Source organism: Parasteatoda tepidariorum, chromosome 3 (genome assembly GCF_982258835.1).
Source record: "Parasteatoda tepidariorum strain Cologne lab strain chromosome 3, Ptep-v5.0, whole genome shotgun sequence".
In the NCBI taxonomy this organism is placed as follows: domain Eukaryota; kingdom Metazoa; phylum Arthropoda; class Arachnida; order Araneae; family Theridiidae; genus Parasteatoda; species Parasteatoda tepidariorum.
In genome coordinates, this window is record NC_141757.1 from 117287801 (window position 1) to 117431979 (window position 144179).

The following is a 144179-nucleotide window of genomic DNA, read 5'->3' on the forward strand; positions in this document are numbered from 1 at the left end:
TCCCGAGTGTCACATTGTTTTATTCCAAACATTCAGATCTCGTTAACCATCTGCTTAAGCACATGCGCTTATGCAAAACTCTCGTGAGAACTGACCATTAAACTTTCCCAAATTCAAATGTCACTCCTTTCTGAGGGAGAAAAGTTGGAATGACGAGAGATATGCATGCTCGTAAGAGTTTCACAGAAATTCTATTATTTAAAGTGACGCAAGTAAGAGGAGTTGCTGTTGCAGGACGCTGTTGCATTTGTTGACTCTATGACATATTTGGAAGGAGAAGCTGTTTGTTTATGGATGAAACTTTCCATCAACCGTTTTGTTTAAGTTTTGAGAATGCTCAAGATCGAGTTGATATTCAGGTTTGTGGTTTGCTTGATTGCCTTTGCGTTTTAAAATACTTTCATGAACTAGTAAATAATTTATTTTGTTTAGTGTTTTGTCTTAAGTATTAGCCCCGATAAATTGCTTTTTCACGACAGTAAACTGTAACTACAACAATAAATTTAGAAGTAATGTGATAAATAGTGTAGTTACTTTTACTTTTTGATGAAATGCACCAACGAATCTTTCTATGAAAAGAAAACTAATTGGGAAAAACAAAAATCTCATGCTCTAAAATATATATGTGGCTAGTAAAGTGATATTATTCAATCTGCTTGCAATCATAAAACTATGAGTCGGTTACAGTGAGAAAATTATCAGGTTATTAATTAACATATTATTGTTCATCACATTAACAGATTATTAATTATAATGCATAAAAGGATCTTATTCAAATGAGATGATGTTGATTCTAATCCTAACAAGGGTGGTCTATTTATACACCTCTACTCAATACTGAATCACCCCGAACAATTTTAACAGCCCTTATCACCAGAATTTAACAAATCATGTGTTTAACTTCATCATCGTAGGATTAAATATGAGTGTTTTAATGGTGTGTCTCTTAATTTAATGTAAATGCAAGATAGTATCATCAACATGCCCTTCATGAAGAAAGTGTTTGCAATTGATGAATTCAGGTATTTCCATGTGTTCTGTGTTAGGTTTGAAATTACTAATCTACAAAGTTAAACTTTAGAAATCGCAAATCTGATGTGAGTTAAACATTCAATGTTGGTAAGAAATTTTTTTTTATCAAATTAATTATTTTTAACTGAACAGCAGATTATGAAAAAAATTAGTTAAAATTAATCAGTTGTTATTGGTAATAATTACTCTGTATTTTTAATGATAACTACCAGTTACTATTAGCAATATTGCATTGCTAGTTGTTAATATTAACAGGTTAATAAAATAAATTTATTCTATCTGATTACTACAGACCTGGTGTTTATTGACATTTAAAATTTATTTATCTAAACGGATTTATTACATTTGTAACATAAGAACAAAAAAATATTAAATTTAATTAGCCGAAGGCTTTCAAATACCATTTCTCGCACCACGAATGATTTTTATATATTACTAGCTGAATACCCGTTCTTCGCGCGGGAATATTTAATAATAAATAAAAAAAATCGATCAATCAATATTAAGAAACAATATGAAATCATGAAATCAAACTTAAAATCATATACAGACACAATTAAAGAACTTAGAGAAAAACCAGATAAGTGATATTTTCAGGGGAATTCATGAATCAGAATTAATGCGATTAAAAAAAGTGATTGAACAAATACGGTACGCTTAATGTAACAGAACTGTTTTCGCTTTCTCTTAAATTTTAACCTAATTACATTAGTTTTCAGTATGCTTACATGATTTTTATTTCAAATTTGGCCGTGGTACATAAATAAAAGCAAGGAAATATTTGTCCCGCTTTCTAATAAATTAGTAATAAAATAATTCTGATGCAACTTTTTTTTTAGTTCTGAAAATGACACTAACCTGTTTCTTCCACTAAGATTTTCAATTAATGTAGCTAAAGTAATTTAAATTTCTTAATTTAATGTTATATACTGTTATCTTCGGTGACTTTATATTATTAAAGTAAGAAAAGCTCGTTGTTTGTAATCCATGCCATTGAATAAAGATAAAATGTATTTAACATCTCTTGGCATGATGCTATTGCTCACGGCAGATTCATGATAGTAAAAATTCCCCTTAAATTAAACACTTAATTCCAAAGTATAGGTATTAAAACTGCTTGGTGCAGTTTTGAAAGTCACCAAATATATCAATATAATATTTTATACTTATCCTGGTATATTTGGTACTTCTTATATGACCCTTCAACATTTGAGTTAATACATGTTAGTCAGTGGCAGCCAACTAATGCCGAATTTTTTAAAATAAATATACATTCGAACTTCAAAAGGATTGTGGAGCCTGACTATTTCTCTATCTGACTTTTAATTTACTGTTAAAATATTTATAAGTAGTGGTGGAAAAAATTTCGTTTATTTCGAATTCTTTAAACTATTAATGCACTGGATATTAATACCACTGGAAAAAATATTTTCTGAAACTGCGGAAAATCCATTGCAGAATTCCTATCAGAACCAGTTTTCCAATTACCATAATACCAGTAGTACATATTACCGTCAGTGATACACATGAATTAAGCGTCATCTGTGAATGGGAATTTTTTACGGTTTTCTTAAACAAATTTACCATTAATTTTTTCTCCATGAGATTGGCTCATGAGCACACAGCTTATTTTATTTTACTTCAATTAATACACATTATCAATATTAATTGAGCTTTAGTGTCAATAATAATATGCAGATTTTTTTTACGGTTACCCAAAACGCAAATAAGTATCTTTTCTACTTACTTTTGCTTTTGAGTTCAGAAGTCACTTTTTTTTAAATTTCAATTATTATATATTACCAACATTAATTAAGCATCATTGTCTTCAATGATAGTAGGACGATTTCTTACTGTTGTTTTAGCCTAATAAATACCTTTACTCCATTTCTTATGTTTTCTAGTATATTGCTCACTTCTTTTATTTCAATATGCATAAATTACCTTAATTAATTAAGCATAATTGGCGTAATTAAGCCTCGTTGGTGCCAATTTTTTATGTTTCTCCTAAACGAATTAGTACCACTTTCCCATTAACACGTTGAATGCCACGTTAATTTTACATGGCTTGCCCGACTGACTAGAATGATTTTCTAGTATGTGTTGCATATTTTGATGAAATATTGCTTGCAACAAAACAGCTAATTATTTTAATCATTCGTGACACATTTAATTCACTGAGGTCACTGGTGCCCCCCGTGGCACTGCGAACAAACTTAGTGCCAGTCCCCGGTGACCCCTATGGCATTCAACGTGTTAATTTCTGCTTTTGAATACATTAAAAAAAATTCTGTTCCATTACCGTTGGTTTTAAATAAGTATTTATTTAGAAACACGTTTAAAAGAATTGATATGAATAAAATAAAAGCACGTGGTATCAGCTACCATGTAAAGTTCATTGAATTCATCTGGCATAGCGAATTTATTTTTTCTTTTTCCAATGACAGGCACTGAATTTGAATCTTTGCCTATGAAGATGCCGGAATTGTTGCTCATTTAACGTTACCCAGTGGGCACCTGTGAACCAAAGTCACGGAGGCGAGCAACATTACCCACGCATCACTGCCACAAACCCGTTTATAGGGTGGGCCACATTCACACATCACACGCACACACACACAACAGAGGACAGCACAAGGAGAGAGAGACACATCCATGACCATTCGAACCCGCAGCCAATGGCTTCGCAGTCAGGTGCACTAACCGCTCGGCCACCTGGCCGGCGCATAGTGAATGCAAAATAATTTAATATTGAAATATGTGCAATAAACTATTTTTTGATCAAACGAAGCTATAAACTAGCATATATCACTGATGTATTTTTAAAATATATGAAAATTGATTCGTTAAATTTAAAACAATGGCTAACGCTTAACCAATACTAAAATTCCATTAGGTTTTTCGCTCATCCTGATAGAACGAATTATCTTAGAATGTTAGATATCGTAGAACGATTTATCGTACAGTGACCTTTCTTGTGCTTTAAACTATCTGTATACCAAATTTTCTCGCCTTCTGTCGGGTGGTTTAGGAGTCTATAAAGGACATACATACACATGCACAGACAGACTGATTACATTCATTTATGTATATATACAGGGTGATTCCTAAATGATGGGCAAAATTTTAGGAAGTGATAGTACACACCCAAGCAAACAATTTTTATCAAAGAATGAATCGAAAACAAAACGCAAAACCGCTAGAGGGCGTCAAAGTTTATGTTAGTATATGAGGTAAAAACACACAAAGAACGATGAAGTTAAGTTATAAAAGCAAATTTAATGGCATGTCATTACAATAAGTGTTCAAAGCAGTGGCCGGCGCAGCGGCTATGCACGCAGTACAACGGCGAAGAAAAGATAGGTGAACATTCTGAAACACACCAGGCATATCACAAGCTTTCCCTACAGCGGCCGAAAACTTGGCGACAAATAACGCAGCGTAGTAACTCGCAACAGGAATGGAGCTTTCATGTTAGGATCAAACAACTTTCCAAATGCGCCAGCACCTTTGCGTTTTGTTTTCGACCATGCATTCTTTGATAAAAATTGTTTGCTTGGGTGTGTACTATCACTATCAGTGTGTACTAAAATTTTGTCCATCTTTTTAGAATCACCCTGTATATATATATATATATATATATATATATATATATATATATATATATATATATATATATATATATATATATATATATATATATATATATATATATATATATATATATATATATATATATATATATATATATAGATTACAACATATTATTATGCCACCATTAGTTATAACGAATTTAATATAACTTCTTCAAAAAATAATGAGTTTAAGATAATATAAGTTATCCAGGTAGAAAGCAATTGTTTTATACAATGGACTGAGAAAATGTATATTTTCTTTTTTATACCAAAGTTTATTTTTTAACTAAAAAAAAAACCTTCGAGAATCGAAACCAAAAAATAAAGAAAGATTTTGTTTTTGAGTATATTTGAAAAAGTACTTTTCCTTCTTAAAAACATTTTTAAGAATGTCGACGTAAATTGCTTCAACAAAATCTCACCAGATTCAGTCACGCTTGTATTGATATTCTGAAAAGAAAGTTAACTGCAATAAAAAGATCATTTTCTGTGGAAATAAACCACACTAGAAACTCTCATCGATCATCATTTCACATTTGTTTAAAAAAAATCAAAGCAATAAGACATGAAAAGGGCAGTTAATGTTGGACACTAGGCAGTCAAATTGGAGGAAAAGCAAAAAAGGTACACAATATCTAGTATCATTATTTTAATAACCGTATGCAATAAAAACAGAAATTAAAAAATAAGCTGATGAAGTATTTAATTATACTTTTTTAAAGTAAAAATATGAAGTTAAAGTTTTAAAGAACAGTAATAATCAAAATGTTTGAATTATAGAGGTAGCATCGTTTTTCCAATTTTTGTATCAATTAACTCTGTTTTAAAGCAATTGTTCATTTAATTTTTATGTTACTCTTTATACACTGTATTTCTGTCCAATAAATGTAAATGTATTTTATTTTCAAGGCTCACTTAAAATATTACTTCAGATCGCAATGAATTTTAGTTCTTTTTTTGTAATGTAAACAATTGTTTATGGCCAGTATCCAATTAAAAAATAAATCTTGAGGCAAAATAAAATTTAAGACTCGAAATGTGTTGTAGATTTAATAATGTAAACATCTCTGGTATATCACAGACACAACATTTTTTGAAAAGTTGATTATTCTAAAAAATCAGAGAAATATTATTTTTTTTCCTTCTTTTTTCTTAGCTAAGTTTTCAAGTTTAGTTTTGAATTTCTTTAAGTACCAACGAAAAGGTCACTTAAGAGCTCCATTGATTTATTCGAAATGTATACATTTCATAAATTTATTAGGCCATCCAGCAAATTAAGATTATCTTTCTGCACATGCCTGACCAAAGCGCCTATAATTTTATTTTAGGAAGACAAATGCATAAAATGTTTTGTCATTTGTAGTAGAACTTCTAGTAACCACACTGTTAAAAATTCGCGATAAAAATACGGTATTAGGGTGCGGTTAATCTTTACTGTAAAATTAATTTTTACGAGAGCATATTACAGAAAAAAAAATTTCACATATTGTAATTTTTATGTAATAATTACCGTAGCATCTCTGAAATCTTTTTAAATGAATATTGCTGTTAAATGAATCTTATTAAATGAATATTACTGTATAATATTTTACGGTAAAAATAGATTTTACGGTAAAATGTATGTTGTGGATGATGCACACCAACAAAATGCCGATGATTTATACAGTTATGCGATCCGCAATTTTTTACAGTACATCCCTGCATTTACAGTAATAATTACCGTAAATAAATTACTGGAATTTACTGTAGATTATGAACCGAAAGTGCCGGTACTTAATACCGTAATTTGATCCGGCGTTGTTTACAGTGCATTTATTTACTGGCAACAATTCTACACGTTTAGATATTTTTTTAATTAAGTTGAAGCCATTTAATCTTAGTTTTTGCTTTATAATATTTTTTATAAAGTTTCTTTTCTTTAGATTTTTAAGCATTTTCGTTTATTTTCAAATAAATCTAAGAAACCTGAAATAACCATGAAAATATTTTGAATTCTTAGCGAACAAATAAAATAAAACAAAATTCTTAGCGAATAATAAAAAAGAATAACGAATACAGATCAGAATCAATGATGTCAAGCAAGATCCAATTTACCGCTTGTAAGCTTTCCCGCCAACCACATCTCACCACTAGACCGCGCCCTGATCTTCTTCTTCCTCCAATCACTATTGGTGACTTAGAGCGCTCCACAGTGGCTCTGAATGGAGAAGTCTTTTCACAAGCCTGCTTTCACAATTGCGATGGCATCTAGGTATGTACTTGTCTTTCCATTCATCGTTTCAAATACAAATACTTCAATAAAAAATTGAGTTTTTGAAGTGACAGTCCTGTCTGAATGCTCTATTTATGCAGTAGATGCCAGATTTGAATAAATGTTTTCATCTAAGTAGTTTTATTGAGTTTTATTTACGAAAATAGTTAATGTTAAAAATGAGTATGTCATCAACTCGGACGTTTTAACCTCGATTGACACCTGTGGATTGCTGAGGGAATCTAAGAATAAAATTTATTGATTTGTCTTCATTTCTTTTAATCGGTTCTAGTTGCTTTCGCTGAAAATTGTTAAACTGAAAATGATTTGAAAAATATTGGTATTTTAAAGAGTTATGACCAAAAACTGAATTTTGCATATATTGTTATGAACATGAACTGAAATAACGTTAAAAGAAGTAACCAGCTAATTTGGATCCAGTCATTTTATCAAGTATGTAACAGTTTATTATTTCATTTTAAGTTTCGTAATTTATATTTCAAACATTGTTCATTTTCGATACGCACTTGCTTTTTTATTTAAAATAATTGTCAATGAAGGCTTTTAGCACTCAAATCCTAATAAAAATTCTGAAAAGAACATATTTTTTAAAACAAATTATTTAATACCAAATCATAAATTATCTTTATTTTTTTTAACATTGCTTGCTTGTATTTAACTTTTATCTACCTAAAATTTAATTAAGTTACTAGTTTTATTCATATTAAAAAAATAAAATTCCCGTTTCTAACACCTGACGAAAAAAAAACCCAAACGTTATTTAGATTATATGTACGTTCTTGATGTAATTGTTTGCAAATAGGGTAAGCGTAAGCTATATTAGAAGATGACAAGTATTTATAAACAAACTTTCCTTAAATAAGCTTTTTTTATTAATAATAAAATAGCTTTTATACGTTGCAATCTTTCATTTTTTTTTTGTCAAGAGGTGAATTAAGCTGCCTTATTCTAAAGATTATTTTTAGAAATTACAAAGATATTTTTAATTATTAAAAACCTTTACAAAATATTTCAAGAAATAAAAAAAATGAACATAATTTCACTTAGTATTTTTTTCACTGATGCTAAATTTTATTTCCTTAAATTGCTATTACCTCTGCCATTATTAGCTTTAAGCAAATCTATATTAAGAGTAACCATTTGCTACTTAATGTCCATTATAAATAAAATATTTGAGTTATCTTAGAATTTAAGTAATCTTAATAATAAATTATAAAGAATAAAATTTTAAATATACGTAATTCGTAATTATACATAAATAATTTTAATTACTATTTAACAGATTTTGGTGCAAATCATACTAAAATATTAAAGATTATATTTATATTAAAATTGGAGTTTGATTTTTCTACGTTTTGTTAACGATGCATGATATTCCTATTCTGTACGAAATTTCTGATCAAATTATGGTATAAATTATTGGCACTTAGGGTGCATCATCTGTAAAATTTGTTTTACTGAAATTCCGCTTTTATTATAAAATATTATTCCGTAATTTTTACAGTTTTATTTATTTAGTTTGAGTGATTCAGTGATTTTAAGGTATTTAATACTGTAAAAATTACGTCATATCAGATTTGTGTCCCGTAACATGTTCCGGTAAAAATGGATTTCATGGTAAAAATTACCGGCATCTTGAGTGTCGGTACTTTTCACCGCAATTTGATCTGGAATTTTTTACAGTGGGATTTGAAGATATATATTAGTGCCTTATTGTGGCACTTAATTTGATAATTAACTTATAAAAATCCCACGAGAAAAGTTAAAAGTATTTGTCATAACCTATATTTTATTTGTAAGTCGTATGAAGTGCATGCTTTAAAATTTAACCTCATTCTTTGACCCCACTGATGAAAGAAACTTGTTACCTGTTAAGTTTTTTTACAAACTTTAGACGCTTCTCTTATAAATTTTAAATATTATTTTGTAGGAAAAATTTTACAAACGATTTTTCATTTATTTCTTATTTAAAAGTGTACTCATTAAAAAAATAACCTTTTTTTACTTTGTTGCAAAAAAGATTATTCGAAATATTTCATACAGGAACGAGAGTTGTATGGAAACTTATAAAGGATCGTGTAAAATTCGTGCAAATGAAAACTTATCAAGCCTAATCGATTATGAATTCAGTTCATCATAATTAATTTAAGCATTCAGTCACTTATGTAATTCGTTTTACGATGTTCCATGTCATTTAATAGGCGTCATATTCTCACACATATTTCAATTTTTTTTTCTTTAAAAAAATTATTTATTAGAAAAAGTTTGATAGGGTATGGTATTAATAATATACAAAAAGTGAATTACATTTATAAAAATGAAAATGACATATTAGTGTTTGAGCGAAATATCCTGAGGAGAATAATAAGACCTATTAAAGATAAAGACGAAAGGTGAATTAGATCGTACTTTGAAATGTATAAAATCATAAAGGGTAAAAATATTGTTAGCTTTATCAAATCCCAGCACCTCTCATGTCTTGGGCATATAGAGAGGAGAGAAAATAATTACGGCTTTGAAAGATCATCAACTACACACCTATTTGAACCAGGCTCAGAGGCCGCCCAAAATAAAGGAGTAAGGATGACGTTATTGACGACTTGGTAATAATGAAGATCCGTAGGTGGAGGGAGAAGTTAAAACAGAGGACTGTTTGGAATAGAATTATGGAACAGGTCATGATCCCCTAAGGGCTGTAGAGCTTTAGAAAAGAGAGAGAGAATTACACGTAAACCTGTAGTTGTGGACTTATTGTCTAACAATATGTGTTTCACACGAGGGATTTTTCCCATTCTCATCACGCTCAATAACCCCAAAGATGTATATATTTTTTTCTAGATAGTACACCAATTGTTACATTAAAATTATAAAATGTTCAATTAAAAATAATCTGAATGGTTCGTTGCATACGAATTTAGCAGATATTCAGTTAAGTTATAAAGCGAGCCCAATCATTTTGAAGCGGCTAATTTAAGATCATAACCAAAATAATAAATTTCAAATACTAATAATAACCGCAAAATGATGGAAAATTAACATCAAAGTAAAATGACTATAAAATGAACTTTTCATGTCTTTCGTCCGGTCGAGCTGTAGGAAAAATAAATTCTTAATCGTCATTTTAATATTTCATTGAGGATAATTTAATCAATCCCATGTTTGTGTATAAAATTTAAAATCTTGATTTTTTTTTCTAAATGATTTTTCATGCCAAATATTGTTTTTCTTTTTAAAAAAAATGTAGCTTATATTTTTAGTACTTTCAATTTATATTAGCCATTTTTCGATAAATACAGCCAATTTTTACTTTCGCAAATAAATATATTTATCAAATATGAGCAGTAAGAGTAACCTTTATAAAAGTTAAAACTAATGTCTTAAAAAAAAACACTGATGTTTTCGTCTCTAGTTTTAGAAATTTTACTTAATAGATTTAAATTGTTTTCTTTGTTAGGTTTTGCCTTTTTTATAAACTTAATTTTAAAAATAATATAAAACACTTCATGTTTTTAACCGTAAGATGATCGTAGAATGTATTTCAGAAATACTATTTTTTTCATGCATATGTGACCTAAATAGTACAGGAAGAAAACAATTCTGGTTTAATTACCGTTCTGGTATAATAATGACATTTCGGGCAACAACAATGAAAAAAACATAATTCTGGTAATAAATCCAAAATATATGGCTTTAAAACCATTCATTTGGAAATATATATTATATATTTATTGTACGTTAGTAAAAATATCTATACACTGCAGTTCATTTTTCTCTAACTGGCATTTCGAATGTCTCTGAATAATTTTATTTCCTTTCTGATAAATAGCTGTGGTAGTCTAGAGGAAAACCGGATCCTAATTTTTGCAAATACACCTCTTTTCATTAAAATAGTATGAAAATAAAAGAAAATCATGTGTATGTGTGTGTCTTTATGTGAAGTAAATGTTATCGTATAAGATATAATTATTAGTATATAATTAGTCAAATTTATCCATAATATTTTATCTGTAAGGAATAAGATCTGATTAGATCGGACTTAAATAATGCATGAATATTTATAACAGTCTTATGAATCACATATTTTTTTTTTAAAAAAACATTTCAACCAAAGAGCTCGAAACAAAATGTAGATTAATATACTAAAGCATATTAATATACTAAAAGCATATTAATATACTAAAGGAAATTTTATTTACCTAGAAAAATTATAAAACATTTTAAAATCCATGCCATAGCTGGAAAATTATAGAAACTTCCTTAAAAAATCATTTAATTGTTTCAAATTGTTTCATCAGTCTTATTTTATGATGAGTAAATTAAAGATGTTTAAAAACCCATAGCAACACATTAAAAGAACTAAAAATTTAAAAAACTTTAAAAAATTGAAGGTTTTAGCTTTTAATATAACTGATGTATTCCATATAGAAACATTGCTACAAATGTTTGTCTACAGATTCAGTGCTTGTCAACATTATTTTTTTTAAAAAAGTGAGGCATTCAAATATAATTTATTTTATACATTTTTTTAAATATTTGAAACTAGATATTCCAACATTCCAACAAATATATATATATATATATATATATATATATATATATATATATATATATATATATATATATATATATATATATATATATATATATATATATATATATATATATATATATATATATATATATATATATATATATATATATATATATATATATATATATATATATATGTTTTTCAAATGATATGTACTTAATATTAACATGTATAAACTTAACATGATTTCAACCGTTAATGTAATGTTTGATTTTTTATCTGACGCACAATAATACAAGTTACCTAAGATTTGAAGTAATTAAAAAAAATTATTTTTTTTATGCTCAATCATTCTCTAAGAAGTTTTTTTTCGTGTGTTTCGATGACGTGTTTTCAATAATGCATAATTATAAGAATGTAATATGTTTAAATTTTAACTTTGTACAAGTATTTTTAAGTGTTTACCTTTTCACAAGAAGTAATTTTAAAAAATGAAAACATATATATATATATACCTTCAGGATCAAATTTATTCACATTATTTATACTTTCTTTTGAATATCATACATAAAGCATAGCATCAATTAATTCTAGAAGTATGTTTCTCTCGCTATACAAAGCTATCAACATTAATATAAACGACCACAATATATCTCGCAGTAGTTAGAGGGTTACGGTTGGACTAACTTTTGTTAAGGCAACTGTAACCACACCGAAATATATTACCCAACATATAGCTCAAACATATCTGTGAGTCTGTTTCATCCTGTTATCTTCTGTCATGAATACATACGCTTGGGTAATTAATACTCCGGGATATATGCGAATCTCTGAATACAAAATGTTTAGCTTTTCTTGTCACACATATCATTATAGTCTTTTGGAGAAGTACTTTTATGAAATATAATTTTAATTTAAATGAATAAACTTACAGTGAAGAAAAGCACATTAATACATTAGTAATTGAGTTTGCTATAAAACATATACATATTAAAAATGGTTAAATTTTAAAAATATTTTCAGATGTTTCACATTTTTCATCATCTTAATATATAAAATATGAGGTCTTAAATCAAGTGGTTTTTTTCATTTTGCAAATAACGTTTCAGCAAAATTAAAATTGATCATATTAAAATTTATTATATTAAAATATCTGATTATCCACTGTTATATTCATCTGATATAACAATTCCAACATTGTAAACAAGTTTTCAATAACCCATATTTTATGAATAACTTTTTTTAAAAAATTTTAGGATGATTTTTTTTCTTAAAATTTAAATTTTTTATAATATAAATATTATATTACAAAAGGAGGTGTATTAAGTGCAAGAAATTTTAATTAAAAAGTTTTAAACTTCAAAATCAAATTTTTGTTTACTGATTTGTTATTCAGAAAATTTAAAATTGATTCCATTGAAGATAAAGTCTAAATAATTTAAATATTCATTTTACCACAGTTATCTTATGCTTTTATAAAGATAGAAACGTAATTTGTGATATTTGCTATAGATTAAAATACTTCAAATGGGAAAAATGCAGGTTGATCGTTCAGACTCAATACTGAGAAAAAATATGGGTAAAACTACAAGAGAATAATAAAATTTATCATTTTTGGCTCTATAGAAGTATCAAAACGCTTGGTTATTTTTAACAAAAGGCTTCGATAATGCTTTTGGTAAAATGAACAATAAAATGTAATGTGAGATAAAATTTGATAAATGTGATAAAATTTGGAAATTTTATCATGCTACCCATTTATTCGGTTAAATTTACTTTTCAGTTTTGTAATTTTATTAAATGTGTGATAATGAAAACAAAAATTTCGAAAACCAGAATTTCCAGTTAACAGTGAAGGGAAAAATTACTAAATGAATAATTAATTTATATACCGCATATTTTGTTTTTTTTTTATTTTCTGAATTATGCGCGTGTGTTTTTTTTTAAATTAAAATGTTATTATAATCGATAATTTTACTAGATTTCTTTCCTTCGTGCACAGTTTAAAGTTACTAAATTTTTTTCCCAAGTAGACTAAATGTAGAAGTATTAATTTAATGCTTGAATTGATCAAACCTGATAATTTAAATATACCACAAATTATTACGGTTGTGTACACAATCTGATATAAATAAATATTTCTATGGAATTCATGAGTGAAAAGGTAACTATATTGTCTTCATTCAAGAAATATCGGCGTTAATATTGCAACCTCATAGCGAATGACATTTAATCGAAGTGAGGAAAAAAAGATTGTATCATATTTCTTTACTTCATTCAGATAAGCAACTTCATTCAAACAACATCTTGTGAATAACTGATGAAATGATTTGATTAAAAATGCTTTTAATTACTGCCATTGTTTAAAAATTTTAATATACTTTTTTAACAGAATGACATTAACATAAATATAAATTAAAGATATTAAGGCCATTTCCGTTAAAAATTAGAATTATGTTCTTTTTTTAACTAAAATTAAAACGAATAAAAGCAATAAAGGAATAAAACAATAAATTTCAAAGCATAAAATGTTATAAATAATAACTTAGCTAAATGGTCTTAATAGTTTTTCATTTAGAAATGTACGATGAATATTCTAAATATCTTTCACTAAGAGAAAAAGTATGGACAAAATTACTAGAATATAGTAATATTTACGGTGATTCCAGCTCTATAGGGATACCAAAAATCTCAATAATCTTTTCTGATACACTTTGGTAATGATTTTGGCAATACTTAAACTGAAATATGATTTAATAATATGTTATGAGTTATGATAAATTCGTAAAATTTGGTAGTTTTATCAATATACCTCTGGGAATGGCAGACAAAATATTTATTCGGGAAAATTTACTTTATAGATTTATTTTTACTAAATGTGTGGCAAAAAGAACTATGATTTTGAAAATCAGAATCTCCGATAAATTGATATATATATATATATATATATATATATATATATATATATATATATATATATATATATATATATATATATATATATATATATATATATATATATATATATATATATATATATATATATATATATATATATATATATATATATATATATATATATATATATATATATATATATATATATATATATATATATATATATATATATATATATATATATATATATATATATATATATATATATATGCAAGTTGATAAAAAAGCTCACAATTTTTTTTGGAATATTTAAAAACGTTAAAAATTTAAGGCATACGTGATTTTAGTTTTTTATGAAATTAAATGCAATATAATTGAAATTTAATGTTTATCTTTCTCTAATTTGAAAAAAAATGTATCCATTCCTGAGTTTTCAGTAGTTTTTGTCATGAGTGTTCATTTTTTTTTTCAAAATTGCCTGTTTTACTTTTTCGTTAATTTTTTTTAAAAGATGAAATGAAATTTAAAAGGTGTTGCGTTTTTAAACTTCTTGTATACAGATTAAAGTAAAACAACTGAATACTTATGTTCAAAATTTCATGCACTTATATTTATGGTTTTGAAATCAGGGATCAGTTTTAAATTTGAAATGATTATTTTGGGAAAACAAGAAGTTTAAACGAAAAAATTTAGAATTTTGTTCGGGGAAAAAAACTAATCAAATCTTATGCCGGTATAGTCAAAAGAAACATGGTTGTTTTACAATTTACAAGGTAACTATATGTATTATTATTCTTAAATTAGGAGAAATGTGAATATTTTTGAAATAATCTGTGTATCTGTCCCCTTGAAACACTTGGGATATGTTTAATACAGTCTAAATTACATAAGCGAAAGGCACTTAAAATTACATGAAAATTATTTCACGACGGCTAATATGAAATTTTTTTTCATTATGAAGCTAACACATAAAATGTACCTTCCATGAGGTTTATTTTTCATTGACAGGGATGAACTAGATACCTAATCTACAGTATTTGCTTGGTTTGACTCGAACATAGCAGTTTGAAATATAACTGTCAAAATTTGGCTTTTTATTTTATATTAATATCAACTAGACTAAAATAAAGTTATGTTACTAATAAACTATGCGTTCTTAGGACCTTAAATTTTTTTCCATAAAGACAGAGACAAAACGGAAGTAAAGAATGATGTATCTTAGTTTGCTTCAAGCATAGTAATTTACAAAAAATAACTTTATGTTTAAATTTTTGTTTTATATAATATCAAATGACTTAGACCTACGCACATTTTAAACTTAAAATAAAATAAATTTAAATTTTAAATCCGATTCAGTTGACTCTGTTTAGTCTTTCTCCAGTTAATCTGAGACTCAGATTCTGAGTAGAGAAAAATCATAAAAAAACACAGAATATTTCAATTCGCATCAAGCTTAGACGTTTAAAATAAGATCGCTTAAGTTTTTGTCACACATTTGTAACGTGTGACTTGATGACTGCTTAATCTTTAAACTACTCACTTTTAAGAGTTTTAGTTTTTTCCCCCCATAAAGACAGGAAAAAAACCCCGAAAGCAAGACTATAGTTTCTTTATCACACAGCACTTAACCTATAAAGTTTTTATTCCTGCTTTATATTAGTCACGTCTAACATAATCCAGATTAACTTTTAAACTACGCACTTTTAGAACCCTTAATTATTTTCCATAAGGACTGAGACAAAACTAAACTTCAAGACTTCAGTTTCTTTTAGCTTTCCTTATTCTCACCCTTTAAATTCCTAAAGTTTTTAATCCTATTTCATATCAGTATTTGTCACGACTAACTTATTCCGCTTCAACTTTTAGACCGAGTACTTTTAGAACCTTCAATTCATTTCCATAAAGCAGGGACAAAACCAGAAACAAGACAATAGTTTTCCTTATGCGTAGTACTTAAGTCATTAAGTTTCTATTTCTATTTCATATTAGTCTCAACTGACGCCTTTCGTAACTTTTAAACTTAAAACTTAATTAGTCTGTTTCTGACCAGTTCAAATTGTCCGTAAACAGTGTTGTTTGGTGTAACAGTGCCTCTTACTTTGCCTCATGTGTTATGTTTGTCCGGACTGACTTAATCCTGCGTAACTTTTTTAACTCTGTACTTTCAGGACTTGTAATTTTTTTCTCAAGACAAAACAAAAAACTTTAATACATTTTATTTTGATTTAAATCAAGCTTAACCATTGAAAACATAACTTTTAAAATTTTTATACATGTTTTATGTTAGTTTCGACATTGACATTGAACACAAACGAAAAAAAAAAGCATCGTCAACTTAAGCTTTTGGCTAGCCTCAAGCATTAAACTTTAAAGTATAACTGTAAAGTTTTTTTTACATTAAAATTTTAAATAAATTTTAAATTTAAAATAAATGCTATTTTTGAAACTTGCACTAGTTTGGAAATAAGTTCTAGGCCGGAAAATACCAATAAAAAAGGTCATTGGAAAAAATTTTACATTTGATTTTTTATGAAAGTAAAATAAAGTTTTTGAATAAGATTAAGGGTCACTTGAAAATATTTCAGATATTCCGAATGTTAGATGACAGCTGGGCATCGGGTTTCTTAATGCATCGATAAGGTTAAAGAAAGTTTTGAGTGACGTACTCTACCACTTTCATATGCAGGCCGTCAGATGATGGATGCGTAATCTTTAATACAAAATAACCATTATATATTTTTTAAAAATATTAAAGTGACGCTGGACTGCCCATGTCACAGATATACATTTTTATTGCTGCAGTTAAGCCAAAATGGCAGTTGGCGGTTAATGCATTTATGTTTAATGTCTTGATATATCTATGCCTCCTAGAAATGATGGATATAGAAGGATTTAAAATGAAGTGAGTTTGGCATGAAATAATATATTGTATAAACACTATTGTCAAATTCCCTTATTCTCTTAAATGGAGAAATTTTTATTTAAGTTTTAAGATACACATTTTACGATATTTTCTAAATGTGTATTTTTGAATAAGGATAACGCGTATTTTATTATTTCATGCTACCTGTGAATAAAGTAAAATAATATGAAGAAAAGCATAATATGAGCAACTGAGCCTTAAAATGTGTTTTGCGGTTACATATTTATAAACTATTCCTTCAAGAAGAATCGAGGTCAAAATTTCAGTCATTGAAAGTAAATATTATAAAAATGATTCAAGAAAGATTTACGTCAAAATTACTGATGTAAACGAAGATAGAAGTCAGTGAGGCACCGGAGTACGTGAAGCCCGTATTTGCTTAACATTATAATTTAAGCTGATGAAGTAACACTTGAAGATTCAAGAGTAGGTCGGTATATTTATATGGAAGCTGATTCTGAGAAAAACGAATGTCAAGGTTTGAGAATTTTTAGGAGCAAGAATATGATTGAAATTAAAAAAATAATAAATAATAAAAAAAAATATACGATTAACTACAAAATGAAGAGAATTTTGATCGCCGCAAGGCAATCACTGGTTACCCATTGGCAAAATGGTTGCTGTCTAATTTTTTTTGGAAACGACACTTTATTGTGTTTTCATCTTGGACATCTTTAACTGTTAATCCTGAACTGCTCGAAACACTATTTCTCAGACATATTTAAATGCAGTTCAGGCACATTCTGTGTAAATTCCTTTGATGACTGAATAGACATTGAACAAACAGCCAATCGAGATCAATATTAACATATTCGGATTGGTACAATGGTGTTTGATGGAGATTGTAAGCTGCATCATACACCCGTTTCGGATTCACAAGCTCATACATGAAATATGATTTGGAAGCTAAGCTTTTTTTCAATTTTACATGAATATTGAATGAATCATTTATATTGCGTGGAAGACATTCTACGGTCTTGTGCAAGTTATTGGGTACGTTGACAATGAATCCTTTTATCCCTAACTGGTGATCAACACCCAGTTTTCGTATTTGCATGAAAAGGGTTCAGAGAGTTACAATTCGCTCTTCCGTAGGGTTCAATTCTCTCAACCACTTTGTTACTTTTGAGAGGGACGAACTTCATAATTGCGTTTGCGAACGGAATCCTTTCGTTTTTCCGTTTGTGTGTAACGCTTAAGGTATTCCCGTCTACGCTCTTTGGCTTTGACGATTTCAGCGGCGGTAAGTTTAGGCCTTGTCATTTTTTTCCCTTCCTTCAACTCTAACTTTTGGGAGAGTGTCAATCAGTTTGGACCCTCTTTTCTTGAAATATTCACCTGAATTAGTATTGAAAATTTATCAAGTTTGAACTAAAGGTTAGAATTTTTGATTTTTAATTAAAACAATAAAAACAAAAATGTCGTTCAAATGATGAAATTTTCTTTTATTCACAACTCAAGAAGTATTTATGGGATCTCTCTGGTCTCATATCTCAAAAACCAACTTAATGCATAATAGAATGAAAAGTGAAAAAAAAATTCTAAGAAAAATTATCAAACAGCAGCGGTAGCCATAGCAACTCATGCTCACTGTTTACTATTACTCTTGATTATTGTAGTTGAAAAGTGAGGACGTGATGAAATCCAAACCAATATCCATTTTGCCGATGGGTAATAGCACAGTAAAGGAATAACTTCGGTTCTCTAAACAAGAACCAACCTTCCCCTATGTCTATAAGCACAATTTTTTAATTTTGAGTTTTATATATATATATATATATATATATACATATATATATATATATATATATATATATACATATATATATACATATATATATATATATATATACATATATATATATATATATATATATATACATATATATATATATATATACATATATATATATATATATATATAATATATATATATATATATATATATATATATATATATATATATATATATATATATATATATATATATATATATATATATATATATATATATATATATATATATATATATATATATATATATATATATATATATATATATATATATATGTATATATATATATATATATATATATATATATATATATATATATATATATATATATATATATATATATATATATATATATATATATATATATATATATAATATGTATATGTATATATAATATGTATATATAATATATATATATATATATATATATATATATTATCTGTATACTTTTATCTTTGTAACCGAAACTCTTTTTCCAGTAATAAAAATAGAATGTATTTCAATTAATAATTTAAAGATATTTCAATAAAAAATGTAAATGTTTTCAAACTGCAGCTTTGAGAACATGTAACTCTATTATTGTTTTTTTTTAGAATCAATAATTTGTTTCACATTGATTCAGTAAAGAATACTTCAGTTTTTCTCACATAGTTCTTTTTTCTCCTTTGAACGCAGTGTATTGAAGTTGATATTTTAAGACTAAACAAATTATAAAATTTAAAATAGCTGTATAAGAAAGGGCTGATATATTGCACCCAAAGGATGTGTAAACTGTCAGCGGAAATTAAATTATCTCTTATTTATTCTCAACGGAAAGGGTTTCGCGAAGAAATATTGAATGCCATATTTCTTACTTAAAGAGACTTAAGCTTTCTTTTCTTTTTTAGAAAAAAAGCAGTATAAAAAAGTCACACTATTTTTCTTCAATTTTTTTTAAGAACACGCACTTAGTGGATTTTTGTTAAAAACTAAAAGTCGTGTTTACACTTAAAAATAAAGTGTAGAAGAGTTTTGCTTGATGGTGAAAACTCTTTTAAAAAATGGATGCTAGCATTTAAATTTTAAATATTTTCTTAGATATGTTTTATTAAATTTTATTTTTACTGAAAGCTGAGTTAATTATACCTGGCTTAAAATAATTAACTTGATGAAATTTTTATCGATAATTAAATTGAAAAGATAGTTTGAATTTTTGAAAAATGATAATAACTTTTTTTTTCTTCCTTTAAGAACACTTACTAAAGTAGATCTTTTTTTATTAATAAAAGTCATGCTTGCGCATATAAAATAAAGTTCAAAAAAATTTTATTTAATGGAGAAATAATTTTTTATAAAATGGATACTATCATTGAAATTTTAGATTTGTTTTATTAAATTGTTTTCTTTTTGCCGAAAGCTGAGTCAATTACGACTGACTTAATTTTAATAAGTTTTTTTATTAATAATAAATTAAGAAAAATATCATCATTTTTTTTGAAGGAAAACTACTTTTTCTTATTTTTAAGAACAGGATCTTTTTTGTGAAATTAAAAGACGTATTTATACTTTATAGTGTAGAAGAATTGTAATTTATGGCGAATATCTTTTTTTAAAAAATGCATTTGAATTTTAAGTATTTTTCACATTTGTTTTATTAAATTGCATTTTTGCTAAAAGCTGAGTTAATTATAACTGTCTGCTTAACTTGATAAGTTTTTCTTAATAATTAATTTTAAAAAAGATAGCCTCATCCTATTTTTTAAAAAAAATACGCTTACCTCTTTTTTTTTAAGAACAGGCAAGAACAAGTGGATCGGATTTTTTTTAATTAAAAACTTGTCTTGATTTAAAAATAAGGTGCAGAAGAGTTTTATTTGATAGTGAATACTATTTTTAAACAATCTGATTGAATTTGAAATATGTTTTAAATTTGTTTTATGAAATTGTATTTTTGCTGAAAACTGAGTTATTTATAACTGACCTGAAATAATTTACATGATAAACATTTTAATAATAAATTATTTGAAAAGATAGCTTTCATTTATTTTAAAAATTTAACTTTTTTTTTCTTTCTTTAAGAACACAGACTAAAGTTGTTGTTGTTTGTTTTAAATTATAAAGCGTTTTTGTACTTAAAAATAAAGTGTAGAAGAGTTTTATTTGATGGTGAATACTATTTTTAAAACAAATGGATGCTTGTAATTATTATTTTTTTTTAGTAAATTGTACGTTTTCCCTAAGTTTAATTAAATATTACTGCCTCAGTGTAACAGTTAAATATAACAAAGTTAGATATAACTGGCAAAATATAACAGTGAAATATAACAAAGTTAAGTATATCTGGCAGTGGCGAACTTTAATTTGAGTACTAGTAAGTTTTTAAAACCAAAGGATAACAATCTTAAGAATTTTCTAGACAAAAAGAAAATTAATTAAGCAGAATTCCCCCCAAAAAATAATATATGAATAATAAAATGAAAACAAATCAATATTACTTTAAATATGACTACTATTGTTAACTGTGTCGTACTTCTAAATTAAAAAAAGATGCCTTTATTCTAATATTGGTTTAGAAAAATACACAAAATTTCGTAGTGTATTATTTATTATTACTGAACTATCAGCTATTTTGTAACCCAGCCTCTATATTCGTAAACTGGTGAAATTTTTTAAGACATGAAAGTAATATACGTAAATGACATGCTTGAGGCAATATAGTGCTATACCGATAATAATTTTTATAAGATTATTTTTTTGTAATCATTACCTTATCCTCCTAGTATTATTTCCTGATAGGAACGATACAAATTTTAGGAATTCCAACTAAATAACAGCAAGAATCACATGATCATCGATACTTGACATAGTAATTAAAATAAAACGATCTTAAAAAAAACGTAGTTTGAACAAATTGAAAATATTTATATTTTTTATATTGTTCCTAATCCTATAATTATAGGTTTTAATTTACCGATTCGATCATTTCCCTCTTTGCTAAATCATTAGTTTTCAGATACATTAGGTCATCTTCTCTTCGTTTGTCTCTGTCCTTGTAACGGATTTGTGATAAGTTAATTCATAATACTACCTTACATTATTGCTTGAATGGAATAAAATGTTCATCACGGTATTTCACTTTCTTTGTATCAAAATAGAAATTAATCCTTATGCACTGCGAAAAAATTTCCTCAAAATCGGGAGAAAATGTTACAAAATAGCTCCGAATCAATTATCGTCGAATTTGAAAATTCCGCGTATTAGATATCGGAACATGCTCATTTTTGAGCACATACTAGATTTTTAGCATACTCACGCACTAAAGAAATTTTATTTTATTTTATAGTCTAGTGTTAAACAGCCAACTCAATTTTGGGTTTACGACTACTGATGTTTAACTCCGTAGCCTTGTAATTCCGTACAGTATCTAGAAGACAAAGGAACTCCTGAGTCAAAGAGTGGGAGAACTTTGCCTTGGTGGAGAATTTTTTTGACGTAGCTAACCAACATTTGAGTTGCATGGAGACGAAAACTACGAAAAACTCCCACGGTCAGCATTAAGGCAACGGGACTTTACCCCTTTATCCGTCTATCACTGAGGATAATTTAAGTAAGCTCTGTGGTCGGTGTGAGCCGGGTGTGGAGTTCGTATTCTCCAGCCAACACTCGGATTCGAACTCGGATTTTCAGTAATTTATTGTTCACACGAGAGTGTACATGTTACATACAGTATACAAGTTGTCGACAACAACAGTCGACATGTTTCAAGAAATTAAAATTCGACTCGAAAACAAGAAACAAAAGTGATTTTAAAAACAGTATTTAGATAACAAAGCAAAATAAAAAAAATTAAAAAAGATAAGAAACAAAACTTGAAAAATAGCAGTAGCCGAGAGAAAAAAAAGATGAAAACAAAACAAGGCAATTCAGTTTAAAATGCGTTTCTATGCTATAGACGGATGGTGAGAAACAAATGTCGTTAACCCCTTCCTTCTCGCTCCCGTGAGAATGACGGGGTGAGTTTTCGCTCGCTATTTCTCTCTCCCGTGATACTGACGGGCTGGTGTTTTCAGTAGTAATGCGCCAATAAGAATAAAACTAATTCATTTCTTTTGCTCGGAAAACATTTTATTTTACATTTTACACACCATATAGCAATACCAGGATATTTTTAAGGTAATTGTAAATAGTTAGTTTATTTTAAACTAGATACTAGCACTAATCAAATACTTGTATTTGGCAAAATAGACACTTTTATGACCGTTTTCTTGAAAATTAACAGATCTTTAAGGGTTTAGGAAGGAAGGCACCGCTTGTATGAATAAAACAAGATTGCGGGACATTAAGAGAGGGCTATCGTTTCCATAACTTGCTCTCTGGACATATTACTATACTCAATAATGAGTACGTGGTGTTTTCAAATTCGATAATGCTTGCTTTGAGATATTTATTTTGACCCATTTTTGCTCAATTTTGAGAAACTGTATTTTATTGTTTATCTTTTATTGTATTCTAATAAAATTATTTCAGAAATTACAAAAATATTTTTTTAAACTATATATTTAGAAAACAAATAATTATCATTTTTTAATCGAAAAAAAAATTAAAAGCACTTGTGTACTTGAAGAGAAGTCCACCGGAAATGAAAATAATACCTTAACTCATTTACATAAGAGAATGAGTTCTAACCATATATGGCTGTACTTTTACTTTCGTTACTTGTACCGCCGGTACAAGTAAAAAGTACGTACTTTTACTTGTACTTCGTTACTTTTTAAATTTAGTACTTTTACTTGTACTTTCGTTACTTTTTTGGGGAAAAAGTACAAGTATTTGTAACGGAAATGTCGAATGAAATCGTTACTTTTTTCTAAAACTCGGTAAGCTTTCTAAAAAAAAAATATTAAAAAAATTGCTTATGTTTTTTTAATTTATGAAATTAATGTGCAATATATATGCATTCACAGCTAACTTCGTGTTTAAATGCCTTGACCTTTCAAAATTGTCATTCCTGAAAGGGAAAAGACGGCTCTTTTGAAGAAGAGCTTCATAGTAACATTATTAAAACAACAGTTTGTAAACCTTTAAACAAAGCTCTTTTAGATGGCGTGCGCGATAGGTTTCGCGATGTGAAATCGCAGGACGATTTATTGTTTGCTGCAGGTCTGGTGCCTTGAATCAAATTTAATTGGTTGAGAGAAAAAGCTAGGGAGGAGGCTACAAAAAAATTGGAAAGAATTGTCTAAGCTGAACACCCTGCTATAACTAATAACGTAACAGAAAAAAAATCAGGGATTTTAAATTTTCTAAAGCTGAAAACATCATGCCAATCACCAGCGACAGAAGAATTTATGGCATACATGAGCTCAATTGTCGAAACCGAAGGCATATCAATTTTGAGTCGATATCCAATCGTAAAAAAATTATATGTGAAATATAATACTGCAGTACCTTCTAGTGCTCCCGTGGATCGCTTATTCAGCATGGCTAAGCACGTTCTGAGAAATTCTCGCAACAGACTCAGTGACACCACTTTCGAAATGCAATTATTTTGCAAAATGAATAAAAATATTAATTAGCAAGTTATTTTCATTCATTTTCGAGTTTTATGCATTTATTTAATACATTTTAAATAAAAAATGTTGGATTTTGTTACTACGTTTTTCAATTTTCTTTTTGAACTCACTAATAATTCATTTTTGTCTTAATACATTTTTTACTAAATACATTTTTACGAAGTACATTTTTTACTAAAATTATGTTTATGCCCGACCTTGTCAAACAACGCCCAGTCAAATCTCTAAGAACTTCAGAACTATTTGTGCTATTGAAAACTATTATAATTACTATTTTAACTCTTGAAAACTCGAAGGTATTAATTAAGCCGCTGATACTAAAATTCGTTTACAAATTTTAATTATTCCGTTAGGTAGAAATGTTCGGAAAATTATTTTCTCGCATGACTTTAGCATTAGCCATTGTTACAAATAAAACTGTAGACTGTTCTGTTTCACATTATACTGCTTATTCAATTATTTTTTACTAGCTCAAAGATCACAAAGCTATCTTAAACCCGTGTTTGCCTTGTTTATGTTTGTGCTTTTAAAACGAGTTTCTATAGAGTAAAACAATTTTAAATCAAGGATAATTTAAATAAATAAAATAATAAACTAAAAATTAAAATCAATATATAAAATTTCTTTTTCGTGCAAATCCATAAAAAGTTTGATATTAAAATTATATTTGATTTTAAAATTATATTATACGATTATATTATAAAATTATATTATAATATTCTTCCGAATTTAGAAATAAATTAATGTCCATAACTTTCAAAATTAAAAATAATTAAATAAGTAACAACAATTTTGCAAAATCATTAAAGAACATAAGAATATTATTCAATAAAATTTTAGGTTACTTTGAATTTTCGATTTCCTAGAAATGTACTTTTAAATCGTTACTTTTTTGCTTAGTACTTGTACTTTTACTTGTACTTTTTACTCGTTACTTTTTAAAATACGAACTTTTTACTTTTTACTCGTTACTTTTTTTAAAAATACTTGTACTTTTACTCGTTACTTTTTAAAAGTAACGTTGCCATATATGGTTCTAACAGCATCATGTAAGCCGACTGTGACGAATTATTAAAATTAAACAGCAAATACTGGGATTTGAGCATCTTTCGAATCAGAAACCTAAATAATTACATTTCTAACAAGAACTTGGATCTTATATGAAATAAATTGAATTTTTCTGAACAGCTGATATTTTTTAATAGTAAAAAGCTTTCTTCACGAAAATTATCCCTAAACCAAAATGTAAAAATTTAATTTTCTTTAAGATACTGCAAAAAAAAAATCCGGTATAAAATTACGGTACAGAGCATCGGCAATTTGGGTGCATCAACCGGGAAAACCATCTTACAGTAAAATCAATTCTGTCGTAAAATCTATTTTACTGTAAAATTAACTGTTCATTTAGCTATAAAATCCATTTTATCGTAAAATTAATTTAACCATACAATCATTTTTATCCCAAAATCCATTTTCACCATAAATTATTATGCCCTAATTTTTAGAGTAATATTTATTTAATTACAATTGCTCTGTAATTTTACAGTATTATTGCTGTAAAAATTACGGTATATCAGAAATTTGTTCCGTATCATGTCCGGGTAAAAAGGGATTTTACGGTAAAATGAGAGTGCTGGTACTTTATACTTTAATTTGCTCTGCAATTTTTTTTTACAGTGTAATTGTTGTAATTGTAATTCCAATCTGATTTTAAAGAAAAGAAAACTCATAGTTATATTACCATTTACTTGATTACATCTATTATAATTTATTGATTTACTTGCATTAATGTTTACAAACTTCACGATTTTAATAATTATGCAGAGTAAGTCCCCAAGTAATCCCCAAGTCATACACAATTAAAAATGCTACGAGATTTTTCGTAAAATAAATGCTTGAATTAAATTATCGATACATCTGTACTTTGAACAAAAGTACTATTTCTTTATTTAAAAAAAAATTAATTTCCATTATTTTTATCATTTAATAATCTAATCCATCAAATATTTGGTTGCTTGTTACTCTCTGTGGGGAAAAAAGGACATCACATCGTTATGCAAGATTTTACAAAATAATCTTCTGATGATTTATCACAGCAATTTTTCTCTGCAATTTATCATTTTATTCTTTATCTTTGAGTTATCATCCGAAATGAAGTGAAAGCAAAAGAAATATATGATATGGCAGAAATTTGATAAATATCTTCATTTATAATTAGAGAAGTTCTTCCCTGTAGGGAAAAAGATTGCTCTTTTGTGAAATGCATGCAGCTACATGTTATAATTTATTCATATATCAATATATGCTACTTTACTCTTTTGTTAAAGCGATTCCATAATGTAAGAAAAGAAAATCAAATTTATGAAATTCCGTTAATATGTAGATTTATTTTACCAATAAAAGAATGATATATTTAATTTTAAGATGAAATAAATGTTTTTGTTTCGACGCATGTCTGAAAAATAAGCAGGATTTATAAATTTCTAATAAGAAAATGGTTTTATATTCAGTATTATTAGTCAGCCAATGGTTTTAGATTCTGTATTAAAATATTCTGTTTCGCTAAAGGAAATAAAAAAGTTGCAAATAACCTGTATTAATATTTGAAAAAGGTTTAGTTTTAAATCATCATATATTCGGCATGGTGAAAAAAATTCGGTTAAAATTAACGAACAGAATGGTAACGACATTTCTAACAAAAATACATTCTTGAAAAAACATTCTTTAATAAAAATGAAAATGTTAAGCCATTGACTCCCTAATTTGTATATTCATTTTATTACAGTCTACTTCAAATTCTGGCTTTCAAAATTATCGATCCGATTATCACACATTTTTGTACAAAATGCATAACTGAAAAGTAATTTTAACAGAATAAATGTTTTTCCTTCCATGTTCTAATGTATTATGATAAAACTTTTTACATATTATAAAACCATATTTTACTGTTAATTTTCTAAAAAATCATTACCGAAGAGCTTCAGTAATAATTTCCTAGTTTTTTGGTGTCCTCATAAAGCCAGATAACTATACATTTCTCCATATTCTGGTAGTTCTTAAAATATTTTTTTCTCAGAATACTTTGCTGTAAGGGATGGTCTGAACTTGCAAACAATCAAACTAACTTAATATATATATATATATATATATATATATATATATATATATATATATATATATATATATATATATATATATATATATTAAAAAAGTTTTAATTGCAAAATAAAAAATGTTCTCAATTAATCGTTCGAAAAAAATCGATTCAATGAGGCCGAGATAGCCTGGTAGGTAGGGCGTTTGGCCCATGTCCAAGAGGTCGTGAGATCGATCCTGGCAAGCTGAAGACTCCCCTTGATGTAAATGATGATTGGTGCACGTTAAATCTATATGGTCACAAAGTCCTTTATGTTCCCATAACAAATCTTAATTACTTAACTTAATTTAAGATTGATCGTTCTAGGCCTCAGGTCAATATTGCGATCTGTAGTTGAATGAATGGATGTATGAATGGGTCCACCCTATAAAGAGGCTGTGACATGTGTGTGATGGAAGTCATATTCTTGATCACAGATATGGTACCACTGACAAACAAGAAACGCACCCTCTGCCTTAAATTCGCTTGGTATCACCAAGCAGAATTGCTGATATCGGCAAATGGCACTGGAAACAGCAACACGATTTGATGAGGTTTTTTAACTTAAGGTGAAAATTATTCAAAATCGCTTCCTATTTTTACCCAATTTTGACAGTCAAAAATTTGTAGATGTGTTCTAACTTTTCAGGCATTAAAAATAAAGATCAGAAACACTTTTTGTTAGTCGAAAACTTTGGCATTCTTATTGGTGATTTGCGTAATATTCAGCGTAGAAGACATTGGCTACAGTTGGACTAACTTCGCCTAACTGTCATGATTAACTATTACAATAGTAATACAAATAGCATATTCTTTAATAAAAAAAAAAAACAAATTTTAATTTCTTTAAAAATAGTTTGGTTTGCATCCCTAAATTCTTAACTGAAATTTAAAATCCGTTTTCTGAAAAAAATTGCACAGCATATTAATTTTTATTCCTCGTATTTAATTTTTCATTTTATTCTGCTCGAAATTGAAGTTCTTCTTCATATTTAAATCATATCTATTTTACTTTGTTTTATTTTTTATGTTTGATTTGATGCTTTTCTGTAAAATTATTTGTTTTTAATATTATTCGCTTTTGTAAAGGTTTCCTGAAACTACAAATATATATATATATATATATATATATATATATATATATATATATATATATATATATATATATATATATATATATATATATATATATATATATATATATATATATATATATATATATATATATATATATATATATATATATATATATATATATATATATATATATATATATATATATATATATATATATATATATATGTATAAGAGTGAACGAAGATGTACATAAATAACATTCAAAAATTTATTTCCGAGATCGATGTACTTGATCCTGTAGCATACGGCCCCAGACCGGGCGAACAATCAGAAACGGGTCTCTATAAATGGGAGGAAGTTTATGTTCTCCTTATTCAGGCCAGTCGTACAAAATGCGATCAAATGAGCTCTTATTATATGAATGTGTTTCGTACACATTATTTACAGCTTCTACCCTTTCTAAAGCTAGATGGTCAATCTTCATGTGGCGTGTCATCAATGAAACTTGCAATGTACAATTCAAGATTGAAGAACAAAAGACAAGGATTTTAGCTTAAATGAATTATAATTAAGAAGAGAGGAGATATTTAAAAAAATATATTTTAATAAGCAATAATAAAAGCGACGAATATTTTAAAGCACAGCTTTCTATTTCTGTAAATGTTATTTTTAATGTAAATGTTAAACCGTGCACTGTAAAATAACATTAAAAATAAAACATTAAAAACATTAAAATAATAATAAGAAAATAAGAAAATATAAAAATAAGATAAATATAAAAATAAGAAAATATAAAAATAAGAAAATATAACACAGGAAATACTACAAAATACAACTTAAAAAGCTATTAAGTAACCAGCCATAACCAAGGAATAAAATACGAAAAGAGATAAGGCATTCTATGCAAAACTATAGTTACTTTTAAAATAAGGCAAATAAATGTTTATTATTTGTTAGAAAATATTATAAGTCATTTGTTTTTATTTCCTAAATATTTTAATGATTTTGAATAATAATTGCGTAAAATTAAAAGAGATTAAACTTGGTTTTTCAAAGTAGAGTCAGCTTAATAAAAATACAACAATAAAATAGTTTTTATCTGTTTGCTAGTTTATAAGCTAAATTAATGCGTTACAACATTATAGAAAGCTCTAAGATATGTTTAATTAATTTTTATAATTATTTGCTCAAATATTTTCGGAAATGAATTTTATAGTAACCATTATGAGGTAAATTGTCAGTTTGAAGTAATTTGTAAATTTTAATGACAGAAAACTAATTAGAGTGTTTGTTTTGCTCTACTAAATGCCCCATGCCATTGCAAACATTAAAGTATGTGAAAAATCTATTTAAGTCATGAACTTTGGTGTCGGGTAATAAATTACTCTTTCGTGGTTAATTTCTCGACATATAATCTGCCCATTAGTGTAAAAGTTATGTAACTCTATGTAATAAATTTAGAATGCTTAGTAACAGTCGCACAAACTTTTAACTGTACTTATTGTTATAACGAAACTTTTAATTATTGGTAGAATCGTTTTAAATTCTATTAGAAAGTTTTATTAACATTATATATTAAATATTTTATCTTGCGTGCAGAAAATATATTTCGTTTAATTAACAAATATTCTCAATTTGTTTCAGCATTTCTAACAGAGCACTTTCCCAAAGGGGCTATTGATCATGTGAAAAAATTTTAATTGATATTTTATATTATTTTTACCCGGTGTGGTGATAAAGAAAGTTCTCTTTCTCGCGATAACAACGAAGAATATAAACATCAAGCCCGTAAGCTGTCATAAATATCAAAGTATAAACATACGTGTTTATAAGACTTCTAAATAACAATACTTTCCTCACGTGGACAGCGAGTAGTTGAAATAAAATGAGCAATAAGTTGGGAAGGATTTAAAGAGTTAAATGTGAATAGTTTAAATTAACAAACATGGTGTTTCGTATTACGTGTTAATCATACTTAAGCAGATACAATAATAATAATTTTATTCGTTCTATGCTTTTTCACTTCTTAAGAATATGAAAGAAGCGTGTTGGAGAGAAGATGACAGTTATGAAAGACATAACTCTAAAAGAATGCGAAGAAGACGCTTCATCATACGCGATTTTACTGTTGAAGTGAAAATCATGACATAGGTTCATGACCGAAATCTGTAGTTTTTATGCTGTTTACTTCTGAGCAAAAGATAATAAATTCTTCCATGAAGTATAATTAATGCTTCCTTGTTGGGATGTTCAGGTTTGCAAGTAGCTAAGAAATTTACTATGTGAGAATTCAATTGAGGCAAGAAACGATTGGGATCATATCCTTAAATGTAACGCTGAACTTGTTTTTGTCCCATTTGGGGCACAGATACCGCCACCTCCTGGAAACAAACCCTATTGTTTTTGCATTCATGGTCAGATTCGTCACACGGTATTTCTTTGGTATGTTTTCGATTCCAGTGAATCTACTGATAGACGCATGAATAACAACAGTGGATGTTTACGCTCTGTGATGGAGCAATTGGATAACTCAAAAAGACAATCAATCATATTTTGACATTATATCATCAAATGCATAAATGAATTTAATAGATTCCTGCAGTATATGTTAAGTTGATTTTATGCAAGATCCCGATTCTGATTAAGGTGATACACTGCTCCAACTTCAGAAACAGAGGTAGAAGCAATAATTGTAAGGGAACTTTAGAATCTCCATCTCATCAAGATTTGTGCGTCTACCCTGTAGGTGATGTTTGAAAAACATTTCTCCTATGAATCATTGCACTGATGCAACAGTTTATCCTCCTTTTTCTAGAAGAGAGACTGATTCGCTTGCAATTTAACGTTCATTATTTCTTTTGAAAAATTTTAATTTCTAAAGCTGAATTAGTTTTACAGAAATTAATATTTGATTTAAATTTTTAAGATTTTTGCACTCGAAAACATTTCAAACGGGTTTAATTTAGTAGCGAGCGAGCAAAACGAGCATGATTTGGCAAGAAGACCATATAATCTAGCATAGAATTCTTCGAAGGTTAGGAAGCGTTAACGAACAGGGGACAGAGCCCACTAGCTACTTATAATAGTATTATACCATATAACATTATGCTTATTAATTGGAAAATACACATGATATATATATATATATATATATATATATATATATATATATATATATATATATATATATATATATATATATATATATATATATATATATATATATATATATATATATATATATATATATATATATATATATATATATATATATATATATATATATATATATATATATATATATATATTTATTTCCAATGGCAAATTTATTGGACAGTAGTTACAGCACAATAAGAAAAGTGAAAAATACAATAAAAGAGGGTAAACGTAATGCAGAAACTTGAGTCCATTAATTCAAAAGACCTCGGGCTTCCCAATATCGCTCGGCTAGAGAAGACTTGCGCAAAGCAGTACAGTGCATAATATGGGCGGCATCCATTTCCTCCCCAAGGTTACAAAGTGTGCATATGGGAGAAGGACCAATGTTAATTCTGCTGAGGTATTTAAGAAGGCAGTCGTGCCCAGTGGCCAGGCGGAATTCTGCCACAGCTCTACGCCTTTGCCCAATATAGGATTTTGGGACTAAATCCCTCCAAGGTTTATCGGACACTCTTTTGGACAGGTCCATGAGGGAATGGTCTTTTATGCAATTTGTCACTATTTTCATGATGGAACAAAACGGTATTGAGCGGGAAGGAATTTCAATAATTGAGGCGCCCTTCTTGGCCAGAAGATTTGCACTCGTTTCCCACAACTCCGCAGTGGGAGAGTATCCACTTAAGGACAATGTTTTTCCTGTGTGACTCAAGGCTTCGAAGGAGTCATCGGCAGTCCATGACTTCAAGGGTTTTGGGATCGTTAGAGGAAATGATGGCTTGAAGTGCGGCCGCAGAATCCCAAAAAATAACTACTTTAGTAAAATGGTCAAGGTGACAGTGAATTTGAGACAGAGCAGCTCGAATAGCGATTATTTCACCATCAAATGCAGTTCCTTGTCCCGCAGAAGTGTAAAATGAAAATAATTTCGAGGAAATTCCTGCCCCTGCATTATTACAGTTGGAGAGTAGAGATCTGTCTGTAAATATATGAAGCCAGAGATCTTAGATATAGTAATTGCTTATTGCTTCATAACCCAGGGATCTCAAGATGGTGGTATCAGTATTCTTTTTTCACACCTTTTTACACAAGTCAAGATTAACCTTAAAGAGCCTCATTTTAGCTTCGTTCTGCGGTGATATAATAAATTCTGGTGCGTGGTTCAAGTTAAGGGAATTCTTCAGCTCGAGAACCCCTTGTAGAAACCCTTACTGGGTCTTTAAATTTCGCGTTAAATCAAAGTTGACTTCGTTCCAGAGTGAAAGATACCCAGGCACTCTAATGATCTTCTCCCATAAGAGAATTGCCTTCTCCTGGATTATAGACCTTAAAGGCTGGCACCCTGCTAGCAACAACATAGCGTCAATTTGGATAGGCTTGACAGCTCCGGTGATTATACGGAAGGCCTGGTTTTGGATTATTTCTAGGGAGTTAATTACTTTTTCCCCAGTTGAAATGAGTGGTTCACAGCAATAGGTTATTAGTGGACATATAAGGTATGGTAAGTTTGTCTGGAGCAACCCCACCTTTCTCCAGCAAGGCGTTTAAGGAGATTAAGTCTTTTCGAGACACGGCTATTAATGGCTTAAACTTGGTGTTTCCACGTAAGCTTATGATCAAAGCTTAGCCCCAAGTACGTGGATTTATCACATTCGGAGATTAATATCCCTTTGTGAAAGAGTTGTGGGCTTAAAGACTGGTGCGTAAGCGAGAAAGTGTGATAAAATGTTTTATTTAGAGTGACTTCCATATTATTTGTATCGCACCAATTTTCCAGTGTGCTCAAAGCAGTAATAAGCTTGGATTCAACAGGCTGCCTAGCCTGATTTTTCGTGGAGACAGTCCAGATGACTAGGTCGTCGGCATACAAAAGACATCTCACATCAGGGATAGATCTTAAGATAGAAATCAAGTCACTGATGTAAATATTAAATAAGGTGCAACTGGTAACAGCACCCTGAGATAGTTCTGTTTTAAGGATTTTATGACCTGAGATTACATTCCCATATCTGGCTCTACAAGATCGTTGGCAGAAAAAATTCTCGAACCATTTATATATTTTTGCTCTGACGCCCAGTCTGGATAATTTAAGCAGCAGTGTTTCTCTCCATACGTTATCGTAGACTGATTTTAGATCGATAAATAAAGCCCTCAAAATTTTCCTATTGTCCAAGGCATTCTTAATATTCTGTTCCAGGAGAGCAACATGTTGGTTAGTGGATCTAGAGGTCCTAAACCCTGCTTGTTCCTCGGCTAAAAGACCATTTGATTCCAGGTGGTAATTAAGTCTCTTGGAAACAATTTTTTCCATATTCTTTACCGTAACACTAGTCAGTGAGAAAGGTCTGAAGCTGTTTTAACATATATATAGGTGGTTATCAAAATAATGGAAACACCCTAAATTTCGAAGGAATCTCCTTTTTGAAGGAAGGCCGTGAATGTTCTCTTTATGAAGGTATCTCCCAACTGTAATTGTTGAAATTTTAATTTTACATCGGCTGCAGTTGATTGGCATGTTTCTAGCTTGGCAAGATATGGACGAATCAAAGTTTTCCTGTATTCCGCTTGTAAGCAACGGATTATACATAAATTCAAAAGCTATAGTTTTCTAGTGCAAAGTATAGAAGGAATACTTTTATAAAAACAAAATTTGTCAGATCTCGTAAGTGGGTTGGTTTTTCGAACAGCTTGGGATTTTTAACTTGACAATATTTGTGGAGTATTAGATGAGACACAATATTCAAAATAGCAAAAGAAAAAATCTCTTTCTGGAAAAAACAAGAAATGAAAAGGTTGCTAAAGGAAGATAAATGAAATATTTCTTTTCATCGTTCAGAAAATATTAGAGAAACAAACATGAGAGGTTTCAGCAACATTTTTCTTTTTATCTGTAACAAAAATTGTTTACTTGCCTCAGTTTTTAATCCAAATTTTTTTTTTAAATAAAATGATTCTCTTTTCTATTTGAAGAAAAAAATGCTATTATATTGAACATTATAGCACATAAATGAAGTATTTATTTTCAGAACGACGCACAAACGAAAGGTAATTGTCATTATTTTCCAATATAATGAGCAGATATCTGTAAAAATGGTTAAATTGTAAAATTGTAATTGTTAAATTGTTAATTGTTAAATTGTTAATTGTTAAATTGTTAAATTGTTAAATTGTTAAATTGTTAAATTGTTAATTGTTAATTGTTAATTGTTAATTGTTAAATTGTTAATTGTTAAATTGTTAATTGTTAAATTGTTAATTGTTAAATTGTTAAATTGTTAATTGTTAAATTGTTAATTGTTAAATTGTTAATTGTTAAATTGTTAATTGTTAAATTGTTAATTTTTAAATTTTTAAATTTTTAAATTTTTAATTGTTAAATTGTTAAATTGTAATTGTTAATTGTTAAAAAAATGCTATTATATTGAACATTATAGCACATAAATGAAGTATTTATTTTCAGAACGACGCACAAACGAAAGGTAATTGTCATTATTTTCCAATATAATGAGCAGGTATCTGTAAAAATCGTTGAATAAATTAAAAAGGCACATGAAAAGGGTTGTACATATGTGAGATGTTACTGTATATGTAAGCAAAAATGTCTACATCCTAATTTCCTAATAAATGATGGTCCTGGCATCACACAAAAATATCAGTTACAATTTAATTAATAAAAAAAATACAATTTTTAAGATGATACAAGTGAGTTGCACAAAGTAATGAAAATCAATAGTGGTAGAGCAAAATGATGATTTATTTGATAAAATGCCGGAAAGAAAATGTTGATGTAAGTAAGATGCATTAGAAATTGAAAAGCGGTAAATAATGAAAATATAATGATAGCACACTTGATATAAAAATAGTAATTTCTCTTTTAGTTATTAATTACAACTATCCTACAATGCTTAAAAAAACTCTGCTAAAATAGCAATATAATAGATGCTATAGTTTAGAAGTATATTTTAGAAGATGAGATCAGCATAATGAATTAAATATAACACGACAAGTACGAAAGTTCGAATCCTTAAAATAAAACAACAATATCCGTAGCAGTTCATAATGTTGGTATTGTTTTTAAATTGTATCAACAAAGTTTATTCTGCGCTGTAAAATACTTTAACTTTACTTTTCCATTAAAAGAGGAAAAAAATTACTTTTAAGGAACAATTTGTTCAACTGATTGAAGACTTAAGACCGATTATTTTCTTTTGGTGGGCAAACAAGCAACAATGGATTGAGGACTGACAAAGATCAATAAAAAGAATACTTGGTCGGATTTTCTCAGGAACTCCGTTGTTTTCCTTATCACAAATGCCGTGTGGATTTAAAATGTTTTTTTGCGAAGTTCAAACATAAACATTTCAAATATAAGTGAAAACAAAGTCCCCAAATGCTTCCACCAACAATCGCTATTAAGCTACAGACTTCAGTTTCCTGCATCTGAAAAAAAAATCTTAAGCTTTTGAGCCAGTTATTGTTCGATTATTATTGAAATTAAAGATATATTATTAAATTGGATTTATTGAAAAATTATTTTGTAATTAGATAAGTATTATACAGATATACTTCATCATTTTGAACACCACTAAGCTTTATACGGATATACCTCATTATATGGAATGCCAGCATACTTTTGTTTATCTTAATAACTGAGTAAATTTGATTTTTATTAAACTAATAAACACAAACATTTCAACTACGTAAATGACAACACGCTAAATTAGAAAAAAGAAGGTATTTGAATGATTAGAGTTCATTTTTTTGTGTTGAATAAAACTGATTCTTATTTCGCATTAAAAACCATGAATCGTTTTCTTCCCAAACCCGCTAATATATGTCAGTGAATATTATTTCATAATAGCTATGAAAATTCAAATTAATGCAAAAATATTGCGTACAACTTGGAATAAAAAATTGGAATACACAATATATTTATTAAATAATGAAAAATTGTAAAACTTACGGAATGATTTAAATAACCTAAATCTTGTAACTCATCATATATATAAACCTTATAAGAAACAAAGAAAACAGAAGTGGAAATAGTTTATTTTGTTGATTCTGAACTTTATTCTATCTCACTACATGATTACTTCCTTTCACAATTTTCTTTCTTTTTTTACATCAGCAAATACATTGCATCTTTCTTCCTATTTCCCTTCCTACACCCTTAAGATTACGACTAACAAATGCCGATTCCAAAAATTCGAAATTTAATCAACAATTAGAAAAAATATTTCCCAAATCAAAAGTAATAAAAGAGAGAGAGTGACATTCCCTATCGTTGTAAAATCCTCTGGGCAAAGAAAATGATTAGAAACCCTTTCCAAGGGAAGATTCTCTGAATCTTGAAAAAAAAAAACGAACGGAAAATCAAATGAACCAATTAAAATCCCACATCCCTCAGTAAGACTTCCGATCCCGCCCAAAGTCAGGATAGGATCTGAAAAATCTTTAAATATTAAAAACCTCAATTTTTAAGTTTTAAAAATTTATTAATAGATCATAGTAATATTAATAGATCATCAGCTGTGGAATTCGTTAACTAAGTTTGTTCAAAAACTAACAAATGTGGGGAACTACTAATTTCATCAAAGTATGCTTCCATATTGTTTCCATACTTTTGCCTTTTCAAAATCAGTCTGTTAAAAACAATCAGCCATTAGTCAACGAATTCCATGAACAACAATTTTACAACACAGTCAGAAAAAATATATCATTTAAAAGAACTCTAAATTGAGAACAAAATGGTAGTCAGAGGGGATAGGTCTGGAGTAGGACTGGGCGATATTAGAAATTATATATCGTGATGCATCGTCAGTTTTGCATCGCGATATAGCGATGTATCGCGATATAGTATTTTTGAATTTCATTTACTTGTAAGGCACAGAAAGTCAGATTTCTATCAAAACTTCATACTCAGATTGATTTAAATCAATTTATAAATTTGAAGATATATATGTGTTGCTTAAGAAAGATATTAAATAAATTGACTACAATGTACAAATCTTACTTAAAATATTTATTGAAATGTTTGTTTATAAATTCATAATACGCGTAAAACAAAGTGTTAAAAACTTTTTTTAAAGCGTTTCTTACAAATTAATATTTTCTTGTACTATTATGCATAAATAATTGCATAACTATTAAGTTCGATCGTAATGTTCAATTTCTAAATGAAACGTTAAAAATTATTTGCATGTTTAAAACAAAGTGCTAAATAAATTTTAGGAAAAAAAAAAAACGCTTTTAAAACACTATTTTTTATTATTATCATTTCAGTTATTAGAGTTCATTTACGTCACACTAGAGCTGCACAATGTGCTCTAGACTAAGTGTGTCAATCGACGATCTGCACGTGAAGTCGAGCACTTTACGGTAGAACAGTTTAACGAGGACCAATACCGCTCACGCTCGTTCCCTACGCAGACTGATCCAAGTGGTCACTCACCTGCACGCTGCCCGCAGCCAGTGATGCTTGACATCGGTGATCTGCAGGGAACCGTGTCTTAACGATCAGTCCATTGCGGGACCTTATCATTTCTGATAAATAATTAAATTAAATTAAATAATGACTGAATTATGAACGAAAAACAAAGTAAGATTTAATTTCTTAAAAATAAAAAATTATGATATTCGATAATATATTTAGCTAATTAGAAAATAATATGAAAAGAATATTTTTTTTAAAAAATTATTATACTCTCTAATAAAAGGAAGTGCTAAATGATTTAAAAAAATGAATAAAATACGCAAAGCTTTCAAATTTTTTTGTATAAACAAAGTTGATTGACTTATGTCCAAATCCAAATGACAAAAATAAATTTTGTTTTAACTTTATTTCTAAAAATAAAAAGAACAAGATTTATAAATTTAAAATCAGTAATAAAAACTCATTAAATTATTAGAAGTTTCATCCAAAAAGTTTTTAATAAATTAATAGAAAGTAAAAAAATAACCTAACAAATTCAATTCTTTATGGGAGCCTAAATTAGATTGCTGATAATTTTCACATTTAAAAATAAAAAGAAGTTTTTTTTAAAAAAAAACTTATCTAATTAATGAAGAAACTCTTCTTCATATAGTCTGTTCAATAATAGATTGCCTTCAGAACAAGGTAACATCGGCGATCATGAAGTTAGTCCCACTGAAAATAATCTACAAGAAAAGTCGCGACAAAGCAAAAAAAAAGCTAAGAGGTGTGACAAGGAACATGCGATATAACGATATGTGTTCTCAAAACTCTGATTCTTCAGCTCACCAATCTAGGCCATTTCAACATAACGAAACGAACATCGTCTTCCACAGCGCGAGTCGACATCGGAACGCAAGATAAGACTCTTATATCGCTATATCGTTATCTTATATCCTTGCGTGTCTTATATCGCTATATCGTTTTGCGCTCGTTGTCTTTACTCGACGGCTTAAATAAGATTTCTGATGCATCGCCTTGAATGAAAGTCGCTGTATCGTCTTGCCGATATATGTGTTAAATCGATATGTCTCGATACATCGATTTATAGCCCAGTCCTAGTCTGGAGAGTTTGGAGAATGTAGAAGATCCAAGTCTGATTTCTGTAGTTCCGCCACAGATTGCACAGAGCAGTGTGCAGTCTAGCCTTTTCATGCAATAAGATATAAGGCAATCTTTTATGTCAATTCTGGCTGATTTTCAATATCTTTTTGATTAATTTACTTCTGACGTGATTGATGATTTTGATTACATTAAATTATCATGAATCATCCCTACACTAGTCCCTAAAATCAGCGTCGTCTGATAAATTATATTTGGGAATGTTTTGGTGATCTAATCTTTTCCAACCAACATTAGAAACAAATGACGTTCTTATGTTTTGCGCAACTGAGTTGCCACCCACTGTGAGAATTTTCATATAAAATATTATGTAAAATAATCAGCATCAATCTGTCCATCCAATTTAGCGTAAATTTTGTGGTAAAGAACACTTTTTACCTTTATGGTTTGGAAACCATTTACAACCAGTATGGTTTTGAAACCATGAATACTATACGGTTTTGGTCATTTGCCACTACCCCGGTTTCAAAACCGTAAAAAAGAATTTATGTGGTCATTGGAACTGGGCTTTTCGTTAGGTAATGTGCATTGGAGAGTGCAGAACAAAAATCGATAAGTTCAGAGCGTCGAAGAGAAAGGAGAAAATATTGTGGTATCAACGCTGAGACTTGAACCCCTCCCTTCTCGCCTATAATATGTGCACAATTGGAAGTAACTAAATGGCTTGATTTGGTGGGCTTAGTGGGTGCGATAAAATTTTGGTTGTTCACCCAAATTAAGTGAGTTTCAGTTAACTGTTTGAATACCATCCTATTTATGATTATAAGACAGTTTTGTTTGAATATGGCAAAATAACAAGTAATAAACTGTTAATTAGCCATGATTGTTAATTAACCATGATTGCTAAGTAACCAATTTTGAAATGCAGTAACATATAAGAATTCAAACTTCATAATAGAGCGAACTTCTGCCGACGATTACATTTTACAAAAAAAAGGTAATTTTTATAAATTGTTTAAGATATATCGCTAGACTTACAGTAATTTATTATAGCAGGTAAGATATGTAGCGTTTTAACAAAAAACACCAACATAGAAAAATATAAAACAGATGTCAACACATTAAGTTGTAAAAAGTGATATATTTTGCCTTTCACGACCTCATATTACATTTATTAAGACACATAAAGATTAAATTTCAACAATATAATCTTATGGTAACTTTATGGGGGGACAACAGTCAATAAACCTTTTACAATAATTGTTCTAAAATATAGAGTTACTTTTGGCAAAAGTAGCAACAGAAGTCGCGCAATATACGGAGCAACAGAATACGGAGTCGTAATATATGGAGCAACAGAAGTCGCGCTGCCTCATGATTGAATGAGTGAACTTGTGAGCTCAGTTGATCAGTATTACAATAATGCATAAAACAATTGCAAGACTCTAATGAAGTCGTGTAAATTGCCTCGTAACACTCAAAAGACATACGCTTGTTTTAAATGCAATTTAGTATTATTCACATTGAATTATTTTTTTCAACTGCAAGTGCAAAACGTCACTTCAAATTAAATCATAAAATCCTGTAAAATTTTCATGAAATTGATTTATTATGCATATAGTTTAAATAGGAAATGCTTGAAAATAATTAATACAATCAATTCCTTACCAATATTTACCTGCACTTTGCGTTTTGGAAATTGAATGCATATTTTTTTCTAGTTTTCTGTTCAGTAAATAATTTTCGTATTTTCTGTTAATATTTGTTTCTTTCAGTTTCCATGTTCTCTGAGAATAATTAAATACGCAGCAAATAATATTGATATAATCGAACAAATAGACTTAAATGCAGGATTACAGAATTTAATCCTCTTAAATGCATTTAATTATAAAATAATTTTATTGGATATATTTATGCAGGACCTTTTTGTACCCTATATACTTTGAAAATTTAGTATTATTGCATTTTATAAGTCATAAAGTAAACTATTAATTTTAAAATTAACTACAGGTCATAACCCCCCGCCTTTAATCAAAGAAAGCAATTCTGGTAAAATTACCGTGTGATATGGCAAATAACATTTCTGGTGTATAAAAAACATTTTTTTATAAAAAACCAATATATATAGTAATTAAACATTCAAATTTGGTAATTTTTCAGTTTATATGGAAATGGTTTACCTAGACTTCTTTTTTCAAAATTATACCGGACATTTTGCAAAATTGAAAAGTAAATTGTAAGCACAGAACAAAACTGAAAAAACCCGAATAACCCTAGGTTACCATCATAAAATTACCAAATTTTATTACATTTGTCATATTTTATCACATATTATGCAACCATATTTTAATATTAATTTTATAAACATAAATTACCAAAGTGCTTTGGTAAAATTACCAAGATTTTAGTGTTCCAATAGTGCCAGAAATATGGTAAATTTTACCATTTACTGGTAGTTTTGACCTTACTGTTTTTCTCAGTGTCGTTTCAAAGTGACAGTATTTTAATAAAAGTATACTATGTTTATTTATTTATTAAATTGAATGATTCTATTTATGGTTCAAAATCTTTTTTTACGTTGTTTTATTTTGATACATAGCTTTCATTATTTTCTTCGGTCAGAAATTCAGTATGTGCAATTGAATAACGTTTTTTTTAAATAAAAAAATTTAATTTGTTAAAATTTAAATTTAAATAATTTTAATTAATTAATGAGATAATATTTTAAATTTGTAACATTCTACATAATATCCCAACCTTTAGTAATCAATAATTCAAAAGAATAGCTTGGAATTCTTAACAACTATATCAAATTAAGAGAACTTGAGAAATGATCATACTTTTAAAACTTCTAAACTCGTGTTAAAAATTGGTTTTTCTAAATTATTGACATTTAGGGAGAAAATATATCATCTTTGATATCAAGTTTGGATTTTTTGAACATTATTTTTCTTAGAGTCCCACAAAGATGTCAGAACTGACCGATTGTGTATTGATATTCGATTTCCATGAACTGGCAACAACAATGAAATCTATTCATTATTTATGCATTCTCTTGACAGGTCGAACGAAAAGGAAGCATACAATTTCAAACAAAGCATTTTGAAAATGTTAATAGCAATAAAGCTTTTTTTTTACGAAAAGAGATATTTTGAATAAATCTCTTGAAAAATAAAATTATTTAAACTATTTTGCAACTTGCATTTTGTCATACATTTAAGAGAGAGAGAATTTTTTAAAAAAACTATTTCAATGCCCCCTTTTTTACTTTTTATGAGAAATTTCTTCAACATATTTTACTATGGAAATTTCATTGATTTAATAAATTTTTTAAATGAAAGCTTAATTTAGTATTTATTTCTTGAATTTGTATGATTACTTATACTTGATGCATATATATTTTTTTCTATAAAGAAATTTTAATTATTTCGGTTCTTGAAATGCACCTTCATGCATATTAAGGATTTTTGACAAATGTTTTGATTCCTAATGTGAAAGTGTATCGAGAAAATAAGAATGTTGACATTCACATATCGATGTTGACTATCAAAATACGATATTATATACAAATAAAAATGGTTTATTATCAAACAACAATTTGATTGCACCATATAAAAGTGTATGATGAAAACAGAAAGCAATGAGCAAAACAGAAAGCAAAGAGAACATATAAAGTATAAAGTGTTGATTTGTACACATGAAAGTAAATTAAAAAAGTGTTGATTTGTACACATGAAAGTAAATTAAAAAAGTGTTGATTTGTACACATGAAAGTAAATTAAAAAAGTGTGATTTGATATTCGCATATGAAAGTACATTAAGAAAGAACATTTTGATAGTCATGTATGAATATGTATCAGTAAATGGAGATTAAGATATTTACATATTAAAATTATTAATAAGGTACAATGCACGTGATAAAAAAATATAAAAAATATTTCAAAAAAAATGTTTTTGAAATTTTTTTTTTCAAAAAGCAATGGCAAATAACCAACCAATTGTGATTCGATACACAATACTGTTTAGTTGTATCGAGAAATTTAGAATTAATATCACATATATCATTAAATGTATTCCGATGCCTAAGTTTGCCAGATACAACTGATGGATGTTAGCCTATTTATTGTGTAATTTGATTGATTTTTAAATTTTGCAAAAATTGAGTGGAGATGGTGTTTGTGATGCATGATTTAAACTTTGACGCCACATGAATTATATAGATGAATGTATATGAAACCAAACCTACAAATCCTTACGAACTTTTTAATTGAGCCACAAATCTTTCTCAATCATTTGGTTCATTAAATGTTCTATTCATAGCAAGATACATAATTCTGAAAAACAATCGTTATAACTCAAAGTCTTGAAATCCAAAGAAAGAAGTTCCCTGTAAACCTGTAAATCGATAGCGTAGAATTTACCAAGAAATATCATTGTTTATAATACTAATAGATTAAAATACTTGGACGTGGGAAGTAGGGGCACAAGCGTCAGCAAACGTAATTTCCTTTAGTATAAATATGTTAAGTGAATAATTTTAAATTTCGTAGAAAAACTGTCTTCTGCCAAGAAAAGACAATGATTGCGAAGCAATCATCGAGGCTGGTGAGTGGTAGCGAACAACATATATATATATATATATATATATATATATATATATATATATATATATATATATATATATATATAATAACAAAATAAAATTAAGACAGATTATAATAAGGTTTCAGGTAATTTTACCAGTAATTTAAATATTATAGAAAACTTAGAGCTAAAAAGAAGTTAATGTTAAAAAAAATTTCGAGCCTTTACCATATATCAATTAATAAAATTCTAAAATACTATCTTAATAATCTCAATAGTTTTTGTTTAAAAATATAAAATAAACTCTATTTACCTTTAGGTACGTTAACAGAATGGAAATGGGCTGTTTATTTTTGCTTTAAAAACTTTATTTCTAATGATGAGGAAAATTTAAAAAACGATAACGATTCAACATCTCTTTTTTTTAAAATTGATCAATCAATTAAGCAACTACAAAGATATTTTGTAATAATAATATATAAAGCGAATAAATAAAGCGAACAATAACTATGCAATATTTTGCAAAAAAAAAAAAATTATTCCAATTTAAATTTTTAAATAATTAGTTAAATAATAGTAAAAGTTTTAGGCTTTGTAATTCAAATAATGATAACATCTTTCAAAAAATTTTAGCTTTCCATAAGAGGTAAAAAAATAAAGCTAATGATTATAATACTATAAATAATACAATTTAAAAATACACTTTAATAATACAGCTTCCGTACCTAATAATCAGTTCAAAAATGTCATAAAATTCCAATTAAATTTAGATCAATCATTTGTGGGTCTAATTCTTGCCTAACTGAACCTGGTACCATTTTCCCTACTTAAATAAAATTATTAACAATATTATTAAATAAGGGTTTTCTTTGATTATCACAAATAATAACCAATAGTACAATTCATTAAACAAAATAAGTTTTACTTTTGATTTCCTAGACATTTTTAATAGCATTCTCCTTTCTAAGCTAAAAGATGTTCTTTTGAGTTATTACTATAATTATGAGAATATTCTTTATTGTGATTTTGATTATTCAGAAATTCTAATCAATTTTTCTCTTTTTAATAAATATATTTACAACGGAAAAAATATTTTTGTTCAAATTGATGGAATACCACAAGGATCTAATTATTCATACTCATTATTTTTACACTATTATGAAAAAAAATTACACTTTAAATTTTTAATATGTTTTCAGATTTATTGAGGATTTAAATATCTTCAATCTATAAAATTAACAATTTTGCTTAATATTATTTCCCCCGACGAATTAATCTTGCTTCATAATCATGGCGATAATATTAAATAAATTTTTTTGGATTTAAATATTAAGAAAGAAAGAAATATCTGCGTTGTTAATTTATACGATAAAGAAATGATTTTAAATTTAATATAAATAAACTAATTACATAGAATTCTAATAGTTCTAAAATCATTTATTTAAATACCATTTTTAATCAAATGAATGTAATGAACAGAATTTGTGGTAATGTTTATTTATAGAAGAAACAAATAGACGAACGCTTCCAAAATGCAATAGAAAACAATGGCTATTCAACTAGTGTAATTATATTCTGTATGAAATCGTTGAGTTAATTATATAGTAAAAATTTTCCTTGTTAACTAAATTTATATTCCTACCATGTGCAAATCCAATGCGGAAAAATCCGGGGCAGAAAATCTTCTAATATTAATATCGAATTTTTTTAAATCATATTTTAAATATTTTTTTTCAAATAATATTTTTAAATATTTTTTTTCAAATAATATTTTTAAATATTTTTTTTAAAAATAAATGTTAATAATTTCTCTAAATTCAACCTTATAAATATTAAAATTTTATCAATGAAATTCCACCTTGTTAATTTTATTTTATTTCATAGCCATCATTGAACAACCGATCCATTTCATGGGTTCATGACTACTAATGATCAACTCGACTACTTATGTTCGATTAATAATGATCAACTCGACTACTTATGTTCGACTACTAATGTTCAACTCAGTAGCCCTGTAATTTTGAACCCTATCTAGAAGACAAGGAAACTCCCGGATCAAGTATTGGGAGAAATTTGCCTTCATGGAGGACTTTTGATTAAACAAACCCTCGTGGAACTAAACTTTGGTGGAACTAACTTTGCGTCACATGGCGACAACGTTATTAATTATAAACTAATTATTACCTCTCGCACATCCAGATTCTTGCCAATACAAGGTAACTAACAAATCAAAAGCGCTTGTGTACTTCAGTAAGAACGCGACGTTAGTTGATTTCCTTCATTCGGTATTTAAGTTTCTATTTTCATATTTTGTAATCTGACAAACTTGTCACGAAAACATTTAAAATCATTTTTGAAAAATGTCTGTAAGTAAAGTACTTTTGAATTCGCTACTCACTATATGTATTACATTTTGAGTTTTATTCTGAATTTTCTTGACTTTTTATTTTCTATTTTTGCTTGATTGTTTCATGTTGCAGTTTTTCATTTTTCGTATAAATTTTTTTCTTAATGAGTTCTATTTTCATGTCAATTTTTTGGTGCTTCTGACACTATTGTATTGACATGCTTTACTTCAGCTATATTAATGCAATACTAGAAAGTACTATTTTTTCGGATATAGACGTGAGAGCTGAGGACGAGATCATACGTTTTCTTTATTTCATGTTTTTTTCCAATATATTTTTTCTTAGTTTAAAAGTTCTTAAATTTGTGAATAATTTTTAAAAATATTTTTTAATAATTTTTTCTTCTTTAAAAAATCATTATAACTTTTCCCCTTGATTTACTTATATTTTTGACTTATTTTAGGAGTTCTATTATGTACTTTTCTTAATTTTCTTCTTTAATCATTCTTTTCCTTTATCCTTTTTGTCTTTATGTTATATATAAATATAAAACCCAATGACATTTCTTAATTACATTATTGAACATATGCACTAAATGAAAACATGTAAAAATTTGACTTTTAAGTTAGTCTGTGTAACTTTATCTTTTCAGCAATATTGTGTTCAAATGTTAATTATTTAACCCGTGATATTGTTATAATAAATGTATAATATAAGCCATAAAGTAACTAAGTTTAGTGACACTGAATAATATCAATAATTTGTACTAAAAAGATAAACTATTTCATTAGAGTTTAAACAGCGAAAATATTTTGAATTATAAACTACCAAGTCTTCTTTTAAATGTTTTCCTTCTGCATTCAGAAGAGTAGTATATTTAATTAATCCGTTAAGAGATCGTTTTATCCATTTGCAATTACGAATTAGAAATGTATCAAATATTTGAACGTGGCGTCTAGAATAATTTATTAAGCGAGAAGACTTTGCAGGCAAAGTGATCTTACTTTTATTTTAAAAAAATAAATTCATGATTGCTCATTTTAATAGCGAATTTATTTTTCCTCAAAAACGCAAAATATTTGAACCAATTAAAATTGTATCTTATACAGTATATTGAAACATGGACATATTTAAATTTTTGTTTAATGCATTCATTTTATTTGAGTTTGAAACTGTTATGCTCAGTAATATATATTTATGTTTGTAAAATAGATGAAGTCAAACAGATGAATGTGAAATCAATCAATAATAATTTATTTATTTTAAAAAAAGTGTTATCTTTAATGCTTACAACGATCGCAATTTCAGCTCTTAAGGGTCAACTTTAATATTTCAGTAGTTTTATTCAAATTAACTAAATATTAAATGTCTATTAATTGACTTACAGTATCAGACACAAACATGCAAATTTTCTGAAAAAGTATATAATTTCCAACGAAGTTAGATTTTTGACTACAAAAACGTTTGGGGAATGTTGAAATGTAGAAAATATTGCAAAATATTTTGGTATTTTGATGGTAAGATATTTTGGCATTTTGAAGTGCAAAAATCTGAATTCATTGATAAAAAAGTATGTTCATGCAGAGAAAGTGTGTTTTTATACTTGATTTAATTTTTAAAATGGTCTGAACTTATAAATTAGCGCACTTATAATCTGCTTTTTGAAACATTTAAGTTTTCATGATCTTTCTACTGAATTGAAACATCGGATAAAAAAATATTTCCATTGTCCAACTTCTTTTTTTTTTATATTAAACAAATCAATTCTTATTCCCTTGTTATGCTCTTAAAAAGATTGTGCTGTGAATTACAATTCCTCCAGTTACATAGAAGATTCATTTGAAAAAAATGTATTATGATTCATTTCAGAGTGAGTAAGTTTTGAATCTTCATTACTCAGTGCTCCAATAGTCACCTATATTTAAACACCATACAAAAGAGGTTTTAAACCGTTACCTATTATTTAGAATTTTTATAAATTAGTACTTTGTAACAAATAAATAAGAAACAATTAGCACGATACCAAACAATTTAAATTTAAAATTAGTACTTTCAGTCAAACAAACTCTTAAATTAGTATTTTAAGAAATTATAAAAACTAATATAGTACTTTTAAAAATAAATTGATTTTAAATTATTTCCTTCATAAAGCAAAAAGTTTTAAAATCTTACATTCCTAAAGTAATAATCAGAACTTGAGTTTCCTCTAAATAATTGAACTCAAAAACCAATTAATGAATCTTCAATAATTAAACTATTTTTTCCATTTTGCTACTTTTTGATTGTTTAATTTTGTTTGTACTATGGCTTGTGCCAGTTATTTATGTTCGAATTGAACTTTCTCTTTGGTGAAATAACTATGCAATCAAGCTTAGTGTTTCGACAAAATAAAAAGATAGTGCTTTCACAAAACAATAAACTCTAAATAAGTTGCAAAAAATAATAGGTGTTAATAATACCTTCATCTTTTCTGAATCACAAATTTCGAAATCAATTCACTATAATTTTGTTATTTTGTAAAAAAAAAATCTTTTTGTTTGAAATAGTTAAACAAATGTACAATATTTTATTTTCTTCCAGATGTATTTTCCATGATTGTCCAGAAAGGCAAGTGAAGACTCGTGCAGTTTTGTAAACTATGCGGAGCGGTCTTCACCAGTACATCAGTATTCTTCATATTCTTCTCCTGATAACTCCTTTTGTAAACTCGAGTAATTATTTTTTTTTGGATTATTACAATCATTATTTAATTTATTTGTTAATGCTTAATTGTATACAAGATAAGGTGGTTAAATTAATTATATTATCGATTTAGTAAAACCCAATTAAGTATGTTTATGATGAAATATTCAAATTTAGCGATAATCGTAATATTTTTATATAAAATATAGGTTATTCATCTTGAAACTTGTATTTATTATCAGAACCGATTCCTTAAAGCACAGCTGACGTTGACAAACGATTGTCTGATAAATAATTTATTTTCAATCTGAGTAGCAAATAAATGTCTAAGTGACAGATAATTTTTAAATTAAGTGAAATATGAAATTATGCGCATTTTATTTACTATTTCAGTGATTAAGATTGCTTAAATGGCACACATATTCAATCTGAGTGAGAGATTGCATTATGTACGATTAGCATTAATTTTTTATTCTAAGTGATCAGGATTGTTTGAATGGCACACAATTTTTATTTGAGTAAAATATAACATTATGTTTGATTAACATTTTATTTTAAATCTGAATGATAAGGATCTTTTCAATGACATTTTCTATGCGTGTGAAATATGATGCTATGTAAGATTTTCCTTTTATTTATATATGAAAGATAAGGATTGTTTTATAGGCATAATTTTCTTTATCTGAGTGATATGACTATGTGTCTGACTTTTAGTTTATTTTCTATATGTTATATGATTTCTATATAAGTCACAAATAAACGTTTGGCAAATTCCTATTTTATTAAAAAAACGGAATAAAATCAATTTTTTAATAATTACATTATGTAAGGACATTAACTCTTGGAAGTAAAAGTTCTTTTAAGACACTTTACTTACTTCTAATAAAGTTTATTGCTCAATTAAATCTTCTTTTATTAATTACTACAAGCTATGAACACCCTTAATTCGAAAAATATCATTAGTAGTTAAGATAATAATTTCTAACTTATAAGACTCAAATTTACAGTTTTATATAGATCACCTTGTCTATTTTGGAAATTCCTACTTTTCAGTGTATTTCGTTTTGTAACTCGCAAAATATTTTTTCTGCTCATAAAAATTACACACAAACACTCTTACACGTCTTATTTTCATTGTGATCAGTTAAACTACATACGCCAAGTACGTACAGGATACAGTATTTGTGTCATTTTACATATGAACAAATCGGTTTAAATTCAATTGCTTATTTTTATGCTTGGTTAGTGACATATTCTTATAAAAAATCAACTCACTTTAAATCAAGCATTGTTTTCTTTTCAACATTAGTTACAATTGACTGTTCACAATTCAAAAAAAAAAACATCCACAAAAAAAATGACAAATCTAGATATATAGTTTTTCTCAAATTTTATGAAACTCAATTTTCAACATAAATTGTAGTTTACAGGTAATAAACAGAATAAATTTTTTAAGGAAGAAAGTGATGGGTAAGAGATAAAGCTATTATTTTCTAAAAGAGTATTAACTTCTGTTAAAATAACACAAAATGAGCTTCAAGAAAGACAAAATGTGATTTATTTGTTTTCTCTTGACCTAAGAAAATAGTTGAAAGCAAGAGCTTAGTACGCCGTCTTTGGTTTGTGGTTTTATTATTTTATGTTACCGGAAATGATTAAAAAAGGAGTAACGATTTAATATATCCCACAGCACTGGTGCTGCTTTTCTTGTGCGAGCGTATTCTTTTTAATTTGTTACATGTATTTAAAGACTATTTTTTTAGTACTAAAGATTTAGAGCATATAATATTTTGAAAAATGTGAAATTTCATACTAAGGCAGATGCTATCTTACTTTTTTTTTTTTGCAAATTTAATTACTTGAAATTAATATGACAGAATGCTGCACCTTGGACCAAAGTAAAAACTTTCACTCTCAGCACATAAATTTTGTTTTTTCAGTTAGCTTACGTTGCTTATGCTTCAAACGAAAAGTACTGTCGGCTGTATTGTGTGTGTCGAGAGATTTTTTTATTTTTCGAATGCTTAGTAGTATTTTAATCAGTATTATCTGAAAATATATCCTTATAAATATAACATTAGAAAACATAAATATCGAATTGTTATTCTCTTTAAGACGGCACACCATTTTTTAATACTTATTTCCGTTAGGCTTAACAAAATCGACAAAAACTGTTGGCAATTTTTACTTTAGACTTGTCCAAAGAATGAGCAAAATGTTCAGTTTGCACAATTACAATTCTTTGTGGACTATGACACTAAATGCAGGTAAAAATACAGTTTCAGTAAAATTATAAATGTTTAGAGTATTCCAATAAAAAATCTTAAAAATTACGTTACGACTTAGCTCATACAGTCAACACGAAACATAAGTTTCAAGTGCCTTATCAAAATATCAAAATTTTATATTATAAAAAAAAATGCTTTCTATGGAGTAATTTGAGTTCCTCCCAATGTTCCAAGTTGCAATGTGTGGTGGATTAAGGTACGCAACATTTTACTAATTTTTATTTTTGAATTAAAGTTTGGCAAATGAGGCGTTCGTTCGTGTTCTGTGTAAAAGTCAAGCCAATGTATATTGCACCATTGAGTACTTTTAGCTCTAAATCACGGAAGAAAACTCGGCCATGTGGATTATTTCGTAGCTAGTTTGTCAGCTGAATTATTTTATCATTTTATAAAATGAAATCCAAACGCAACCAGCTGAAATAAAATATTTAAGAAAAAATTGCATCATAAAACGTTGTTAAAAACAATCTCAATTAACCGAATATTCAAACCGTGAACAATTATTTAACGTTAGCGTTACACGTAAATGTTAAACTGTTTGCGACAAATAATGCTATGTTTGGGCAATAGGCGCATCCACTTTCGTTAATTCACAGTACATCATTTATAGGGAAAACAGAAACTTGCCAAATTCATTATATTTCATCATTTTTCCCTATAATTCCCTTCAGAAACATAAACTGGAGAGTCTCAGTGAGATTAAATTCACGATAAAATCCTTTGCCAAGTGGATAAATTTGGACAGATTTCACTCGGCTCTTCGTGGCTACTTTCGTTTCCCAGCAGTCATAAAATTCGGAAATGAGTAGAAAAGTGACTCTCAACGCGTCATCCTCAGTCATAAAAATAAATTAATGACTTTTGGGACTATTAGGGCCATCTGGTTATCCTCATCGAATAACCGAGTTTCAACAAGTCATATTGACGTAAGATAAAAATGGTAACTTCACTTGGGATATAAAATCAAAAATATTTCATATAAATCAAACAAGTGTAAGAATATTTAAATTATATGTAATAAGTTTATTTATTTTGGTTAATATTTATGAAATAAATTAAATTAAAAGCATGATATACACATTTTTGGAATAAAAAAATTTGCTTATTGTAATATTAATCAAAATAAGACATTAGATAAAGGTGGTAACTTCGCTAGGGATATAAAATCGAGAACATTTAATATAAATTAAACACGTGTAAGGATATTGACATTAATTGCAATATATACATTTTTTGGGAGTTAATTTTTATAATATAACCAAAATTAAAAGCATGATTTACATAATTGAATAATAAAAGACTATTGCTTATTTCATATTAATAATAATATTAATAAAAAAAATTTCTTTTATTCTTCCAAACTAGATACCAAAATTGATGCCATTATTCATTGAAATGTGGATATTTTATTTTTGAAATGTGGATATTAGTATTCACGATACAAAAATATAAATGTTTAGAGATTTAGTTTTTCTGTAAGATGTGCGCTAATTAACACTTCTATAAATAAATTAATTAAAAAATCTACATAGGCTAAAAGCGCAATCCATTCCAGCTTTGTTGTCTTTCTAACTAAAGGATTCGAAGTTTTGGCATTGCATTATAAAACAGAAATAATACCTAGAAAATAGGGCAAAAAATTAAATTTATCATTTAAAGCATATTTTATTAGATATGTTGTTCTCATATCAAAACACAAATTTAATAATTTTTTTTAAAAATTATTACCATAATGCCAATAATAATATGTTTCCCTACAGCTAAAATTTATGCTATTAAAGAAATCACTCATTGATATACCCCAATTCAACACTATGCAAGGTAAACAGAAAACACAAATTTCAATATATAAGTAATTATCCATATTTTTAAAAAAAATATTTTTGCACTTTATTGAAGGGAAATTACGCGGCAAGAAAAAAATCAATTTCTGGGAAGCTTGATATCTGTATTCATTATATCATTTATTTATTTACCTAATGAAACTATATAAAAATGCATAAATAAAATGATCTTGATAAAGTTCTGACATTTATTTATTTAATTGAGCATTCATTCTTGCAATTTGTTGCTGAAGAAAAAACTTTTTTATTTTCCTTTTTACCGTAAGGCATCTCAGAAGTTTAAAGTCAAGATACATGCAACATGTAAATGCAAAACGTGCATTTCTATAATTTAAGAAGTAAAAACAAATATTAAAAAATATAATTTTTCATATCTATCTATATCTATATCTAACTATCTATCTATCTATCTATCTATATATATATATATATATATATATATATATATATATATATATATATATATATATATATATATATATATATATATATATATATATATATATTATACTATCTATCTATCTATATATATATATATATATATATATATTTGGTATGTTAAATTCTGAGGCATTCCACTTATAGTCAAAATACGGAAATAATTGTACTGTTACCTCTAAAATTTAGGTTTAAGCTTCCCAGTGATCAATATAGTAACTTTGGTAACAGTGTTATCCAGGCTCAAAAAAAAGTCAATCAAAGAATTATTTGCAACATTAAACATTTACAAAGAATTTTATGGATACTAAATATACCAAACAAAACGCCAAACTAAAATCATTTCCAAATGCTATTACATAGATATCACATATGTACACTTAGTTACTTCAGGTTTAAAATTTGGCAATACGAAATTATATTTTCAATGAAATGCAATTAAAAATGTAAGGATCAATATTCTAATATTCCAAATCCTGTAAAAACTGTTAAAAATAATAGGCACACTTATCTTAAAATCTACTAAAAAGCAATTGTAAATAAAAATCACAGTACTCTCTATCTCCTGTTTAAACGTAAAAATCACATTTATCTTAAAATCTAGTAGAAGCAATTAGGAGTCAAGGTAAATTATTCTTTTAAAACTATACTAAAATCGAATTTAGAGTTTTTTTACTTCCATCCAAATTATGGTCCAAATCCCTTGAATGCCCACCGGTATTGCAACCAAATCTCGTGGAACAAGTCAATAATTCAGTTTCTGATGGATTCCATTCAGGCTTCCTTCTAATATGGCTGTTAGCACAGGTGGAACAGCAGACTCTCAGCAATGGGAAGCCGAGATGGGTCTCAAAGAGATTCGGACTTAGCGGCTCCGGCCTAACTTAGCTCTCCACTTCCATTCATCCGCTAAGCGGCCCAGGCCTTAGCTCATCTCCTCCTCTGCCATTCTCCACCACCCTTTATCCTCGAGTCAGCAAAGCGAATGAATCTTGGACTGACCCGTTTTCGTCCCACGGGCAGTAGCACGAGCAACACCAGCGAACGTCACAAAAAAATAGCCCAACGTTAAAAATAGTCACAAATTAAATAATACTTTATAAAAGTGATAAAACAATACTACTTAAATATAAATAAACTCAAATACACTTGATTCAACTAAAAGTTTCATTTAAAAAGACGATTAAAATTTACGATAAATATCACTATTGTGATTCCATTTACAACTTATAATAGTGGTGCCACCTGGAGGCAAACCATGTTATACCAGTGGCCCTAGCTAGATCTCGAGGAGTTTAAAATGAGGAAAAGCTTAGTGCCAAATATTTTATTAATATACATATAGCACACGGAGAAAGAAACACAAGTTTAATTAATTAAGAAAAGGAGAAGTAAAGAAGGAGGTCCATTCGGTTCGAAGTCTGAGCATCCACTGTCTTGTACGTGGTAGCGCTGTTGTAGCTTAGCGATGTGGTTGCTACATACCCCATTAAAGCTCACAAGAGCCAACCAGTGCTACCGTCTATTGAGGAAATAAGTGAACTATTTTCGCTGGAAAAGTAAACCCATCTTTAAAAGTATTTATCAAAAAAATGTAATAAATTCTTACTTATTACATAATTAATTACTGTCGTTTTATCGATGTAGGTAGTTATAGGATTATTTCAATGGTACAATATGGTACACTCAACGTAATGTAAAAAATTAACAATCAAGTGATACGGGTTTTGCTTTACTGACGTATTATTACGATGTTATTCTAATGTGTGAGACTAATACACTGCAGATTATCGATACAGATTTTTTTTTAATAATATTCATTCACAAACAAATTATTAGGCAAGAAATCAGATGGTTTCAAATAATTTAACTTATTTCGCCGAGAAATGATAACTGGTGTATTTTTTAGTCGTTTTTGTATCGAGCTAGGAAATGAATCTGCAATTTGCAAAAGCCTCATTCGAGCAAATTTTTGCCTATTTCCATTTAAATTGTTTTGCAAAATGATAGCTATAGAAACGGAAATGCTTTTCTCGAGCTTAAGCTGTCTCCTCAGATTATTGGCTGATAGATGGATTGGCTGATAGATGGTGTTTAATAAAGTGGCACCATGAATACGAATTTTAAGCTAATTAGCTATCATTAGATATCAACCATAAATTTTTGCTTATATAGGTAACAATGTCACTTGCCAATATCGCAATATTTCAGACGTAAACTAAGAAAAAAGTATTGTCAAAACTGCCAGTATACCACATTAGCATTGATTTAGGCAAAATTAGCAACAAATTATAGTTTTATAATAAGAGATGAAATTTTGTAAATATGGTGAAATTTGTTAATTTTATCATGAAACCTTAGAACAATACATAAAACCATTCATTCGGTTGTACTTACTTGTCAGTTTTGCATTTCTTTCTAAATGTACGGTAATAAGAACTATAATTTGCAAAACCAAAATTTCCAGTAAATTTTTATAACGAATGAATGAAAAAAATCAAATGAATGGCTAAATACCGTTTATTATGGTTTTATTAACCATAATTATGTTTTTTTACCAGAAATATCCTTACCATACAGTTTGGTTATTTAACCAGACTTTCTTTTCATGCAGGGAATAAATACAAGTTCAATATTGTACTTTTTGTTCATAAAAACTTTATAATTTCTAAACTAACAGTCCGATTGTCTCAAACATTGTTTCACTTAGTACAACGCTAAAAAATACACAGGGCAAAATGCTTCACTTGTCTGTTTAAAAAAAAATTAAATTTTTCTCTTCAAATCAACCTTTTTTTCCACAAAAAGGGATAAGCACACAGAAGAGAATAAGGAAGCTTTCAGGTATCATTTATAAGAACATAACAAAGCTTTTTGCAAAAAAAAAAAAAAAATCATGTATATTAGATTTTCCATGGAAAATGTCCAATTTTACCGCACTAAAGAGAAGTATATCGATGAAATATAAACCATTTAAAAAAACTGTGACAAAAAGGGGATTTTTTTGCTTGTTTCGATAGTATAATTAAGACATATAACATACAATTAAGTATAAAACAATAATATTTTTCCGATCATGCCAATAAGGACAGTAAAAACAGCGTGTTCGAAATAATTTCATAAAAAAATAATTATATTTTAGAGAAAATCATTGCCATCTGATAATAATAAATTACTTAAATAAAATAAATATAGTTTGGTATCAAATTAAGTACGCATCCTGAGGCTCGTGGAAACACCCTATAATTGAAATCTGATTTAATTGGTATCAAAGAAACATTTTCTCAAATATCAATTAAAATAATCCAAACTGCTAACTGTTGAAATTAGATTGTATCGAAAACAACATTTTGCTCTTACCTGTACTGCATGATTACCTGTACTTGTACTGCAAGCAATTAATTATTCTTTATTTGACCGGATTTTGATCCCAAATTATCTTTTGTATATCCTTTGGATCCTTCCAGTAAAACTGGAACTAGGAGTCTTTCAGTTGAGTCAGTTTAACTTAAACAACTCTGTTTTCAACGAAATGTCTAACTAGGGGTAAAGTTGTTTATTTCTAATAAAATAAAAATGTAAGATACAATTAGGTAGCATTTCATCTTTTAAACAACTAAACTTTTAATTTTGTAATTCTTTAAACAAAGAACTTTAACAAATGACATGAATTCGGTTTTTCTTTTAAATTTATTATAAGTTTAAGTATTATAAATGAATTGTGATGGAATTACAGCGTAAATTTATTAAAAAAAAAGAACATTTTGCTTCATTTTTAAAATATTCAATTGAATTTTTGCAATATTTTTTCTAATATAACCAAAATAATAATTTACTAATAGTTATATGCCACTCTATCTTTAAATACCCATGCAACTAAACATAATTAGTTGAACGTATTTTATATTAGTCGAGTTAATTATTTAAATAGGAAATATTATAAATGAAACCAATCCTACTTTTAAAGGAAATATTTTTGGCAAACGTAATGTGAGTGTTGTTATGAAACGTATTGTGAGTGATTATAAGCTTTCAATTAAGGATTGTGAAGAACTAGAAGAAGAAGAAAGTAAGAGTTTTATGATATTTTATGCAAGAATCTTACAGAATGCTATTAAGCTTTTTAAATTTTCAATTATTAATAAAAACAACAATGTATTTAGCGATTATTGTAGTAATTCATCTATTTAACATTTGAACTTTTAAGCTTGGTTAGTTTTGTTTTTATTTAACGAATTTTAAGAAATCAGCTACTTACTTTGTTACTCCAACACTGAAGAAGTAGTAATAACCCAGACAATTAATTAGAAACAGATATGAAAAGTGTTATAATAAAATTAACAACTACGTGCAAAATCATCCTTGAGTACCTGAAACTTAAAATACATTAAAAAAACTAGCAAATATATTTCCCTACTTAAGAATTAAAAATTCATAATAACGCTAAATAAATACTTTACATTGTAACTCAAAAATATCACTTTCAAAACATGAACTGAGAAATCAAAACTTTCATAAAACTTAATCCTTGTCTCTTATCTATCTTTCCCGCCTTTATGTGCCAAAAATCAGTAAAAGTAATCACACAATTTCTGTGCTGAATGTCTATCATAAGCACTTAATGAAGCACAGGCCATACTTTCAAACCGGTAATTGTTTGTATAATTCAAAGTCAAAATATAAATGAGAGATTTTTTTCTGTTATGCTTTTCTATAATAATTGCGGAACTTTGTATGCATGGAAGTAATTAACAATAAATACTTCCTTTACTTCCTCTTCAACGCCTCAATTAAAGTCCCTGACTTTACATATTGCTTTAACCATAATAAAGGGTACTTTTAGGAGAAAATTACTCTTCTGAAATGCACTCTCTGTAATCCCCAACTTCATACGCTGACGCCAAAGTTGCAATATTCATTTATATAATTTCGTTTATTTAATTGTCTTAATGAGTAGTTTGATGATTGTTTTGTATGCGTTCGTAAAAACGGAGGGAAGATTTCTCCACATTTATCATTGACACGTACTGAAAATTAATAACCGTAACCTTTGTTAAAATAACGCTTGTTTCAGATTGTGTTATGTTTTAATCCTTTTGTTTTCATTTTCATTTAGAAACTTTCGGAAGTTTCATGTGTGTGTAAAAGGAAATACATTTTTGTTATTTGAAGTACTTAAATTTTGAGTTCTAACATGAATTTATTGCTTATATTTTTTTAAAAAAAATCATGCGTCTTAAAATTAATAGGATGGAAATTTGTCCTAGTACATACAGCACAATACTTCTAAATAGTTTTGAACTGACGCTTGGAACAAAAGACTTTCATTAAAAGGAAAGTAAAATTATCCCGTATTATTATACTCAAGCCTTAAACATATTAGTTATTGTTGTGAATCGCTGTTTTAATGGAAGTACTTCACCTGAATATATATATTCGTTTTATTCTTTCATGCAATTAATACTTTTTCTCAAATTTCATTCTAAAATTATTAGTATAAAATCTTTAGAAATAGCAGTCTTCAAATGAAGAGTATTTAAATCTGACGATCAATCCTTAAAAAGCATTTGTAAGAGAGCTTGATTTGAAACACAAATAAAAATCTTTACAAATATAAATATGTCACAAAAAATATCAGTGGTACTATTAACACAACTCATTTGTTTATTTGCCGATTTTGTGGTGAGATAAAGAACTGTTAAAATATAAATGCTTTATTAGAAATATCATTACATCAACAACTCTCTGTTGAGTGTGTAGCTGTATTATATCCAAAACTTACCACTAATGTCAGCTATAATCACAACCTATTTAGAATTAAGTATTTTTTTTCTATCCCGAAACGACAGAGCTGTGCATGGAGTGCTAAAAGCTGTGCTCACGATTTTAACATCAGGCAAATGTTATAGCGGTGTTCTAATACTCGCATAGAAGTATTCGATCCGAAACTCTCCACTAGATGGCATCTGCATGCACAGTCACTGCTTATTTAGGTCTAGGTATTTTGTCCAACACTGCTTGGCAGAACGTTGCTGGATGTTCTAAAATTAGTGTAGGCGATTTACATGAACAGCATGCAAATGTTATACTGCTGTTCTAATACTCATGTAACAGTATTGTTTTCAAAACTCACCACAAGAGAACGATCGGAAGGTTTTCATTACATCTCAAAATCAGATGGTTTTCAGTTACAGCATGCAGGTGTTCCAATGTAGTCCTATTCATTAAAATGATGAACCCGATTAATGGTCAATTTTTACCTGCCTATTACCTACAAAAGCTTCGTCGTCATACGAAATAACACTTTTTAACAGCTAAAAAGCTATTTTTATAACCGTTGTGATTTTGCAACCGTTATTGATAGTTATGTTATCTATTAGTTCATTTTTAATTATCTTTAGCCAACACCATCTAATGCAAATAGTTTTATATTAATAATAATTTGGTAAAAATGAAGTTTAAATAATGTTAATGATCAAATTTTCAAATGTTTGTAAAGTTATTGCATTGTTTGAGCCTATTAAAACTAATACAAAATCAAAAAATATTAATTTTAATGGAAAAATCACGCCAAATCAGTAATCCCCAAAAAATTAAAACAATTAATGTAAGCATGTGCTCTTAGAATGTTACAATTATATTTTTACATTTTGATTACAATATTTTTCTTAATTTTATTTCCAATGAGCTGCACAATCGGTCTTGCCGATTAGAAGACCTAGTGCGTTCTCCAGTGGTGGTATCCACTCTTTCAGGACCACCACAATGAGTGAGATACCGTTGGTCATGTTAATTTGGGCGTCTAGTTTCTGCCACAGTAGATGGCAGCACCGAGACTCTATTTGGATGCTAAAGTGCACTGGGAATTTAATTTTGCCGGAATTGCTAAGAGCCAATAAGGCACTCCAGGGATCTTTTACATGCCGCATAATCATATTCTGCATCCTGAAGTTCAGTTTTAATTATTTCTGCTCGTTCATTATTTCTGCTTTTAATTATTTCTGCTGCATCCTGAAGTTCAGTATTAATTATTACTTCTTCTAATTTTTAATTATTTATCCTGAAGTTCAGTTTCGGGATGCAGAATTCCGGACACCGGATTTCTGCATCCCGAAAATCCGGTGTCCGGGCGGGCGATCGAACACGCAAACTTGGGCTCAGAAGGCCGATGACAATCCAACTGCGCCATCCAGCCTTCGATTATAATATGTTATGCACTATAAGGACCACATAATGTATAAATTTGACTAAAAATATTAAAGATAAATTACGTAATTTTATTAAAACTTTAGAGATTTTGATATTCTAACATACGGCACAATTTTTTTTTTCACAGAGCTCAAATAATCAAATGTATATAATTTTTATTGATTTGTCATAATTTAAATGAGTGTAATGCTTTAGTAAGTTTCAAAACAACTGCCACACATTTAAAATATTTATTTTAAAAAGTGATCTGATTCAAATTACATTGCTCTTATTAATAATATGAAGATTTAACATAAAAAGAGATACAAAATAAATTTATATATTTTTTTAAGTAAGACATCCTTCCAATTTTACAAATGATTTTATTTATTAAACACAAAGTCTAAGACATTTTAATATAGAATCTTGTGCTAAAATTAATTTTTAAACTACTTCATTAAAATAGTATAAAACATTTTTTTATTTCATTTGTCAATGTTTTTAACTTTTTACAATTAAACTACTTTACAATAGTAATAAAATTTACTGTTAACTATGTGAAATTTTTTTTTATTTAACTTGAAAATTCAGCTTATGAGCCAGATAAAGAACTTTTTAAACACAAAGCAGAATTAAAAATTTCAATCTAAAGAAGATTTGAGTCAAAGTTATACGTTTCACTTCCTATTCTGAAAACAAATTATTACTTAGAACACTTTTTAAAAGAAGGGTAAGCGAAAGGGATATATTTCTTCAATTATTTCAAAAAATATTTTAATATTAAAAAAATTTAATGTCCTTTATTCTAAATATATTTAAAAGTTACTTAAAAAAACAAAATTAAAAGTTTCATATTTTTCTGTTTTATTATTTTTTGTTTATCATTGTTTCATTTTTTTACTTTGTTTTTTTTTTAATTTGCTGAGTGCTAGCAAAGTCACCAGTTTTTCATTGTTATTTTTTTCCTTTTACTTATTTTTTAATATTTAATTTTTTCCCATCTTTGAAAACGCCTATTTTTTGCATTCAAAAAATACTTAAATATTTAAAAATAACTATTGAAAATAATCCTGAAAACAAGCGTTATCTTAAGACAACGTTAACAAAAACAATAAAAGCAGTAAATACAATACTCTTATTCTATTTTAACATATATTTTTCTCCAATCTCAGTTACAATGCAGTAAGCATAATTGTAATAGTATGAAAGCATTATCCAGTTTAAGCTGTCAATTATTATTTTTATGAATATTTTTCCTTTTATGTATTTTAAAAGCATAGCTTTCAGAAGTCTAATATCTTCGATTGTTTTTAACAAATTTCAATACTTCTATTTCGACGCAAGTATAAATAGGAACGCATTATTTTAGACTTCTTTTTTTTTCTTCCTTGTTAAAAGAAACGCGTCTCTTTCTGAGAAATAGAGTGCTTTTGAAGTGTTTCACAGTCTGTGGAAAATCAAAAATTAAAATTCAAGTTTCGTACATGAATAGAAAATGCTTTAGCAATTTGCTTTTCTTTGATTTCCGCGACGAAAATTAATGCGACTTTATATTTAAAATGGGAAACAAAGCCATTTCTTAATTAGTGTAGTAGATAGTGCCTTGTATTTTGTATGCCGATTTTCAAATTAGTGTAAATATATTTTAAGTTCTTTACAAAAGATAATTAAAATTAGTTAGATAACAACTCATGCTTATTTACTAATTTTCATGAACTTAAATTTTAAAATGGATGAATCAAGTTATCGACTTTTAGAAAAATTCATAATATGCAAATCAAAATGTAAATTAAAGGTTTTATGATCATAATATTTATTAGTCACCTACTTTTTCATAATTTTTAACGCTAAAAAAAATGGTAGATTACAAATTGATTATCAATATTTAACTGTTCAGTTTGAAATAATATTTATTGTATAAGGAAGATTACATTAATGTTAGAAAGGCAGTTCTCAGAGCTATTTCGAAACTCTTTTATTTGAAAGAACGTTAAGTACCAAACGTTATCTACCAAAACAAGTTTAGTTTAAAGTAAGTTACAGAAATTCCGATGACAATTTGAGAATCTAAAGGGAATATGAAGTCTAAGAGGAATTTGCTATCCTAATTTCCCAAAAGGAAAAAAAATAAAAATTAATTCTAAAATAAAATAAATCAACAACACTAAACTTTTCATTGATCAATTATATTTTTGTATAGATTCTAAAACAAAACAAAAGATTAAAAAAATGACAAACATTTCCATAACTACAATGGTTATATAGTATTTTACACAATTCATCGCAAATGCACAATAACAGTGGCAATAGAAAAACAATTAACATATAGCCACTTTAAACACAGCGATAGCTGTATACTATTTTACACGATAATGTAGGCATAAAAATAAACAGAAAAGGACTCATAACAGTTCTTATAACAACAGATATTTTACAAATAAAAAAACCCACCAAACTTGAATTATAATAAAATATGGGCACATAACAACTACAGTAACAATAGACATGTAACAATTAAATAAATTATGGAAACATGAATTGCAATAATAATAGTCACATATTATTCACATTAACATTAGACACATAGTAATAGAGATATAAAAATTAGAATAACAATAGACACATAAAATTTACAATAGCAATAGTTTAAGTACACTTCACAAAATAATTTTGTATCAAATTACGGTTAAAAGTACCAGCACTAAGCATGCCAGCATATATATATTATTTTTAGTTGCAGATATATAAAGTTCTAAAAATTATGCAAAGATGCAAAATATCACATGGCATAGATTGCATCATCATAACCCCAAAATGCCACTTATCTTCTGCTAGAGAAAAATGTTTCTTTTTTTTTTACCAATCATCAAAATGTCTTCACTAACCCGTTAAACCACGGTTTTTTAACCATGTAGTTTTACATTCTTTCTCAATTAAAAGAATTCTTTTTGCAACCAGTTGACTGTGAAAGAGCTAGGTCCTCTTTCGACCAAATTCTTGCTAAAAAAAGTTTGATAGATTGATTTGCTTCTGTTCTAACTTCTCCTTCTTCTTTGCATTACAGTTCGGAGTAGGCTGGGTCCATTCCAACGAGTTTCCCCACCGAAGTCTGTTAAATGCCAATTAGTCATATTTATTGCTTTCCAATATTTCTAACATTATACCAAGGCATTTCTTCGGTCTCAAGCAAAACGCCATCTGTTGTAATTGTTCGGAACTAGTCAGATGCTCTTGAACTCTTGTTTGAGTCAGTCGTGGCTACCATTGCAATAGTGCAATGATTTTGGTTTGATTATTTACAAATGTTAAATAAAGTATTGTTTGTTAAACTTCTAGTATTCAATGAACCAGCACATTGTGTACAATCGTGTACATAATAAATTGGTCCGTCGAGTCGGAGACGTCGTACTTTCGAACTTTCGGCTTGTTGTGGAATGCGTAGTTTAATTTCGTTTTCTTCATAATGAACAGTAGTGGTGAAGAAGACAAGAAATCTGAAAAAACTGTGATTAGTCGCAGAAAGAGTTATTTGAAAGGTCGACTAACCAAATTAGTGACATTTGTTCGTGAGAAAGCCGAAACAGCTATTACGGCTTCAATGCAAATTAGAAAACGTTTTGGATACTTGTGATAAACTTGAGAAATTAAAATTGGATTGCTATGCCACCCTCGAAGAAAAAGATTTGCCCAATTTTGAAGCGGAAACGGACAATTTAGAAGAATTTATAGAACATATAAAGGTATGCTTGCAAACCTTTATACTTAAGTTTCAACATAATGAAGTTAGAGGCAATGATTCTATTGTAGCTAAAATGAATTTGAAGTTACCAGATATTAATTTGCTTACATTTAATGGACAAGTTGAGCATTGGTCAAGCTTTAAACAACAATTTGATAGTTTGATATCTAATAATTCTTCGTTGTCTGATTTACGAAAGTTGATTTATTTTAGATCATCGCTTAAGGGCGATGCTAAACATATAGAAACTAGTGAAGATTCATTTGAATCTTTGATAAAAGATTTAACTGATAGATATGAGAATAAGCGTATTGTGGTAAATAGTTATATTTCTAATATTTTGAACTTAGAAAAGTTATCGTATGATTCTTTTAAAGACATAAGAAATCTTATTGATGTGTTAAACCGTAATTTAAGAGGTTTAAATCTTTTGAAATTAGAAAGTAACGAATTATGTCATCAATTGCTAATGAATATTATTCTACAAAAAGTAGATAAAAATACAGGTAAGGAATTCGAAATGTCTCTAACAACTTCTGATTTGCCCGAATGGGATAAGGTTTTGGACTTTCTTCATAAAAGAGCTCAGTTATTAAAGAATTTACAAGGTGTGAAGCCAAATAAATCGAAACTCCATCTCGTAAATAAAAGTTAATCTTTTATTCTAAAGTCTAGTTTGAACTGTTTGTTGTGTAAAAAACCGCATGAACTGCATAATTGTCCATTATTTTTGGATCTTTCCCCTTTAAAAAGGTTTGTAGAAGTTTAAAAATTAAGGCTTTGCATTAATTGTTTTGTTAGTAATCATAAACTTTCTAATTGTTTTTCGAAAGTTTGTTGTCAATTTTGTAACTGTAACATCACGATTTACTTCATAGATATAATCCTCGCCCACTTGAGACAATTAAATTAAGTTCAGATATGCCAAAACAATGCCCCACCCTCGCACCAAATTTATTGAGTAATATTTCTGAAGCCGGTGAAATTGCTGACTCGGAAAAATCGAAAGAGAGTAGCGTTTCCCACGCATTCTCAACTCGTAGTCTAAATAGTAATAAATTAGTTCTTCTATCTACTGCTTAATTAACATCTGGAGATCTCTTAAAAATAAATATGTTTTAATTAGAGCATTGTTTTACAATGGCAGCCAATCGAATTATTTAAATTCTGATACTTGTTTTGATTTGGAGTTGAAACGAGAAAAAATAAACATCTCTGTCAGTGGATTGGAAGAGAATAAAATGAATGTTAAGTGGAAGGCGACTTCTTTGATTTGTAATTAGAAATTATCTTTTCCTTTGAAGGTTGAATTAATAGTAGTTCCTAGAATTACGGGCTTGATTCCATCGACTCCTATTAAAATTAGTGAGCATTTAATTCCTGATCGTGCGTTAGTAACTGATCCAAATTTTGAGATACCGAGTAAAATAAACATGATTATAGGAGCTGAGCTCTTTTATGGTATTATAAGGGAAGGAAAAACCAGAGTTTCTCCTAATTTGTTATTTCAAAATTTTGCTTTCAGTTTGATAGCAACAGGTAAGGTTCATGAGAACAATTTAAATTCCTTTCGTGGTTTAACACATACCTCTGAAAATAATTGAAGATTCTCTTCAGAAACTTTGGGAAATCGAAAGTGTTTTGTCAGATATGCTTACTGGTGAAGAAGAATATTGTGAAAACCATTTTTTAAGAACTCATTATCGCAACGAATGTGGTAGATACGTGGTTCAAATGCCACTCAAAAAGGATCCCCAATGTTTAGGTGATTCAAAGAAACTAACTTTAAAGAGATTGAATAATATATATAGAAAGTTAGACTCTAATCCTGAACTTTGTAACTTATATAAAGACTTAATGCTTGAATATCAAAATTCAGCACATATGCAATTAGTTGACTCCGATATTAATGTAAACGCTAGTTATTATATTCCCCATCTTGGCGTACATCGCCCTGACAAAACTACCACAAAGTTGCGTGTCGTTTTTGTGGTCGAGTGGTGAATCACTTAACTCTATACAAATGAAGGGAGGTGTGCTTCAGGATGATTTATTTTCAATTATGTGCAGATATAGGAAACATCCTGTAGCCTTTACGGCTGATATTAAAGGTATGTTTCGCACTGCCTTAATTGATGAAAATCAACGAGACTTACAAAGAATATTGTGGAAATTGAATAAAGATGAAGAAGCTAAAATTTTCAAGCTCTGTACTGTTACCTATGGTACTACCTCTGCTCCATTTTTGGCAAAGCGTGTCTTAAGACAAATTTCGATTGATGAAGGGAAGGATTTTCCCATTGCAGCTCGTGTCGTCCAAAATGATCGTTGTATGGACGATGTAGTCTCGGGGCTAATGATATTTCTTCTGCCTTAGAGTTAAAGAATCAATTAATAAACCTTCTTCATCGGGGTGGCATGGATTTACACAAATGGTCATCTAATGAACTGTCCTTGTTAAAAAACTTACCGTATGAAGACCAAGAGTACCATTTCGATATTAAATACAACGTTAAGACTCTCGGTGTGATACGGAACCCAAATGCAGATTTGTTTGAATTTTCAATTTCAGATTGCACTCATCTGGCGAATTGTACTAAAAGAACAGTTTTAGCGTGCATTTCAAGACTGTTTGATCCTCTAGGCCTCTTGGGGCCGGTGATAGTGAAGGCCAAAATTTTTATGCAAAAGCTCTGGCTATAAAAACTCGACTGGGACCAGTCACTGCCAGACTGCAAGGTTAAGGGGTGGGAGAAGTATGCTTCCTCTCTTCTCTGTGTGAAAGACATTAAAGTTGACCGCTGTGTAGCGAATGGAACTGTTACCTCCTTTTAAATCCATGGCTTCTTCGCAAGGAGCATACGGTGCAGCGATTTATTTACGATGTAAGAATGAATTGAATAAAGTGACTAGTAACTTACTGTACAGCAAGTCACGCATAGCGCCGATAAAAAAGTTGACGATTCCTCGTTTAGAATTATTGGCGGCTGAACTAATGTCCAAACTTCTACAAAAACTGTTAAGAGCTCTTCAAATGGATATACCGAATGTCTACTAGTGGTCGGATTCAATCATAACTTTGGCGTGGATACGAACTGATCCATGTTTGTTGAAAACTTTCGTATCGAATAGAGTGACCAAGATTCAAGAAATCCCTAGATTATTTAAATAGGGACATGTGCCTTCTGAAAGCAACCCTGTTGACCTTATTTCGCGTGGTGTTACTGCAGACAAAATCGCAAACTCTGAGCTTTGGTGGCATGGCGCTTCTTTTTTAAAGACTGAGGACTATAAGCAATTCGAACATTCTCCTTCTTCCAGCTATGAATATATGGCTGAACTCAAGATAAATTCTGATCTTAATTTTACTGTCTTTGAGAAAAACACTTTTATAATTGATATTTTGAACAAAAGCAATAGTTATATGAAACTAATCAGAATCTTAGGTTTTGTTTTCAGGTTTGTAGGAAATGCAAACATCTCAACAAGGAAACCTACGGGACCGATTTCGACGGATGAGTTAAAATTATCCGAATTGTTTTTTATTAGAGAAGTGCAGAGGGATGAATTTTCTTCTTATATTGCAGATATTCAGAAGGGTACAATTTCTTCTAAGAGTAAGATTAAATCATTTAACGCCATTTTAGATGCAAATGGAATATTGAGGTTGAGTGGTCGCTTGGCCCACTCGCAGGTAAGCTTCGATGCTAAGTTTCCCATTATTTTGCCTGCAGGACATAAGCTTACATACTTAATTATGTTGTATCTCCATTTAAAAGATTTGCATCTTGGTCCCCAGGCATTACTTAATTCTGTTCGCCAAAGGTTTTGGCCAATTCACGGAAGAAATCTTGCCAGAAAAATAGTGCACGAGTGTGTTACTTGTTTTAAATTTAGACCTGTAGCTATTGATCAATTATTGGGTAACCTTCCATCTTATCGATTAAGTCCTGAGTTCACCTTTAATAAATCAGGCTTAGATTTCTGCGGCCCGTTTTTTGTCAAGCAAAAGAATCAAACAAAAGTAAGTCTTCAAAAAATATATGTAGCAGTTTTTGTGTGCCTTTGCACACGGGCAGTACATTTGGAAATTGTCTCGGACTTAACAGATGAGGCCTTGATTGCCACATTAAAAAGGTTTTTTGCATGAAGGGGAAAATGTTCTATGTTAATGAGTGATAATGCGAGTAATTTTTGTGGAGCTCAGAACGAGTTAAAACGGTTATATAGTTTGTCTCAATCCCCGGAACAAGAATTAATTGATTATCTGTTAATCAATTAATTCTTGTTCCGACTGAAGAGGTTACTGGGAAATTCATACCGCAACGGGCCCCTTCATTTCGGGGGCATTTGGGAAGCAGCAGTGAAATCCTTTTAAACCCGCTTTAAAAAGATTGGAATTTCAAAGCTAACCTTTGAGGAATTTTTGACCCTTGTTACGGAGATAGAGGGAATTTTGAACTCTAAAACAATTACCCCATTATCTACAAATGCAAATGATATGAACGCTCTGATGCCGGGTCATTTTTTAATAGGGCGTCCAATAACTGCTCCCATAGAGCCCGAAATCACTCAAATTCCAAATAACAGATCGTCTGGATTGGAAAGAGTTACAAAATTGACTCAAAATATTTGGAAAAGGTGGCAAAGAGACTTCTTGTCTAATTTACACGAACGTACTAAGTGGGAATTTTCGAAGGACAATGTTACCCCTGGTACAATGGTTCTAGTTAGGGAAGATAATCTTCCAGTTTGTCTTTGGATAATTGGTAGAGTTGAAGAAACTATAGCTGGCAAAGATGAAACGGTTAGGGTTGTTTTAGAGCGAACTCCTAATGGTTTATTTAAAAGACCAATTCATAAATTGAGTATTTTACCCATTGAGGACAATAAATAGTTTGGTAATAGTTGTAATCTCATTGAATTAATTTTAGTTTATATTTGTATTGTATCATTGTATTTTAATAATTTCCGTTAAATTTGGAATTGTGCATTCATTTAATATTGAAACAAATATTTTTCTACAATCCATAATTTTATTCTATTAATTGAAATCAAATATTTCTAATAATTTTATTGTGATTCTTGTAGTTTCAATGCATATTAGTCATTGTTGAAATATGTTAAATATTTCAAGGGGCCGGCATGTTCGGTCTTAAGTGAAACGCCATCTGTCGTAATTATTTCGAACTAGTCAGTTGCTCTTGAACTCTTATTTGAGCCAGTCGTGACTACCATTGCAATAGTGTAAAGAGTTTGATTTGATTATTTATTATTGTTAAATAAAGTATTGTTTGTTAAACTTCTAGTATTCAATGAACCAGCGCATTGTGTACAATCGAGTACAGCATTGAAGGAGCGTCTATTCATTTTTAGTGTCAATTGGCTTTTGGAAGGTTAAAAGCTTTGTGGGATTGTAGTCCTACGATCTAAATAAGTGTCCAAGATATATTCCATTTGCTTTGATGATCTTTACTAAGTGCGGTTGTCTATATCGCTTATATTTTCCATGACGGTGAAGAATTTCCCAATGATCGTTTTCTTTATTAGAACTAACATCACATGCATTTTTGCTGCGGTATTGTTGTTAATGGATCGAACGCAACTTAGTTAACTTGTGAAAATTGTCCCTAAAACAAGTAAGAAAATTAAAAGTTTATTTGTTTAAGCTTAAATTTTTGTTCACGTCATTTATACGGCCCAAAACAATATTTTTCCCCACTGTTTTGCAGCGATGCCCGAAACAGTCATTGAGGCTTTGGTGGATGGTAGTGCCAAAATGCCGTGTGATGTTTTACAAAGACGAGACGACAGTGTGGAATTTATTTTCTGGTACAAGAATGATGGCGTCACAGCACTTTATACTCTGGATGCACGTGACAGAAAGTTAATTGACGCCTATCACATGAAGAACGAGACGTATAGTGACAGAGTCCAATTTCACGTGGATGGAAATGATCTCTACTTGGAGATGGACAAATTAAAAGAAGAGGACACGGGTTCATATTTCTGCAGAGTAGACTACCAGTGGTCTGCTACAGAACTCAAGAAAGTTAGCCTAATAGTAGTTGGTAAGTAAAATGTTTATTTAAATCTTTTTCATGATGCTTAAAATTTAAAAGTGAATAAAGTTCGCCCATTTGGAACATTGCTCTGAAGAATGTTGCTTCAAATTAGACCAGAATATCGAACAAGTTTGTTACATTTTTAGTAAGATGTTAAGAAGAATGGTATTACAATGCAAATATTTTGAGAACATGATCTTCACATAAAATTTTTGCATATTTAAATGAATACTAAAATAGAGTGCAATCATTATATCTATTAAGCATACACATGCACACACATATAAAAGAGAAAGAGAGAGAGAGATTCTTTGCTTTATTATATTTCACAATTTTTGTCTTCTTTTGTGTGTTTGTTAGTACCCCCCAAAAAAGTGATAATCCGTGATGACTCAGATCAAGAAGTGAGTGATGTTGCTGGGCCTTACAAGGAAAAATCAGATGTTTCTTTGTTGTGCGAAGCTCAAAAAGGTATTAGACTTTTTATACTCATGAATCACTTAAAAAAATTATTGTAAACATATATTTTATCTTTTTTTGACAAAAATAACGCCTGAAAACCTTCTTTAAGTGATTTATTTCAAAATTGTCGTAGTTACAAAAGTTGCATGAATATATTTTTTAATCACAGGGACTTTTTTTTTCTGATAGTAGGAAATGTTTACTCATATTTCTATAATATATTAACTTCATTCAAAACAGAAATAACGAAAGTAGCATTTTCAGGATTTATTTTTTATTGATAAATGTATAAAAAATTTGCTCAAAAAATTGTTTGCTAATAAACACTCATATATAATGTACTCATAATTTTATATAGAAATTGTATAATTTTTTTAAATATCATGTGTTAATAAAATATCAATTGTTTCAATTTATTTTCTCTCTAATTAATTATTAATGTTTTTTTTTCCTGGAAATCGTTAAATATTTAAAAACCTGGATTTTTGTTAGAAGAAATTGAAATTATTTGTGAGACATCATGATAATTTTGTATTACCAAATTTATAATAAAGCTCAAAAATATTAGGCAAAAGAAGTTTTTTCATGGAATTAGTAATTTTAAGCTTATTTTCAATATAAAATACCTTAATGAATTAACTTGGATAAATATTTTGAAAAATTTGGCTTAAAAAACTGCAATTAATTATTAATATAATCGTAAACGTTATTTTAAAATTAAATAAAGAGCTTCAAAATAATGATAAAGACAAAATGAATTCATAAAATTCGATACATAATTATTTAATTAATCAAATGCTAAAAGGCGTAAATGAAAATAAATGTATCTCTTTGTGTGATTTATTTTCTCTCATTTGTCTCTAAAGTAATTTATATTATATTTCTTTTCTGCGAGGATAAAATTAACTCGTTCAAGCTGTTCATATATCTTTCAGTTTGTTTCCCTATTCTATCGTTGCTTAAATTCCTGATTAATTGAAAAACGTCATTTCAAAATATTAATTTAGTTGACAGTGTGATTCAGATAAAAGTTTTCATTTAAACGAAATTGAGTGTTGCAGTTACTTTAAGTCACCCTAAAGTTTTCTTTTAAATTTGAGTAATTGGCAGCATAAATAAAAATACGATATTTTTAGTACATTTTAATTTAATGCATATATGTTGAGTACTAAAATATTATTGTTATAGTCTAAACGTTATTATTTCGCTAGGTTTCAGTCTCAGTATCGTTTTAACCATTTCTAAAAAAAGCATTATTTTCCAAGAAAATTTTCTTCAATTGTAATTTAAAAAAAGAGACTATATTTGTTAAACACATGGGACACGTGTTGGAAAAATTACGTGTCTTTTACCCACCGTTTGAAAACAAAATTAGCAAAGATTTTTTTTTTTTTTTTCAAAAATGGAGAAGAAATTTAAGGAAAAAAAGATTTATGAAAAAGGACTTTATTTTCCATGAAATTTGCACATTTCTAAGAACTGTGTGAAAAAAATCAAAAATAATTTCTGATTTCTTTTCATCAACTTCTATGAAAATATTTTTATTTTCCCTTGAATTCGATTCGTTTGCATGAAAACTTCCAACATATATAAACACGCTCCTTAAATCGTTTATACTCTATTAGTTTATAATAATTGCTTAGTTATTTTATTTCGTACTTAATTTATTTCGATTGAAAACTTCCAGCATATATCAACGCGATTTTTAAAACTTTTAATACTCAAATTTCAATGTTTTTTTCCACTTTTTTTAATAACATAGTACATTATAGTCATATCTACATATCTATTCTGCCGTGTCATTGAAAAAGCAACACAAGTGCTTCATGTTAGATTTCGGAAAAAGTGGCATAGCAACTATTGTCTTTTTAATGCTGATGCTAAAATGTAATGAACATCTATAATAATATGTAATATGTAATAATAATATTATAATACTAATACAATGTAATAATATAACAGTATTATAACAGTATTATAACATTATATAATAATATAACAAATTAATATAAAATGAAAGCTAAAATATAATTTCAAAAAACTGATAGAGCAAAATGCAGTATGAGGCATGGTTTAATACAATGAGAGAAATAGTATAGTCAAAATTAGCTGAAAATGGTAAATTTTGTCGTGTTTCTGGCTCCATGGAAACACCAAGAAGCGCGGTAATTTCAACCAACGCACATTGGTAATGATTTTAATAAAATTGATAATAAAACATAGCTGTTATAATATGTGATTAAATTTGATTAATCTCGCAAAATTTGGTAATTTCATCACATATCTTAGAGCATGGCATAAAAATAAATTTATTCGGTTAAATTTGCTTTTCAGTTTTGTTATTTTTACTGAATGCGTGGTAATAAGAACAATATTTCTGAAAAAAAGATTTTTTTAAAAAACAGAACATTAACATTATTAAACAGAACATTTAAACAGAAAGTAAAAAATTTTTAAATGTAATGCTTTAAACCCCACATATTTTGGTTTTTATTTCCATACTTATACAGATACATTTTTTAGCAAGAAATGTGATTACCATACAATGCAGAAATTTTACTAGAATTATTTTCGAAGAGTAGAAAAAAATAAGTAACCGTTATATAATAATTTATAATCCCATTGAAATAATTGATAAAGTTATAGTCTGCTTTTCACCCATGTATATTTTTAAATAGGTTATCCATCACCCAATGTGACATGGTGGAAAGATAACAAGTTGTGGGATAACACTTTTAAGAAAGTATCTGGTAATGTGATAAATGAAATGAGACTGACAAATATTAGTAGAGCAGATCTTTTTGCTACTTTCCATTGTAAGGTTCAAAATACAAAATTAGACCTTCCAATTACAAGAACAATAATTTTAGATTTATACTGTAAGTATAAATTGTATTCATTTTAAATAAAAATTTTAATTTATCGATTGCTTTTTAATGCTGGAATTTTATTTATGCATTGAATTTATATTAAATAGATCATAAACTGTATTGAACTAAAGCTGATAATTTATGTTATAATCCGACAGTTTAAACTACTTCAAGCCAATTAAAAAGTAGGGTAGTTTATTTTTACATGTGTCTTTTAATATGTTTTAAAATTTTCTTTAATCTAAATTAAAATAGTTAAAAAATTTATTGAATTTTTAAATTATAAATTTCCGTTATATATTATACTTGTTGTTAATAGCTCAAAACTCAGTAAATTTATGACATCTATCTTTATAACCTATTAAACCAAATAAAATAGACATTTCAATTTCACGTTGTTTCCATACAAATATTTTAACATTTCCAAAAAATGATTTTTCAACTGTTTTTTTTTTCAAATTTATTTTTATAATTTTTATTTTAATGTTCGTTTCTTTTTATCTTTCATAAAGTAAATCATAAATTAGAAACATTTAAGGATATTAAAATTATACCAACAAATGTTTGATTTTTTTTTTAACAAAAACACTAACAAATATAAATGTTTAATATTTTAATTGTAAAACAAAAGTATGTATTTCCATTCCTAATTCTTGCAGATATATTTGTTTACTTTTTGGCAGTAATTAAGAAAAAAATAAATGAACACGAATTTTTCCCTTTATATTTTTAAGTGTATCCCTTAACTGTGAAGATAACAAGCAAAGTATCAGCACTTTCAGCAGGACGTGTGGTCGAGATGAGTTGTGAAACAATAGGGTCTCGTCCTTCAGCCAAAGTCACGTGGTGGCTAAATGGAACTCTTCTATCGGATCATATTGAAACCGTCCATGACAACGTCACTTCTTCTGTCCTACGCATTCATCCCAAACTCCAATACCACAAATCCCCTCTCGTCTGCAGAGCAGAAAATCCCAAACTATATCACAGTCATGTAGAGAACATAAGATTGCTCAATATTACGTGTAGGTAGGCGTTACTTATTTCTTTTGTTGAAAATGACCATATTTCTAATTGTATCATAGAGTTGCTAGAAAAGGAAAGTTGAACCAGAGGATATAAACTTGTTCAATATTACATGTAGGTAGGAATTACTTGTTTCGTTAGTTGAAAGTTATCATATTTCTAACTGTATCATAGAGTTGCTATCAAAAGGAAATTGAACTAGAGGATATGAACTTTCTCAGCTCAATAATGCGTGCAGGTAGGTGCTACTTGTTTCGTAAGATGAATATTTTAAGATGAATATTATAGATGAATATTATTAATATTATTACTTCTAATTGTATCATAGAATTGCTAAAAAAAGAAAGTTGAACCAGAGGATATAAACTTGTTCAATATTACACGTAGGTAGGCGTTACTTATTTCCTTAGTTGAAAATGACCATATTTCTAATTGTATCATAGAATTTCTAAAAATGAAATTGACCCAGTATGGAATCCCATGTTGACTGGTCAATTCGTACAATGCTCGTTACTCACAAGGGCTGTGTTGACGTAAAATAAATCCAGTGTTACAGTTTCTTTAATCTTAAACGTATTAAAGTATCATGGGTGCCTCAGAGCTAGCTGTAGGAAGTTTTTGTGGTTTTCTTCTCCGTGTAATGAAAACATGAATTATTTTTCTTTATGTCGTTATTGCTTAAAGCAGGAAATCTCACGTTTTTTGTATTGGGATTTAAATTATAAGCTACGTATTAATACTTGAATTTTGGATGCAGATCAGATTTACATTAAAAAACATTCCGGATTAAATTACGGTAAAGAGTACCGCATTTAGGGTACTAGTACTTTTTACCTCATATTAAATTTTTACTGGAACATATTGTGAAACTTATGATCTGGTGTACCAAAATGTTTGCAGTAATAATTATAATTAAATCACTGAATCATTCTAAATAAATACAGTAAATATTACGGTATAATATTTTCCTGAAAACGGGGAAATGGATGATGAGCAGAACGTGTTAGTATTTTACACCATAGATTGATCCGGATATTTTTACAGTGTAAATATCCTGCTCAGCATCAGAGATCATACTGACCAAAACAAATTTGGTATTTAAAATATCTGGTTATCACTGATAATAAATACTTATTTATAATAACAGCCATTGGTAATTAGTATTACACTGATAGTCCTATAAGTGGCTTGAAATATCTGAGCATAATTGTATGAAATAAAAATAATTTGCTTACAGATTCTAAAACATAATTAAGGATGACGAGAACCAGAAATTTATTTATTTATTTTAAATAAAACTGCGTTCACAGTCTTTGAGGCCAGTGTAATGATATCTGAATTCCTCACACGACTTTGTTTTTTTAGAAAATACCAAAATAAATAGAGATATCTCCAAAATTTAAAATTGAAGTAAGTTATTCTCTTTATTAAGTTTTAATTTTCAATTTTCGTTTTTTTTTATATATATAACTATAGGTTTAAAGAAAACAATAATGTCGACGTAAGAAAAATACATTATAATTATTAGTTTTTTTTTGTCAACAGGAAAAAAAAAGCTTTTATACTTATTTTATTTAATTTTTCTGTACTTTTGCTGTACTCTGTTAAACATTATTATTTTTTTTAACCTGATTGACTTATTTACCTTTCTAATAACTCTAATAAACTTTAATGCCAATAATGGATTTGTAATTTTCAAATGAACACGCTTTGAATTTATTGTAGAGTCCTAAAAATACGTGTCGTAAAGTTTTCTCCTACGGGTCGTAGTTTATCTTCTGGTAATTTACTAATTTCTTGTAAAACTATATTTTTAATTTCCGAAATTTAAAGAAGTTTAACACAAATTCTTGTTACCAAGATTTGCGTATGTTAAGTGAAAATACGAAAGAACCATTTAGTTCAAAGTCTGACTAATGAGGTGGCAGTTATTGTACTGCAGAAAGTCAGAAAAATGTACCATTGCTCATTCTTGAGTGTTTATTTCTCCTTTTACTTGAATAGATATGTTTTGTGAGCAAGAAAACATAACCTATTCCAAAATACTTTGCGATAAAAATGCTTTCTTTTAAACTTTTTCTTGATTATTTTTTGCTACTATACATTTAAAAGAATTAGATGATTTAACTCAAAAAAATGAATGCAATTAGTGAAGTCATATAATTCTGTGCAGCTCATTTTTTAAAAAGCTGCTAACTCGTCATATTATCTTTAGAAGGAGTGAATAAAATTGTTTCACTTATTCCCGTAAATATGCATTTTCAACAAAATGCATTGTTTTCCTGGAATAAGTGTTCGCTAATTTATAATGAAAAGTAAATTGTGTCGAAAATGTTTGTCTTTTCAACTTCGTGAATCACTTTAAGCTTTCTCTTTGTTTAATATACAAATTTGTAAACCTTGTAATTGATGTGAATGTTTTTTAATTTGTATTTTCTTCTCTAGTGTTATTGTTAATTAATTAGTTTTCAACTGAAATTGTAATTTACATTTTTACTGAAATATGTTGCGATATCACGGTTGGTTTTTTTTCCTGTATGGCCTTCTGATTAGTGTATAGTTATAGTGAACAATTTGGATTTGCCTGGGAACTTAAATCAAACTACGCTACCCCTTCTGCCGCTTCAACCCCTAATTTTTAAGAAGCTTTATCATATCAGATGATAAAAAAAGGAAAGTTTTCCCACTACAGCCCGCATTGGGCTAGAAGGATCATGGTGGTTGGCTCTCCAGTCAAGCTGGTCCCCCTCGGTCTTAAGCTGGAATATTCACAATGAAATTTTTCCTGCTATTCACAATGACAAATTAGTGCTTTAACCACTAAGCTACCGTGAAAAATTATTATAAAATAGATGATACGTTTGAAAAAAAATAATGTTTCAATGCTGATTATATTTTTGAAAATGATTTTAATATAAATGATTTCTTTTTTCATTTTCTTTTTTACTCTAATAGTCTTAACTCAAGTGTTTTTAAGACTGACTAAGAAAAAAAAGCTGACCATATGTCATAAAAATCATAACTGGTTGTGCGAATTCACCAGATGTAAAAAATGGTAATCAATTCAATGATCTATCAATATCTCAATATCAATCAATCAGGGACAATTCATTAACTTTAAGATGATATTCCTTTTAAAAAGTTGCATCGATGAAGATTATAAAATGGCGTCTAAATTTTAGAAAAAATAATAATTTAGTTTCGAAAAATGTATACCAGAATAATTTAAATTTTCTTTCTCCATTTCTACATTCTTAAACATTAACACCATTCTGCATGTTAATTTTATTTCTATCTAAGATTGTGTTTAAAAAAATTATTTTTCTCTTTTTACTCTAATAGTCTTACCTCAAGTGTCTCTGAGACTAATTAAAGAAGAAGAAGATCGAATGCCAAAAGAAGATGATTTCATCAGGTTGATATGTGACATTGTTGCCAATCCACCAGTTTTGAAAATTGGTTGGCAATTCAATGATCTACCACTATCTCACAATGAATCTCAAACAGTCAGTGGCGATACTTTATTTTTAAGAGATACGATCGATTTTAGGAGACTCTCAAGGCGTAATGCGGGCAAATACAGATGTTCTGCCCTCAACGATGAAGGACGAGGATATAGTCAGGAGATGATATTGAATATTAGTCGTAAGTAGCTGTTATATCATCTGCACTTTGTAATTGAAAAGCCCATCACGAAATATTAAGTAATAATTGCATTAAAGTCAGCTTAATATTTCTTTTATTTCAATTAACTTCTAACTAAGTAATTGGAATTTTTAAAGTTATGACTTCCTCTCATTCAATTTAGTTCCAAGCATTTTTATAATTGTGCGTTTCTGAGAACGTGTAATGTTTTAAATAAATCTTTGAGCTCAAATTAAATTATATATGGTAGAAAATTGTTTTGAGGGGGTCGAAAAGGGATAAAATTGATGTCCAGTCTCAAAAGTTTGAATATTTTATTTGTTAGTTCATGATGTAAGTTGACTGCAAATGTAAGAAATTTTTCCTAAAATATAGTCAAAATGAGAAGTTTCATAGGAAATTACGTTGAAGTACATTAAACTAAAACTTAATCTTATCGCAATCTAGAAATTATGGTCAGAAAAATTAGGTCAGAGCGCATTCAAAAGTTTGGATACCTTTATATTAATTTTGCATTTTAGGTATTTACCAAATTTCAAGAACTTCTTAAGTAAATCAAAAAAAATTCGCACAGAACTATAAAGTTTGAAACAATTTTTGCAATTGAACAGCAGCAAATGTTTGATGCAATTTTTTAATAATTAATTATTATATTTAATTGCAATCAAAATAAATTTATATTTGCATGGCATACAAATTTTTGCGTCATTTTAACAGATATTGAAATAAAAAAAAATATAAAATTTGAACAAATATGAATTTTTAACTTTAAAATTCGAATTTTTTAAATAGCAAAGTATAAAACTTGAACACAATCAGTCTAAAAGTGTTTCTTATATTTATTTCTAAATTTACATTTCAACATTTAATACTTTTTTGATTTCACTTAAATGTAAAGTCTTCAACGCGTATTTAATTTAAGTAGGAAACAATTGACTGAATTTTTAAAAAATTCAAATTATTTAACAAAAATAATTAATATAAAACGCCTTAACTATTTAGTTTTGGTTTAACTTTTTGAACAATTAATTATAGTTTCCAAAATATATATTTGATGTGTCTACAAACTTTGTAAAAAAAAATATTTTATGAAATATATATTTAAAAATATTTTAGACACACTTTTGGTTAAATTATTACAGTGAGTTCTAGAAAATACATTGATAGAGGATTAATAACTAAAAAATCAAACATAAATTGTAACCATTTCACATATTTTCGTCATTAATTGCGAACCTATAATGTTATTCAAAACGCATATTCATAGTTAAAAAATATTGCAAATTAAAATAAATATTTAGGAAACGATATTTTTAATTTTGTTTCAGACGCACCTGTTTGCAAAGAAAATCAACAAATTACATACGTAGTCGGACTTAACGAAAGTGTAATTGTCAGGTGCGAAGTCGAAGCTATGCCTACTGATGTCACTTTTAAGTGGGAATTTAGCAACACTGTTCGTAAACATTATTATCTTCAACACGTCAGTGAGGGAGTTGTTAGTAACGCCACCTACCGGCCTATGAATTTAGCAGATTATGGAACTCTTTTTTGCTGGGCAAACAATAGTATTGGTCATCAACAATCATCTTGTTTCTTCACAGTAATAGCACCAGGTATTTGTATTTGATTTGCATTGCTGTTATTATAAGTTAAAGATAAGATAGAAAACGTGGTATACAATAAAACTAAATGAGCCCATAGATGATCTACATTTTGACAAAGTAGTTGGTTAACATCTATTGTAATGGCCACGCATAGTTTAAATAAACGCATTGGTAACATATGGTTGAGAATTAGTTAAGCAGTCAAAAATAGTTCTGATTATCTTAAATGTCACAGATGATTAAAATCAGGGTAGTGGAGATTCAGATTGTCGTAATGGTTTAAAGTTTCGTAAGTTTGGATAAAGTTCATTTCCATTAAATTAAAATGTCATTTTCCTCCTACTTGCTATAATTATATTAAACATCTCCAAATTTATGTTTCAAACTAATACAAAAAAATTATTCTTTTTGCGTTATTTCTACATTTTTAGGAGCAGTTTTAAAATAAATAAATAAATAAATAATTAGGAAGTTGACCATAAAATATTTGAATAATACTTTCAAAAAAAATTTAATCTGCAATATGCTATATTTCTTAGAAAACGTGCTTCTATCCCGAAAATATACTTCCCTTAAACATTTTTTTTATTCTTTCTGCGATTAACTTCTGTGATTGACTTCTGTGATTAACATTTGTATTGAAACAATAAAGAAAGTTATGCAGGTTTTCCTTTACTCTGTATACATTTTACTTTATTACTTTTCATCATTTATTAATGATTTCGGAAATTTAGTACACATTATTATATCCATGCTAGTAATTATTTTATAAAGCAGCCCGCTTTTATAATATTACTTTCTTTTTTACAATATTGGTAAGTCTATAACTTTTTTTTTTCTTACAGAAATATTTCAACTTCGAGTTACTTTATTATTTAAGTGTAATAAGCATGATTTCAAAATATCATATTTGAAAATTTTTTAACAATTGTTGCAGCTTGTAAAACAGATAAGGCTAATGCTAATGCATCAACATCATCAAGGGGTAAGAACAGTCTTTATAAATTTCATAAATATTTAATTAAAAAAATTTTATTGTGATATTTAACACTGTATAAATCACCAGATTTATACACAATAATATTGGTTAAAATATTGAACTAAAATTTACAACTCGGACATATTGTACCGAGAACTGGAGTTCGCTTGGTTTGGAAATAATAAATCAGCCCTTAAGACTTCGAAATTTTATTAGCGGCAACTCCCAGAAAGTATAGCGATTTATAGCCTTCCCTTACATGTCAAATAATAGCATAATAGTGCAAAACACAGGATTCATAACCTCCGACGGGTCAATAAACTAATTTGGATCAGATCACTACTGTATAGTCAGTCACAAGCAGACTACTCTCTCTTACGGAAATACGGAAATAAATAGCCTATACGAAATGCCGAGCATAGGGCTCTCACAAAATAAGATGAAAACTAAATGTTTTGTTTTGACTTATTTAGATTAATAGTGTTTCCTAGTAAGGACTACTTTCTTTTCAGAGGCTCATTCGATTTATATAAGCTTGGCTACAAAATCTCTGAACTTTGGACACGATTTTAGTCGATTCTTGCAAAACTCATATCGCCACGATTTTTGCCAAGCAGAGTCATTTATTGGAAATATATGAGACGTTATTTTCTCTCGAAATTAAATTAAAACTACGCAATTTTTTTTGTTGTCCTTTTTCTTACTAAAATTTTTTAACATTTACGGATCAGTCTGAAGTGAGATATTTAGCCACATAAATAAAGAATATTTACTAAGTTAGACAAATATTTAAAAAATCGTTGATTATTGCTATATTTTATAATATTATCTGTAATATATGTATGCATGAATTTAGCATATGATTCACAGTTATATCAATTTAATTTACTATGCTATTATCAGACAATTTATTTATTTATTTTACATTTAAGTGGTTTTTCTATTTAATGCTTATCTGCATTAACTGCCAAACTGCAAAGTGCTTGATTTTTCGTAGAAGATGTAGAGAGTTTGCAAGGTTACAAAGATTCGGATTTCACAAAATGAAATGACGAAATCGAGCGTTTCCAAACTATAGGTTTGGCGTTTAGAAAGTAAACATATTATCCACTCCAAAACAGAAATTACTAGCATAACCTAATTTTAACATTTTTTTGTTTGCTCTACGTAGGCATTAATTACAACTGTATTGCATTGCTGCTCATACGTTTTTATAAATATTTATTTGTCTAAGGATTTATGACAGAACAAGTTAGAAAATATCATCGAGCAAAAACGAAGTAGTTGAACCAGTAAAATGGCAAGAGGAAAATACTGTAACTTTGAGTTTTAGAAGCATTTTATTGGCCTATTTAACAATATAATTTTGTCATTCTGACCGACATTTGATTTTTCGTAGTAAGGATTGGGACTTCGAGTTATGTCTCAGTGGTTCGATGTCTGCTTTAATGGATAATTCTCAATCGATACTTTTAGAGCCGAATAAATTCACGTATGGTTAGGCGATAGGGGAGATTCGTGGTGCCCATAACTCGTAAATACTAATACCATCTGCACTCTGATCAAAATTATAGTTATGCAGATAATGCTGATCCATAATGGTGATCCAGTATTGCCTCTGGATCACTATTAAAGATGAACACTTAACTGTTGGTAAGAAACGATTATGATAACACAAGTTTTAAAATTATGTATTCTAATTCGCGTCCTAAGTAAACATTCACATCAAGGTTATTTTTAGTTAGCAAAATAAGTTTTTCAAGCAATGTTAATATATTTTTAGATCCACAGTTGCAGTAAAATTAATTGAAATCTCATTTCATGCCTCTTTTTTATTTTATTCTTTCTTAAATGATTGATATGTAATATTTATTGCCTCAAAGTTGATAACGACATTTTTTGTTGAACTTGAAAAACTTCGGAAATTAGAAAAACGATAATTTCATAAAATTGCTTTGAAAAAACTGTTTATCAGTAAAAAATCGTCATACTCTTATTGATTCCAAGGAGTCTTCATTATTTTTGGCAATATGCACAAAATTAAAATTAAAAATATGCTGTGAACTAAAAACAAAAAAATTAATGGCAAAACGGTAATAACCTCTTAAGGAAAAACGTGAAAAATTGCCAAAATATTATTAACTCCAATGATGCTAAATTAATTTTGGTAATATATGTACTAACTGAAACAAAAAGTATTAAACTGAACTGTCACTGAATAATATGAAAAACTGAATATAGGCACAATGTGTTACATTAATATATTTGATACCAATTAAAACTGCTTCAAAACTGGAAAGTTTTAATATAGACACTATGAAAAGAGGTTTCTATGATCCTTCTAAGTGGGGGTAAAGTACAATTGAAAATCATGTGGTTGTGTTATATTTTTACTGTCTTTTGAAATAGTCTCGAGCAACAGCATCTTGCCAAATGATTCAAAATAATAATATAGTTGAACTTAATTTCATATATATTATATATATCTTGAAAGTATATAAATATCCGTAAAATACTTTTAATTTCAATAATGCGTTTATGAGCAACTAACTATTTTAAATTGTAAATTAGCTAGAATAGAATGATATCCGTCTGATTAAATTAAATTAGCTTAGAAAATAACTTAAAAGGTTTTAATATTTTACGGAATTTGGAATACGCATATTTTTTCATTAACGATAAGTATAATATTTTTTATGATATCTTCATAAAAATAAAATAAAGATTTTTTAATTTTTTTATATCTTTGAAACTCTCGATTTAAAAGCATATCTTTCAAAACTCTGTAGGAGATATCTCTTTAACCAGATTATAGTAAAAGTTGCATAATTAAAACTGATACATTTCGTAAATTTTTTTAAATATCAGACAAGAAGAAAAAAATTAATGAAAATTGTACTTTTGGTTTATTGTCTGAAATGCATTAAAATAAAATAAAATGTTCTTATAACTTGTTAATAGTTAGCAAAGTATAGCGTTTTTAATACTTATTAGAAAAATACATAATTTTTAGATGAACTTTGTAATTTCAATGTCTGAATTATACAGAAATATTGATTGTCTAACTGTTAGTTCGTATTAAGCAGGTTGACTCAAGAAATATACAAATTAAATCAACTTACATTTAAAATAACTTGCAGTTAAAAAAAGAATACAAGAAATAGTTGTATTTATGAAATTAAGGTTTATTTTGGTGATGTATTTATTGTCATCGCGATATAATCATAATAAGTTCGTAAGTAAAGATGTAAAAAGCACAAAAAATAATCGGACCACCCTTAATTACTTTTGATCTAATGATCGGATCTTCACGTTCTAGGACTGATTTTAAATGGTTCGAAAAGGTGATCTCAAGTATGATGATTTATAAGTGCAGATGATATTTTAAGTAATGAAAACAGGCAAGAAAACGTACTTTCTCGGAATAACGCAACTTTATTTTACTTATTATAATTTTTGATCTTCAAAGTATAGGTAATCAGGGAAATATGGTTCCTAAAGTTTGCTAAGGAAAGCGGTTAATAGCTTGAACCCCTTAATATTAATTTTACTTTGTGCGAATTTCGCCATATCTCCCAAACCTTTTAAGTGAATTTAAAAAATTCTGAACTCAATTCTAAAATTCCCTTAGCCAAAAGTAATTCCTATGCGCAATGCGCAAAAAAAAACTTACCACCTGAATAACTTTTGATCTAATGATTGAATCTTTACGTTCTAGGACTCATTTTAAATGGTTCGAAAGAGTGATCTCAAGTATGCTCATTTATAAGTACAGATGATATTTTAAGTAATGAAAATAGGCAGGAAAACGTACTTTCTCTGAATAGCGTTTTTCTTTTATTACTTCTTATGATTTTTGATCTTCAAAATAGTAATACGGTAATAAAAATAGGTGGTAGTCGTAATCAGGGAAATATGGTTCCTACATTTTGCTAAGAAAAGCGGTCAATAGTTTGGATTCCAAAGTATTAATTTCATTTTTGAGTTCTTCGTTAACCCTTGAAGTGAATTGAAAACTTTTCGAACGAAATTATGAAATTCGTTTATCCATAGGTAATTGCAGACAGAAAGTATCTTTTAGTAAATATTTATTAATTTTTATTATTTTATATAAAAATAGTCGAAACATTTTTGAATAGTAAGATATACATATTTTTATATTATTTTAAAGAATATACTTTTTAATGCCAAAATACAAAATTTAGACGAAAATGGTGGAATAGTTTTTGAGGTGGAATAGATTTAATGTAGGATTTATTTCTAATTTGATTCTCAGGAACTACTCTAACAAGACGCTACGCTATTTTAAATTTTGTATTTTGCTACGTAAAATGGCACTTTATAAAATAATGTCTTACAATTCAAGCATTTCACAACAATCATTGAACAAAATAATAAAAAAATAAGTATTTACTAAAAGTTTTTTTTATGGAATTAACATTGGGTAAACGGATCTTATAATTGTTTGCAAAATTTCTCAGTTCACGTGAAAATTTGCGAAATATAGCAAAACTCAAAAATTAACATTAAATAATAAAAAAATAAATAAAATTAATATCCTGACCAAACCATTCTGACAACATTTGCGGCTACCCCCTCTATTTTGGGAGTCAGAAATCAGAATCTGTCGAAAAAAGTTGCGTTTCTGCAGAGAAAATACGCTTTCTGCCTGAATTAGTATGTTAAAAGGACATCTGGATTTATTAATTAGCCTATTTGAGGTCTAACCTTCAAACCCTTAAGATTGAGACCTAGAACGTGAAGAACCGATGATTAGATGAAAAGTTATTCATAGTGCTTCATTTTTTTCGCAATGTAAGCTACAAAAACATTCTGTTTCTCTAGCTGTACTCTAGGTATAGGTATCAAGGCATTTTATACAGTTATGTATTTGAGAAAGATACATAACTCTATCAAATATATGAGATAGAGGAAATGAGAGTGGATTCTCGCCACATGTTGAAGGAATGGAAGAAATTCATAGGCATGAAAAGGGTAGTGCAACCCCTATGCTGTGCTGTATTGCAACCCCTATGAAGTTATTTAGCTCACTTAAACTGAGTATGTAATTTATCTGAAAGGTCTAAGATAATCTTATAATTGTCTGAATGAAGATTCAATTCCCAGCGAAGATACCACGATATTTCCTCTATTCCTTTAACACGTAAGGAGTTTCCATTCTTCTGCTCTTCACATATCCATAAAGGCTAACATTCTCTCTCAATGAAGTAGTTTACAAATAAATAAAACATAAATTAAGTTGAATTAAAACTATTCAAGTTATAAATAACGGGATACGATGCAAAATATTCTTTATCAAATCGTGTTAATTCGTTAAAAAGAAGTCATCAACACGATCACGATTTAACTAAATCTACCAATTAATAATGAGAAACTTTAGTAATTTCGCAATTTTTTTTCAACAAAGGATATTTTCATTTCTTTTTACCTCTTCTGCAGATGGAAGTGACAGTATATGGCAACACTCAGCAATCACAGCTGGAGCTGGTGTCGTTATCTCCATTCTCATCATCTCTGTAATATCTGCCATTTACTTCAGAAGAATGTACATGGAGAAAAAGAACAGGCCTATGGGAGTAAGTATAAAGATATTATTTTTAGAAAATCCTTCAACGTTTTGTTCTCGTAACGTTTTGTATGTGGATGACATATACCACACTCAATGAAAATTAAAGAGTTGCCTCATGCAGTAAGGAGAAGGGAAACACTAAACTTAGAGAAAATTTTAGAAAAGCACTAGAAACATTTCCCAAAAATTGGCCATTTTCAGACATAATTGTGGGGTATACCACATTTAAAGTAAATTAAGTAGTATCCCGCATGCAGAGAAAATTCAGGGAAGATGGTGTCACCAAATTTTAGAGTGGATTAAAGGAATGCTATATTCAGAGAAAATTAAACGATATACTTCATCTAGAGAACGTTAAGGGGAATCTCACGTCTGACTATAATTCTGAGGATACCACATTTGTATGGAACTAAGGGGAATTCATTATTCAGACAAAAATTAAGGGGGTATGACGATTATTGAAGACAACGGGGGTGCAACATTCACGAAAACGGAGAGGCTGCTACACATACCACATTATACTACATCCCCCTTGCCACAAAAGAATACCACATTAGGAGAAATCAAGGAGGGGATTAAAGTATACGTTAAATGTGACGTAAATAAGAACAATATTTGGTTTCAATCGCCTCTTGATACATTTTTCTGGTTAATACTAGACGATTTGTTGTTATGAGAGAAAATGCTTATGATATAATTTATTCTATTTCCGTTTCCATTTTTTATTAAATTGAAAAATAATGAGTTAAAAAGGACGAATACCTTCACGAGGCTAGTGTTAAGATGTAGATGCAAGGGCTACTGTGAGTGTCAATATTTACCTTAGTGTAAAAGTATTGCAAATTAATTGCATATTCATCAATTACTATAGTATTTATTTATTAAGAATAGTAGGTTCATTTCGTGAAGCATTTATATTACGTATTTCTATTTTTTCAACTTTTAATCTTTAATTAAAATTTTTTTATTAATTTTAGAACGGTGAAAAATTGCAGAAAATTATGCTTTAATGCATTTGAATTATTTTCTTCTTTAATTAAAACGTTTATTAGTTTTTGCATTTTGATGTTTTTAGAAGCTGTAAATTAGAAAATTTCGAAACTATTTTAATGATTCGCCAACATTATTAATGCTATCTGTCTTTTTGCTGGCGTTTAATTTCTAAATACTTCTTCAAACAAAAACAAAATCTCTCTTAATTTATTTAATAATACTTTTCAACTAAATAAATATTAAGAATAGATTGTCCACTTTTTAGCTTATCTTTAAAACTAATTTTTAATGAAGATGTGATGTATTTTAAATCTTGTTTTGTAAAGATTAAATCAATTTCAAATAAACATTGTTAGGAAGTTTCGTATTATAACTTGTTTTCAGTGTAAAAGTATTTCGTTTAAGCACTTTCTTACTTGTTTTATTTATTTTTTAATTATGATAAGATTTAATTACTTATCTTTCTGTAAATGTATCCAACCGAAATTCAGCATCCAACCCAATTGTTCGGCTTGCGGCAGCAAATGTTATTCTTCAACCTAGAAAAAAGGAAACTTCTAAATCAATTGTAATTTATTATAGAGAAATTAATTTATTATGAAGAACGGTATTTTCGTTACTCGAAGAGGAAAGCCACGGAAACCTCCCTCGGTTATGTATCCATCAAAATGAATTTTTATTTTTTATTTTTTTAGACACTCTCATATTATTTGTGCATAATGTGCTGGCCGGCACACTGCGAAGAGAAATATGGTTAAAACTACCTGAATATGCAAAATTTATTATTTTTCTTGCTCTATAGGAACGCCTAAAACCTCAGAATTTAGTTATGATTTTGGTAAAATTAGCAAAAGAATATGGTTTTATAATGTGTGATAAACGTTAGTAAATATGATAAATTTGGTAATTTTTTCAAGATACCACAGAACACTAAGTAAAAAGATTTTATTCGATTGCATTCAATTTTCAGTTTTGTATTTTTGACTAAATATATGGTAATAAGAACAAAAATTTTGTAAATCGGAATTTCTGGCAAACCGTTTACATAGGATCGGAAAAATTACCACACGTATGGTTTAAAATCAGTATATTTTGCTTTCAATAAGCAGAATTATGGTTTTCAAGCCAGAAATGTCAAAACCATAAAGTACGGTAATTATTTTAAATTAAGAATATTGTAGAAATCTTGCATATAATTCGCATTCGAGTTTTGAAAAAACTACAAATAACGTAAGCAATATAAATAAGTATCAGAAGCAAACATGTCTTCTTACGAATTAAACTTGGATTGAAATAAAGATTAATCCTTGCATGTCAAGGTTCCGTATGAAGCTTGCAGACAGGGTAGAAAAAGCATTCACAGTCCGTTGTGGGTCAGAAGGGTTAATAGAGGATAAAGCTCCACAATTTCGTGTTCAACAACATGATTGTGACAATGTGGACAGCATTGCGTATAGGCCAGACAAGGTTTACTCTTTAAATAATGTAGGAAAAAATAGTAAAGCCTCTGACCATATAATATCTATTTCTAGTCACATTAACATTATAAATATTTGAGTTTTTTCGCATTCGTTAGCAATATTCAATTTATAACTGTCATAAATAAAAAAAACAGTTGCAAAGTTCGAAGCTAAATTGAAATCAATCGATGAAAATATATATCTAAGAACGCAATTCCAAAATACATGCGCCCACCAAAAAAATAGACTTCAAGAACAAGTAGTCTCAGCAATTGTTAAGTTTCACCCTTGAGAAAGCTTTGGGCTCGATATTTTTAGAGGAAATAGTGCAAGTAAGAAGCTTGTTATTTTCCTTTTTTTTCCCTTAAAATGCGCTGTTCTGTTTCGACGATGTAACAAAAATTATCCGAGAAATATAAAAAAAAATCTTGAATGACTTCGTATCATTTCTTAGATTGGGTAAAATAATGTATGGTAAAATAAGTAATAAATTTCTACATTAATTTGTTTGCGTGGCAATATCAAAACACTTAAACGAAAAACAAAAGATTGAAAGAAAAGAAAAAAAAATCCATTGGAACTGAACAAAATTTGAGGTATAAGAGATGTTTAAATTTGAAACAAATATATTTTCTTTATTTATATTTTGCTGAAACATGATTCCATTTAAGTTAAGGTCTTAAGAAAACAAAAAGCTGTAGCTATCTATATGCGTGTAAAGAATAATTCTTGCATTTTTTTCTTAAGTAAAATATCTAACTTGTTGTGATGTAAATAGTGATAGTCGAAAATATTCCATTCAATAAAAGTTAGAGTTAAATGGAATTGAAGCTCTATTTAAAATGATTTACTATTATTAAATGATTTACAAATATTGTATGATTGATAATGAAAGTGAAATATTTATTTTTAATTTATTGTTCATTTGTCCACTCTTAAAATTAGGAAAGAAACACAAAATTGTAGTAAATTCACGTTTGTGACACGTACATATTGACAAAACTTCTATCTATTTGTCCGTAGATAATTGATTTCTTTCCTTAATAATTCCTTCCTCGCTGTGGTAACGTATAATAACTACTCTAATAACCTAACTAATCTAAGCGAACAGTAACAACTTTAAAAATTATACACGGTTAGAAATTTTTTCGGAAAAAATGGTTAAATAACAATTTATTTAATTGTTAGTTTTCCACATTCAAACAAAATTGTCAAATAACCATAAATAAGATGGTATTAAGAACTGTAAACTGTGAGAAAAACCGCTAATTAATTGCTTTCACCTAATACTGTTATACAATCAGAATTTTATCGTACCAATTAAGTCCACCTTATGAAGTCCTTTCAGCTGCTTGGATATTAAAGCCGAGAAGGCTAATCTGTCAGTTTCATGGCCAAGAGAACAGGGGTTCGAGTCCCAGAGTTGACAACGCATTATTCTCTCTATTCTCTTCAACACATGAAAAATTTCTAGTGTCCCGCATTCTTCAATGCTTATGACCTAACAAAAAGCCTACCTCCAATGTCCAGTCAATTTCTTTTTTAATGGTTTTGAAATCATACTAGTTATAAAAAAAAACAATTAGTTTTGCATTCATGGTTTTATAACCATATTAGTTGCAAACGGTTTCAAAACCATAAGGGTAAAAAATGTTCTTTAACGTGAACTTTACTGTTAATTGAATGGAAATTCATATTTTAGAATGAACATTCTAATTGTGTATTAGATGAATCAACCTAACCGAAAATCATAAATGTTGGTAAATGTCTTTTATAAATTTCAAGGATCCAGTTACAGACAGTCATAGTTGATTTTTTCGAAACTGTAAGAGACTGATTCTACAGAAAATACTGCACTGGTGATTCACGTATGCATTAAAAAGTAACTCTCTAAAATATTTGTAAAATTTGTCTTTGAATTTTATTTCTATTTGTCTATTCTATAAAATGATGCATAAATATTACCTATTGGCAAAATGGGTCTCGTTTTGAGTTTGATGGCGTGCACGCTTTATTTGGACGTCATCGCACTTTTCAAATGTGTTCAAAAGTGATAGTGAACAGTGCGCACGCGTCATTACATGCGTTGCAATAGCGACCGCTGCTGTTAGATAATTTTTTTTTAGAATTCTTTCTTTTCTTTTTATTTTCACCAGCAGCCATTCTTAATGTATTTACATAATAATAATTTAAAGTATTTTTATATTCCTTTTATTATTAACTTATGATTACTGTCTTGACTGTGCTTTTAATATAAATATGAATACTGAAGAAGGAAAAGCATTTTGTGACGTCTTTAAACACGTACATAGCCATAATTTGAAAACAAATCCGACGACATACATCAATTGAGACAGTTTTGAAGTGTTATGGCGCTTATCAGAGTCAAACCAGAAGAAAAAAAAAAGCATTTGACCAATGGGTAACCAGTGATCTTAATAAAGTGATCACAATTCTTTTCTGTTATTGTTATTATTATTATTTTTTTTAGTTTCTTTAAATTAAACTTTTTTCTCCATATTTGAAAGAAATTTTAATCACCGTTGTTTTAGGCTTTCATTTTGTTGCTATAAGTTATTTGGTAATAACAACAATATAACGTGAAATAACGATGATTCATGAAAAAATTTAAAGATAATACAATATAATAAAAAAATAATATAAGATAATTCGCCAATGAAGTATTCACTGTTAAACTAGTTGTCAAAAATGCCATTCGGACTGGCCACAGGAGTGCAACTGCAGAGTTGAAATTTGACATTTTGAAAGTGTCAGTTTTGTTTATGAACTTAAACTGAACTTTTTTTAACATTTTAACTTTTTTGAAAGTTACTGCAATTTCAAGTGATTTTCCATTATTTTTTTCACTTTTTTTGCCATGAGTAATAAATATTTCTACGTGTTTTTGAAAAATTTATCTCTCTCGCAATTTTCATTCCAAAAGCTCACACTTGGCATGATGTCAAACTAAATAAAAAATGAATAAAAACATAAAAATGAAATAGAAATTAGGTGTTGTTAAAATAAATAAAAAAAAATTAAATCGAAATTTCTTACAAATTTAAAAGCCTCTGGGAAATAAAAACAGTGTATTAAATATTTAATTATCATTATCAGATTTTTAACAAGTAAAATTACTTCCCATTCTTTAATTCTTATAGTTTATATATTTAATATTCCTAAGGGCATAAATATTTCTTTCAAGTGTAGTTGTTTTCCTATCAAATTCAAGTAATTTATAATTTTGTTGCGATTAACATATTAAAAAAATAGTCTAAAATGAAATTATAACAGACATAAATTTAAAAAAACAAAATGAACTTTTTAAAAAAATACAGACTCGTCTTTTAAAAAAAGCTTAAATGTGAATAAAACGTTAGTTATGGAATTAGTGTTTGCAGTGACAAGAGGGCGGAGCTATCAAGTTAGTTAAAAATTTGACAGGAAAAATAGTTTACTTGATCAGATTTTTTACATTAACAGTTTTAAAATTTAAAAATTAATAATACTTTCTGAAATCGAATTTTAAAAATTCTAGTTAAAATAAAAAGCTTTTAACGTTCAATTTCAATATGTTTTAAAGTTTGCTTATTTTATTATAATAAAATAAAATTTTCAATCCAGAAATTCGTCTGTATTTTTAGGAATCTTGAAAAAAAATATATGGGAATTTGATGACAATACAAAATTTGAAGAACTTTGAGAATTATGGATCAATATAAAAGCAAAATATAGTTATCTCTATACATGAAGAGAACAAAAAAATTTTTCGGAAATTTTTCAATGTGCCTCGAAAGTATCTTTTTATAAGGATACTTCACATTGTAATAAAATATTAGTTTATTACAATGTGAAAATCGACTACTAGATCCTCTTGTGCCCCAACTAATTGGTCTATAATTTCGTTGCTTGTTCTTGGTTTAGGTTTGTTGTAATAATCGATTTGGGGTTCAGTTTGAAAGTTGCAGGTTAATATAAAAGCAAAATATTAGTCTTTATGTATAGAAAGAGAACACTAGCCTTCTCCAGAATATTTTTTTTGTGTCAAGAAGCTTACCTTAGATAACCATGATGTAAAAAAAATAAATTTTGAATTCTTTAATGAAAAGAAAAAATAACTAGCTAACTATTAGCTTTTTTATTTCCAGATAATATGACAGAACATTTCAGAATCGAACTAGCTTTTCTCAGATTAGAAGTTTATTGCTTCATTGCTGTCCTCCTCAAAAGTGGGCCCTTATGTCTATGCATAGAACACAAAATAAGAAGAAGTATCAATATTACAATTATTCCCCTTGTGTCCCAAAAAATTCGCCAACAAATTTGCGTCTTGTCATCAGGTTTAATTATAAGAAATAATGAATAGGTCTAAGTTTTAAATTTATAGGTTAATATGAAAGTAAAATATAAGCCTTTATGTGCATGCAAAGAAAAAAAATTGACATTACAATTCAGCCCCTTTATGCCTCTTATAATTCTTCTATAATTTTGAGGCTTAACCTCGTGCTAATAATTTTACTAAAAGACCCAACTAGTTTACATGTCTTAAAAAATATGGGGAGTCACATTGGTCTTACGAATGTTCACATGTAATTTTGGAAAACACTTGCTCATTTTTTTCTAATTGAGTTGAAAAACTGACTGCCTTTGTTTCGAATTTATTGCAAACTTTTCTCAATTTTCTTGTTAGTTGAAAATTATAATTGTTTGTAATTCGATTTTTTTTCTTTTACTTTTATACTAGTAGCTCACTTCAAAAGAGCTGTATACTTAATTTTTGTAGAAGCAGTAAACTAAATTTTCCTCATTGTTAAATTCAAAAAATCTTATTTGTTAAACGTGATTAAAATTCAGAAAAAATCAGATCTTATAACTTTAACGTTGAAAACAAGGTGTAACTTTCAGGTGGATTTTATAACATTTTTAAAATCGCTTAAGACGCTAGTTCTTGAAAATAGTTTTGAAACTTTAAATTTCGATTTTCCAAAACATTTTTTTCTTACTCTCAAATTCGTTTCTATTCATTCAAATTCATGATCTATTTGGTCAATGATTCTTATAGAGTGCTCTGTATTCTAATACTCATAGACGTGGAAACAATTGGGAAAAATTCTAAAACTTATCAAACAAAAAGCTTTTAATTTATATGCAAATAATTGCCATTGTTTGTCATTTTAGGATGGTAAACTTGTGGAAGAGACACATTAATCTGAATATTGTCCCAATAAATTATTATTTTTTTAAACGAAATATGTGTTGAATGTAAATAAATCTATAAATAGATGATTTAACAATTTATTCTTCTTAAATATGAAAAAACAAAATTAAATGAATAAATAAATATCCATAGGCTAAATAAAGTAAAAATGTATCTGTTAAGCGTAAAAATATGGAATGTTACATTCCAGATTAAGAATATTATAAGACTTGTTAAGTAATATCTCTTTGATGCTGAGTAACCCTAAAACTTTTGTGAAGAAAAAGTTTTTCTCAAGTCAAAACAAGCTCGAGATCTCATATACAATTCAAAGGATGTATGAAAGCTCAAAAATACGAAAGTCGAAAAAGTTTACACCAAGATAACTCTTCTTTACACCATGCGTTAAATATTTTTGCTTCCGAAAACTCCAATGTCAGAGCATTTTGATTTCATCTATAATTGGTTACAATCGATTAAAAGTTGAGGAGTGTCTGCGGCTGACTTCAATGCTGCTTTTCATCTGCAGAAATTAAAATTCCTTTTATGTTTTTAGTTGTGTAATAAGGGTCTTTATAGTTTAGTTTTCAAGTGTCTGTAAACTTTATCAATTAATTTTGAAGCGTATAAGTTCTACCACTCCTGCTCTGCAAAGCCTAGTTCGAATTCGTCTTAACTTCGTCTCTGCATTACGTATGTCTGATTTACAAACTCAATTTATTTTAAAAATGAGTGCAAGTATGCAACCTAATTATATTATTACGACATTATATTGTCCCATAAAAATAGTTTAACCGTTTCTTATGTATATCATATCCTACTGTAATTTTAAATTTTAATGTTACTACATAACAACCATGGTGGTATGGAGTGGCTACTTAAGTGTAAAAGAAGATTGTAGGTTTTGGTGAAGTGGAGCACTTTGGAACACCACTTTCACTTAAAGTAGTTTCTACAATTTATGGTATTCAGATACAGGATAATTTTCAAAAGTGAACAGATTTAGAGAAAATGTGAAAACCAGTTTTTGGGTATTCTTTCTAACATAAATAGCTCTTGTAAATTTTTTAACTTAGATGAATTTTTCTTATTTAACTATTAGAAATATAAAAGGGGGCCGGGATAGCCTGGTGGGCAGGGCGCTGAACTCAGGCTCATGAGAATAGGAGTTCGAATCTAATTGGCCGAAGATTCCCCATGTAGTAAATAGTGACTCACGCACGTTAAATATGTCTGTTCATAAAGTCCTCCATGTTCTCATAACAAATTATACCTCTGGGTGCACTGAATTGGAGATTGATCGTTTTCTGGTTCAGTTTAAAATTACGATCTGTGAATTAAGGAATGAATGTAGGAATGGTCAGCCCTATAAGCGGGTGTGACGTATGGATTCGGCAGAAGTCGAATTCTTGGCCATAGAAGGCGCCAATGGAAGACAAGAACAATCGCACCCTTGCCTTAAAGGACTACGACAACAACAACAACAGATAAAAGACCATCATTCGAAAAAAAAAATCTACAAAACTTTCATACAAAATTTGAAGAAAAACTCTATTGAGTACTTTTTAAAGATCTATGAGAAATATATATCTATAATAATTAATCTGCAAGATATCCATGTAACTCACAATAGATATTAAATAAAAAATGAGAAATAAATAAAATAAAATTTAAATATTTTTTTGTTTGTAGGCAAATGTAACTTATAAGTGAATTAGGTATTAAAATAAAATTACATTTAAATTTTGTGCAGAGTTTTTTGCAATAAATGCGCTATTAGCTTATAAACTTTTTAATCCCATTTTATGGTTAGTTGTAATTGGATAAAATAAATATTTCTTTCTACTATTGGTAAATATTATTTAGAAGAAGTTTGAAGGATTGGTATTTTAATTTCTGAAAAATCATACCAGCCAAATTTTAAAAAAAAATGTTTAAAGAAAAATCTGTTTTAAAGTTTCTCTCCCTTCTGGTTAAAACTTTGAAAAGAAAACTTTGTGAAAAAATATTTCAGGGAGTGATTTTTTTTTAAAAAAAAAAGGAAAGTTTGAAATTTAAAAAGCCATGTAATTTTTTAACAAGGTGAACTAGACATTTATAAATTATGTTAACAGTATTTAATTTCTTATTATACTTTACTAAATTTGAAGCCCTTGTTTGAATAGGTGTTTAACTCCTTTCATTAAAAATTTGAAATAAGCTTCATTATTCCATCCATATAAGCCATTTTTAACTTATTTTAAAACTAGTACAGTTCCAGCTTATATCTGCTTTAAAATTAAATCTTGAAACCAGAAAAAAAATAGGAAAAACAATATTCTCTATAATACATATATATATATATTATTTCTCCGACTATAACTGATGTAATTTAAAGTTCTGTTTTCAAATATTCTCACCATTCCAGAAAAGCTTGCACTTTATTTTATATCTGTTACTGTATTAATTATTAATAACTGTAAAACGTGTGCTTTTCTTTTATTACCATTAGGTTGCATAGCTGAAATACTTGATGATTTGTGAAATGCATGTGTGTTATGCTCAATGCCAAGTTTGGTAAAAGAATGAATATTCTCGTCGTAAATATACGTGGCATCAAAGTTTTTCATCCACCTTTAGAAAAACTATATTACTGCCAAATGTGATTTCAATAAAAAAAAATAATTTGTTGCTCTGGTACAGTGATTACATTAAATAATATTACATATATTTATCACTTGTTGATTAATGGACGAAATATATGATTTGATGCTTTTTTATTTAATTTGTGTTGATGTTGAAGCTTGCATTTTAATTAATGATTGTTCTTCATAAATTGTATTTGTGTTTCTTACTTATAATTTGAAAGAGTAAATAAAATGTGATATTATCCTTAGATATAATGTCTATTTATCATTATTATCATTATTATATGGATTTTTTATTTAATAACTAGATCGAACAATACTATTCCATTATGGTAAATAAAACATTAAGGAATAGGCATTCATTAAGCAATACTAGTATGCGTTAAACAGGGAATTAGGGAATTTGGCAATGATTGGGAGTTGGCAATTTGTAGTTCTAGGTTTGGATTGACATTTTTTTCTAAATACCACGAATAAATAAATATAATTATGAGAGAATTGAACGTATTGAATGACGTGTTTCAGATTGCATATATTTGACGTTACGATGATATGACCATTTCGTAATTGCGCATATCACAAAAATGAGGAGAATGTATTGAGGTGGATATTCGACGTTGCTGTATTTATTTGCGCAGATGGTAGAAGAGTAAATTTTTTTGCAGGAATTAAATTATTGAATGCTGGTTTGAGGATTGAATATTGTGTGACTTTGTTTTAGGAAATGAATGTTATGATAGACACTGTTTTGAATATAATATTTGAGAAGTTGTGCGTTTAGAAGTTGTTGTTGTTGTTGTTTCTTATCCTCTAATTGTCTGACGAAGTCAGACAAGATCCAGTAGGTTGTTGACCCTCAAAAAGTCGATGACAAGAAGTGGAGAAGCATATAAGTCCTCCTTGGAAAGGCCCAAGCAGTCGAGAATATGTTTGGCTGAGGCCTGCTGGGCTTCACATTTGGAGCAGACTGCATAAGTCTTTCTTCCTTTAAAGAACGAGAGACTATTCGTGTGTCCACTTGCCAATCTGGAAATAGCTGTTTGAGATGGTCTATCACCTATATGAATAAGTGAAGAGCCCGGTTCCTTGGCCGCATACCAATGATGAGAGGGGAGGATCCTCCACTTTTTTGATAGATGGCTTTTGATTTTGGACTGATACTCTGAAAAGGTAAGGGCTGAGGACGAAGATGTTAAATGACTACAGCCCTCCTTGGCAAAAAGCGATCCGCTTGCTCATTTCCAAAGATGTCAACGTGGGATGGTATCGATTGAAGATGAACGTCGTGGTGCTTTGAAATGAGTTGAAGTTTGAGAAAGATGGAGATGCTGCGTTTAGAAGTAAATTTGTTGTGCGTGAAAAGAGTTAATATGATTATGAGATCAATTTTTTTATTGCTAAAACGATGATTAGACGTAGGTATCATTTCAAGACATTTTGAAGAAAAGAATAGGATACACGTTTTAAAGTTAAGAGGGTAACTTGTTAAGTTTTTATTATTATTTCTTTCTTATATGCTCATGCTAGAATCATTAAATATTAGTCTTATTTCTCATATTTTGAGTTATTTTTTATTTTTGCTTTTTTGTACTACTGTCTGGTATTCATTTGCCCGGTATTATATCCTACACTGTTTTAAGTTAAGTGCCTCTGTCCGACTGAAATTTGCCAGGTATGTTATGGAATTTCCAGTTTACGATCTTCTGTGTTCTTATTTGCACAAATTCTTGGCAACAATCATAAAAATGTCATTTCAGAGTTGGCAACAATATGGAGTTAAGCGTCAACGCGACATATCAACGGTGGTGACATTTCTCAAAACCACGCCCAGCGTGTAACGTATATTAGGATTTTACCAAATATTATTTTATCTTCTATTGATTTTCTTAAAGTCGGAGAACAAATTCGGATAATTATTATAAATTTATAATGAAAATATTCAATAAATAAATCTCTTGTTTTATTTACAATAGTTTTTATCCCTCATCAGGATTATATTAAATATTTCGATTTAGTTAATTTTCTTTATTTGAAAGGCTTATTAAATGTAATTAATATATTTTTCAAAAACTAAATTTGTTGTTGCAATAAAACAAATACAAATATTTCAAATATTTGGTTTAGTTTAGCTTCAATCCGTATGCGAGGGTTCCTTAAAATTTTATTTGAGGTGTACGCAATTTGCAATTTAAATGTACGTTTTCAGAAATTATGCTGAATGTGAAGTCAAAATACAATTGTATAAAGAATCAGTTATTAATGTATTAGGAACTGAAGTGAATGGTACTGAGAAGCAGATAAAAAAAATGAAATTTCTTAAAGAAGCTTCCTAGTTTGGTCTTATTTAACTAAACAACTTTGATTTATTGTACCAAGTCCTCAACTTGTAATTTCAGAATCTTTGTAAAAAGAGAATCCTACAATAGTGCTTTTTTTTGGAGTGGAAGAGGTTTTAAAGTGCATTTTTGTACATGTGGCCGTAAAATAATTTTTTTAGAAAAGGTTATATACATTTTACTGGATGATATGCACTTTTTTTTAAATAGTCCTTCTCAATTTAGTTTTAATAAGCTGATCTGTAACTGGTATTCATCAAAACTCCGCTATTTCCACCCAAGTCTGTAGGTTTTCTATCCGTATTACAGCTGTTAAAAATCTTAACTGTATTTCTTCCTAGTTTTAAATCGAATAAAAAGACAAAAAACTTCAAGGGTGATTGTTAATGAACACAAATTCGTTTTACATGGAAAAACTATAAGATTTGGCATTTGGAACTCGTAGTGTCAACACTTTGACCTACATGATAGCTATAAATTAATTTTTAGTCATAACAGAGGAAAGAAACTGAGCCTCATGTATCAAGAGATTCCCCGACCATTGCAAATCCTTTTTACTCTTCATACCTTGCAAAAGAACTGATTTATAGTTTCATCATCGATCATTTCATATTTCTACTTTACCTAAACAGTTAATTTCGATATACATATAATAGTGATCTGAATAAAATATGAAGAAACAAAATTTCTTAAATTTTATTAGAAGTTCACCCCTTAGTCGAAATGTAAAACTTTTAAGTACTGTTAGAAGTTTTAATATTTAATTCATTTTACAACTTTAAAATAGAGAACATATAAATGTGTAATTAAATAAGATACTGATTTCCCAATCCTTAACGTCCAGCAGTGGGCTGATCATAAAGACGTGGTTTCAGGCAGAACACCGAAGTCAAGCATCACTGGCTGCGATCAGTAAGCGGGTGGGTGACCACTTTGATCAGCCTGCGAAGGGACCAAGGGTGCAAGTTATCGATCCTCGCTAAACAGTTCTAAACTAAAGTGCACGAATTCTTGCGCAAGTCGTTGGGATTTCAAAGCAGGGGAGCCAACCCTTCTGCAGAGGATCAAAATCGCGATGACTTGTTTTCGGATCATCCTCAGGGATGTTTATCAGACCGTCGCCAATAGTCCATTGTGAAACTCTAATGCAAAGTAAATAAAGTACCTACCTACCCAATCCTTAACTGAAAATGTCACAGGTTCGACTTTTGAAATCAGGAATGGCTTCATAGATCACCAGCAAGTAATATACAGATCGTTTAATTTAAACGTCTCACCAACATATCTACCTAATTAGAGCTTGCAACTTGAGAAGTAGTGAAGTTATTATGCCTATTCATTTGATTTAAATTAGATTTAATTGGAGACTTGTAAGCGCTTCACTCTTGTATGTTGAACCCTATTGATTTCTAAATCGACAAATGCCACAATTTAACCACGATGACGTCACTTGCAGGTATCCAATTTATCTTATTAATTATTCTTAAGAGATGTTTAGTATTTGTTTCTGGGTCTAAAGCATAACAGTGATATTAGTGACGAACCAATTCGCACACGGTGTAATGAGAAAAAGGAGAAATAAGCAAAACCACTTATGGTTTGTCTAAAATAAGAACTCCCCCAGACATTCACTTGGGCCTGTGACGGTGACTATGGGAACCAGGGCTAAAGAGAATAGAAGGGCTAGTTCACTCCGCTCTTAGAGCTGAAGCTACGATTTCCCTCCTCATGACGTCACTGTGTCCACAGATCTCGGAGATCGCAAGCAAAGATATGATAACTTCGCATCTTTCTCTTTGTAAAAATAAGTTAGACTTTTTCTGGTTATTAGCCCTCAAACTTTACGTAATTAACACATTATTTCCGTTCATAAACATAGTTCAAAAAAAAATTTCTTGGTTATTATATTAAAAAAAATACCATTTTAAACTTATAAAAATGTTTTGCTAGTTGGTGAAAATGACACGATAAATACTTTATTTTAAAAAGTTCAGTTTTAACTTTAACTATTAAGAAAAATGAAGGCATATATCGACACTTTTTTTATCTACATATTCTTTTATAACGATAAGTTAAGTTAAATTTAGAATCCCTGATTTTAAAATATGTCGTTAATAGCAATTTGTTCATACTTAATCATTAGGAAACATCAACCTTATACTATAATTACTGAAACAAAATAATAATTTAAATTCATAATGACATTAGAAATTTTACAATTGTTTATATATATTTAAATTTAAGAGAATATAATTTTTAAAAAAATCATAAATATTTAGAATAACTACATTAAAAAATATGTTTTGAAATTAGGAGAATTTCAACTATATACTATATATTTTATTTATACTTTTTATTTACATTTTAATTTTCTTTAACTTTATCCATTTTTTACTTCTTTTCACCTGCCTTTCTTTATGAAGTAACGAGGCGGTTTCTGTTTAGATAATGAATTTTTATAAAAGTTCTTTACGACAGAATAAACGTATTGCTGTTTTATATTAACTGTGTCTTTTCGGAATCCATTCTTTACATAGTTGTTCATTTACTTTAGGGAACACGCGAAAAATTATACATTTTCCTTTTGTTTTTGTATCAGAATTTTTGCAAGTTGCAATCGCGCAAACTGGCATTTCGATAATAGTTTTAAATTCTTGTAAATTCACTGCAAAAACTGAGGAAAGTCATTATAGAAAGTAACAAATGTCTTAGAATATCTCACAAAAAGAAATAATCCAATATTAGTTAGAGCTAGTAAGGCCAAACGCTCCGTTCTTGAAGTAAAAGTGCGAGCTTTGCGCCAAAGTGACGTCACTAGAGTGACGTCGGAGGATCGGCGCGGCGAGAGATACTTCAAAGGAGTGAACCAGCCCTTCTATTCTCTTTAGCCCTGATGGGAACGAGGTATAACTATTTAAAGTAGGGGTGCTTGTCAGTAGTATGTCAGTGTTAAGTAGGTCACTGTTTTGGAGTGGTTTCAGCTCGAATCGGTGAGAGAAAGGGAATCGCTTCGGTCCATTGTGTTAGTTCTAGAGTGTAGCTACACTCCCTGAAATTCACCATTCTTGTTTCCATAGCACCAGAAATTCGCTTGGGCCTGTGACGGTGACTATGGGAACGAGGTATAACTATTTAAAGTAGGGGTGATTATCAGTAGTATGTCAGTGTTAAGTAGGTCACTGTTTTGGAGTGGTTTCGGCTCGAATCGGTGAGAGAAAGGGAATCGCTTCGGTCCATTGTGTTAGTTCTAGAGTGTAGCTACACTCCCTGAAATTCACCATTCTTGTTTCCATAGCACCAGACGGCCTCAGACTTTGTGGCGGGAGGAGTTCTTAGCTTAGACAAACTATATATATCTAAACTGAGTGTTATGAGCAATCTCCCAGTGTTCGTTTACTCGGTATTCCCAGCGGTGATATTGTTTAAGATTTGTGAGAGAGAAATACTAAACATTTCTTTCCAAATATCTACTAATTCTCAGCTAAATTTGATGTGAATCCTTATGCACACCACATTTTCTGTATCCGCGATTTCGTTTCTTCAAAATTCTGGAATTTTTGGCCAGGAATTGTTTTAGTCTGATTCTTCATCTTCATGAGTTTTGAGCATTTTCATATCCCATCGCTTGATCTATGTCTTTCTCTTTTAATTCATTCTTAAATTTGCTAATTTTATCTATCTAGCATTCAAACGCCTAACAAACCCTTATCAAATACAAATTGCACATAATTCAGAAAGGTAAACGGGTACATTCAGGATTATAGTGGAATTTGAATTCGGTTTCTTCAACTTTCAAATAATTTTGTAACTTTCGTTAAACAGCCGGCCCAATTTTAGGTTTCAGACTACCAATGTTCAACTCCGTAGTCGTTTTATTTTGAACCCGATTCAGAAGACAAAGGAACTCCTGGATCAAGTATTCAGAGAAATTTACCTTCGTGGAGGACTTTTTGATGGAACTAACTCGCATTTGCGTTGCTTGGAGAGGAAAACCATTAAAGCCTCCCATGTTAAGCTTGACGGTATGGGGACTGTAACCCATGATTCGTCTACCACTGAGGATATTTTATGTCTGCATATTTGCACTGTGGTCGGTGCGAGTCAGGTGCGGAATTGATATCACCAGCAATCGCTGGGATTAGATCTCAGTTTACCTCATTGGGAAGCGAACACTCTATCCCCTGAGCCAACACGGCTCCATTTAAATCATTTGTGGAAAGAACAATGTTTCTTGAAAATTGAAAATCACATTTTTCATGTTTGCATGTGGAGCCTTCATGGTCGATCGTTATTGTTCACATAACGCTGCACAGCGTGGAAGTAGTTAGTTCACGTTCCAACGTAACCCTGAAAGTAACTTTGAGCTGTCTTTTGACTTGTACTATCTTTCTTTATCCCTGACACAAGTTTGCATGGCGTACTTATGAAATTGAGCCCACAAGTCTGCGTGCATGCGTTCCAATAAACAAATTAAGCTTGCATGTAGCAAAAACAGAATTCCTTTTGTGTGACATGCGGTTTCTTTTTAGTATAGTGCCCACATATATGAAAAAAATTATCTCATGTTTATAACTAAGTAATTTTGAATTATTTAGAATTAAAGTAATACAATATTCAATGTAAATAAACAAAAATAACAATTTCAAATAATCTTGCAACGTAAACAAATTTAGGATAAGATCAGTAGTGCGGTCCTCTAAATACATTTTTGTCTTTAAAAATTTTATCAAACTTAATGGAATCCTTTTCGAAATATATCTATAATTTTAGTTAAATTCATTCCTTTTACTATCTTCTCACTTTTAAGGTCCTGGTAAATAAAACACGCAAGCATTTATAGACATTTATCATCCTTAATTTTAAAATAGTTATTGAACATTCATTCTTGAAATCAAACATGTTTACAACTCGTTATATAACTATTAATATCTCTCCAACTCATTTACCTTTAAAATAAAACTTTTTTTAATCGGATGATTACGTTTCTTTAACTGAACAGGTATAGTAGCAAGAAATATTGAATAAATGTGTTTTCAACAACTTCAGTTTTGCTTGCATTTCTCATCATGCAGTTCAAATAATTTAATTTAAGTTATAATTGCGTTTGTTATTTCTTATGCTATATTGGTATTTGTTTATTTAAATTTCTATTTGTAAAATGATAAATTTAGAAATAATCATAAGCGTGAAATGTGCTAAAAATATTAATTTTTATAATTATTTTTAAGAAGAGTAATCATGGAAAGGATAGATAATTTTTTATCTATACACATAAAAAAACATGTACTGACAGACTGATTCATTGATCATCACTGAGGCTAAACTAATGAAACTGGAAACTCTTGGACAAAGGGTATATTTTATGACATAGGCACCGACTAAGGAAGAAGTTTTGCCATTTTTCCTTTAAAGGTGGGGAACATTTCAACCCCTATTTCCTCCCTAAAGGAGGGACATAGAGGTTGACTGCCAGACAGATTTTAAATTATTAATCAAATGCAAAACATAGAAGAGTTTGACAATATCGGGGAAATATCGTGAAAATAGCTAAATTGAAATCAAAGTATTTTCGAACGGGCAAACCCGCGAGTGCATTTATATTACGGTATAAAGCTTTTTGCAATATTTGAAAAATTAACTTGCTAAACTATATGCTTCATTAACGGATATACAGAGCTATGAGCTAAAGCAAAGAGCTCGTCGTGCTTTTCTGAAATCTACAGTATAGTCTTGAGGTAGGTTTTATAATTTCAAGAAATTTAAAAATTAAATTTGATATTGAAATTATATCTTTTATAATATCTGAGTATGTATAGCTGGAATTCATTCTTAAAAGAAAACATATTTTAACTTAAAATGTTATTTAGAAATATTGAGTTCATTCACACTTTTGAGCATTTTGAGAAAAATTCTTTATACTCATAAAATATAATAATAAACGTAAGAAAAATACCGTTTTAAAATTATTTAATGATAAAAAATATAAAAATAAACCTTAATATAAGTCAGGTATTTCCCTCAAAATATATAAAATCATAAATAAAACAAATTTTCAGTTACATTCAACTCTTATTTGCAGAATAAATGGCGTGTCGGCTCTAAAGGCAATAATAACCAACTAAATTCATCATATCTTCTCATGGACACCATACATTTTCTCTCCAATTCGATTTAGAGATGAGTTTTAGAAGGTGGCGACAAACTTCATCGCCAAAATAGGTAATTTGTTCCGACATTTGATGACCCTTCTAAATCACTTTCAGTGCTCTGTTATCATAAATTTGATATTTGGGATAGAAATGACTTTAATTTTCATTAGTTATAGAAATGAATGCTTGGAATTTTGAATAGTCATAAACATGTGATCGCTATAAGTAAAATGTTGTTACTATTCGCTTGTAATTTGCATTTAAAATAAATAGAAAAATAAATATTTTTCTGCTTATTTTTTTGTGACGTTACATATTGTTTTAGTAAAAATGTGATTTTTTTCAATTGCACATTAAACAGGCTGCATAATACAGATAAAGGTTACACCATGTCGTATTTATTTCCCTTTTTGTAGTAATTTTTGAACACTATAGGCTCATTTGTTCAAAGTTGAATCTCATGTTCAAATTATTTTTTCCTGGAGAAACTTGGAGAAAAAAAATCCATTTCATAATGTTCAATAGACGGAATCTATATTTCAGATATATAAAATATCTTGGTATGAAGATATAGAATCGATTTCCACACAGGACTGAAAATTTCATAACTGGCGTTGAATATTTGATTCAATTCTGAGTTGACATCTATCAATCTTCAATTCCGTAGCCCTGTAAGTTTGAAGCCAACTCAGAAGGAAGTTCCTGGATCAAGCACTGGGCAAAATAGCCTTCGTGGAGGACTTTTTGATGGAACTAACTCCACATTTGCGTGACATGGAGAGAAAAACGAAAACCTCCCACACTTAGCCCGAATGCAAGGGAATTCTAGCACATGATACGTCGACTATCGAATATATCTTCAATAAGCACTGTTGCCGATGCAAGCTGGGAGCAGATTTCGTGTCAACCGACCTCCGCTGGTGTTCGAAACTCACCAGCTTGGGAGGCAGGGGATCGGGAGGATGCGGTGGCTCTATCGCCTGAACCACCGTGTCGCAGGATAGGAAATTATCTCTGGCTTTATAATATGACTTAAAGCAGAATCATTAGGATGGAAGAAAGGTTCTATCCTTTAGAAAGATGACAGTTTCTGTAAAACTATTATTCTGAAAGTTTCAGCTCAAAATAATAATATTTATAATCCACCAGCGAGTAGTGATTTTCGTGAGTTTGCTCCAAAACTGGGATGTTTTTCGTTATAAAATCCGAATGGATAGTTATAGAAACACAAATATGGGCTTATTTTATAGATAGTTATTTCAGTTAAAACTTTCATACTAGAAATATTTTTAACAAATAAGGAACAAAGGATGAAGGGTGCCTTTTTCTTCTCCTCCTCCCCCCGAAAAAAAATAGATTTTTTAAGGAAAGAGGAAATTTGCAAACAATTTTTAACTGTCGTAAACTGATTTTAATTGGTCAGATAAATATAATTGGTCAGATTCATGTATTTTGCACAAAACTCAAATGTTGAAAGGTTTTGTAACAAGAACCACATAAACTAATATTGGTATGGAGTATTATACTGCCATATTTGGTGATTATTAAAACTGCACCAATACTAAGCAAGATTAATACTGATACTGTGGAAATAAGTGTTTTACTGCCTCTCGAAAAGGATAAGTTGCTTGATAGTGGTAAATTTTGACTTTCATGAGTTGACGCGAATAATAGAATCATGCTAAGTAATGCTGAATAAAGTTATGGGATGAAGAAAAAAAAAAGAAACGCGTTTTTTTTAATTTAATAACGTAAAGTTATTGGAAAGGGAAGTAAATAATAATGAAAAAATATTTAATTATTTCAGCGTTATTAATTGAGGAATTTAGTGAAGGAACCAAGAAAGTAACATTTTCTGAGTGGCTGTAGTCAGGGTAGAAAAAAATTTTGTTTCCCAACTATTTTGTCTTCAATTCGACGGAACGCAGGACTTATAATTCTTTGTTTTATTTTATTTGCCACGGCCTAATTTGTAATAAAAATCATAGAAACATACTAAAAACTAATGAGGATTAATTATGTTAAGATTAAAAAGAAAGCAAAAAAAAATTTTTTTTACATTAAACATACCCATATTTATGCAACCACTTCTTGTTATTTTCTCTTCATCAATTTCTTTGAAAATTTCATTCATCTGGTTCTTCAATTAAACTTTATAATTGTGTATGTGTTATATGTCTTATATATTAAGCATGATTTAATAGTGCTTCTCAGTACTGATTGATTGATTATCTTTATTTATTTTTATTCATCCCTTGCGAATAATGGACAATCAACTAGTTACATTTAATAACTAAAATAACTCTTACAAGTTACAAATATATAGCCACATTTTTTGGTATAGGGTGTTAAAAACACTTCTTTTCCGTTTCTAATTTATTGTCGGTTCCTAACATCTCTAAAATCTTTAAACTTCATCGATATGTGTAAGAAATCTCATGATCTAAGCACTTCTAAAGTTATAAAATGATTCCTTAAAGATCTTGAGAAACATAAAAATTTTTTTGGTATAGAGGTGCTTCCATTATTTTGTCTAACCCCTACTGATTCACGTGGAGAACATGAAATATTCTGGTGATTACAAACATAATAATATAAAAAATATCATAATATTACAACAAGATTTAAATTTTCTCCAAGGGTTAATGAACTCTGGCTTCTTAACTATATTCGTAATCCATTTCATGTTATTCACGTGGCTATACTTTTAAAGGCATTTTCATTTCTTTTTCAAGATTTCATCAAAAAAAGCAAATGAAAATAATTGAGAATTTAAGTACCATAAGCGGATTAAAATTTTAATATTGCTACTTTTAATGTTTCTGCATCTAAATTTTTCCAAATTAATTTAAGCTTTGACTGCGTTTAGGTCTTTATTCGGATCTAATGCAGCATTTGGAGCATTAATCTTACATTTCATATATAGCCACTTATGAGCAATTTTTTTATTGAGTAGAGCTTTTGCCATTAACTTAGCATGATGCATGCATCTGAAAAATATTTCGTATAAAGTGACACATTTTATAAATGTTCAGCACAATTACAAGGATTCCTAACAGTCTCCCCCTAGAACATGAGTTTCAGGTTTTGTAATTGCCTTGGAAATATTGTATATCTGAATCTTCGATATCAGTAATTTTTTATTTGCTCATCTTAACATCAACTGTTTTTTTACTTCTTTTTTTTCGGATTTTTGGTGATTTCATTTGATACTAGTTTAAAATAAAAAAAATTCTAACTTTGTTCTTGTTTTTCCAGAAATCATTGATTTTATCAAAAAGTTTCTTGGATTGTGAGCTTTGTGTATATTAATCTTAATTTAAAATGAACTATGCAAAACCTGTCCCTTAGATGGTTAATTACTTACAGTACTTTTATGGGTCGTATACACAATCGGGCAAATATCCTTCTGTTTTGATATTGCGCTTGAATCTGAAACAATCTAAATTGATGTTTCTTAATTTTCTTCTATTTCGCTAAGTATGCTTTATTCTTAATTTAATTTAGAAAGAAATATGTTTTCGTATAAAGCAAAGTATTTAATAAAGTTCGTATAAAACAAAGTATTAAAATAATTAGCTCGCAAATTTTATACAAAAATTTAGCATAGTTGCGATTATGTTTAATATAATTGAATAGGAATAGAAAGTTACTTTAACAATGCTTAAAAGTAATTGCTTAAAAGTACATTTTATAGAAATATTTTATTTGAGTTTACACTCCGGTGATTGTACAAAGGCTTAACCTCTTTTACTCGTTGAAATAAAAAATTTTATAGCACGTAGCTATTTAAAGTTACTCTACGGTATTTGTTCACAAAAGTTTGAACTCTTAGCTTCTTTCACTTGTTGAAACTATACGAATGTAAAGTGAAATGATGACAAAACGATACTGTATTAGTGATCCTCTTGAGTTACAAGTACTCAATTGCGTTGTGTTGCTTTTTATTTATGCTTATACCTTCCGTACTCTTTTAGGATTTTTACATTGCCAACTAATTGAATGACATTGCTCTTTACAAATTTCCACACTCGTTTTGCAAAGCACCAAACTTATCGGGACTTTAAAATCAGTCTAACACCTTTTAGGCCTATTCCAGCCACCTCACATATTTCGAAACTAACTAGAAAATACATCAGTTATAGCAAAATTAGCGTACTTCTTTTTTAAATTAAATCATGTAGGCTTATTTCAATAATTTTACAATAATTAGAAAATAGTGATTTAGTAAGCTTGCCGCATGACAAATTACTGTCGACATTTGCATGGATGTTTTTATAATAGCCTACTACATATACTTACGTAGATAAAAATAAAGTTGATTGAATTTGTTAAGATAAGGTCAGTCAACTTTTCCATTAAGGACTGCTAAATAATATTCAAGATAAAATCAAATACTATCAGACTAACATTTACATGAATACACTAGTATTAAAAAGAAAGTATTGTTGTCATAACAGGAAGCAGCCTATATTCAAGCGGTTCTGGAACTCGTCAGCTTTGCGCTGGCAACTACGTTTCAGATTCATTTTCAAATAAAATAATTTTTTTAATTTTCCTCTTTCAATAGGTCTCATCAACTCTTAAACAATGATTTGTAAAATTTTATTTATGTTTTAACTTTTTATCATTAAAATATTAGCCTATGATGCTTATTCGCTTTGAGGGCGCTTTTTTCGTAAACATATATGAGGACATATATGAAATTATTAAAAAAATGTTCAATGCGGCTTATCGATATGTTTATTCCTTATAAATATCTTGATTCCTTCTTAAGATATTTTTTTATATTTATTTTTTTAATCCATATATTTGTATAAGTATGAAAAAATGCAATTGATTAAGTTGATTTACCTAGTAAGTTTGCTAAAATGAAAATCACAAAATTTTATTTTAATACAAATTACGATGAATAAATTTGTGAGTAAGGTGATACATTTAATTTACTTGATAATTTCAGCTCTTCACATGTAATTTGCAGATATATTAAATTTAGTAATTTAAATTGCTTATTATTTTAATAAAGGGTTTTAACTTACTTTTTTTAAAACCTCAGTCCTTGAATTGAATAAATTCTTTGAATTGCTTATTCTACCTACATTTTGAAACTTTACCAACTACTTAACATTAATATTATACATAGTCTCGAAATAAATACGTTTAAAATTCATTATACATGTTTTTGAATGCGGTTAAAATGTCATTCCGGCTATTCGAAGGACCTTATGAAAACGTTAAATTTAGTATTCATGGTTTGAAAGACTTTTTACTTTAGCATAAAAAAGAAACTGGTTTAAGTTTCACAAACTCTATTATCTTTAAAAACAATTTCAAAATCAATAAACTGTGCATTCAGAAAAGAGCTCTTCGTGCGTTTTGATAAAAAAAGAAGAAGAAAAAAGTTCTCACAGGACGCTAGATGCTTGTTTTTCTACTTAAGCTCTTCTAAGAATAACGTCCTATGCAAAATTTAATAAGTATTCGTTGAATTATTCACGCTCATGACAGTTAAGCAAAAGACAGTAGATACGCTTCAATAAACTATTTAAACCCTATTCTATTTTCAGAATGTAACGAAACAAAAAATATTTGATACCTGATCAGTTATTTAAAATTCCCTGATGCTTATTTAAATTGGGCGTTTTTGTGTGAGGGGGTTATGCATGAAAAATTTCTATGTTCACAAGAGAAAATATATAGAAAAAAGAAATTTTGCCAGTCAGGAGTTAAAAATATTTTTTTGGTCGTTTTTTGCAAAACTTTGTTGAAACTTTTCACTTCCTTGCATGATTTATGAGTTCGATTTTTTTCGTGATCTTTAATGCTTTTTATTTCATTTTCTAAAGGGGTAAAGCATGTATGTGCTTTATTGCATAAAATGTTTTGAATTATAGTTAGAAATCAAACATCGTATACTTCATAGTGTGACATATTCGACTTCAATATTTTATAGTATTGTTTAAATCTAAATAAAATAGAAAAGCTTGATACATGTTAAATAATTTATGTATTATTTTTTTCCATATAATAGCATAAACCGAACTAAATCGAATAGATTAAATTATTTCACATCTTTGAATTCAATAAGTGCTTCAGATGACAAAAATAGACATTGGACATTAGTTCATATTTACACGCTTTTTTCTTAACTTCTTAGTCTACGAGATTTTTTTATCATAAATAATTATATCCAAATTCAGATACTCATTATAGTTTGATCCATTAATTATAATTAATTTTCGTCTGATTAAAACATTAAATCAAACAAAATTAAGTTTTAAGGATTTAATTTTTTAGGACAACATACATCGCTCTTGTGAGACCTATATTAGAGTATGGTCAACAAATTTATTCGAGTGCGCCAGTCTCCAATCTTCGAAGACTCGATCGAATTCAACAGAGTGCGGGACGCATAATTACCGGTTTGCGACATTCCTGCCCTGGTGAATTTGTGTTGTTTGAAGCAGACCTTCTGTCATTAAATATGATACGAGAGAATTGACTAGTGAAATATTTTAGTAAACTACTTAGTTATGGGGCCCGACGCAGAACAGCTGACTACCTCCTGCATTAGACCAGTAATCAGAGACTAAGAAGAGATAGCCCTTTTTCACGTGCAATTGCCCTAAATACAGTCTACCAGGATGTCGAACAACATTCCCTTAAGACTTGCGTTGATCCCTCACGTAGGTTTCCAAGAGTACACTTTAGTCCGGATTTGACATTAAGTGCAAATAAAACTTCAGATGTTCCTGAATTGCTACAACAACTGGCTCTCGAAATAATTAACAACATCCCAGAGGATGGCCTCTACGCTTATATAGATGGTAGTAGGGACGACCGGAGTCGTACAGGAAGTGGAGTCTACGTCAAGAGACCTGATGGCGATATCAACATTAAAACGAGAAACCCGGATTCTTGCTCTGTTTTCCGATCGGAGCTTCTTGCTGTTGAGGTAGGATTGCACGCAATTGAAGAGGATTCACTGCTGGACCCTATCTGGATCCTAACGGATAGTAGAAGCTCCATCCAATATTTGAGTGCATGGCCCAGAGTGGGAGATTGGGCTGGAACGGCAGTCCTACAACTTCTCAATAAACTTTCCGTGAAGCGGAATATTTATTTGCAGTGGATTCCGTCCCACGTTGGGACGGAATGAGATCGCTGACTCGCTAGCAAAACTTGGCACAAATGAACCTCTGCCGGAAAGTTTAGCACTCACATCCTTGGAAATTCACTCCATTAGAAAGAAAGGTGTCCAGCTAGTCTGGAATACTCCCCCATAACATATCTGATACTGTGGGGATAAGCCGGGTCGTGCTTTGACCTTCAGAGGTAAAAGAGGCGATCAGACAGCGTTCACTAGATTCACCAGTGGTCACATAAAGTGCATGAGGTATGAACAGCAGCGAAAGGTCAATCCCACCTGCAACAAATGTTTCTCCATTGCAGCCAGCCCGGCCCACCTCCTTAGCTGTGTGGATTTTGAAAAGGAGGATTTTCTGCGCGACCCGATCTTGTTGTTTGATTTCCTGAGGGTAAATGGACTCAAGAAAAGTAGGAGACAATGGAATGTTTCTCATCCCCACTGGTCTAGCGGAGCTAGAGCAGTGGGGATGAGAAACAACAACAACAATAAATTAAATACACTAGTGGGCGACCTTTGTGCTAAAATACAAACTAAGGTAAACAACGTTTAAGAGCACAAAAATTGCGCTCTTAAACGTTGTTTTCCTTAGTTTGAACAACAAATTAAGTTTTAGGAAGTCACAAAATCAAGAAAAATCAGATCGCATTTAAACACCAAAAATTTTTTTTGTTAAGGATTTTAATGTTTGATTATAAATTAACGCAAACTGTCGCAATTTCCTTAGATTTCTTTTCATTTTCTATTACAATACTAATATAAATTTCTGATGTATTTTGCATTATTATTTTACATTTCTATCTAAATAAAAGTGGTTAGCAGGTCGTTACGTTGGGAATTTTAGAAATGTAACGAAATACTGACATTTATAGTCTATTTCATAGTTAGCATGGAGGACAATGGCTGTGGAGAGACAACACATAACTCATAGCCTACTGAGGAAACTTCTTGTTCATAGAACTGAAACTATAGTATGTTCATTCATTTGTGCTTTATTCACGTTGATTTTTCTTCAGTCACAGCCTAACAGCCGTGAATTACTTAACATATAGTATATTGTTCAAAAAAGCATGCTATTTCATATAAAGATAGAATGTTGAGGAACTTTAAAAATTATCAGACTTAAGAAAACATGAACAATTTGCTTGAAAATTGCAATGTCAACGTAAGCAATGTAATTGCAATATCAACTGGCACAGAAATTTTAAAAAAATGCCACAAAATAATTCAACAAAGTGATCGATGCGTTTTTTTTAAAAAAAATATAAGCTGATAGAAAAATCAATCTCTCTTTTCTTCTCTGAAGAAAAGTTGAATAAAAACTATATCACATACTATTGACCTGAATATATACGACTGGAATTGAAATAGTATCTCTTTATGCACTTCTAAGCATATTATCAAATACATAGTTTGTAAATCACATATCTAGCAACCTTGAATAAAGATAAGATTTCATCATTTGGCTGCTAAATATCTATTTAAAAAAGTGACAACTTTTAAAATGCTTTTTCGTTGGCTTCACGCCAGTAGCTTCCGAACAATCTTTATTCTCTGGTGATTATGTCAAATATTATAAATTACAAAGATGGAAGAACAATTTAAAAGCATGTTAAGAAAGTGGACATTAACATATTGATGTTTCGGTGCCAAATATTTTGAAACTATGTATATTAAAATGTAACTGAGCAAGCTTGAAAATCATGGTATTTTTAAATCTCATTAAGGAATAAAACTAGCGAATGGATCTTTATCCGAACGCATAATTCTTATGAATATTTTTATAAAAGAAATTTGAAAAGATAAATCCCTACTAAAATGTACGAAAACGTATAGATAAATTCGATCTGTAAGAACATGTAAATTTTTATACTATATGTAAATTATCTGACTAGAATATTTTTCATGTTATTCAATTTTATTTGTATAATGAAAGCATTGGAAAATATTGTAAAATATTTCTTTCCATTATAAAATGTGTTTCGATTTAAACCTAAATTTTGAATGCTGATATAGAATTAGTTTTAGTTGAACATTTTACATGACATGATCTTTAATAAAATAAAAACCAATCTTAAAATTTTAGCCACCAAAAGTTACCAAAATCGTACCTTCCTCACATCGTCTCGCTTTTGATTTCAAAGTAAGTAATGTATACAGGAAGCTCTGTGGAATAAATTAGAAAGCTATTTTTTTCAAGTGGAGATTTACACAGTAGAAACTTGTGACTATGTACTTGAGTTTAGTTTTTTTTCTTCAAATAAATCAGTTTTACAAGTGTGCATTGTAATAATTGAACATCCTGTGTAAAGATACAGTAGAACTAAAGTTACGTACACTTAACTAAATGCATCATAAAACTGTTATGCAACTTATTCGCATCTCTTATTTCAACATCTGTTTTAGATATTGACTATTATGGTGCGTCAATTGTTAACTAAACTGTTTTTCGACCTTAATTTTGGAAAAGAAACTATTTCCGCCAATTTAATACACTGGTACAGTGATATTTAAAAAGAGGAGCCTTCTGTTTCGTCAATCACTGATCTAGCAATTATTGGTTAGTGATGGGATTTGATTGACCATTACTTTTGTGTTGAAGGCTTCATTGAAACTAATATTCCCATTTCTAAAACCTAAGACGAAAAAAGTTTTTTTATGGACCTCAAAATGATACAGCCCTAAAACTCAGCACTTATATAAGTCACACTTGATGCTCGTAGCGCGTAAAATCGTGCCACATTAACATTTTATATGCTTATAATAATGTTAATATGCTTGTTGAAGTTCAAAAATTTAATATTTATGCTATTGAACAACTGATTTCGTTACACGAGGACTACTTATTCATTTAATCACAAATAGTCGTTATTTTCGAAGTGAGTACTATTTATAGAACAGTTGATATGAACTGGGCCACCAATATCTTACAGTGTACTCCTTAAAGACCTTGCAAAAACATTTAATTTTCCACATTTATTTCATAAATACTGTTACTAAATATATTGTAATTATGAATAGCTGTATTTTATTAAAAAATATTTAAAATATAATTTTCAATGATTTGTAGCTAGTAATAAATTTAAATGAGAAAAATGATAAGATTTAGGCAAATTTCCTATATTATTCAATAATTTATTGTTTACTGTACCTGCTTTGATTTGAAATTTTTCTCACATTTTTGAATTCCTTATTAATATTCCATTTTGGGATCTGCTAATTTTTAAGCTTAAAGGTGTCTAGGGTCTTTTTAATTTCGGACAACAGGGAGAGCTCTAAAAATTTAACACAGATTAACGCCTTGCAAACGTTTCATTTGCATATAATTTAAGTTAATCTCAGAGTTTTTTTCGTATAAAAACATTTAATATTATATTTTAGTCATTGTTAATGATTGAGGCGAAATATCAATGCTTAATGAGCAAGAATTGAAAACTAATTCAGAGATATGAAATTGTGGATTTCTTACACATCTTGGGAGAAGTTAATAATTATCACAATATACTAAATGTATGCCGATGATAAATATAAAGAAATCGATCCTTTTATGGGCTTGTCTATAGAAATACCTAATGCCTAGTTTATTTCAATCTTAGAACTAAGCTGTGATTTCAAAAATCACCTAAGATTCGTATTAACAAATGCATCGGAGACGAGAGCATTAACTTCAAGTGATGAAGAAGTCTTGGTAATTTTTTGAAGAAGAAACCCTTTAACTGTTAGAAGTAAAATTCAATGAAACTCTTGAAAGGAAAAAAAAACGAGAACTTGATGATATCTGAGCGAAGCTGAGTTTATTCAATAACCGAGTTCACCAAGATTCATAGACTGAAATATGCTGATCATGTGGCTGGAATGCTTGAAAATAATAGATACAAAACAATATTTTTTAGTCATGAAGAAAATCTCGGCAATCTGCGTCTGCTGTATCAAAAAGGATCACGGCATTCCTAAAACAAGCCATTTGCCAGGCGAAACAAAGTTGCCAAAATTGATTTTAAATGTTGCAAAAATTAGAAAATTATAACGTCATTGCGGCATTTTCCATACATTTTTATTTCTCATAAAATTAAAAATCTTGTAGAAAAGAAAATGTTTACTTTTTGCTGTAAGAAAAAAATTTTCAAAATGCCATTTAATATAAAAAGAAATATTCGAAAGAAATGGAAATAAAAATCCAAAACTATTCGCCTCCATAATTATTAAACTTTACTCTTGGGGGAAACAGCCCTTTTTATGTTTGTCGAAGAAAATATAAAAAGATTCCGCTTACAAGAAAAAAAAAATTATAGTTTATAATTCTACTCTAGAGAGAATGACATAAAAATATTAATCTTTCTAGGAAGAAAAATGTTTTTTAATGTCCCAGTTATGTTTGATTAGCCCTTTTTTTCGCATTAGTTTAAAGTAGTAAAAGACGTTAAATTCGCTGTTTTACTATTTTTATAACATCAAAAATAGAAATAACATTAATGCACTTTGTTTGCTGGTTCATATTTACTGAGCATATTTTTTGTAAAATCGCATTTAAGAGGTTCTCATTTTTGTCTGCAGCTCGTACTTTAGTACTTATATAAATTTTTTAACTCTGAATTTATTTTTTAATTTTATGTATGTATGATATTTGATAATTGAGTTAATTATTTTCATTGATTCTATTGTATTCATCAAAAGCAACTGTATTCTGAAATTCTGAATATCTGAATAGATAATAATATTTTCGCTATGGAAATAAATCTTTGTAAATTTTTTGGTTTAAAAAATACTTTATTTTTTGGAGTACACTTAAATGATTAAGTTTAAACATTATAAATACTTTTTAGGGAAATTTGCTATAGGTATGCCTATGGTAATCTATGGTAACCAATGGCAAAAACAGAAATTTATATGGCAAGATACTTTACGAATATAGTAACCATAGAAATTCGTCTAGTATTTATACGGCATGACACCATGCGCCTATGGTTACCATCGAAATTTCTCTGGCAGTCATATGACAAGACAACATAAGCTTATGGGAACCATAGAAATTTGCATGGTATCATATTTCAGGGCACAATAGCCTTATGGTATGATTTTAGGGAAACACCATGGGCATATGGCAAACGATTGGAAGCACACGATATGCATGCATTATTTACATGGGAGAATGGATATGGTGGCGGAAGTGACCAGGCGTATTTTGGTGCAACTTTAACGATCGGGATCAATTATGAGTTAATTAAACCTGTTAGATGACTGCTTTTTAATTTCAATTAGAAAAGCAATGATATATGTAATGTCACATTTTCTTACAATTTTGCGACATTTTGTAATTTATAATTATTTATTATTGCCAATATTTACTAGTAACTTGTTATATGACTGTAAATAATTTAAGAAATATTAAAAATTTATTTTAAGTAAATTTCTTCACACATTAGTTATTCTTTCAAACTCCAGTCATTTTGACTGCTTTTGGTCAATATACTAAGTTTCAGTCATTCCAGTGTTAATGAAATTTGTCCCATTTTATAGAAATGTATAGTTATTTAAATTTTTTTTCTATTGTTTCCACGGAAAAAAAACCCATATCAACTTCAAATATTTCCACTGCCGACAAGTCGACGTCAAGTAATGCGCCGATATCTGGTCTGAACATTATTCGGTCAAATGTTAAAAATTTGTAAAAACGTTATGGCAAAAGTGTATGGCTAAATTTTACAATAATCAAATCCCCATATGAATATCCTATATTTTTTATGGCAAATGTTCCGAATGGAAAATTGGTGACTTTAAAACATTTTACATTTGAAATTGGTAATTATAGAATGCATAAAAGTATACAGTGAAATATTTAAAATTTGGTGTAAAATAAAATCATTATATAGAGTAATTTTTTTTCACAATGGAACAATTACAAAGGATATTAGTTGAATACAGCGAGGTTTGGTTTCCATTTTCTATTCTGAATTTCACTTTTTATAAGTATGATAATCACGCAATTGCTTTGGTCTAAATATGAGGGTGTGTTTCTATGAACTCAATTTATTCCTTTCAACACAAATATTTTAAAAAAGCTGTGAATGAATAGTAATACTACATATTATTTCGATACAAATATTTTTTGACTACAACTTTTTCCAAATATTTTTTTATGCAAAATATTACAAAAATATAAGTTAAGATTTTTTCAAAACAATACGTACATACATACATTGCATGCAATGAAATAATGTTATTTCTTTAAAATTATTTGAAAATTGCTTTTTTCACTATTAGAGTCGAAATTGTGATAATCTAGAAACGATTAACTTATAGAATAATGCACAATGGCTTCTTTATTTTGTCTTTTTTCCCAAAAGAGTTTCAGTGCTATTTCGTCTATTTTCAAAAGTGATATTTTAAAATTTCCTAAATCAATTAGCTTTTTAATAATTTTTTTAAGGTAAATGATATCTACATGTGTATCCAGGAAATATGTATCATTTTATAACCGTCGTTGAACAGCCGATCCAATTGTTTGGGCTTGCGACTGCTAATGTTCAACTCCGTAGCCTTGTAATTTTGAACCCAATCTAGAAGACAAGGAAATTGCTGGATCAAGTATGGGGAGAAATTTGCCTTCGTGGAGGACTTTTTGGTGAAATTAACCAACATTTGCATTAATGGAGAGGTAGACCACGGGAACCTCTCACGGTTAGCCTGGTGGCAAAAGGGCTCTAAACCATGATCCGTCTACCACTGAGGATATTTCACGTCAGCACTGTGGTCGATGCAAGCCGGATGTGGATGATTCATTTCGACCAGTCATCGCTGGGGATTCGAACCCAGTTCACCTTATCGGAAGGCGAACGATCTATCCCTTAGGCCATTGGTACTCAGGAAATAGAATTTTCACCTACTGACAAAATTTTATCAATAATTCACTAACATTTTACTAAGAAAAAACATTGCATTTTTAACCGAATTTTGTACCATCGAGCGCAGTGCAAAAACTTAACTGTAAATTTTTAAAATATAAGTATTATGTCTTTTGCATATTCTAATTCACTGTGAAAGAGGATTTCTCAAAATTGATCAAAAATGTGTCAAATTTGCTGCAAAATTTAAATTGAAACAGAATGTACGCATTTTTGAGCAAACTGCGTAGTCTCAAATGTGATGTAGAGGGAGAAATGAGTGGGAAAGAAGTTCGTTGGCCAGATTTGAGTCAAATTACTCCGGATTCGTAGTAGGATTCTCTTAGAGCATCCTACCACGAACCACAGCACACCCGAGACCATGGCGAGTAAGGAAGCTTTATATAGTGGCCGTTAAATTGACAAATCATAACATGTATTCCATGCCTTTGAGATGTTGCAAAATGAGCAAAAATGGAATTTAAATTACCGATCTTCTTATTAAGCAATCAGAACCATAATTTTCAAATTGCAACCCATTATACCATTGAAAGTGGAAAATAGTATATCCTGATATGCCATGTCAACATCTGCTATATAAAGCTTCCTATTTCTCCATGGACTGTGGTCAAAATGTATGGTTGTTAGAGCATCCTACAACGAACACAGTGGCCCTTGGTTCGAATCCTGCCGGCAGTCAACGTCTACCTACCTCGAAAAGTTCTTCTTTCCTATCGCTTTTGAGACTATGCATTTTGATCAAAAATTATTTAATTTTGAATATATAGGATTTCCACATTCGACTGTTATTTGCTTCACAACTAATATGACATCTTTGCTTGATTTTAAACAAAATCTTTTTTTTAAACAGAGTTTCTATGTAAATTGATTTCAAACACTATGGAGTCAAAATTAAATTAATAATAATAATACATTCAAAAAAGTTATGCGCTTTTAAAAAAGGTATTTTTTTAAATAAATTTTGATCACTTTTAGCAATTCTACAGTAGATTTAACTTTTGCCTGAACCCCACAAGAAGATACATCCTAAAAAGTTACATGAGCAAACTTGTGGGGTATATTATTGCTCCAATATTTAAAATACTATAAAAAATAGTGTTTTTAACTTAAAATTTATTTTTCGCTTACAATACATGTATAAAACTTATAATATCGTAATAAAATAATGGAGAATTAAAATTATACAAATGAAATTTTAAATAAAATACCTATAACTTTAATTTTATAAATTTTATGTTTTAAAATCTTATCTCCAAAGGTACTCGATTACTTTAGAAAAGCAGTCAATCTAAAAATAGTGATTTTGATGTTAATTTAAATCATTTTCAGTACGCAGTTAATACAATACATGAAATTTATATTTCAAAGGTACTAGTCAGACTAAACTTTTTTCTTTCCACTGTTTTCACGAAAAATATTAACAATTTTTAAAAATAGGCAAAAAAAATGTAGTAACTGAAAAATGAAAACATAGTTAATGAAAACTATTGACAATAATTGCTTAAAACAAGGTTCCGGTAATGGCTTCAATATCATCCACATATCATTAAAAGTCATTAAAATAAATACATCAGGAGATTAAAGTATCAAAACTCTCATCTGTCGATTGTGGAGAATTGTAGCTCTTAGACTCAGTTATTCTTAAGTCGAATTCTGTTAGACTTGAGCATAGATTGTGAGCGATTTTCGATTAATGTACCAGTAAATGAACCATTAAAATCGATACTATATCTGCTTTTAAAATGTTATCTTTAAGCCACTGCTTTAATTTTAAACCATATATTTACATTTTGTCACTATATTTGAAGTCTACTTATTATTTTGCTTTAAAATTGAAACAAATATCTTGCCTACAAAAGTTCTCCATATCATGCAAATTAGATAAACAGAAAATATTTTTTTAATTTTTAATTTAGTTTTATTTCGTTCTTAACACAAACTTCCCAGGAAAAAGCCAATCAGCCGATCACTATTTCAAGGTGGAAGGGAAATTTTCACCCACATGTCTTGGAAGAAGTCGTATCGGTGCCACAATTAGTTACAAAGTTAGAGAAATTTCAAGATCTTGACAGAGTAGTTATACATGTATATATATATATATATATATATATATATATATATATATATATATATATATATATATATATATATATATATATATATATATAAAATTAACAAGATTGAAAATAAACTTTTAATATATTTAGAAAAAAAGGAAATAGTAAAATTCATTCCTATTTCTATTCATCCTCACCTTTTTTGTAAATAAATTTCGAGATTAAGTGCAAGAGTTACATTTAATAAAAAATTATAATTCTTTTTTAAATAATTGCCTGAAAAAAAATTTGAAAAAATTCATGCTATTTTTTTGATTTTTCACAGAAGAAAATATTTTATGAAATGCTGCTTTTCAATAAAATAATGCACGGGAAGTTGAAAATATGAGAAAAACACTTAATGCTTTATCATAGTTCTATTTTTGTCTAAAAAAACAACAATTTAGTTTTACTTTTTTGTTTAACACAAAGAAGATGAATAGTTGTCTCTAATTTTGGTACTGAGGTGTAATAAATACATTTTAAAATACATAAATGTAAGTATCATGCAAAAAATTGTTTAAAATGGACAAAATTGCAATTGTTTAAAATAATGAGTTAATATATTACTAAATATTATATATTAGTAATATATTATTAAAAAATGTGCTCGTTTCTTAAACGAAATGTTTTCGCAATGAAGCCATTAAATTGATTCGAATGCTCATGAAAATGTTTATTGTCGACTAACAAACAATCATAAAATGAATAAATAAATAAATTAATTAATTAAAATTATTAAATAAATAAAATTACAACAGTGAAACGATAAATAAAAATGTGACTACATGTACTGTAAAAAAATTAGCTTATAAAAACACCAAAATTGGTGGTAACTGTACACAAAATTTCTTTACTGAGCATTTTTCACTGTTTTTTTTTTTTTTTTTTTTTTTTTTTTTTTTTTTTTTTTTTTTTTTGGCTTGCTGGAGTTATTAGGCACCAAATGTTCGAGACACTAAATATTGCTCTAATGCTAAATTTTTCGAAAAAAAACCATTAAAAGTTTAGAAATGGAACCGCCTATTTATTGCAATTACAACATCCAATTATTAGTATGTTTTAACAAGTATAAATATTATTTAAAGCATATTTTACCCATTGCCGAAATCGTAATACCGGTTCATTATCTTACTCATTAGTCATTATGCATGCCTTATCGTTTTCAAATATTTTTTTGTGCGGTGATTTTAAAGTTATTGGAAGTCAAACAACTGATTTATATTTAGTTTCTTAGATGCCAAATACCAAATGCAATACAAGTCATTCGTAATCGTCCATAGTTTAGATTCTCATTTATAATGTCCGAGACTTGTATGCCTTTAGCTATGTAAGATACATATTTTTTTAGAAAAAAAAATCACTCTAATTCCATTAAGAAAAGCTCCAAGAAAAAATTCACTTTGCAAAAATATTCCAAAACTCATCAATCAGAACGCATATATAACAGATTTCTTTTTTTTTTTAACATTGCTTGCATAAATTAACAAAGAAACATTTTCTTTTGAAAAAATTACTAAGATTTATCACATAGGTGATCTGTTGCAATTTATCTTTCTTCCTATCTTTGTTGAATTTGAAGGCAAAAAGTAGCAAAAAAGTATTAAAATATATGATTTGTATTGTGAAAATAAAAAATTTGATAAACAAATACTACGTGCATTTATAATTAAAAGATATTGACTATAATACTAAAGTACGCTAAATTTCTGACAAAATTTCTATTTTTATAGCAGGAAATGAAAGTCGCTTTATTATTTTACTCATTGTATTATATTTATTATATAACATATGTAAAATAGTTTAGAGATAGTTTTGAATTGCAGACTGCATCGAAACTAGCAGGTATATACTAAGCATTGAGCAGAAGCTCTACTACAAATTTTTGAATTTGCATTGGTTAAAGAAATTTCAAAATGTCCCTTTTTTTTATAAGTTTTAACTAATAAACGGCTTTGCACAATGTAATGATAAGGCGAAAGTTTTTCGAATGTGATTTTTTTACATCAAATTGTTTTCTTATTATTGTTTCAAGTTAGATACTTTTAATCTTCTATAATTTAAACTAGGTTATAGGGGACGGGATAGCCTGGTCGGTAGGGCGCTGGGCCCATATCCAAGAGGTCGTGGGTTCGATCCTCACCAGCCGAAGACTCCCCGTGTAGTAAATGGTGACTGATGCACGCTAAATCTGTCGAGTCTCAAAGTCCTCCATGTTCCCACAACAAATCAATACCTTTGGGGGTACTGATCCAGGAGGTTCCTTGTCTTCTGGATTGGTTCAAAATTACAAGGCTACGGAGTTGAACGTAAGTAGTCGTAAACCCATGAAATTGGGTCGGCTGTTCAACGACGGTTATAAAATGAAATCAAATAAAAACTAGATTATAGGAGCCTTATGGCTCAAGGGATAGATCTGGCCTCGCCTTTCAATGAGGTGAATCTGGTTCGAATCCCAGCAATGGCTGGTTGATACGAATTCCGCATCAGGACGGCACCGACCACAGGGCTGATGTAGAACATCCTTAAAGCTTGACGGATCGTGGGTTAGAGTCCCCTTGCCGTCAGGCTAACAATGAATTGTTTTTGTGGATTCTCTTTCCATGTAACGAAAATGCGGGTTAGTTCCATCAAAAAGTCCTCCACGAAGGCAAATTTCTCTCAATACTTCAACCTGAAATTCCTTTGTCTTCTGTATTGAGTTCAAAATTTTAAAGCTAGTACATTACCAAAGCTAGTAAATTGAACATTAGTAATCGTAAACCCAAAAAATTGGATCGGCTGTTCACTGATGGTTATTAAATAAAATAAAACTAGATAATAGCAAAATGAATGAATACATTTTATTTTTTAACATAAAACATGTGGAATTTTTGTCTTTTTATGGAAATCTTCTCAAAATCACTTTTTACCAAGGAATTGCATGTTCTGAATGATTGGAAATTGTTTTTTAAGACGTTTACCTTTATAGTTAACTGAGGTTTTCAAATTTTCTAGTAACAAAAAAACTTATCAGATAACGTTACCGTACTTGGTGCAGCGGAGGCTACTATGTGCAAATTCGAATTAGGCACTTTTCAAGTGCTGCTATTCAGTATTATGTTTTTTTCACGTTGAAAATGTGTGGAATTTGAAGATAGAAGTCTCTTTGATTACTACAAACTTTTTCTCGAATTTTAAACAATCTCAGAGTGTGTTTTGTTTATCCAATGGCAACAACTTTCCGAGAACGTCGGAGGTCGAAAAGTGTGCGTGGAAACTTTAGCTGTGAAATGCAAAGACGTTGATAAAACAATTGCCGTAAGTGCAAAGTATTTTTTTTATATATTAATAAACAATTATATCATGTTAGCGTTAAAAAAATTTGAAAATTAATAACAAATAAACGGAAAATGAAGAACAATGCACTGTGGGGCTACTTTGTGCAAAGTTTCATTCGTTTTTTTTTTCGACAGAAAAATTGTCAGACGTTTTGAAAAAAAATACCTGGAACGAGAAACTACCGTGATTACACTTTAGAAAAACTGCAACAATGTTTGCAAGCAGTTGCTGGTGGTATGTCGATTGCAGAAGCTTCTCGGAAGTACAAAATCCACAGAAATACTATATCTTATAAAATTCACAAGAAACACGTGAAACGTGCTGGTAAACTATTATTTTTCCTCTACAAAGATTTTTCTAATGAATTAATCAAACGATTTAACACATAAAAACATATTTTATAGGACATCAGGTGATTATGACAGAAACTGAAGAGCAAGTTCTGTCATGTTCATTCAAGCATGTTATGTTCAAATTTATCAATATTATAAATGTTAATGAATATGTAATAATTATTATTTTAGAAATTTCATCCATTTCAATGTTCAAAAATGTATATGGTTTCCTTTTGTTTAAGCTCGAATGCTTCGAAATAAACATTATTTTTAAGAAAAAATTCTTTATGAAAAATGTTTTTTTAACGCTGAAAATTATTTTCAAACTAATATCTTTACATATTTTGATATTTTTGTTATTAAAAATGTCATCAATTAACCTTTTTTAACAATTTTATATCAATGTTTTACTGAAAACATAATTATTAAACTGAATTCCTTTCGCTGCACAAAGTAGCCCCACTTGGGGGCTACTTCGTGCAAGATATGTTCTGACTTATTATTTGCAAATATTACATACAAATAATGCCAATGTTGATCAAATTCACTCGTCTGAGTTCAGTTATGAATATAATATCGATACATTTTACTAAAATTTGAATTAACATAGTTTTTTTACGTGTCAAAGTTCAAAAACTGCGAAATCCTGCATAAAGTAGCCTACATGATGGTACTTTATTTACTTCTTAGGAAAAAGTATTGTCATTGAAAAAGTAAAAAAAACAGGCAAAAACGAAATAAAAAGTCCTCTTGAATTTTAAATATATTTTAAAATAATTTTCTACAAAAAATTGTTTTCGTTTTTTAAATACCAGTGACAAAAGTCATCAGAAGCAAATTAACAAAAAAAAAAAGCATTATAGGTGAAAAAAATATTAGTATACATGTTTAAATATACACTTGTATGTGTTCCATGTCTTAAATTTGAACGATAACAATTTATAACATAGGTATTTCAGGATTTCGTTTTGATTTTTTCTATTATGTATTAAGCAAGGGGAATAATAAAAAGCAGGAAATAAAAATTATACTTTTAGTGTATTTGTGTGTGCCAATATTTGAATTAATCTATAAACGACTCCTTCATAATTCTGTCTATTTAGTAGTTTTAGTTCCATTTGAATATTTTGTTTAAACTAACTTAGAGGATTAAAACATACTTAGAAACGAAGTTTGTGCATATATTAGCAATAAAGATCAGAAATATAGGACACTACCAAATACACATTTTATATTTGGAACACTTTAATGTGAAAATAAGATCTTTGCTGAAACATAATCATCGTTTCTGTATGTTTAAGTAGACATAATGTTATTCATTGTTCCCTATCAAAAAACCCACAATCAACAATCAATATTTTAATTGATAGAATCAATTATCAAACATACTAAGAACTATAATATAAAGAATCAAGAGGTTTAAGATATTGTTACAAGTAAGGACATTATCATTATAAATTATAGGACATTTGTTTTTCAATGTCTTAAGAATCAAGTCAAAGCAATCAATCAACATAATATTATCCATTGTACCATTAATTTATGATATTTATATAGTATATATTAATTTGAGTGTAATAGTATTATTCTGCATTAATATAGGTCAAAATAAGATTGAAATGTATATAGAATTTTACTAATTTATGGTCATATGAAATACAGAAAGAAACACGGCTGCCTTGTTCTGCTTCAAAGGTAAAACTTCCCAAACACAGCTCACTTCCAAACAATAAGTTTTTGAAATCGCAATTTTTTGTAGCCTATATGAATTTAGATGTACGAGAAACAGTTATTCATCACTACAATTTCTTTTATTTTAAAGATCAATTACTGATAGATTTTTGAATAAAAAACTGCTTTTTTTGGATTCCATATTTCAGTACAAATAAAGCTGATTTTAATAATATTAGACTGCTTTCTTATAATTAAAAAATACAAAAATATTTTTTTCTTTTAATACTACAAAAAACAAACTATTACAATATATTAAAAAATATATATTTGTTGAGAGTGTCAAAAAATGTTTACTAAAAGTACACTGGTGTCCCCTCTGCGTCAAACGGTAAATAATTCGGAGATCGTTAATCCGCACAAAATCTCTGCAAATTGCGGGTAACACTCAATTCCGAACTTTTCGGATCACCCTAGTTAATCTAAAAATTAAATATGTAATCGCATGTTTAATCTCTAGCAGTACTTACTGATCAAAAGATTTAATTTATTATCTCCAGAACTGCAATACAGGCGAGGTGTTAAAGCATAAATACCTCATTTCCAGAAAGCTAACCAGCCTAGCTAAAGATAGCTAAAATGCATTACAAAAATTGTTTTTTGCAAATGAAATTGTTTTTCTTAAAATTCTTTTCAGTAAGGTCCATGAACTTATTTGAATATTTGTAAAGATATAATACACTGATTGTTTGCAGGAGAAAAAATTAATAGCCCTTTTATATAAAAGTTTATTGCCAGAATAATACCATAATTTTGTCAGTTGAATAGTTTTTTAGCCTTACAATACAGTTGATGCCCTGTATTCAGATTAGTTTCCAAGGCAGTAGTTATCAGTGAGGACAAGGACTCATCTCATGAAATCAATCAGCACGCACGCTGCAGATATAACCCAACCTCAGATTTTGCAGAACTTCAAAGATAAGTTCTACAATTGTTAACGTATAGTACAGTTAAGTAAAACACTTCTTTACTTATTTCGACAAAACATGTTCTTCATATGCATGTCTTGAATAAGTTAAAAATATATGGAAAAAAATAATTTGATTAAAAGATATATGCAACAACTGTTTAAAATAATCTAGAATATCTTATCTTAAAGATATTTCTGTGCTTACGCAAGGCGAAATACATTCGCTGTAATGTCAAAAAATTTAATTCAATCAAAAAATAAATATTTTATTTGATTTTCATTTATTTTCACCATTAAAATAAATACGTCATTATTGCATCTGCCAGGTAGAGAAATCGTTTTAGATTAAAAACTATAAAAAGCATTCGAATAAAGCCTTTGAATAAAGCAAACATCTTTTCAGTAAGAATTTTAAACATTATCTGTTTTGTTGACATTTTACTATTTTTATTGATGAAAATATGGGGGAAATATTTATATTACATGGAATACGTTTCTCTGCAGTCAATATATTTACCAATGAGATTTGAGTTGTTTTCTTTTTCTTTAAATCGAATTTCTTTCTTAAAACATAGCTTTGTATTGTTTATTACATTACATATTCCGTAATGCTAAATGTTTAAAAATTGTACGTTTTTTAAATAATCTACATACAAACTTCTTTTTATTAAAATGTATTATGTTTTTGCACTTGCTGACACTTAGTAATTTTATTAATATTTCTCCATTCAAGTAAAATAATCTTTAAATACAAAAGTAATTTTCATAATGAATTTAAAAAAAATATTAATCTATACTTAAATTTATAATTAAATCTAATGTTAAAAGAAAAATCTATTTTTTTTTAAAAAATATGCATATTTGAAATTATTTACTTAAATACAAAAGCTGAAAGTATATACTGCTGGAAACATATATTTTCAGCTATATAAAGCTGAAAATATATACTTTTCATTATAAAATTATGGTAAAATATCCAGCAGTAGTCTATTCATATTATTAACCATAAAATTCATAGTAAGGAAAGTTTTTCCTTCGCGGTTTTAAAAACGTTTGTAACTGGTATGGTTTTGAAATCATGAATGCAAAACTAAAGGTTTTTTCTAACCATTTTCAACTAGCATAGTTTCGAAATGGTGAAAAGGAAATTAAACTGGGCATTTGAGTTAGGTTTTGGGGAATGCAGGACGTTCTTCATGTGTGGAAGGGAAGGCAGGAAATATTGCGGTGTCAACATCGGGATTCGATCCCCAGTTCCGTCAGTTATGAGACCGGTAGCAAGGAACGAAGTGGCTTTATTAGGTGGACTTAGTTGGAGCGATTGTTCAACCGTATTACGTGAACGCAGTTCAAAAAATGTTTTTCTCACAGTTAATGGTTTCATTACCATCTTATTTATGGTTATTTGACTGTTTTGTTTGATTATGGTAAAATAACAATTAAATAAATTGTTATATCACCATTTTTTCCCTGAAATTTTAACAGTGCAGAGGGCGTATATAGAAGATTATGTATTTTCTAATTATAATTTTTTTTTCTTAAAAACTATTAATGTATACTGATTTTTACCTTTCTTGTTTAAGGTTAATAGATTCACGGAGTTGTTTCCCCTGATCTAAATAATTTGATGTAAGGTAAGTGTTATCAATGTCGGTGTTTAGAGACACCAAAATTGTGTAGTGAAAATAAGTTGTATTGCACTTAAGAATGAGTAAGATTACCATATTGTTACTTTAAGGTTATTTACCCAATGCAACGTTACAGTAGGAAATATTAATTTAGGATGGATTTACGTGACATTTCTTGAAGTAAATCAACCATAACATTAAAGAATATTCCAATTAGGTTTAATAGAACAGAAGGGAATATAACTTAATCTAATTAAATGTCATAACATAAGTGACAGGCACGTTTAAATTAGCTAATGTGAGCATATATTAATTGCACAACCTAAAATTATGCATGCTTTTTGCAACAGTGAGCATATGTTCCTGTAAATGCAGCGTGCTAGACAGCTTTTCATGTTTCTTAGTATAAAATATATTGTTATCATCGGACGGTTTCCAAACGTACGCCAAAACAGCTGTAGATATTGTGCTTTATTGGTATTTAAATTTTATCTTTATTACTTTAAGTATTCATCTAGTTAAAGTGTTCGTAGAAACAATTGTTGGATTTTTTTAATATCAAATTCGGAGAGGTGCTACACTATAGTTTTCGCAATGTATGAAAAAACATTTTTAACACCCTGATGAGGGAAAATTGCGATTGTATTTTTTAGTTGATTGGGTTAATTATTCACAGATACTCATAGTAATGCATTTGGAAATATGCCAGCAATTTTCTAACTGACATTCGTTGTTCAAAGATAATTAATTAAAAATAAGGCTTCTCAGCATTCATTTAAGTGGCTTGAAAGAGTTTATTGAAAAATAAGAATAATTTATTTTATTCATTCCCTAGAAAATCTATTATTCTATGCAAGAATAAAAACATTGCAATTGATGGTGTTTCACCACTTATATCAGAGGAACATATATCATCTAATAAATGAAGAACAATATAAATTCGTGGATTTATTATTGTTATTTACGTTTGAATAAAAACTTATAAACACATTAAAACACACATCAATTGAAAAATAATTGAATTTTTAGTTTCTCAGCTCAAATAAATGGACAGTGAATATACTGAAAATAAATAAATCAGAATAAAAGCTTTTTTGTTCAATCTTTGATGCTCACGTGTCATTTTATTTCATTTACAAACATTTTTATATTTGCACATTAACTAGATAATTACCTAGATAACTGATTTATACACATCAGTGATGCATACAGCTATTTTGGTCATTATAAAATTACTGAAACAGCTGCTTTAAACTATTTGTACATATTATGTTGACCGTTTGGTGGACATTTTTCCAACACTGAGATAGCCCGGTATTCCGTATTGGTGTTTAATGAAAAAAAATATTTTTACTTATGGCTGTTTCAAAACAATAAATAAGTTACACATTTAGAAATAAAACTATTCCTTTCGACAAGTCAACAATTTTTAAGCTGCATATTGTTAATGTTGAGAATCATTTCGTCAAAAAATCACGTGATAAGTGACACAACGCAACTTTTCAAGTATAAGACGAAGATATTTCCTCTCACTTCAGTGCATTATGGGAGAATTTAAACTAGAATGAAGATTAAGATGATCGAAACTCGAGTGACAATATAAGCTGAACTGCTAGTATAGTGGTCAAAGAGTTGAGCTCATGCCGAGAAGATCTTGGGTTGGACTCCCGCTTCGGGTATGTGTGTAATTTATCTCGTTGTTCTGTCTGTCTTTGCGTTGTTGAGGAGGAACATATGTGGGCACCTATAGAGTGCCCATAAACAAGTGAGGAATAATTCCGCACATTAGATACCATGAGACACTTCGAGTGACTCATGGTATTACTTTTGTCTTTTGGAACGAAATAGAATGACGAAATATTTCCTTACTTTTGACGAAATTCATTTTTAAAGACGTGACTATAGTTAATTTGTCACTTAGACTAAATATTTGCTCGAAGAATGCAGCCGAAAACGGTTACGTGACCTTTTAGTAGTCATTTTTTTTTACAGTGTACATATCTTTAGCTACTTTTATGTTCATTGAGCTGTCTATTTCTTTCTAATTTATTCAAGTACAAAAATCATCTAGCATTATGAATTAGTATTAAATAAGCATTCTTTGAGGTTATCGAACCCAAACTCTTATACATCTGAGCAAATGGAGCATTCAGAAGAATTTTCGTTACATCAGAAAACTAACTGAAAATAAATGACTCAAAATTAGAAACTTAATGCGAACTATTAATTAGGAAGCTTCTTTCGATCGTTTAAAACTTTTCGTTTCGTAGAGTCAACATTTTAATTAATTGAGTAAAAGATCTCGAGAATCTTTTTTTCGTTTAGGGAGGAAAACAGATTGCTCAGCTTTCATCATGACCCTTTAGAAGACTTATAGACTTTGAAACTGTTAATGTCAAAGTAAGACCTTTTAACGGAAAAAATAAATTTTCTCATGCTTTAAAAGGAATCCATTAAAAGATTCATTTGATTCCTCTCTGAATACTCGCAAGTCTTAACACTTTTTTTTAAATATCAAAGGCAAAGTAACAGTTATTTCTTACAGGACGTCAGTAAAAGTGTACTTTAACTTAGTGTTTCCATTTTTAGTATTTTAAATATAATTTCAATTTAAGATGTTATTTCATGAAAGGAATTTAGGAACTACCGAAGCTTGATCCGTATAAAAACCTGACAAAAGGAAATTCGTATCAAACTTTTAGAAATGTTTAAGCATATTGGAGAATAGTATTGTTCAGAACTGAAGCAATTTTGTGTGTCGTGCTAAATTTAAACATTTTAAGGAATATCTTAAACATGATTTCGCGATTTTATGATTCAAGAAAATTTATAACCTGTTAAGTTTGTGGCAAATTTCAAAATGTTACGGTTAAGCGTTGAAATTATTTTTTTTGTGTGAGTATCATTAGTGAAAATAGACTATGGACAAATCCATCATGCTAAGAATGATTATGCGCAGAAGCGATTAGAGCATTTAATTATTTTTTAATACCCGAATAAATGTTATCCTTTTAACAAACTCCTTAAGTTTGATGTTAGATTATTATTTGATATTAGATTTATATTAATTTTTCTTCTAAGTTCGCAACAAATTGATAACATATTATGTTTTAGCATTCGATCAATTTTTCGGTGTGAGAAAATTAAAGAAAATACACATTAGACAAATGTATCGAGCTAAGAAGGATTATTCGCTAAAGCGATTAAAGCATTAAAATATTTTAATTAATCCGAAATAAATTAGACTCTTTTAACGAACTCCTTAAATAAGATATTATGATTCTATTGTTCAGTTTAATCGAGTTAAATACCCTGCTAAGGGTACAGCATATTTCTAATGTAACATCGTACATTATACTGAGTGAGAATGAAAAATGAAAATAGACATTAGACAAATTTATCGAGCTAAGAAGGATTATGTACTGAGCAGTAAGACATTACTTAGAGCAGTTAAAAAAAATTTAATACCAGAACAAATTTAACTCTTGTAACGAACTCCTTAAAAATGATATTACGATTCTATTGTTCAGTTTGAACATACATTTAACCATGTTCAACTCTTTGTTAGGGGTGCTGCAGATTAGCAACGCTTTGCGTTTCAGGGTTAAATGGTTTTACTGAGTGAGTTTCATTAATGAGTTAGATCTTGTCAACGAGAATAAATTTTTTCATGCTTCGAAAGGAATCCAGGATTCGTTTTACCTGATTTTTCACAAATTGAAGCAATGAAGACTTAATATTTTTAAAAAAGTATGAAGTGTGAAACAAACAGCTGATTTCATCTAAAGGACAAAAACTTTTTACCTAATGCTACTTCCTTTTTAGTAATTTAAATATAATTTGCATTCAAAAAATCATATTTACATTATAAAAAAAATTTATGTAGAATTGGAATGTGATAGAAGTTTAATGTAGCATATAAAGTATCATACATCCAAAACAAAATGAACGCTACGTTGTTAGAAATTTTAAAGTGTGTTGAACCATATTTTTATCCAAATTTTCTCCCAGCAAAATGGGATCCTAAGTTAAGCCACATTATTGTAATTTTTAAACCTTTTACATTTTTGCTTTTCTATCTGAAAAAGAATACAGTCGGGAATATCACATTAAAGTACTAGAAAAATAGCATCATATTATAATCTAACAGTGTAGTTTTTCAGTGTTGTATAGTTTTACAATTTAAGGTTGTATCTTTTTTGTTGAGAGCGTATATATACAAAGTCGTATTATCTTAGACAGCTAATTAACAAGGGTGTTCATTGTTTATTTATATAGTTTATATTGACTTAAGTCAAAAATTATTTTGACAAATTTTAATTATTAAAACTCTTGCGTTTTTATGCCATAAAATACTCTTATAACGATTAAAACAATAGAATATTTATCAAACTGTATTTAAAATCAAAGAACAGTGTAAAAAATTCCGGATCAAATTAAGGGATAAAATATCAAGACTCTGGGTGCATCATTCGTAAAATATATTTTACTGTAAAATTAATTTTATCGTAAAATATTATGCAGTAATTTTAACAGTATTATTTGTAAATTTTTGTGATTTGGTGGTTTCAACGTAATTATTACTGTAAAAATTACGGCATTTCAGATTTTTTTCCCGCAATATATTCCTATAAAAATGGGTATTACACTGAAAAGTACCGGAACTCAGGATTTCTTTACATTTTACTGTAATTTGATCTGGAGTATTTTTCTAGTTAAAGGTATAATTCAGACAGTACATTTTTTATAGTGGAAATTTGGATCAGAAATTTAAAAATGCTGCTCTAATTTGAGATTTTTAGAACACACTCAGAACACCTGTAATTTATGATTTCAATAAAGGAGAAGAAAAGAAAAACACTAGTTTATTTTGAAAATGAATGTGATGCTTTTTTATATTTCGTTTATTATTAGATCTGAACAAAAGATCTTTAACCTCAAAACTCAAAATCTCTACAAAATATTTAATGTATTGTTTTCCTAGGCTCTATATAACATATAAAACATTTAATGCAATTTACTTTATTGAAATTACAAGCATAGAAAGTCTATAAATGGTGCACAAAAGAATCTACCCCTTAATAATTTTTACCTATTTTTACATTTAGTTATTAAGGTGCACTTTTATAGTTTGAACTACCACTTTCAGATTTACTTATTAATCAGTACACCAAAAAATGTAGATAGTAATTTCAAAAAAATATTTCTTTTCAATGAAATTAAATCCCCATATCAAAGAATAGCAAAATTATTCCAAGAAAATCAGATCATTTTATTTTCCTTAAAATCGGAGTCTAATTCTCATATTTTTTAATCAAAATTTCGAATCCATTAAATAAATTCTATATTCAAAGAAAGTTTCTTTTTCTTTTTTATTTCATATTTTAATTAATCATGTGTGCAATTTGTTATTCATGGTTAGGATATACTTTCAAAAATTTAAAACATAAATGTTTACGACGCAAAAAGTACAATAGCTATGTATCTCACACAAGACAGAAAATATTTTACTAATTTATCTAGTTACATTAAACGCAACAAATTACTCTCGTATTGTATAGAGAAGTTGTGTACTTCATATGCTTTAACTAATCACGAAAATGGCACAATAAATTGTGCAACGAAATGAATTAATAGCATACTTTTTAAATTAAAAAAATAGATCATTTAGGGAGTCGCGTAAACCACAAAATCACGATACTTTTATTAAGAGATATCAATTACAGTGAGAATTACGTACATTGTATGTTTAAAACATATTTAAAATATATATAAACTTTTCCTGATATACAACTATTCATTATAACTACCACAGTTTATATAGTGATAACAATTGCATTAATATTTATTTATTAAAAAGCTTGGTACTGCTCTGAATCCCACATTAGTCACAAAATACTATTATACTAATTTAACATTTAGTGATATCGGTTGTATGGGTAATTTATATCTCACTCGTTCATATGCCTGTTAAGGCAAAGGGGTGCGATTGTTCTTATTTTCCAGCGCCATCTATGGCCAAATATTCGACTTCCTCCTCACCCATATGTCACGCCCACTTATAAGGTGGACCCATTCTTACATCCATTCATTCATCCTCAGATCGTAATTTTGATCTGAATCAGAGAACGATCAATCTCCAATTCAGTGCCCCCAGAGGTATTGATTTGTTATGGGAACATAGCGGACTTTGTGACTCGACAGATTTAACGTGTATCAGTCAACAATTTTACAAAACGGGGAGTTTTCGGCAAGCGGAGAACGAACCCACGAACCCACGAACTCTCGGACATGGGTCCAGCGCCCTACCAACCAAGCTATCCCGGCGGGTAATTTATATACGTTATAGATATAGAATTTATGTTCTGCCTCCCATCATACTTTTCTCAGAAATAACATTAAAATTATATAGGGAGTTCAGTCATCATTTACATCATTAGAATTACATAAAATTTATATTTAGAAATTAAATTCTTCTCTGATTTCCCAAATCCACAAAAATATCACTCTAACTTATATATTCTTATCAATTGTATAGCGAATTATACAGCAAAAAATTCCGTGTCAAATTATGGCAAAAAGTACTTTTTACTTTAGTTTGATCCGGGATTTTTACAGTGCACGTACAATTTTCTTTTAAAACTTTGGTACTGATCAGATTCACTAAAATGTCTCTCTATAATCAATATATGTTTATCATTTATAGATATTTACATTGATTTTAGATTTAGAAGATAAGCACTTTCCTAATTTATACCTGTGACAAACAAAACTACTTTATATAGTAATATCTTTGCATAAAGAATGGTATACATGTTATATTTAAAAGTTATATACTCCACAGATTCATTTTTATCATCAAAAAAGAATATCACCCTATTATGTTATATAGTGATATCAAGTGTAAAGAGAATTACTAGCATTTTACATATTTAGAAGCTGCACTAAAAGACTCCGTTAAAAAGCATCGGCACTCAGGATGCTAGTGCATTTTACCGTAAAATCTATTCATACCAGAACATGTTGAGGAATAAAAAAAAATGTTTTGTGCCGTAATATTTACAGTAATAATAACCGTAAAGTCAATGAATAAGTATTACTATAAAAATGATGGTATAATAGTTTACGGTAAAATGGATTTTACAGATGACGCATTTAGGGTTTTAGTACATTTTACAGTAGTCAACAATAAATCTAAATAAAATCTACAATATGTAATGATTCTGGATCAAATTACGGAAAAAAGCAACGGCACTGAAATTGTCGATACTTTTTACCGTGAAAACCATCTTAACCGGAAAATATTACGGAACAAAATATCTTATATAACATACTTTTTTACAGTAAAAATTACTCTAAAATCATTGAATCACTCTAATTAGGTAAATATTACTGTGAAAATCACGTATAATATTTTAAGGTAAAAATTGATTTTACGCTAAATTAGATATTGAGTATGATGCACCCGAAGTGCTGATACTTTATAACGTTATTTAGTGCGTAATTTTTTTAAATGCGGCAAAAGAAGTTCCTTAGTTTTAAAGACAGTTTGCTATGTATTCTCTTGTTATAGACGCTATTAACTATTTTTTATTGCATAAAAATGATTTCATTATCAAAATTTCTTAAAATTATTTATTAATACAAATTAATATCAAGTATATAAATAAAATAATGAATACCCATGCTTATCAACTGTGTAATATAGCATACATGTGTACATTTACACATGTATGCAATAAAAGATATCCAACGTCAAGCCGTAATCACCGAATTTTTAAATTTTGAACTTATAATACGAGGCAATTTTTATGTATATAATATAATATTTTGACTCCAACCAATCATAACCCACTGAAATATCTGAAAAATTTATTGAATTTATAAAAACAAATACTTTATGTTTAGAAATTAAATATTTCCCTAACTCATGTTAGCAAAAGGGTGTTTCCAGAGATATATTAATTAATGTATTGATTCGAGCACTTGTATTTTCATAAAAGTTTTATTACTTGAAACTTTAAAATTCGTCGAAGTAAGCCAAACGTAAATTCTTGCAAGCTGTTGGAGAAACTTTGGTGAAGGAGAATGACATGTTTTGAATAGTACAGCCATGACATAAATCTTAATCAATCTTTATTCATACGGACGTGACAAGTTTGAGAAACTTGTACTAAAAAAAAAGACAACAACAACAGTTTTTAAGTTGAATCGATTCTTCAGTCGTGACCTGAATTTTAATCTTCAGTCCATGTATTTTGAGAAATTCATCATCAGTATTCAAATCTATGATCACATATGTAGAATAAGTGTAAATATATTGAATAAGTTTGGTCTTAAACTATAAAATAGTAGAAAATGTATATTTATGTCTATATATGTGTGGTTCTAAAGGGATATGTAAGTAACAGTTTGCTTTAAAAATACTAAGTTCAATAAGAAGAGACGTTTACTTATTTAGGTAAAAATTCATTTGAGAAACAAATAATATTTTTTATCAAAATTATAAATTAGAGCACATTCTTAAACATTTTCTTTGAAGTTATGACTCTATTCTTATAAATCTTATCTCATTCAAAGTTGCTTAGCTGATAGTTGACAATACTAATTTCAAGGGAAAAAAATAGGGCTTTTCAAAAAGCGAAATAAATAAATGAAAGTCTATATAAACATATAAATAAGGTTGTCTAATGCTACGATTTTTCATTATATAAATTACTGAGTTTAAATATACTAATGCATATATTTTCATAATGAATATTTTGTAATCTTAATCTGATATAAAATTTCCTAACAGTTAGACTTCTTTTACCCACAAACTTTTCTTAATTGCTAGATCAAAGAGCCCCAATCATTCGCTGGAGTCGACATTTTATTGGTATTTACAGCTACAATTGGATAGTGATTTATTTATGTAAGATTTATAACGATATTTATATTTCATTATTAATTTAACTGTAAAAAATACCCGATCAAATTTTGAGGAAAAAAGACTGGCACTCAAGCAGGGCTCGAAAAACCGCCCGTCCTCGGCGGTCAAAAATTCCTCGCGGACAACAAATTTCTCGCATCCAACGTCCACGCGGGCGGCCATTTTCCCGTTAATGTTCGTGATATATTTTCAATTTTTATTATCTTACAAGAGTCTAGCGCCTCATTTCTAAAATGACCCTCTAATCTCGAAATACAGCAACATACTGCGCATGGTGGAATTGATGTCCTCTCTGTCTGGGAGTACTGCAGCGGTATAAAGGGGCTTTTCAGCAATGAACTTACAAAAAAACACATTACTTACTGGTCTTAAACAAGAAGCGTTAAACGCCTTTATGAACATCTACCTAAATGGAAAACCTCTTTCCGAATTCTGTGCAGAAACCTCTGTAAATCATTGACCTTATTGTGGAACTGGCAAACGTCATATTTGATTCATTTAAAAAACGCAGTACCATCGGATAAATTGACATGATAATTGACAGATAACTTAACCTTTGTTATTTAAATTATTTCATCAAAGAAATAAATTATTTCATAACAGAAATACTTGGTTTTACTATTAGTAACCTAGTATTTTTTTTTATTGCTGTATAATGTAGTCCTAGTATTTGTAATCCTAGTAACTACTAATTCATTGTGCAATTTATATAAATATTTGTAATAAATAAGATAAAATTATATTTTTATTTATTTGGAAGAGACGGTTTAGTTTCAAAGGAGGACTTGTACATTGTTGGACAAGCCGTCCTCGGGGACGGGTAAAATTTCTGAGTTTTTTTGAGCCCTGCACTCAAGGTACTATTTATTTTCACCCGAGCATGTCCATATTAGTTTTTACCGAAGAATGTTACGGAAGAAAATTCTTATAATAGAGTAATAGTTTGCTTTGAAAATGTGGTCATTTATCAGCTTTTTGTGATTGCTTAAGACATATAAATCTTCAATAAGCATAGTTTGAGTTGTGGTGGCCAATGTGTTAGAACGGTTGCCTCCCCAAGATTGGCCCCAGGTTTAAATCCAATCGTTGGCTGGTAGGTACAAATTCCACTCCCGGCTCGCACTGTCCACAGTGCTGACTGACGCGAAATATCCTCAGTGATTGACGGATCGTGTGTTAGATTCCCTTTGACATTGGACTAACCGAATGAGGTTTTTGGGGTTTTCCACTTCATGTAACGCCAAATGTAATTCAGTTCTATTAAAAAGTTCTTCACGAAGGTTAGTATGTCCCAATGTTTAATACAGGAGTTCCATTGTCTTCTGTACAGGGTTTAAAATTACAAGGATACGGAGTTGAACATTGATAGTTGTAAACTCAGAATGGGGTAAGCTGTTCAACGTGGTTATAAAAAGCTAGGTGGTCATAAAAAAACATAAAATTATGATGAAAAATATAGTTAGATTTAAAAAAAATTCTCATGTATAATAAAATAATAAATTTTTCTTCGTACTTTCTTACACTCTAATGAATATAGTTAGCTTAACTTATTTTGAAAGATGTTCTGAGAAATACATTTTAACAGAGGTAAAAAGCGTTTTCAATGGTATTTGATTTAACTAAACGGTTACATTTAGTTAATTTAGTAATTCTTTTTAATTAGTACAGTCATTTTAATGAATAAATAGCACTAAAGTAAGTTGGTAACATTGCTGCACATCTTAATATTAATTTGAACTCAATAGTGCATACAAAATAGCTTAATAATATGTATTGCAAATACTATTTCAGAAACATAATTGCATATAATTTATCCACTGATATTTTAATCTCCTACGCATTTTTTGCTATGAGAACATTTCATTTCGTTTTTCTATCAATATAAATTTATGATTTTTTTTTTAAAAATCATCTTTAACGAGAAATCTATAAATCAAAATTATAAATAATGGAAGGAAAAATTACGCATCTTCTTGCATTTTAGATACTTGTTATTCGCTTTACTTTAATTTACATGGAACTAGAAATGCTATAAAAGCTTATGAAAACAGCCCCTTGTTTTAATCTTCTTTAAGCACTTTAAGTGTGGAATATTAAACATTTTTATCTTTGCTCTATTTTTTCCCAGATTTCTCCAAAAAACAAAAATAAGAAATTTGATTTTAAAAGAAAATAATGTTATTCTTTCCGGAGGTTATATTAAAATTAAAGAGGAATTTTTTCCTTTACTAGGAAGCAAAACTAAATTATGTTTACAAAAACTAAGTTTTTATGCTTTTACGAAACATTTTAAGCATAGGTATGTGTTAAGAGCAAAGTAACAGTTTGTTTTGAAATGTCAATATTTGTAATCTTGTAACGCCCTGATAATATTTTAAATATATGCTTCTACTTTGAATTCATATTTTATTTAATTTTTCTTTTCCTGCTTGTTTTCTGGTCATAAATTCTGTTTTGTACTCATGCCTTTGTGTAAAGTATTATTATCCCTTAAATAAAGAAAATAATTTTATTGTTTAAAGATTTTAAGTACTTGTTAAAAGTATTTTATTGGAATTTCGGATTTTTAAGCAAATTTAATTATTTTCTAACCACGATCATTTGAAGGGGAGGCATTTGAGCGATTGCGATAAACATAACTTGGGGTATTTTTGCTGAGTGTGATAACTATATTTTTGGAGATATTGCTATAACTAGCTGGCTCCGTTCCCTGTTCTCAACCCCCAAGTTTTCTATGTAATCTTATATGGTTTCCTCAGTAAACCATTTCTCTTTAGCTCTCCACTAAGTTAAGCCCATTTGAAATGTGTTCTAGCGTAAAATCATGAGAATTCAAATCAGTTATTAAAATCATAAAAGAAAAATTTCTACTTAAAGAAAATAAAATTTTCAGTCAATAATAATTTATTGAAATAAAAATTTTAAAATTGAATTGAATTATTTTAACAAAAAAAATAACTAGCAGATACAAAACAATAAAGTTTACTATAATAAACAACAAGTATGACGTCACGTTTCCTTCGCATTAATTCAATGTTACGTCTTTCGTAACCTTCATCAACACTTTCTTCTGCTCTTCGAGATGGCTTTTTGTTATACTTAAAAACCACAACTAATACTAATTTTTCAATGGATAACAATAACAATGAATGAAATATTTATTGTTGAACTTGCATAATTGAAAGGAAAATAATATTTAAAAACTTCGTTTGTTGATACGAAATATACGTTTTGAAAATTGCAATTCTTCTCTACTTACAGATCAATTTGTTTCAGCTTTCTGTTTCAAAGAAATTTTTCTTCAAGCTTTTGTAAACATGTTCATTTACGCTTTTATGTTTATGTCAGCTCATAACCTTTACATTTCAATTTCTTGTTGCCAACGTGAAAAAAGAAGAATAGTTTTGGCCAATATGTAAGAGTTCATGTACGAATCTCCCCAACTTTACACAAAATAAAAATATGTAAAAAAAAAAGAAACACGTAAGCGTATGAACAATACATAATATATATATATATATATATATATATATATATGTATTATATATATAAAGAAGACTAACTTTTCATAAAAACTCATCACTTCCCAGGAAATTAGCTTTCAAAACAGAACATTGAACTCAATTTATATGCTAATCACTTTCGTTAACAAGATTGTTTTAAAATATCAGAAAAATATTTTTTTTTACAAAAGTACTTTTGAACTTCTCTGTTTCAAAATCAATTGAATCTAATAAAGAAATTCATTCTTATAAATACTTTAAGTGTCTATCGAAGCGAATGTGTAAGTAACTGTTATTAATTTTTCTGTTTGCATTTAAATTTGAGTTTTAAAAACATTATATATTTTTTTTTAAAAAAAAGAGAAAAAAAAACAGAATTTCATGCTTTGTGGTTCGAGATAATTAAAGTTTAAGACTTGTTGTTCTACAAATAAATTAAACTAATCTGGTAGGGAAAACAGAAATTAAAAATCCTAATCTTAAATATCCCCGACTTGATCTTTTTAATACTAAATATGTAGAAATAATGAATTCTTGTTTTAATAAATTGAATACTTTTTCAAATATTTATTAAATGTTCGTAATAATTTGTATGAAATTGATATTTTTTTCTGATTAACAAGCATTGTTCAAATAACATTATTTTCAGTGCAATAAACATTTTTTTTATTCAAATAAAGATTATAGCTTTGAACACAATATTAAACAGAAAAACATCAGATAACCAATTTTTATCCCATCTACTTATTTAACTCAACAACTACTTACCACTTTAAATACCCTTTAACAAAAATTATTCCACTCATTTTAGCTTGAAATTATAAGCTCAAAACTTGCTGAAATACCTATATCGAGGTCATGTTGACTCCTTAGTTTTAATCGAACAAAATGCAAAATTTCCAGCTGGTGTCAATCTGACCCCAGCTGACGATTTTGTAAAATCATTCCATTGAAACTCGAACCATAAATTGTTGAGTTATTTTTCGTAAAAATCCGATTATGAGATCAAGTGATATTCAGTTTCACAGCAGATTTCAAAACTTTTTTTCAGTTTAGGCAGTGGTAAAAAGCATTATTTTTTGCTTATAAGCAAACAGCATTATACACCAATTCATTATATAAGGTAAGTTGGTTTGAGACTACGATTTATGTATTTTTTCAGATTTAGACTTTCTCGACTGATAAGAATTGTTGAGATAGATAATCTCATCAAATAAAAAGAGATTTAGTTTTATGATTAAGAAATGCGTTTTTAAAATTCCAGCACATTTTGTTTTCTTTAGTCATGTGGAATGTGGTCAAATAATAATTACCACAATCGATCATTTTGTGGAAAATGGCGTTATATTTTAGCTTGAGGGCAAGGGGACTCTTACCCATGATCCACCAACCACTGAGGATATATTTACCTTAGAACTCTGGTAGGTGCGAGCTGGGTGCGGTATTCGAATTAACTAGCCATCGCTGGAATTCAAACTTTTTCACATCATTAAAAGCGAGGGCTCTATCCTCTAAGCCAGCATGGCTCTCCACTTCGCTATTGTGATATCTCTATTTTTACATAGATAAAAAACATATTTACTTATTTCCTTTTTTAAAAATGTGTTTTAGTTAGAGTTTAATCTGCTCATTCTTGACAAAACTCCATTTCGATATTTAAAAAGGTTCATGATTTTTTTAGAACTTGGAATTATTTTTAACATTAATTTATGGAACAATTTATTTTCCCAATAAAATAAAAACTATAGTCTGCTGTATCTCTTTTTACATCTCCTTATATATATATATATATATATATATATATATATATATATATATATATATATATATATATATATATATATATATATATATATATATATATATATATATATATATATATATATATATATATATATATATATATATATATATATATATATATATATATATATATATATATATATATATATATATATATATATATATGTGGGGACGGCATGAGTGGTCGTCGTTGAAAATAAGAGGCACTGTACT

At 28.7% G+C, this 144179-nt stretch overlaps 1 protein-coding gene across 2 annotated transcripts; it reads left to right on the plus strand.

The window, feature by feature from the left end:
• The first annotated feature begins 6838 nt into the window (after window positions 1–6838).
• LOC107454880 (neural cell adhesion molecule 2) lies at window positions 6839–97423 on the plus strand. 2 transcript variants are annotated; one of them, XM_016072219.3, is made up of 11 exons: window positions 6839–6918; window positions 49054–49184; window positions 70385–70723; window positions 71078–71188; window positions 73858–74058; window positions 74784–75074; window positions 78418–78720; window positions 80049–80336; window positions 81265–81312; window positions 86767–86903; window positions 97038–97423. In XM_016072219.3, the coding sequence occupies exons 2-11, from the start codon at window positions 49112–49114 to the stop codon at window positions 97044–97046; spliced, it is 1800 nt and encodes a 599-aa protein (XP_015927705.1). In that variant the 5' UTR covers window positions 6839–6918; window positions 49054–49111; the 3' UTR covers window positions 97047–97423. The 2 variants fall into 2 exon arrangements, with proteins under 2 accessions (XP_015927705.1, XP_015927704.1); XM_016072218.3 differs by having other exon boundaries at window positions 6846–7371.
• The last annotated feature ends 46756 nt before the right edge of the window (window positions 97424–144179 follow it).

Bases quoted from the DNA above. Each gene is read 5' to 3' on its own strand.
- LOC107454880 (XM_016072219.3), top strand. From the start codon at position 49,112: ATGCGGAGCGGTCTTCACCAGTACATCAGTATTCTTCATATTCTTCTC. The intron at 74,059-74,783 runs GTAAGTATAAAT...TATATTTTTAAG, and splicing joins AATAATTTTAGATTTATACT to TGTATCCCTTAACTGTGAAG. The intron at 75,075-78,417 runs GTAGGTAGGCGT...TTACTCTAATAG, and splicing joins AAGATTGCTCAATATTACGT to TCTTACCTCAAGTGTCTCTG.